The 121,658-nt window shown below is 30.2% G+C and overlaps 12 protein-coding genes and 1 long non-coding RNA gene across 20 annotated transcripts; 5 read left to right on the plus strand and 8 right to left on the minus strand.

Moving 5' to 3' along the window:
* Nucleotides 1–6,294: 6,294 nt before the first annotated feature.
* LOC124826218 (AT-hook motif nuclear-localized protein 15-like) lies at nucleotides 6,295–9,185 on the minus strand. The gene is made up of 2 exons (XM_047298994.2): nucleotides 7,296–9,185; nucleotides 6,295–7,041 (listed from the first exon to the last, which is right to left on the minus strand). The coding sequence occupies exon 1, from the start codon at nucleotides 8,204–8,206 to the stop codon at nucleotides 7,343–7,345; it is 864 nt and encodes a 287-aa protein (XP_047154950.1). The 5' UTR covers nucleotides 8,207–9,185; the 3' UTR covers nucleotides 6,295–7,041; nucleotides 7,296–7,342.
* Nucleotides 9,186–15,460: 6,275 nt separating this feature from the next.
* LOC124826217 (tropinone reductase homolog At5g06060-like) lies at nucleotides 15,461–20,537 on the minus strand. Its single transcript, XM_047298992.2, has 5 exons — nucleotides 20,391–20,537; nucleotides 19,990–20,197; nucleotides 18,823–19,039; nucleotides 18,616–18,722; nucleotides 15,461–15,945 (listed from the first exon to the last, which is right to left on the minus strand). The coding sequence occupies exons 1-5, from the start codon at nucleotides 20,477–20,479 to the stop codon at nucleotides 15,751–15,753; spliced, it is 816 nt and encodes a 271-aa protein (XP_047154948.1). The 5' UTR covers nucleotides 20,480–20,537; the 3' UTR covers nucleotides 15,461–15,750.
* Nucleotides 20,538–21,906: 1,369 nt separating this feature from the next.
* Nucleotides 21,907–24,461, minus strand: LOC124826216 (tropinone reductase homolog At5g06060-like). The gene is made up of 5 exons (XM_047298991.2): nucleotides 24,279–24,461; nucleotides 23,912–24,119; nucleotides 23,004–23,220; nucleotides 22,795–22,901; nucleotides 21,907–22,475 (listed from the first exon to the last, which is right to left on the minus strand). Exons 1-5 carry the CDS (start codon nucleotides 24,365–24,367, stop codon nucleotides 22,281–22,283), a joined length of 816 nt encoding a protein of 271 aa, XP_047154947.1. The 5' UTR covers nucleotides 24,368–24,461; the 3' UTR covers nucleotides 21,907–22,280.
* Nucleotides 24,462–28,442: 3,981 nt separating this feature from the next.
* LOC124826207 (uncharacterized) lies at nucleotides 28,443–29,530 on the minus strand. The gene is made up of 2 exons (XM_047298978.2): nucleotides 29,130–29,530; nucleotides 28,443–29,040 (listed from the first exon to the last, which is right to left on the minus strand). The coding sequence occupies exons 1-2, from the start codon at nucleotides 29,443–29,445 to the stop codon at nucleotides 28,583–28,585; spliced, it is 774 nt and encodes a 257-aa protein (XP_047154934.1). The 5' UTR covers nucleotides 29,446–29,530; the 3' UTR covers nucleotides 28,443–28,582.
* An 18,880-nt stretch (nucleotides 29,531–48,410) lies between these two features.
* Nucleotides 48,411–55,338, plus strand: LOC124826215 (uncharacterized). Of its 4 annotated transcripts, none has more exons than XM_047298989.2 (7): nucleotides 48,411–48,643; nucleotides 48,812–48,942; nucleotides 52,107–52,941; nucleotides 53,127–53,666; nucleotides 53,846–54,750; nucleotides 54,850–54,922; nucleotides 55,054–55,338. In XM_047298989.2, exons 3-5 carry the CDS (start codon nucleotides 52,117–52,119, stop codon nucleotides 53,951–53,953), a joined length of 1,473 nt encoding a protein of 490 aa, XP_047154945.1. In that variant the 5' UTR covers nucleotides 48,411–48,643; nucleotides 48,812–48,942; nucleotides 52,107–52,116; the 3' UTR covers nucleotides 53,954–54,750; nucleotides 54,850–54,922; nucleotides 55,054–55,338. The 4 variants fall into 4 exon arrangements, with proteins under 4 accessions (XP_047154945.1, XP_087971249.1, XP_047154944.1 ...); XM_088115123.1 differs by having other exon boundaries at nucleotides 52,110–52,941; nucleotides 54,850–54,927; XM_047298988.2 differs by having other exon boundaries at nucleotides 52,110–52,941.
* Nucleotides 55,339–56,120: 782 nt separating this feature from the next.
* On the minus strand, nucleotides 56,121–62,653 carry LOC124826214 (ARF guanine-nucleotide exchange factor GNOM-like). The gene is made up of 3 exons (XM_047298987.2): nucleotides 62,488–62,653; nucleotides 60,745–61,516; nucleotides 56,121–60,529 (listed from the first exon to the last, which is right to left on the minus strand). The coding sequence occupies exons 2-3, from the start codon at nucleotides 61,483–61,485 to the stop codon at nucleotides 56,849–56,851; spliced, it is 4,422 nt and encodes a 1,473-aa protein (XP_047154943.1). The 5' UTR covers nucleotides 61,486–61,516; nucleotides 62,488–62,653; the 3' UTR covers nucleotides 56,121–56,848.
* Nucleotides 62,654–66,780: 4,127 nt separating this feature from the next.
* LOC148198169 (ARF guanine-nucleotide exchange factor GNOM-like) lies at nucleotides 66,781–73,485 on the minus strand. 3 transcript variants are annotated; one of them, XM_088116694.1, is made up of 5 exons: nucleotides 73,281–73,485; nucleotides 72,759–72,886; nucleotides 72,579–72,637; nucleotides 71,426–72,162; nucleotides 66,781–70,766 (listed from the first exon to the last, which is right to left on the minus strand). In XM_088116694.1, exons 4-5 carry the CDS (start codon nucleotides 72,149–72,151, stop codon nucleotides 67,095–67,097), a joined length of 4,398 nt encoding a protein of 1,465 aa, XP_087972820.1. In that variant the 5' UTR covers nucleotides 72,152–72,162; nucleotides 72,579–72,637; nucleotides 72,759–72,886; nucleotides 73,281–73,485; the 3' UTR covers nucleotides 66,781–67,094. The 3 variants fall into 3 exon arrangements, with proteins under 3 accessions (XP_087972820.1, XP_087972818.1, XP_087972819.1); XM_088116692.1 differs by having other exon boundaries at nucleotides 71,426–72,229; XM_088116693.1 differs by having other exon boundaries at nucleotides 71,426–72,313.
* Nucleotides 73,486–77,834: 4,349 nt separating this feature from the next.
* Nucleotides 77,835–81,637, plus strand: LOC148198170 (uncharacterized). 2 transcript variants are annotated; one of them, XM_088091814.1, is made up of 3 exons: nucleotides 77,835–78,066; nucleotides 78,847–78,949; nucleotides 80,390–81,637. In XM_088091814.1, the coding sequence occupies exon 3, from the start codon at nucleotides 80,460–80,462 to the stop codon at nucleotides 81,462–81,464; it is 1,005 nt and encodes a 334-aa protein (XP_087947940.1). In that variant the 5' UTR covers nucleotides 77,835–78,066; nucleotides 78,847–78,949; nucleotides 80,390–80,459; the 3' UTR covers nucleotides 81,465–81,637. The 2 variants fall into 2 exon arrangements, with proteins under 2 accessions (XP_087947940.1, XP_047154935.1); XM_047298979.2 differs by lacking the exon at nucleotides 78,847–78,949.
* Nucleotides 81,638–83,224: 1,587 nt separating this feature from the next.
* LOC124826212 (thylakoid lumenal 15 kDa protein 1, chloroplastic) lies at nucleotides 83,225–86,164 on the minus strand. 2 transcript variants are annotated; one of them, XM_047298984.2, is made up of 8 exons: nucleotides 86,004–86,164; nucleotides 85,792–85,926; nucleotides 85,590–85,685; nucleotides 85,064–85,136; nucleotides 84,897–84,958; nucleotides 84,281–84,356; nucleotides 83,580–83,640; nucleotides 83,225–83,500 (listed from the first exon to the last, which is right to left on the minus strand). In XM_047298984.2, exons 1-8 carry the CDS (start codon nucleotides 86,106–86,108, stop codon nucleotides 83,449–83,451), a joined length of 660 nt encoding a protein of 219 aa, XP_047154940.1. In that variant the 5' UTR covers nucleotides 86,109–86,164; the 3' UTR covers nucleotides 83,225–83,448. The 2 variants fall into 2 exon arrangements, with proteins under 2 accessions (XP_047154940.1, XP_047154939.1); XM_047298983.2 differs by having other exon boundaries at nucleotides 84,275–84,356.
* Nucleotides 86,165–90,869: 4,705 nt separating this feature from the next.
* LOC124826210 (tropinone reductase homolog At5g06060-like) lies at nucleotides 90,870–92,723 on the plus strand. The gene is made up of 5 exons (XM_047298982.2): nucleotides 90,870–91,123; nucleotides 91,234–91,441; nucleotides 91,639–91,855; nucleotides 91,958–92,064; nucleotides 92,332–92,723. The coding sequence occupies exons 1-5, from the start codon at nucleotides 91,029–91,031 to the stop codon at nucleotides 92,524–92,526; spliced, it is 822 nt and encodes a 273-aa protein (XP_047154938.1). The 5' UTR covers nucleotides 90,870–91,028; the 3' UTR covers nucleotides 92,527–92,723.
* Nucleotides 92,724–95,277: 2,554 nt separating this feature from the next.
* LOC148198171 (uncharacterized) lies at nucleotides 95,278–97,344 on the plus strand. Its single transcript, XR_015786968.1, has 2 exons — nucleotides 95,278–95,415; nucleotides 97,167–97,344. It is a non-coding gene; the product is annotated as an uncharacterized LOC148198171 (long non-coding RNA).
* A 571-nt stretch (nucleotides 97,345–97,915) lies between these two features.
* LOC124826209 (tropinone reductase homolog At5g06060-like) lies at nucleotides 97,916–100,010 on the plus strand. The gene is made up of 5 exons (XM_047298981.2): nucleotides 97,916–98,046; nucleotides 98,143–98,350; nucleotides 99,114–99,330; nucleotides 99,415–99,521; nucleotides 99,670–100,010. Exons 1-5 carry the CDS (start codon nucleotides 97,952–97,954, stop codon nucleotides 99,862–99,864), a joined length of 822 nt encoding a protein of 273 aa, XP_047154937.1. The 5' UTR covers nucleotides 97,916–97,951; the 3' UTR covers nucleotides 99,865–100,010.
* A 4,924-nt stretch (nucleotides 100,011–104,934) lies between these two features.
* On the minus strand, nucleotides 104,935–105,792 carry LOC124831879 (large ribosomal subunit protein eL37x). Its single transcript, XM_088091544.1, has 4 exons — nucleotides 105,697–105,792; nucleotides 105,469–105,604; nucleotides 105,297–105,398; nucleotides 104,935–105,216 (listed from the first exon to the last, which is right to left on the minus strand). The coding sequence occupies exons 1-4, from the start codon at nucleotides 105,697–105,699 to the stop codon at nucleotides 105,170–105,172; spliced, it is 288 nt and encodes a 95-aa protein (XP_087947670.1). The 5' UTR covers nucleotides 105,700–105,792; the 3' UTR covers nucleotides 104,935–105,169.
* Between the last annotated feature and the right edge of the window lie 15,866 nt (nucleotides 105,793–121,658).

Below are 121,658 nucleotides of genomic sequence, written 5' to 3' on the forward strand. Positions count from 1 at the left end.
GCAAAAATCAGTTCTTAAATTAATTATTTAGGCTTACAAGTATATTGATTATATCACATCTAGCTGTTTCAAAATTCAATAATTATCTTAAGTGAATTTTACCTGGCAAATTGTCTTTTTGACTATTTTTTATTTTTTATAAATAAAAAATACGTACTAATATATTGATTTTTATTGGAAAATAAAAATTATTCTTTTCTGGATAAAAAATCCATATTGATTCAAAATGTATTAATAAGTATATAAGTCTATAATAAATTATTTTATTGTGCTTCCAGTACCTAAATGTTTATTTTAAAACTTGTTTACATATATCTATGAATAAATATTTAAAGCATATTTAATCATATAATTTTTTAAAATTTTATTAATAATTAATATTTTTAATTAGATAAATTAAAATAATTATTATATTTATATGTTCAATTATTTGTTTTAATTATTATAATTAACTAAAACTTAACTTTTAAATGTTAATGATTTAAATTATAATAATATAATATATTTATAATTTTACAAAAATATAATATAAAAATTTAATTTTTTTAATTTAATTTTTTAATTTAAAAATAAATAATATAAAATAAAATAGATTAACAGGTTAGAACGGACTTATTGGTCTGTGCTAATTTAACAAATTTAACAAACAAAACGAACTAAACCAAAAAGAAATTGAAAATTCCAATTTTACAAATTAGTGAATTATAACCTATTTTGATAGTCCTATTTTTATCATCTAATCCATTTTTTACTTCTAGTTGTATAAAACTTTAACATACTTTTATATGTTATTTTTCACAATTTCTATATAAACTCAGGATAAAAATAAAATAGAGGTTATACCTAAAAGTTTAGCAAAACTTGTATATATGAGGATTAAACTAATAAACATGGAAAGGAGATCTACTTATAAAAAAAATCGACTCTCAACTAAATACAAATTAAAAAAATTATAAAATATATAACATATATTAATATTTGAGTGAAAGAGATATTTATATAAAATATAAATTCATTTACATTTATAGATTTTTATAGAAAGACTAATAATTAAGAGAGAGTTAAGATAGGTAGAGATATAGTTTATTAAGGAGTAGTTGATTCAGTCAATTATAAACAATTTTAATAGATGTGAAACATACTAGTGACATTTACACTATTGAATGAAGAAAGAAAGATGTTTAAGTTTTTCTTTTTCTGTATATTTTTCTTTTTAACAAACATATAGTTATAAATCTTTTGTATAAATACAACTATACATTTATTAAAAGTTAACTTTTTATTTATTTATAAAGAATATAATAAATATAGTAGATGAGATACTCTAATTGAAGACCTTAAATATTTGTTTATCAATTTTAACTTTGAAAAACTTATAGTTGCCAAACCTGTAAGAACACTTGATAATAACATATTGTTTAGAGGAAATTTTGAACTTTTGAAGACTTACAAGCACAAAAATCGAATTATATCTATCTACCCTAATGCTCAAACTCACCATTGTTGGTTGAAGCCCCAAGCCCCACACTGGTTTTTCTTCTTTCTTGTTTTTTTATATTGTTCTAACTTTTAATCCTTATAATCTAATAGTGTGAAGAGGATGATGAGAGTTATTATTCAATTTATGTCCAGAAAATCTAAATTTCAGCAAGAAAATCCATGTGTAGTGATTAGCAATGAAATTTAACAGTATTGTTGTAAAACAAGAAAAAATATTAAAGGAAAATGAAACTTTTGATTGGGTTTGATAGAAAAAGATAAATCTTCCAACTTAACCTAAATCAAAGATAATAGGAACTAAATACTAGTTTTTCCTAAAGTAGCAATTTAAAACAATCCATTATTTTAATAAAATGCTGGATACGGCTACAAATTTTAAAAGTGAAAAATAATCATTTTAAAAAAATTGTAAAGCAAAGATGATCCAGATTTGATTTTTCGCACAACATTTTTTTTTATAAATTTTCTAGTTTAATTAAAAAAATTTATAGTATTGTTTTCTTTATCAATGTTTTGTGCCTACTTCATTCGTCTTTGACCTTTTCTTCTTAAAGAAAATTGTATTGTTTGATGTGAATTTTCCATAAAGACTGGTAGCTGTTTTGATGAAATGGAAATTTAATAGTTGACCAATAAATAGCAACTTTATGATGGCTATTGGATACCATAAAAAGAGAAGAAAATAGTGCCTCAATAGTGTGTTTTTGTGCATTTATCTTAATTTTATTTAAGTTACTTAAAAATTGAAATAATTATGTAATACATAAATTACTTGTTAATTCCTCTCTCCAAAGCCATATATTTCATCATCACATAATCTTTTGATTGGTTATAAAAACAGGTATTTTACTTTTATATTATATATATTCCATAACACGGACATTTTCAGGTTATGTTTACTTCAACTGAATTAATTACTATGTGTGCAGATGGATTTGCGAATTATGCATCTATTCACATTAGTGTATTTGAGAGTATTTTTTTGAAGAAGGATTTACGATATTCACCCCGTTTCCATCCTCTTATAAGGATGAGATTTAAAATATTATTTTACTGAAATGTCCCTTATTTTTTTCAAACATGTGTGAGCTTTGTTGACAAAATTGTGAATCACAGACAAGACTTTGTTGTGTTCTTATAATAATAATTAATAATACAATCATACCTAGGAAGAAAGAAATATATTGTATTACTTTTATTAATTTCTTTAACTCTATTATTTCAAATAACTCTCGTAAATTTTATTCATATGTAAAAATTTCTATCTTTTAATACGAGTGTAACACACAACACATGTGTGTAAAATAAATATAATTTACATTATTTTAAATATACAAATATTTGTCTTCATAAATAACATATTATATGATTAAACCTTTTTAAGTATAAGTTATCATAATTTTTCCAGTCATAATATTTAATATTTAGATACTAAAATGTATTCAAACAATGTTCGAACTAAAATACTAATATATCAATAAATGATTAAGATATATTTTTTTCTATTTATAGAAATATGATCCAATTAATTCAAATGATCCAATTAATTTAAATTAACATTATTTAGAATTCAATTAAGAATTTTAAATTCAATTGAGGATTTTAAAATGACAGGATCCAATTGAAAAAAATCACATAAATAACTTAGAGATGTTAAAAAATATACAATTAGTTTAAACATAATTAACTTAGAGATGTTTAACATTATACAATTTAACTTGGAGATGTTCAACAATATACAATTAATTTAAACATGATTGTGAAGACCTATTAGTGGTACTAGAATCAATAATTAACTTTAATTACTAGCTCTGGAATGAGTAGTTATATGATGAAGACTTTTATGTGAAGATTTTTTTTATCAAAAGTCATTCTAACAAAGATTTCGTATGAGCATGTCCCATTATTGTAATAAAAACAATATAAAAAATTCATCATACTTATGGTTAGAAATACACTTATACTCAAAAGATAAAAGATAATGTACTAATAGTAAAAAAAAATTATTAGGAATTTCAGACTAAATTTAAGTCTTAGAGGAAAAAAAAATTAAACAACTTATAAGAATACATATATCTCAATGTAGTGGTATATGTTAATAAATTCTTCCCTCGACCATTTTGAGTAAAGTATACATGGATATTATGTATGATTATGGGTATATAGATACGATAAAAATTGAGAATAAAATCAAACAGGGTATTTCTTTTTATAGTAAAATAGAAGAATATTTATCTCATTGCTGAAATACTAATTTCACATGTTACACATTTTTTGTTTTTCATTTTCATTATCAGATGATACCTTCAATTTATCAATCATTTATGTCTTCTCTTCATTTACATATCACTCTATAATTTGAACATGATATCACTCGGATCTAGAATTTGAATATCATCACCTTGAGTGTGAAATAAACCATGCATGTTGAAAGAAAATAAAATAAAATAAAATAAACCATACCTACTGAAAAATTTATCTCACATTGTATGTATTCAATCCAATTGTTCCCTTTTTCTTTCTCCTTAATTTTCACTTAACTTTTCCCAATATCTTCCTATTTCACCAAATAGCTTGCTACATTCTATAATTTCTTTTTTCCTGTGACCATTAGACCAATCAGTTTTTAATTTATTTCTGTTTCTTCCTTTTTCTTTCGTCACAAACCAAATCATTCACATTTCAGCAGGGACAATTATGTTATCAGTAATTTACTCTAACTATGCAAAGAAAACAAACCCTACTATAGAAACATTTGAGACTATCATAGTTAAACTCTGGTAAGAAAAAACTCAATTCCTTTATTATTCATTAATTGATATATAAAAAGGAATATATATTCAGAGGCATTATCTAAAGTTTTCTGCCATGCACGCCAGGTGTTTGATTAGGCAAGAGGGCAAGCTCCCATTATTCGGTCAGAGTAGAGGCATTATCTTATCTCCAGTTTTCTATCATACACTACATGCACGCCAGGTGTTTGATTTTAGGGTTGCCACCATCCTTCACTATGGACTGGTGTCAACCCTCCACCGACCCTTGCTCAGTGCAAGATGCAAGTATTGAACCAAGACATACATCAACTTCCTTTTATTTTTTGGGTTACAATTACAAGAAATGCCAAAGTAAACTTTGTGTAAAATGATGATTAACAGCTTAAGTATATTATAATGAAATAATTATCAGACAATTCCTGAGATATATTATAATGAAATAGTTATCAGCGTAAGTATATATGTTATAATGAAATAGTTATCAGACAATTCCTGAGATAATTCAGAAGCAGTTAGGCACAGCAGAGACAGAAAAAAGCAATTAGTCAGTATAACCGTAACTACTACCTATCTAACATAAATACGCATTAACTCATGTGTATTAATTGTTCCCACAGGTTTATGTGTGTTACTTATCCACCAACCTAACATTCATTGTACGTTGCTTGCATCTGGAAATCAAGTAAAGTAGATAAAGGGTAGATGGAATCTTCAGTAAACAACAATTTCCTTCTCCCAATAGAAAAAGTTTTTTCCATGACGAAAATTACTGATAGAAAGTTGATTTCTATATAATGGTTTTCCCAATCAATAATTCTCCGACACATCAATTTCTTAAAAGTTGAACCGATTGAAATCCAACAAATGAGTGTCCTAAATAAGGTTTAACCACATACATACGTACTTATTTTGTGAGGGGGAAGGGGTTGTCTTTAGCAGCTAGCATTTTTTTAGCCAAGGGAGGATGTATTTGATAATATGGTTTGCCTATTGTAGTGGAAAACCAGGCTGTCATCTGAACTATTGCTCTACTGGCCTAGGGTTTTATTTGATCATATTAGACAAACTTAACCCCAATAATATTGTTAATTTACATGCTTGAATTTTCAATTTCAAGAAATGTGTGTATCCTTCTCTGTTTCCCTTATCATTTTCATACCCTACAAGCCTACAACAAACATCAAGGAGACTAGGACACATGCTGCAAAGATACTTTAATTGGCCAAGTATTATTCATATTTCATGCTCCTCAAGGAATGGTCATAGGCATACTTACTTCATTCATCACTATATCACTCCCTAAATCACATTAGTTTCAACAAAACCACAGTAAAAGTGATGGATTAACACTAATTTAGAAGCAAAGGATGTGCCATGTGAACAGCATCACAGAAAGATTACAAAGGTTCCTTTGTTTCTACTACTTTACAACAGTACCAAAAAGAAAAAAAATACTATACATCTTATTCGTTTGGTTTGCATAAGTTGGTATAGTATTTATCTGATAAAAGTTAAAATCGATCGTTACAAATTGCACTTGGTGTATCAGACAAAAATATCAATAATACACTAATGGCATGTATCAATTTTGTATACTACGGAATTAATAAAAATATCCTCTAGAATGAGGAGCAGTTAATGGTTTGAGGTTTTTTTCTTTCTTTTTTTATGTATAAAGTAACCATATTTTCTCCCTCTCTCTCTATCTTGTATCATTTATTAGATCTCGTATTCCTCTCTTATTTGCAAAATTTGGTTTATAAGTAACATTTCTCTAATATTTATATTCACAGTTTAATTTTTGTGAAACAAAGACCCAGCAGTGGAAGCAAACCCAATGGCTAACAGTATATTTTTTCAATTAATGTATGACATTTATACAATGTTAACAATGCGCAAGGATTTCAACCACACAGATGAAAAGAAGTTACAGTTTTCCCACATTCAACATTCCAAAACATATGAAAATGAGAATATATAAAGTGTCAAATTGATGAACGAATTGAGGAAGAAAGCAAGCAAAAATAAGATATCAAAAAGGAATACCTAAGGATTGGTACAAGATATTGAACAGCCTCGGTCCAATGAAATACCGAACAATTAAAAATACAGTGGACACAATGATGCGACCCATCCCATACTTCATGTCCATCGATAACTATTATCTAAAAAATTTATGAAATGATGCTGGCTAGATGAGTTTCTAAGCACGAGTGACACAAACCGAAAGGCGAAGACCATAAATAATATTATCCATTATGGGGTCCAACTTTAATGGGTGCAGGTTGTTTCTGAGAAAATACTAAAAGGCAAAGCCCGTAAAACCTAGAAAACAAAAACAAGGGGAAATACACCCAGACAACCTTTTTTTTGACACCACCTCTACATGAGGCATAATAATGTTGACTGAGTTTAAGCAGTATGGTCTATTCTAAAGTCCAAACAAACAGCATGAGAGTGATTTGATTCATTCAGGGAAAAGGAGATGAACCCGACCATATCACTGTCATCCCTTCCCTTCTCTTTAAAGAAAAGTTTGTTCCATCTCCATATGAAATGTAGCAAGTGTAAAATCATTCAATGCGGCATAGACTCCAATTAATGTCATTTCCACACTACAATTATCCATCAACTTCATCTACTCAATGAAGTACTAAATGTTACTTGGAAGAGTCAAACAACACGTTTGCTTACCACAAATTCCCGCACACAGCTAGCTAGCTCCACTCTTATTCCGGACCATTTCATACTCCATCCTTATTATTACCTACACATAATCATAATCAAACTCTTCCACCAAAAATAACAGATCCATTAGACACAAGAGAAACAAACAAATAAAGCAAACCAGTGCTACTGCAAAGTTTCTTAAAAGAGAATAACAATAATAATAATAATAATAATAATAATAAAACATCTCCTTGACTCGAGTCTCTTTTAGAAGCAAAAATTACCAAACGAACCAAAAAAACAGCCTAGTCTTATGCTTACAAAGAAAAACCGTCAGAAAAATTAACATACTTAATTCACATGTCAGTAAGATTAAGCAAATCCATCATCGCTGAGGCTCAGAAGGAAGGTGGAGGACGAGGTGGAGCAGCTCCCCAAAACACATCATGAGGCATGTTCTGACCATTGTGTAGCAAATTAGGAGGCAAATTATACATGGCCATTGAAACTTGTTCACCTAAACCCTGAGATTGTTGTTGTTGTTGCGGCTGCGATTGCTGTTGCACTTGCATTTCTTCTTCACCTTGTTCATCCTCCAGCGGCAGCCTCTCATAAGTAGCATTGGCGAATGTGGCGGCGATCACCATCACCGGTCCGGAGGCCACCAAAGAACCAGCAACGGTGCCGCCAACGACCTGCCCCTGCCCTCCGGCCAAATAGACGGAGAGTCCGGTGGCGCCAGGAGGCGAAGGAGAGGGCAAAAAAGCGCCGGAGAGGGAGAGAATCTCGAACCTTCCGTGGAGGGTGATGACTCCTGCGGGCGCGGCGGGTTGGCGGAGAGTGACGTTGGTGACAATGCCGCTGCCGCTGAGGACCGACACGCCGCGGTGGCGGCGGTTGGCGAAGGCGGCGATGCTCTCTGCTACATCACTACCGCTGGCGATTTCCAGCACGTGGCTTCGGAGCGCGTTGGGGCTTTCTTTGGTTATGACAATCGGCGGCTTGGGCTTGTTCTTGGAGCCGGGAGGCCTGCCACGTGGCCTCCGACCACCGCTTCCGGGCTCCGAACCTTCATGGCTTACAAGGTTCTGATTCTGGTCGTCTCCGTTGTCCCTGCTGACCTCTTCCTCCGTGGTGTTGGTGTTGGCGTTTGTGTTGCTGTTGCTGCTATTGGTCGGAGTAGTATTGGCGTTGTTATTGTTCTCCATCAACTCTTGCTCTCTAATCATTCCCACATTCCCAGCCCACCACCGATTCGCCATGTTCGACTCAAACCTTTTATTTTATGTCCAAAACAGACAGAGGGATAAAAAAAAATAGACAGCTCAGATCTCTGTCTCAATTAAGCACGAAAGACATGCTTTTTGCATGTAAACCCTAACCACACATGTAAACAGGAGTAGTCACATCCACCCAATTGAGAGTGTGTCGCAAAAATTAACTAAGGTGAAGAAGCAAAAGGAAAACTGAAGGGAAAAAGGGTGTATAGAAGTACAGGAAAAGATAAGAGAAGAAAGGAGTAGTTGAGGTTGAAGTTGAAGGAGGTGTTTTTTCTTGACAAAAACGCAGTGTTTTCGGGGGGTTGTTGTTGCAGCAGAAAGGATATAATACGGTAATATGGTAATATGCTTTTGTAATTGTACCTCAATCTATGCCACTAAAAGGGTCAGATTAGTACGGGCAGAAGATAGAAACAGTGGGAAGTACCTTGAGAGTGAGCGGGGTCCTCTATCGTTCTTTTATATATATATATATTTTATGAGAGAAGGAAGATGATGCTAGCAACAGCAACAGCAATAATGGTAGTGTTATGTTATGATATGATATGCATTAGGAAGAAGTAATATTGGAGAAGGGTAAGCGGTTTTGAGGAGGGAGTGGTTTTGGGGTGTCTCCCTGGTAAGCGGTTCTTGTGTTGTATTCAAAGTTTTCAACTTCCGAAGCAAGCAGAACTCCATCCACTTGTTGATGTTGTGTCACCTACTCACTCAGCTTTGTTCAAAACAATATTAGAGAGAGAAAGAAGAGAAGCAAGCAAGTTGCGCGAGATATGCAAGCAAACAAGATGAATTTACTCTGCTACCCTCGTCCTTGGTGGCTTGGTTGATCATGTTAGTGATTGAGGAAGTGGTACTTGCTAGCATGGTGGCTGGAGTGACGCGTGGGGGTGGGCCTTCCACACCAAAATCAAATGCTTTGTTTCTGTTCTTCATCTTCTTACTGCTCCTGTGCTCACTTCTGAACTTCATTCACTCTTCTACTTCTCCCAATAATCCCACCTCTTTCGCATTTATATCACAACCTTTTCCTTTTTTTTCCCCATTTTTACTCTATCAACAATCTATTACTCCATCACATACCATACATTCACTGTTAACAATAACATGCATTGTCAACCTGTCATGGACAACACCATGTTTTTCTTTTGGAATCATTACAGATTTAAAACCCTCCCACTTTCTAACATCAAAACATTAGTTAACTGCTGTATTTAGAGTAATACATAAATATTAACTGTTATTTCAGAAAATTAATATTTACTACCTTCAGTAATCACAAGTGTTAAAAAGTGTAAACTTTTTTGGTTATTACTTTTACATCTAGATTTTGGTTAGAGTCTTTGTATATTTATTTGGAAGAAGAGATATAAGTCAATTCAAGGTCAGATTTTATGACTATGCAGGTTCAGAAAATGGAAATAAGTGAGACAGTGGCAAGATAGAAATCAACGTAATCATGAAATAAAAAAAGTATTTGGTGATTAAAGTGTGTTTTGTGGAGGAGATTTTAGTGTAATTGGAGAAAAATAATTACTTTGTGAAGTCCTTGAATAAATAAAGATGAAAGAAGAAAAGGAATAAAAAAAGTTATAAGAGGGCGGCAGGAGCAGGAGTGGGGCACATCAATGTCTGCAAATGGCGACAAAAATAACGAATGCCAATGTCTCTGAAACATCACCGCCAACATTATTTCTTTTCTACTGTCCCTCTCACAGGAAAATTTACTTCAGAATCAGTAATCATTTTTTTATTATTATATTTTCAAGACAGTAATTATTTTATGTCTACCTTTCATTTTTATCAATTCAGTCATGAATGTTACTTTTTTTTTAACTATTGCAGGCTGATATAGTAATAACCAAAATGACATTGTGTGTACAGTGTATGAGTTGTTGAGATAGTCTTGGTTTTGTTTGTTTTTGAGCTTTGATTGAATGAAATTTTGGTGTGTGTTGTAAATGAGCATGGGAATTGGGATCACTGCCACCAATACGTAAGTAATGATGCTACTTTTGCAATGAATCTCCTGTAAGCCACCAAAAAAGTGAGAATGAAACCAGAAAAACATCTCGAACAAAACACATCTTACAACAAAGTAGATGCTTCTAAAAAAGGGAGACAAAATAACTTGAGGGACTAAATAAAATGTCATAGCATGTACAAATAAAATTCATATAGTTAATTTATTTTAAGAGGGTGACAGATGCAGGTTGTGTATATATGTAACAAAAATATGGCACAATGGGTGGTTAGTGTCTTTATCTAGGCCAATGCCATCCATGATACAATTCTGGTGTGTTCATCAATGGTCATTTTCATATCGATCATCACTTCATCAGAAATTCAGAACCAAATAGCAGACATGTAAGTTTGTTCCACCACTGCTATCTTATCTCCATTCAGACGTCAACTTCTAATTTTTGTTTTCCTATCAATTTTAAGTAATGTAAATAATATATATAAATTGTATCTATTTTATATTATTCTTTTTGTTATCATTATTATATGTATTATAGGGGTGAAGAAGTGTTTATAACTAATCTCTTTTCTCAATATTTTTTATAAAATTATTTCAATTCACTATATACTAAATACACTGTGTCAGAGCCATGACCTCACATGCTGTATGAGACAAAAAAGAATAAAAAAAACAACTAAAAGCTATTTGATAAATGGGTATATTTGATTGTGCGTTGTGTTTTTTTAGTCTTTAAATAAATAAAGTGAAAGAAACAATAGATCAAGGTGGTTTGAACTAATAACCAACAACAATCAAATTAAATTAAAAAATAACAATCTATATTTCATACTTTATCTTGTAAGATAAATGAACTAATTGAGTAACCTTAATTTTTTCTAGCTATGTATTAAAACAATATATATTGGGTAAGATGACGAGTAATAAGTTAAATTTTTAATCTTATTTTAATTTAAAATACAAATACAGCGAAATAAATAAGTTGTTTTAAATTATTGTTTTTCACTGGTTTAAAAAGTGACCTCATCCATGACTAAAGTTGAGATATGATAAAATTCTGAAAACCTAGATATGGAAGAGATAAGTCTTCTGGCTAAAATTCAAATGGTATCAAAATATGGAACGGTAGGGATAAGTGGTCTCAAGATTGATTTGATAGCACCTTTGAAAGCAACACATGTAACATCCTTATCCATTTTCATAACATAAATGAACAAAACTGAGAAGTCAAGCTTTTTAATATAACAATAGCACGTCGCTAATAGCAGTTGAAGTAAAGGTTGGCTAGCTGGGTTTATGTGAGAACACTACAGATTTGATAAGGAAGACTTCTGGATTTTTCTTTTTCTTTTTCTTACCGAAGGAAAAGCTTACCAGTTTGGTTTGAAATTTGAACACTAAAATTAGAAGAAGAAATTAGTCAAACAAGTTGTGTGCAGCATAAGAGATAGCGTGAACGTAAACCTCGTCTGGTTGGTCATCCAAAATCCAATTGGCGATAAACTCCAAACAGCTCAAGGATTTCCCTTATCATACAGTAATTGGTTACATTCTTTTGATATTTCGATCTTGGAACACTTTCTTCTGACAGAAAAAATATTGAAATGACATAAAGTTTAAAATTATAAATAAAATTATATGATGTCAGAATGTTTGTTGGAATATAAAATATAAATTTAAATACAATTATATATAATGTGAAGTCTTTTAAAACATACTAAACAAAATGTTTAAAGAAATTTTATTTTCTTAAACTATGAATGAAATTAATTTACTTATATAAAGAGGAGTCTTTTTACGAATATTTTTTAAAACAAATCTCTAATTAAAAAATATATTTAATTATTATAATTGGTTTATTTCATTAACCTAAATACTTAAGAATATCATCTCCAAATTTCATAAGGTCGTTATCATCTAATATAAAATTTTAATGTAATAAAATGAAATGAAAATAAAAGTATACAAGACAATTAAAAACCTACAAATTATAATAAAAGATCTCATAAAATAATAATAATAAAGAATAGTTCAAATAGAAATTAATTGCACATCTTTGAACATATATAAAACTTGTCTATTTTAATAAATTTTAATTGTATCAATATACCAAATTTTCCATAAACCGCAGTTGTTTTAATTTGTGAAGAAATATAACGGTTTTTAAAAAATACAATAAATATATTTTACTCTTTTAAAAAATAGTGAATAAAATCATATATATGTTATGTATATCTTCAGTGTACTAGTATATATACGCACAGTTTTGAAAAATTTAAAATAATAAATAATTTTTTATATAATTATTATTAAAATAAAAACAATTATTTTATAAAAGAGAATCATTTGTTTTTTCTAGATTTTTCGTACTTTACAGACAAAAATTTAATTTCCATAATTACTTATAAGAACTATTCTTTATTATTTATTTTGATAAAACAAAGCAATTATTATAATTTTAAGATAAGAAAGTATAAATTTAATTCTTAATTTTGTTTTCATAATTGTAAAAATAGTTAAATTGTTATTAATAATTAACGATGATAATAGGTTAGGTCGGATACGGATAGTGTCTATTCACTATTCGATTTGTAAAAGAGAAATTTATTCATTGTTACTTGTCTACTTATCCACGTAGATATCCGTTTAAAAAACATTAGCTGATATTTTAAAATTCGTAGGTATCATAGATATCCGTGAATATTTAAAAAATATATTTTATAAATTTTTAAAATAAATTTTAAATAAAATTACAAAAAAATATATAAAATATAATATAAATTAAATTAAAATTTAATTTTAATTAAATTTAACCAGATAAAATATAAATTAATTTTAATTTTAATTAAATTTGACTTAATAAATGCAAATTATATTTTTATTTTTATTTTTTTGGTAAGGAAAACTAATTACACTATTTTTAACTAATAAATAACCTATAATTGCTGATGGTATATTTATATGATAGCTGGTTTGTGTAATTGAGTTGTCTGATGAAATATGATATATGGAGTTGAGTTAGGGTTTTGATATGTCTTTAGATTTGTATGTTAAAGTTGTGTATGTTGTATGATTGATATTACAATTGAGTTGTATATAATCTGATGGTTGATAGCATAGGTGAATGTTGTTGGACTTATTTGTAGGGCTTGAATGACTGATTTGTATATAATCTTGTTGGGCAACTTCTGTAACACTTTAAGTTTGTAATTTCCAGTGATGATACTATCTAGTAGTTGGATCAATGTGCTTTTAGGCACTACTCGCTGAGCGAGTAGATATTCTTGTTAAGCAATATTAATAAAGTCTAACTCTATTTTTCATGTTCTCTTTTGACATATGTTTTTAATGTGAGATTTTGTGAATGTTAGTATGATGTTTATCTAAGATGGTTGGAACAAATCCAAGAAGGATTGGTTGTGGTTTTGTTAATGTATGCATTGACATATTGGAGGTAAGAAAGGAGGTGTCATGAACTTTAATAATTATTCAAACTAAATATATTATAATGTGTTATGTAGTGAAAGTTGCAGGAGATCCTAACCACTAGATTGTTGGTCATAAACGCGAAGGGAACTAACCTTATAAGTGGTAGAGTGATTACACATTTGTTTATGACTCTACAGATTATATATACCATTACAAGTGCACACCTATGTTGAAGCACTATGTCAAAGGCATGTATATGGATAATTGAGTCTAATGTCAACTATTTGTGTGAATATTTGACTTGTTGTATGTTATATGTGTTTAGTTTATAAATTGGTATTTTATGATTAAGTTAGGCCAACTATTTTGCACATTAGTTTGTTCTTTATTTTTTTTGTTTTTCTGTTTGTGTTATTTCTTTTTTTTTTTTACCGTGATCACCTTTATTCCTGTAAGTATATGAGAGAATAAGTTGATCTATTTCGAAAAATATATGTGTTGTCATCGTCTCTTTTTTATATTTTTTATTTCTTTTCTATAATTTTAAGAATGACTCTTATATTTTTTGTTATATTATAGTTTTTTTAAAACTATATAAAAAAGCTATATATGTATAATTATATCTTAAAATAACTATAATAACATTTATTTATATTGTAGATTTTTTTAATTTATGTATTAAATATCTTATTTTTTAATTTTGTGCTATTAAAACGGATGTTACCTTAAATATTTAAATATTTAATAAAATTGATTATTAACTAAATATATTTTTTGTAAATACATAGATAACAATTTAAGTAGATAGTTGATTTGGGATAATAAATATTAAATTTTTTAATATTCATAGAAAAATCATAATTAGGGATACAAATTTTAATTTTATTTATTGTTTATTAATAATTAATTAAAGTAGTTAAAGACATTTTTAGTCTTAAATAAAATCCTGTGTTTATTATTTTAAAAAGTTAATTTTGATATATCATTACCTTAAAAGAAAAAAACTTTTACTCTTTTTGTTTCTTTAAACTTAAAATTTTTAAATTCTTCAAAATTAATTTGAATTAATAAACATGTATACTTATTTGTATTAATTATTAATAAAATTAAAAAGGATTAAAATTATACTAAAAATATAACTATTTATTGTACTAAAAGTAAAACAATCCATATTTATTATACAAAATCAACTGTTTAGTCAAAATTGTATAAATATAAAAGAAGTTACATACTAAGCTTTTGAGTCTGTTAAAGTACAAAACAAAATTATATATTTTTAATATTAAATGAAAAGTGAAATGCCTGGTTGTGCAACAATGGTGACTTTTAATCATTATACTTTTAATCATTATATATAATTAAGTATTCACATAAATGCGTGAACCTAACATTTTTCATTATAATTAATAATGTTTATAATTTTAACAATTACAATTGAAAAAATAAAAAATATATTTTGTTTTGAATCAGTATTTTATTGAGTATATGTTTTTTTTTCTCTTTTGACTTAATATCCATAGACCAAATGTTATGCATGACATTAAGAGAAATTAACTTGTATTTCTTACACAAGCAAGCCAATCCAACCTTTGAACAAATCAAAACTGGACAGGCTTATTGACGTTATTACCTCTAATTTTAACATATTAAGATATCAGATCAACCCATACTAACAAATTAACATATAAACCCATGATCCATGATTTACTTTGCCACCCCAATATTAATAACTCACCCCATATCAGTAATCAATAAGCATGCCCTGTTATAGAGGTTAAATGTATTTTGGTATAAGATTAATCATCATTAGTGATTGGTTCCATTTGAGATAAGAGTCAAACTTGTTGGAAGATCTGCATTTGATTCAGTCGGTGACAGATGAAGCACAATAATGTTGGAATACAGTGTTAAGGCACTTGGCAGTAGTTAGATAGTAATAGATAGATATCTTGAATGATGTGTAAGGAGCTCCTACTGCACCCATGATGTTACAATCATGGCACCGAATATGACCATCTAAATTTTTAAAACTACTAAAATAATTCAATCACCGATCAAAGTGGCCACCGCTTCGTTCACATAATCCAACAATAAAAATGTTTATTTTGGTTCAAGTAATTTAAGTAATTCTCATGGTGGGTTGAAATCCATTCACTGTAAATCCTCCATCAACACAAATAACTTGTCCAGTGATGTAAGAAGCTGCTGGCAAGCAAAGAAAAGTTACCAAGGATGACACTTCATGTGCTTCTGCAATTCGCTTTATTGGCGTACGAGATATTACTTCGTTAACAAATTCCTTGTTTGCAAGCAACTGCCAGATAAATGATAACCATTAGCATGCTAAAATACATTACATGGACAGATACAGTAAAAAAAATATAGATTAATTTTATTGTGTAGCAAATATACATAAAATATTGTATTTGTAATAAAAAAATATCACTAAACCCAACATACATATAAAAAATAATAACAAAGTGATTAAAAATAAAATATAAAGATAAGATATTTATATACAATATCTAATAAATCTAATACTTCTCAAGTTATAAATTAAATACCAAAATTGTTACAAATATAATTAATTCTCATTAAGAGTTAGTGAAAATATATACTAACTAATTACTTAAGTTAACTAACTCAGTTTTGATGTCTCCCCAAATACAATCTTCTTTCGAATAAAATGATAGTCAATCTCAATGTGTATGAAAGAGAGGACTAGAACTAATATGATGAACAATTAGAACTAATATGATGAACAATTAGAACTAATATGATGAACAATTAGAACTAATATGATGAACAATTAGAACTAATATGATGAACAATTAGAACTAATATGATGAACAACCTGATTGTCACAAATAAGTGTTATTTGAGTGACATCTCCAAATTGTAATTTTCTAAGTAATTCCTTATGCCAAACAAGCTCAAAGGGGATGAGACCATAACTCTATATTATGCTTTTGCACTAGATCTTACAACAACACTTTGTTTTTTGCTTTTCCAAGAAATCAAGTTATCACCAATGGAAACACAATATCTGGATGTAGATCTTTTATCAAAAGATCATGCCCAATCAGCGTCCGAATAACAAACAACTCTTATATGATTATTGGAACCATGTAACAACCTTTTCAAGAAGATCTTTTAATATATCCTTTAACATACGTTAATATATGGATGACTACATTCCAATAATAATTAAGAAATTGGTTTACCAAGTGCAAAGGAAATGTCAAAAGGAAATGTCAAGACGAGTAATTATAAGATAATTCAATTTTTCAACTAGTCTTGTATACTAATCAGGATCTTACATAGACTCTCCCTAATTTGGTAACAATATAATATTAGGATCCATGGGTGTGTCAACAGATTTTGAATTCATCAACCCAGTTTTCTCCAAAATATCCAATGTATACTTCCTTCAAGATATAACAATACTATAGTTGGATTGTGCCACTCAATACCCAAGAAATATCTGAGTTTGCCAAGATCTTTGGTCTGAATATGGTTGCAAAGATGTTATTTCATATGGGACATGTCATGGTTGTCATTGCGTGTGAGAACAATGTCATCAACATATAATATCAAGTAGACACATCCAACACTCAAGTGACAATAAAAGACTTAATGATCTATCTTACACCAAGTCATACCAAATTGTGGAACAACATTGCTAAATTTTCCAAACCAAGTCTTAGGAGATGGACTGTTTTAGGCCATATAAGGATTTGCGACATACCCACCAAGAATGAGTCAGCAGTGGTGTGGCAAAAGAGATCAGAAGAGACAACAATCGAAGAAGTCATAGATAAATAGGAGATAGAGAGAGAAACCCTAAAAATATAAGGTTCTCCAATCAAGGCAATAAGGTCATATCTAGAGAGAGGAGGCTGCAGCATGTCTAGCAACAGTGATCGGAGCCGAAGATGACGAAGCACACATAGCTAGAAAAGATGACATTTGTGAACTTCGACCGACGCGTAGGAGCACATCCGGACTCCAATGGCAGCGTTCTCGACAACATTGGGGTCGCCTGGCCAAGAGCAGAATCATGTGGTTGCTAGTCAAAATTGAAGCTCCAACATGTGATGGTGGCGGGTGACGGCGGCAACGACCCTAACCATGGCGACAGTTGCAAAGGCAGGGCGATGAAAATTTTTCAAAAAATACTTAAACTCTAGATACCATATTGAATATAGTGAAAAACTATGTATGAGATTAATTTCCCTTGTGTAGAAAAATACACATAGAATACTGTATTTATAATAAAGAAAATATGAACTAAATCTAAAATACAAATAAAGAATAATAACAAAGTAACTGAAGATAAATATAAGATATCTAAAAATAACATATATCTAACCACCAACATTTAAAAAGCAAAGACAAAGCAATGTACTGTTAGCACAAATACTCATGTGCTCTCTTAGAATTTTGGATTTGGTACAAAATTAACCTTAAGGTTTGGAAGACTAGATAGACACCTTGCATAGAAAGCTTATAAGGATATTTTAATAGATTCTGATATCATCTTATACATAATTGGATTTAATTCAACCCAAAAACTAGCTTAAGGGATGAAAATTCTTATCCCTCTCACTTTTATCGTATCTCTCCAATATGCACACTTATGTCATGATGATTGCATTGGACCTCTCTAAAGTTCTTAACATTAACCCACTTCAATGAGGTATCTCAATATGCAGGCAAATTAGATTTCCTCATACGATAATATAAAGGATTAGAGGGTGTAAAGCCTGATAGACACACTCTTTTTATCTTAATACTCTTATGTTGCTGAATACATAAGTTAAAACTTGAAAGGAGCATGAATGTAAAACTTCAAGCACAGACTATATATATATATATATATATATATATATATATATATATATATATATATATTGACAGGACCAACAAAAACAAATTATTAGTCCTCATGGAACAGAAAATAGACAGGGTGAATGAGCATTACAGCTTCCGCAAGTGGCGTTTTGGTATACCAGGGTGCAACACTGTTGCTCCTTATATTGTCCTTGGCCCATTCACATGCAAGATACTTGGTAAGCTGATCCATTGCAGCTGAAGAAAACAGCACCATGAATCTATTTCGTCAATATATTTCAAAATAGTTTGCAATCAATGTTTGAACGGGAGATGACATAATTATATATCAACACACCTTTAGTTGATGCATAAATGGCTCCAGAACCTACACTTCTCTGACCTGCAACGGAGGAAATGAACACGATACTTCCATTTCCAGATGCTTTAAGAAGAGGATGTGCAAGTTGGCTCAGATGGTATGCAGAGTCCAAGTTAGTTGCCATTAATTTTGAATATTCTTCGGTTGTATACTCTATTGTTGGCTTCCTCACGTTTGTTCCAACATTATTCACCTAAGCTCACAAGATGATCATAGAAACAAAAGTTATCATGTGCTGAAATCTTGCCCATAAGAGAAACAAGTCTAGCTATTTGAACATTTTTAATTTTAACACTTTTAAGCTGCAATAATCCCAAAGGGCAAAGTTATAACTATGTTTTCACTTATTAACTATATTGTGCAGATAAAATGCTGCCTACAGGATGGATTTGAAGCAACAATAACAAAGCCTTGTTTAAGCAAAATACATCACGAAATTGCAACTATCTGTTTATTTGTTTTATAAGCCAGTAACCAATTGTAAATTGAGTGCATGTAAGACAAGAAAAGGAGGGAAAACAAACACTAGCACATTGACTGTTTTATGAGAATGTTATTACAATACATGATACAATATTCGGCAATACACATCATAATGAAACTCCTGTTTGAATTGAAATACATCAGATCAATCTCTAACAAATTCAGTAACTAGTATCCCAAAATAAAATAGAGTCATCAATACAGCTGAACACCCTGTTTATCCTGCTACTATCCTGAACAGAGGCAGAGCTGTCGAGTTGCATCGGGCTACATGACAGGGTAGGTAGAGGAGCTCCAAAATGTTTTGAAATTTAACACTAAACAAATTAGTAAGTGGTACATCAATTCACTTTTGACAGTATAGTTTCCTTAATTTTAAAGGTACTATCTTGAGCTGTGTCATTATAATCACAAACTCTAAGATTGCATTTAGCCAATCAGAATAGTTAGATGAAGACTCATATTTTATCTTGATAAATCCAATTTTAAAATATGTACTTAAAATGTGAACCATTTGATCTTCATCCAACAGATCCTATTCATGAATGCATGAATGTTGGAGATCGATTTCATGAACTATAAATTAGAGACGACAAAACAAATACAAAACAAACTATTCCAATTTCCGAATATACAAAGAAAGAAAGAAGAAAGACTCACAAGTATGTTGAGCGTGCCGTTGAAGGCAGAGGCCACTTGTTTAATGAGATTCTCTCTTTGGGCTGGAGAAGATGCATCACAAACCGAACCAGAAACCGAAAATCCCTTCTCTTTCCATTCCTTTAAACATGCATTCAGCTCCTCTTCCTTCCGGGAACAAGTGTACACATTGGCACCAAACTCTGCCAGTTCCTCCACTACAGCATGCCTGAATCAACAGTTAAACCACATCACACCCATAAAAAAATAGAATGCAAAAATCGCAACTTCAATTCGTTATAACAAACCCCAGAATCAAGAAATCCAAATCAATTCATGCAACTAATGAAATACACACACACACACACAGACAGAGAGAACGTGTAGAAAAAAATGAGGAGCAAATGAAAATAATTAGGAACCCGATTCCACGTGTGCCTCCAGTAACGAGAGCAGTGGTTCCCTTAAGTGACCATCTTGAAGCTCTGCCACTACCCTCTGGGTTCGCCATTGTTGTTTGCGTATCTTGTGAGTTCTGACCAAGATAAAGGAAAGTGATTTATGTTGTGCCGAATCGACCACCTCAGATATTTGGTGGTGCTGATGTCCATATGGGCCCATTTCTGGGGGCTTGTTTGTGTGTTGTTGTCACTGCTGATTAGGCCCAGGTTTCTTTTTTTAGTTTTAGAAAAGGACTAGGTATCACTTTGTACGATTTTTTTTTATCCATTTGGTGTAATTACTTTTTTCAATTAAGAAAATGGATATATTTTTTAAAAAAATTATGAATATGGGGACTTGTACCAATCTTTCCATTTTACCAATAAGAAATCGTATGACTCTTGTACGATTTCACTAAACTAGAAAAAGTTGTCAATTAACGACTTCAGCATATAAAGAAGTTGTGTTTCCCTTTGATGATTTTAATGTTTTTTAATTGTTCTTAAGTTTCTATTATCTCATACGACTTTAGTTGTTGTGAAGTCTATACCGTCATATAAGACTTCCATTCTTTTGAAATTGTTACTATCTTATACAACTTCTTTACTTTTCTTTTTGAAGTTTTTAAAATCTCTACTGACTCATATGACTTCTTTGTTTCTGAAGTATCCATTAATCGATATAACTTTCTTGTTTTTTCTTCTCTTTTACACCAATTTTCTAAACATAATTTATTAAAACAATTAAGCATAAAAAAATTATTTGAAATGTATTATTAAAAATTTAAAAAGAGAAGTAACAAATATATTACTAGGGAAAAAATCAAATATATTTTAAATGGTGATATTAATTTTAAAGTTCTACAATAAGTTTAGAAGCGATGAAATTTGACTACTTTCTAAATGGACAAGTTCCTTTATTATGACCTTCCTTCACTTATATAATAGGAACATTTCTTTAACTTATTTGGAATTAGGTAGTTCATTTGTTACTTGTAAATTTTAGATACAAACGACAAATTCCCCCACATTTCCGTTGCCAATTCCTAGTAATAATAAATTCACGCATGCTAACACAGTCTAAGTCATGATAAATTTAGATTTTTCACTTAAGTTATTTTTGTGGTGTTTTATGTTTTCCTTTAAAATTCACTTATGCATGTTTATTTTGATGTTTTAAAATTTACTAAAAATCTTTTCAATATACCAAAAGTAATATATTTTGAAGAAGGAAACAAAAAAAAATAAACTAAGTATAGCTTCCAACCCAAATAGATATACTTTAAACCCAAAAAATATTTACATATCATAAATAATTTCAGTAATTTAATATTATAGTTATCATTTATAGTAAAGTATTATTTTTTATTATTATTTATCCTGTTATTATTATCATCTATTTGAGTAAATATTATTTCAATGATATTAGTTGATATCACAACATAAATCAATTATCTATGTTAATTCTATAAATATAACTATTATTCTTTCAAAAATATTATCTCTATATTCATAAATCTTAAAACTTTTTTACTGACTTAACTTAAGCGTAACAGGAATACACTTTCGAGACTTCAAAGCCACTTCGGTCACGTGACATGTCCAAAGAACCACACTCAGGACCCTAGCAAGAACACTAGGTAATGGCACTTGACACTAATTAGATACTAACAGATAGTTTATAGATACGTTGAACGAGACGTAAGGAGAGTGCACCCCTAATCTTATAGGTATTGAATATATCTACCTAAATTTATCTTTAAAATACTAACATAACTCATTCGCCATTCAAAACATATTGATCATGGGAGGTCCAAAACTCAAGCGACCACTTTGTTCACATAATCTAACCATAAAAAATCCATTTTTCTTTCAAGTAATTCTCACGCTGGGTTGAAATCCATACACGCTAAATCCTCCATCAACACAAATAACTTGTCCAGTCATGTAAGAAGCTGCTGGCAAACAAAGGAAAGTCACCAAGGATGACACTTCATGTGCTTCTGCAATTCGCTTTATTGGCGTTCGAGATATTATCTCGTTAACAATTTCCTTATTTGTAAGCAACTGTCAGATATATGATAACAATTAGCATCGATGTTATTTGAATATTAATTATTATACTGATGATCATGCTAACATGCATAATATGTATAGGGATAATTCATCACCACTTAAAAACTAAGGCCACAGCAATTTGTTTTGTTAGCACGAAACATCCTTTTAATGTGGAATCTCAACCATCTACACTTATGCCATGATGATTGCATTGGGCCCATAGACAATTTCTAAAATAACCCAAAAAATTGTCTGGTTGGATTGTATGTATCACAACATATAGTTTTCAAAGTGATGTTTTTGAACGAAATAAAACATAGAGCACTACCTGTGTATGAACTGATGTGTTGGTATACCAGGGTGAAACACTGTTGCTCCTTATGTTGTCTTTCGCCCATTCACACGCAAGATATCTAGAAAGCTGATCAATAGCAGCTGAAGAAAACAGCGCGTTGAATCTATTTCGTCAATATATTTTAAAATAGTTTGTAATCTATGTCAAAGCCCGAGATGACATAATTACACTCTTCAACCCACCTTTATTTGCTGCATAAATGGCTCCAGAAGCTACGCTTGTCTGACCTGCAACAGAGGAAATGAACACAATACTTCCATTTCCAGATGCTTTAAGAAGAGGATATGCAAGTTGGCTGAGATGGTATGCAGAGTCCAAGTTAATTGCCATCAATTTTGAATAATCTTCAGTAGTATACTCTATTGTTGGTTTCCTCACAGTTGTTCCCACATTGTTTACCTAAGCTCACAAGATGTTCATAGAGACAAAACTTATTAATTATGTTTTCAATTATTAACGGTATTGTTCAGATACTAATGCTACCTACTGCATGGTTCAAACAACAATAAGAAAGTCTTAATTAGGCAAAATATATCAAGAAATTGCGACAATCTATTTATTTACAAGTCACTTGCAAATTGAGAGTGCATATACCACAGGAAAAGGATGAAGAACAAACACTTATAAACTGGGTGTTTTACCAGGATGTTACTAAAATTCATGATAGCATCATACGACAATACACACCATAAATTAGTAAGTGGTACATTCACTCACTTAACATCCATCTTGACATTATAATTTTCTTGATTTTAAATATATCATATTATTATTACATACTCTAAGATTACATATATAGTACTATAGCAAGGGATTTCCTGTATTCCACATTTGGTTAACCAGAATCGCTGGATGATGGAACAACTCAAATTTCGTCTTGCCAAATCCAATTTTAAGATATTTCTCTGAAATGTGAACCATTTGATCTTGAATGCATGAATGTTGGAGATCGATTTCATGTCAGTGATGACTTTTTATAAAGCTGAACACAAATATTATCCTGCCCACTATTCTAAACTACTTCAAACACAAATACAAGACAAAATATTCCAATTTCCAAATATATAAATAAGAAAGAAGAAAGGCTCACAAGTATGTTGAGCTTGCCGTTGAAGGCAGAGTCCACTTGTTTAATGAGGTTCTCTCTTTGGGCTGGAGAAGTCACATCACAAACCGACCCAGAAACCAAAAACCCTTTCTCTTTCCATTCCTTCAAGCGTGCATTCAGCTCCTCTTCATTCCTGGAACAAGTGTACACCGTGGCACCAAACTCCGCCAGTTCCTCCACCACAGCATGCCTGAATCAACAGTGAACCCAGATCAAACCCAGAAAAAAAAAAACAATAACTTTTAAGTCTTTTTAACAAACCCCGGATTCAAGAAACCCAATTCACTTCATGCATGATGCAACAAACAGAATAAAAACATAAACGAGAGTGAGAAGGGAAAAAAAGAACCCGATTCCACGTGTGCCTCCAGTAACGAGGGCAGTGGATCCCTTAAGGGACCATCTTGAACCTCTGCTACTACCCTCTGGGTTCGCCATTGTTGTTTGCTTCAGTTTTTACCTTTTTTGTGAGTCGTGATCATGAAGATGGAGACCGTGTATATTTACCATCTTATGTAAAATTTACAAAGAAAAATGTCATCTTTATCTGAAAACGTGTATGTTTTTTTATTGGGCATATAGATTTGGTAGTGAGGGTGTTGCTCCCTCCACCACCACACCTTTCTTCCTCCACCTCTCCTTTACTATTTTGCCCTTAAATAAAATTTTATTTTTAGGGTTAATTTTTTTAATTTTACCCATTCACAACCTATTCCACTAATAACCTATTTTAGTTCCTCCTACATGAGTAAAATATTTTTCTTTTATTTTAACATTATTTTTCTTCATCTCTTTCTTTTGTCGCGGTGAGATATTGTAAAGGTTGGTGGTAGTGGAAAGAATTATCAAGTAGTCTCCCTCTCGTGGTGCAGTGTCGCTCTCGTGATGCAGTGTCAACCTTCAAATAAAACCCTAAAATAAAAAACGTAACTTTTAAACGGTGACATCCTTCAACGGATGTCAACATCCGTTTAAGGAAAGAACGGATGTCAACATCCGTTTAAGGAAAAAAACGGATGTCAACATCCGTTTAAGGAAAAAACGGACGTCGACATCCGTTTTTTCCTTAAACGGATGTTGACATCCGTTCTTTCCTTAAACGGATGTGGACATCCGTTCTTTCCATAAACGGATGTTGACATCAGTTCTTTCCTTAAACGGACTCCGAGTTACGTTTTTAATTTTAGGATTTATTTTATTAGTTTATTCTTTATTTTGGAAATATTTTAATAATTTAATTTAAATGTTTTGATTTATTATTTTTTAATATATTTTTAATGTATTTTAATAATGTAAGGAAAATGAAGAAGAAAGAATCGTATGAGGAGAAGTGAAACGGAGAAGACAAATGGAGTTGTAAAGTAAAACAGAAGACAAATTGTTAAACGAAATTGAGAGATGGAAAGATTGAGTGCAGGGAGTAAAGTATGAGAACTAGGTTTGGAATAAATTAAAATAATAAAAATAAAAAATTTTAATTTGAGGATATAATTGGAATTAAAAAAAATTGGGGAGGTGGAGGGAGAAAAGTGTGGTGGTGGAGGGAGCAACACCCTGGTAGTGATGATGTCTTTTTTGATGGGCCCAATACATACCCATTTGGGCCCAATAACAAAAAGTTTGAGTTTGAGTTTGAGTCACAAAGTATAGATGAACTAATCCTAAGAGATTTGACTTATTTATGTGAACTAGAAATAATAATTTTGTTAACAAACTTCTTGATATATATTTTTCCAATAAAGAAGCAAACAACTAATTTCAAAGCTAATGAACTTTCAGGGAAATCATGTGGCAGAATCACATGAGTAGGTTTAGGTAGCTAGAAAATTACAAAAGCTATTGTAGTCACGGAGGAGATGGATTGAAATTTAGAATTGGCATCACGTGCATGCAGATTGTAGAAGCCCCTATTCTTCCTTCCCTTTTGTCAAATTGAAAGAAGTATTTTATATTTGAAAGGTTTGAATTTGTAGATGGAAGAGTAAAGCGACATTGTAGGATGGAGAGAATGAGCTTGTGAAGTGTCATTTGTCAAATCGTCTTTCACAACCGATGAATAGATTAATTATACGACGAAATGTCTGTGTAGTTGTTTTCACTGCCAGAACCTACAAACAATCCTAATGCATAGTCACACACGTGCTAGGAACCTACAATTACAATTCCAATTCCAATCTCTATAGACACTCTTAAACTTCAGCAGTATATAGCAAATAGCTATATACTATCACTACACTTTGCATACATCGAAGCACCCTTAATAAAGTAAGCAAACTTGCTAAAGTGGGGAACATGTATCAATCTGAATTCCCACAATAAATACACCAAATAAAAACAGAAACACACACATCATCATCCCCATGTGACCTCTCTCTGCTGCATGCATATACATCTTTACTCTTTAATTCAAACATAAGATTCAGCCAGATATCAGGCCTTGCCAAAACCAAAATGCTGCATTAATTAACCATAATTTCTATTCCAAGTAAACACCAATTTTATTCACGTACTTGCAAACTGAGTCAGTAACACCACTTCCTCTATCAGCTCCTCTGAGCAAGTTTTTAGGAGAAGAAAGAAAGCTTAAACCGAGGAAAAGACTTTTATCCAAACGCCTTTAGTTGCTACAGTCTCAAAATTCGTTTCACGGCACCGCTCAAGGAAAGAAAAATCAGAACAAAATTGAGATATTAACAAAACGTACGTTGTTTATTTCATTTTCTTACATGTTTTTGAGATGCGTGCACATTATAAAAAACAACAAGGATAAAACAAAGATAGTTATATGCAGTGTTGACATACATAATCTCAGTGTTTTTTTTTATGTTCAAATAAGAAAACTCCAATGCTTAAATATTCCGGTCAGATACCAAACCAACCTTTGGAAGAAATGCAATATAAATTTATCCATGTAATTAACTTTACTTGTTGGAAGAAATGCAATATAAAAGCAATATAAATCTTTATTGTTCTAAACTTGTAAATGAAGAGTTAAACTTTTTGCATAAGATAAGTGGTCCTATATTTAGCATGTACATGTGCAATTATATTAAAGTTGTGCTTGATTAAGTTGTTATGGAAAACTTGCTTTTCTTCGTTAATCTGTTGTGCGAATGTTCAACCTTATGAATCAAAATATGTGTGTATATATGTTAGTCCATAATGGGAAAGCAAACATGGTGAAAAGGGTATATTGCTGGAATTCCCCCTTGATCGTAGACAGAAATGCATTGGTTCTGTGTGTATGTGTTGCTCTTGGCAGACTGCAAAGAACATGAAGTCAAATAAAAGCGATATTTCATAAAATTTCCTTAGAAAGAAAGGTTGAAAAGAAGAGACTGTGACGTCCCCGTGTATTCTGGAGGAACGGTCGGTGTCACAATAAGGTGGCTAACACTGTTTTTAAGTTACTACAGGGAGCAGAAGAGTCTCGGGCTTCGAAATATTTGAAAGATAAGAAGTGGACATTTTTAGGGATAACAATAACTAACATATACACACACATATATATATAAAATACACATCACACCAAGAGTAAAAACAATGACATGCTAATAAGGCCAATGATGTGATGTCCTTTCCCTCTCTACCAAACTAAATTAATATTTGGCTGTGCTGTTTGTGTTAATATTCAATTTCCGTGTGGTTGGTTGGTTTTTTGGAAGTGTTTGTAGGAAAAAGCATGTGGAAAGCAACTGAACCATTTGGAATTTATGGGAATGATGAGGTGAAGTGGTAAGTGGGTGAGCGATCACTTGTAATGATCCGTGTAAAAAGGTTATTCATAATTTTGTGCAGGTTTATATGCATGTGACTACTGTTAGTTCCTGGAATATATGTAGCTGAAGTGACTTCTAATTGTCAGTTACTGTCAGTTCTTCCCCCACTTTAATTATTACCTTACAGTTCATTTTTCATCTCTTTGATTCCTCTCACCACAAATAAATGTGAGTATACTGTATCTATAAAACAAACTTCTAAGAAATTACTGTTCTTCTTGAAGAAGAAAAAAAGAAACAACTTTGTCTCGTTCATTTCTTTGTCTGTTTCTGCATTGCCCCTCTTTGTGAAACCCTAGCACATAAGATTTTCACTTTCCACTAACTTGTTTTATTAGCTTAAATCTAACTATCACATTTGAGATGGTCAAATTTACATATTGTTGAAGGTGCTATAGTGTTGTATTTTTCAACATCTGTCTTTCAAATGATGAACTGCATGCAGTGACCAAACTAATAATTCAAGAAAAATCTTATTCTTATTTAAGATTATTCTCATTCATTACTTTTTACAATAGTTACTCAATTTTATTCTATTCATCACATGGAAGTTTTATCTTACACTTCTTTTATGTTTCTCCTTGTTATACTACGAAAATGTGAAAACAAACCATTACGCGTAAATTTTAAGAGAAAGGTGGAAACATCAACATGTTCAAGAGAAGAAAAAAAAAAGATAGTAACATGCAACTAGATATAACATTAGTATTCAAATTAACATCTCATGAACATAAACCTAAGAATTCTACTCAAGGTGGCTTTAGGTTAGGCGAGGAAGGTTCTGGCCTATTTTCTATGAACCTCTAATAGGAAAGGGGAAAAATAAAGGTAAACACTGACATTCCATTACAACTTCTTCTGTTTGTCTTATATACTAAATAACTTTCTGTGGCTTCCCCAGCCTGAGTTCAAGATCTAAGTCTTCCATTCCAGGCTTGAGTCCAAGTACAAATTCTGCAGAATGAAAAGTTAGGTGTCTATCACTTGAACATGGCTTGTGGAAGACAGGCAAAGGAGGCATAGAAGTCTTTGATCTTTTATAACTGATAGCTTCGTCCCCATATGATTCAATTGGTAACTTTTGGCCAAACACTGAACTTTGTCCCACAGACAAACTTGTTTCAACATAATCATTGCAACCCGAACCTTTTAAAAACTGTTCCCTTCCATTCACTGCAGACCCTTTTGGTTCTGAATCAGAAGACCCCATGTGGTGATGTCCCCAGCTAAACGAAGGAGAGTAAGGAGACATGGTAGGTTGATGATAACAATTTTCTTGAGTGGATATAGTTGAGGGCCTAGAAGATGAGGCTTTGCTTGCTGCAGCCGAACCTGAAAGGGTTAGAGTAATTATATAAGGCAACAATATCTAGACGAGAGAAGCTCCATCTCTTGAGAAAATTGAGCACTTGGTGACTTACAATCATTTTTGTGAAGATGTTGAAGGGATTCATTAGGGTGACCAAGGCTTTGTTTGAGCCTAGCCCTGTCCCTCCTGTGAACATTCATGTGTCCCCCTAGAGCCTGAGCAGACCTAAACTCTCTTTTACAGAAATTACAAGAGTATGATCTTGGAGGCCATATGCACCCACCAAGTATCCTAGCAGCATCTTCTGCAAAAGCTCTTTCCTCCCATGATGAGTTGGTGTTGGTGATGCGGGCTCCAAACGGTTGTTGAATATGTGAGTTCAAGATTTGTTTTCTCTTGAACCACAACAAGTACTGAGAATCCTCCATGTTTATGAGTGGCAAGGAGAATTAAACCTGTTGGGAGATGATAAGAATGAAAGTGAGAAACAGATGAGGTGGAAGAAGCTTTATATAAAGAGAAAATTAAAGGCTGGCTAGGGAGGGAGTTGAATATGAATAGTTTAGGGTTGCATGTCCTGGTTATTATTATATTTGAAAGCAACCTAAGAATCTATGGGGGAAGAGAAAAAGGTTATCTGAAAAGGCCTTGTTATAAGCCCTGTGTCTTGCCTTTAGTACTGAAGCTTTTCTGTTGTTTTTTTGCTTGGTTTACTTGCAACACAGTCTCGGGAGGGTCCCATTTATGCAACTGTCTAGCATCTTGATTCACACGGATGATGGAGATAACGGTTATGAGAGTAAGAAAATACATTTAAACTGTTTCTCTGAAGCTTCCACCAAACCCATATGCATGGTACGTAATACTGTTACACTGTCCAGTGTTCTCATAATAACTTCTACTATGTAGCACGCACACAAAGTACCACTCATTTAAACTCGTGTCTAGTATTTCTGTTCCACTATAGTAACTACTTTATTCATTACTCCATGTCCCTCACCACTATAAAGAGCACAAATTGCATGTGAGGAACAAACAGATTAAACAAAACAAACAAAATCTCTATAAAACAATACTTCGTACATCTTGTAATGTTGTAGCCATTTTTAATTACAATATATATATATATATATATATATATATATATATATATATATATGGGTTGTATTTCACCAAAGGTTTTACACCAAAAGCAAACAATAAATTATGTTCGTAACACTTTAAATGTTATATACCAATATCAATTAAACGACGTGCATGGAAACTCAACAAACGAATTGCCAACAGAAAAGGGCAACTAATTACTTTTGAGTTATTGCTAAAGCTCAGAAAAATACAGTGTATATATGACAATTTCTTTGAATATTAATGTTGAAGGCATGAACAAATGATATATTAAGTTTGAGAAGGAGCTATATAAGAGCCACCGCTTTGTTTGGATTATCTACACACCTTTTCCTCTTGCATCTGTCTTTCAGAAACACACAAAGAATCTTTTAGGCTTTTTCTCCCAGATCACGTTAAGCTAACAAGTCAAATTAAGAAGTCAAATTAATGATGTATGATTGAGTTTTTTCTCCCTGTCTCTCACTCACACAGTCACACACGATTGAGACAAACACACGAACTAGTCAATTCAGGGCAGATTAAATCGGTAGCCCAAAGTTGATTCGATTTCACTCAATTCTTCTAAAGCAGTATAAGAAACAATAAATAAAGATTAAAAAAAGGAAGCTAATAAGAAAAATTTTTTGTTTATCTTTCAAATGTTGAAACATCTGGATTTTTATATTTGGTAGTGAATTGGCTTCTTCCAATTATAATGTATATTCATTTGGCTATGTTTTCAAACGAATTATCCGTGTCATCATGCACAGCAAATTGGTATTAACTAATTTTTAGGTTCTTTGTCATTTTTATTTCTTTAATGTTTAGTGGACTTTGTTGAGGAAGAATATAGTTACCAAGGGCCTATTTATTAAGAACGATTTCAATTATTGGTTAGACTAATCAGTATAATTTAATTATGCACTCCGAGCCCCACAAGCTAGTGATTGAAATTAACATTATTAGTACCTAATCCTTGTTCTCAAGCAAGAACTAATGACTTGCACAAGTGACCAAGTGAAGAAGGATGTGCCTAGCTACCATTTTTGCTGACATAAGGCAATGGAGCTGCTACCTATGTTTTCATGCTAGTGTTCCTGCACACGTGGATCTGGAATTAAGATACGACAGCTAAATATAAATATATAATATTATTTGATATTGAATTTCAACAGCAATACACTGTCGTAATTTATAATGTAATTGCTTTTCCAAAACTTATGATCAATCACGATCAACATATCTGCTATTGCAATAAAGAAAATGGATGAAAAGCCTTCATCCGTACCAAATCCAGCATGTAAATCAATAACTCACTGAAACTATATTTCTGAGTACATGCTTCTAAGTAATAAACAAGTTTTAAGAACTTTGTGATAATACGGTGTTGTCCAATTGTGTTGGTCTAGAACATTAATTTTCGGTTTCATGAAGGTGATTTCGTATATATAGGTTTGGTCAAACGAAAAGATGTATGTTGCATTCAGTAATCGAAAAATATGACAGTGAAAAGAGATTATATATATGAACTGGAAAGTTATCTAATAAAACTTCTAAAGATGGTTGCAGACTATTGATACACTGTAGTAATGCAGACTCAAGTTATTTAGTGAAGAAAAGAGACAAGAAGAAGCATGAAACAACTAGTGTTATTGATCGGTAAAATATTATACAAAAGTTGGAAAGTTCATTTATATACACAGCAAAACACAACATAAAAAGAAAACCAACAAACAGATTCTGATATTGTTGTTTATTATCAATTATTGAAAACTAATTATTGCTAAGATCCCCACAGAATATGGGAATAGGTGCCTGGAATTCCCAACTTGGATTTAAATGGACGAAAATTAGTATGTTTTAAAGCTTTTGTGTAAATGTTAGAGACTGTGCGGAAAATGTTAGAGAAAATCATTGACCCCAACCCAATTTGAATCGTTAAAATTACCGTTAGAGAAAAGTATATACCTGGAAATTACGTTAATTCTAGCTTAACGGTATTCTTGTGCGTGAAAATACTTCAAGATTTTTCTAATGAAATAACATGATTGTGAATATTTTAAAAATCTTACTAGTTTCAGTAGCCTTTAGAAATTGTCATAAGTATATATCCTTGTGTTTGGATTTGTTTTCTTATTATTATAAATCATCAGCCTTTTAATTGTTCAAAATTACCTGTTTTCTTAATCACATTGATGGCCAAAAATACTTCAAACGTATCATGTTGTTTTATACATTTTTTTGGACCCTTACGGTTTAAAATGGCATCCATAAATTGAGCTTAAGATTATCATCGTGCATTGTCAATATTCATAAATCTATTGTACTTTGGTTTTTAACTCTTTCTTCATAAATTCTTCACTATTTTTTTTTTATCAATGACATTATCTTTTGAAACTTTATTTGTGTTTAAATATATTATGAGTCATTGAAGGAGCTAGTTTAAATGTTGCCTCTAATTTATCTATCTTTCTTAATTTTGAGTCATTGAAGGAGCTAGTTTAAATATATTACTTAATTCTTAGTTTGATTTAATTTATAATATGAATTGATTGACTTTAAGTGTACATATTTTTAGAACATAAAATTAAAGTGAAAGAAAATTAAATTCATAGAAACGTCCACTTTGATAATTGGGAAGTAAAAGTTGAAAATAAAAATAAAAGAAATGAATAATATTGGATGTAAATTGGATCCAATATTATATTTTTTTAATTCTTTTGGTATCGTAAATTAGTTTTAAATTTGAGTCTACACACTATTAGTTTGTATATTTATTAAAAGAGAATTAGCGATAAAAAAATATTTTTAAGTTTATATTAAAATCAATCTTAAAATAACTTATAAGTTTAGAAAGTTAATGTGTTTATGAAAATATAAATATAGACTTTATAAAAATATAAAGAATAAAACATGTGGTAAAAATAGAGTAAATTATCTAAAATTATAAAGGATATATGAATAAATATATGAAGTTGACTTATTAAAAATATAAATTAATGTAAGGGATAAACTGATGTAATATAAAATATTAGACTCGTCTAATTAATATATTAACAAAATCTTATTTAATTAATATATTTTTTGGTATTGTAAATTAGTTCTAGTAAAGTGATAGTCTTGATTCTTATTATAAACAACTTTGAACTGACTTTTAACTGTGCAGTGTTTGAGTGATTTGTTATGGTAATTTTAATTAACTGTTAGATTATTCCTTGGTTTTTTAAAAGTACGTTTACCTTTGTCTTAATTCATTTTTTTTTTCATATCTCTTATTTATATTTGGTTTAGCCATATTTTATGCTTACAAATTTAGTTTGTTTTCATAATTCTCTAAGTTTTATTTTGCTTGTTTTGTCATTCTTGACTTTTAAAAATATTTACATGGAGTTGTTTTTCATTTGAGACCTTGTACCATGAATTGTGCTCCCAAAAGATTAATAATCACTTTCAACTAGAGATTGAGTAAAAATCGAGTGATCTACCTATTTTACTATACAAAGACTAGTAGTTGGCATTAAAAATTGCATTGTTTTCTAACTTATTTGTTATGGTTTTGCTAGTCATATTTTCATCAAGTTTTTTTTTCTAGAAAAATGCCAAGAAGTTTCTCCTCTCCTATTTTCCAATAAAATAACTTTTGCCACACAAATTAAAGAGTTAACAAGAGAAAGTCATAAGAGACGAGGTTGAAGAAGGAAAGAGAAATTCTGATGAAGAGAGAAAATTGATGGATGAAGAAAGGAGGTAAATGGAATTAGCCAAGAGAAAGACTTCAACACTTTTTTTTTTTTATTGATGTCAAGATTAAGATAAGGATGAGCTAATGATGAAAAAAAGGCATAGGAGACAAGGTGGTCATAAGTATTTTTATCAATAAGGACAAATATATTAAAAAAACAATTGAATTATTTCAATATGTATACGACTGATATACACAAAGAAGAAAATAATAATTGTCACTTTTATATGAACATTTTTCCTATTTAACCTTACTAATACATGTAGTTATATTTATGTAAATTGTTAGGCATAACATTGATAAATCAACCATTAAAAAAATCACTTATTATCCTCACAAAATTAGATAGCCCACTGAAATAAACCTAATTAGTAGATTATACAATTTAATATTTGATCAGAATCTTCATTAAATCTGATAAAGTAGAGAGAAAAGAAGTAGAAACATGATTCCTACAGAAAGAGAAAATAAATAATGAGATGGAAATATGGAAAAGATGAATAATGGTTTCGTGTAAGTAGTGTCTGCATAATAGTTGTTAATTAATTAAGTACAGGAAATTATTTTAGCATGCCTACCTAATTGCAGGGTCTGCAGAGTGAGAGAGTACTGTCATAGATCAATTTAATAAGTGCTTTCCAGAAAATCAAAAGGTGAGTGATGTATGCATGTGTTCAACATTTATTGAACGTGACATGACACTTGCTAATCAACCATGTACCTTTGCTAATTATTTTTTATTAAAAAATTAATGCGTTGAGAGAGAGAAGTAATTCCACACAGGAAAGTAGATAATGTCATGTTCCAATCCAATTGACGTGAGAAATTCAAATCATATTTTATGTGCAAAAGACAAATGTGTAAAAGCATATTAGCCTTCAAAACGAGTATGTCATAACTGTTGCCGTCGGGAAGTTTCACATGAGTCCACGAGTGATAAGGTGAATTACATTTATAAATTTTATTTGTTAAATTTAAAATTCACTTTTAATATTATATTAGAATTATTGTTAGAAAGGTCTAATTTTACATTCGAAATATATATATACCTAGTTTAGGTTTAAAGTTAACTTTAACAATTAATATAAAACACATAAACATTTTATATTTATTTAATATTATTTTTTTCATTTTATTTTTTAATATATAAAATTTACTTTTAATTATTTATTTGATGTTTTCTTTTTTATTTTTTATAATTATTTTATTTTTATAATACGTGTCACATACATTGAAATATATATCATCCTCTTTACTTGACTTTTTGTCAAGTGGTCACAAATATCACTCACGAATTCAACCACATCTACTACTGCTTATCATAGTATAATACAATGTTTAAGCATTTTCTAAACATAAGATTCATGTATATTTAAATTATACTATGAAAGCACAAAAAATAAAATAGTGTTGTCTGATTTAATTTTTTTTCTTTCAAATTTTAGTCTTTTGTATTTGTTCATAAGTTTTAAAATATAAGTTCACTCCTTGCATACAACTTTGGGCTAGTTAAATGTGACGTAAAAGAAAAAATAATCTTAAAGAGTGACCAATTAATAGTGCCATTCACATATTAAAAACCAAATAAAAATGAAATGAGTAAAATTTTGTAATCTAGAAGTTTAAAATAACTTATGGCAACTACTTCGATAAGCATTTTTAATATTTAAGGTAATCTAAAGATATTATAAATAAACCCTTCTCAACATAGTCTTGGATAAAATAGTTAGCAAAAACTGTACCTAATATACAAACGCGGCCCAATTGAAAAACTAGGAACAAATGTTTGGGAATGGCTAATTACACTCCCAACAATCCCTTTTGGCTGTCTGCTAAAGTGTATAACAAAAATGGATGCCAGTTATTTTGGTAATGAATAATCCTGAATCATAAATTCTGGTGTGGAAGACAAGAAAAAACACCTTAGATGAAGAAAATAACAAACAAGAAAAAAAAACCAGTAACATTATTTCTATCTACTCGGTCCAAACAGGTCTAATAACGATTTGAATGTTTCACTCTACACCTCCAACCTTTTTTATCTTACATTTCTGATTTTCCAAACTACCTTCTAATTAATTAATTAGAAGAAGTAATTATTATTAATTAAAATTGAATGAAGTATTGAAATTCTACTCCTCATCTACGAACATCCACCCCCATTTGATCAAAAAATAAAATTTAAAAAATTTAAAAATGTATACATCAATATGAAAATTCAACCTGAGGAATTTCGGATCTCTTAACATCTGATTGTGTACAACTGATGTATGTTCTGGGAAAAGATGCTTTTCGCAAGGAAAATGTTATTTGGACAACAAAAGTTTGACACAATTTTGACAACGGCGACGTGGCAGCTGTGCATTGGCTCAGTGAATTGAAAACAAACCAGAAAAAACCCAAAATACCCCTCACCCCGGTTCACTGAGCCAATGCACAGCTGCCACGTCGCCGTTGTCAAAATTGTGTCAAATTTTTGTTGTCCAAATAACATTTTCCTTTTCGCAATTCGGGATATGATGTTTTAAACTCCAAAGCCGATCCTTACTTGTAAAATATTTTTTTTATATATTATTTACTGTTTTGTTATATTGTATTATTTAATGCTTACATGTTTTTTAAATTTCTGTTTGGCATATTAAATTTCTGTTTTATTATATTAGTTTAAAATTTTTAAAATCTTTTATTATATTATTTTCAAATTTCTGTTTTGCATACGTAAAAGTTTGTTTTTTAAATCTTTTATTATATTATTTTAAAATTTAAAAGTTTGTTTATTTTGAATCTAAAAGTTTGTTTATTTTGAATCTAAAAGTTTATTAGATTAATTTAAAATAGTTAATTATGTTATTTTTTTAATGTTTAAATAGATTATCTGTATGAATATTTTAAATTTATTAAAAATATAAATTTATTTAAAATTTATATAAAAAAATTATAAAAATTATTATGTAGTTTTAAGTATTATTATCTTCTTGGTATTTTTATTTTTAAGTTTATTAGATTATTTTTTGATTTTATAATTTAATTATATATGTTTAATTTATGCTAATAATTTTTAATTTTGTTATAATATAAATTGTATAACTTCTTTTAATTTATTTAAAGAAATATGTGTGCTCACACTTGTACACGAAAAAGTTGTTTTCAAAAGGAATCTTTGAGCATTTCTTTTTTCATTTTTTTAAATATTAAATAATTTTAAATAAGTGTGATTTGAGAATTATTTAAAAATTTAAAATTACATGAAGAGGTTGGAGGTGGAGGATGAAATCCTAACGTTTTTAGCGAGGGAGTACTAGTCTATCTAAATTCTGTTACTATGATAATTTATTATATCTTTCTCTTATATTATTATTACTATTATTTTTATTATTTTATTGTTTTATTATGTACTAGTTTTACATATGTGCTCCCACGCTTTATTAAAAGAGTTTATGGAGAATGAGAAAAATAATAATAAATATTTTTAAGTTTATAATTAAGTTTTAAATAAAATTAACTTTAAAAATAATTTATAAGTTTAAGAAGTCAATATATGTATTAAAATATGAATAATAGACTTTGTAAAAATATAAAGGATAAAACATGTGCAAAAATAAAGTAGACTCTCTACAAGTGTAAAGGATATGCATAACTATATAGAGTTGACTCGTTAAAAATACAAATTAGTATATGAATAGATTAATGTAATGTGTGTTGCTAGACTTGTTTAATCAATGCATTGGCAAACTCATTCAACATGTATTGTTAGACTCATCTAATCAATATATGGACACACGTTTATTGTGTATTGTTAGACTCATCTAATTACTATATAGACAAACTTGTCTAATCATATAATGGATGTCATCTAATGTGTATTAATAGATTTATCTAATATGTGTATAAGCATACTTGTCTAACGTATATTATTAAACTGGTATAATTAATGCATGGAAAAACTTGTCTAATGTGCGTTGCAAAACTCACCTCATAAGTGTATGAACATACTCATACAATGTGTCTTGCAAGACCTGTGTAATTTTTTTGTTATACTCATTTGATAAATGTATAAACAAAGTCGTCTAGTGGTATTGCAAGATTCATCTAATCAGTGAATGAACAAACTTTTCTAATGAGTATTAATAAACTCATATAATTTGTGTGCATAAAGACTTGTTTAATATATATATATATATATATATATATATATATATATATATATATATATATATATATTGTTAAAGTCATCTAATTTTTTTGCTTTGTTCATCTAATTAATGTATTTACAAACTTATCTGATATTTTTTGTTATATTCGTTTAATCAACATATAAAATGAATTGTCTAATATTTTTTTATACTCGTCTAATTATTTTATGAAGAGTCTCGTGTAATTTTTTTGCTATATTATTATAACCAATATATGGAAAGACAAGTCTGATGTGTGTTGCTGGACTTGTCTAATCAATACATCAATAAACTTGCCTAATATGTATTGTTATACTTGTTTAATCAGTGTATGAACATACTCGTATAATGTGTATTGTTAAACTCGTATAATGAATGTATATTCAGACTCATGTAATGTGTATTGTAAGACTCGTCTAATTAATGAGTGAACAAACTCGTATAATGTTTATTAATAAATTTGTCTAATTTATGTATCGACAAACTTATCTAATGTATACTACAGGATTTTTCTAATCAGTATATAAACATACTCGTCTAGCAACATATCTAGTGTTTGTTATTAGAGTCGCTTAATTAGTATATCGACATAATTGTCTAACCAATGTATGTGTTGACTCATTTACTTGTATTGCAATTAATGAATGGACAAACTCCTCTAATGTGTATTAATAGACTCATATAATTTGTATATTCACAAACAAACTTGTGCAATGTATAAAATCAAAGTTGTCTTATCAGTGTATGAAAAAACTCGTTTAGTGCTTGTTAGACTTATTTAACTAGCATATGAACTAATCGTGTAATGCGTATTTCTAGACCTTGTTTAATCAATGTGTGGAATGATTTATGTAATTTCTTTGGCTATACTTGTCTAATAGTTGTATGGAGAGAATCATCTAATGTATATTTTTTAACTTGTTTAACCAATGGATTGACAAAATGTATATTTTTTAACTTGTCTAGTCAATGCATTGATAAACTCGTTTAATATTTCTTTTACTCTTCTAATCACTGTATGTATAGACTCGTCTGATGAATGTGTGGAATGTCACATCTAATGTTTTTTGTTATACTGGTCTAATTAATGCATGGACATACTCCTTTATTGTATATATTGTTATATTCATATAATGTTTTTTACAATATATATCCACTATATGTTACTAGACTCGTAGGATCAATGTACGTTTAATATATATTTTTAGACTCAAATAATAACAATATAAATACATTAGAGCTATATATTTTAAAATAGAATAAAAAATATATACTTTAAATATAAGTTATTCTTTAATAATTTTTAAATGACTAATTAATTAGAAGTTATAAAAGAATAAAATTAGGTTTAATAGCCTTTTTTGTCTCATTTGCTTATTTTTCTCAATTAGGTCATTCTTTTAAAAGTGTGTCAAATTGAACTTTACTTTTGTGTCAACGTCGTCTCTTCCGTTAAATACTCACAAACAGCGTTAACTTTTTATTCTCTCTCCTTTAGTTTTTTTAACATTGCAGCTTTTGTCAGTTTTTGTAGCATAAAATGATTAGTTCTCATTTAAAAATAGGTTTAATCCTTTTCGACATCCCTATTTATGTACGAATGTCTCAATTGGGTCCTCGTTTTTTAAAGTGTATCAAAATGGTCCTTAATTTTGAAAATTGATATCAATTGAGTCCTTTCCGTTAAGTTGGCTGGACGGCGTTAAAAAAATTGATGAGTGGATGCTGAGATGACGAACGAACGCTCGTCCACCAGCGAACGAACGCTCGTCCATCAGCGAACGAACGCTCGTCGACCACCGAACGAACGGTCGTCCAGCAGTAAGAGGTCGACGAGCGTTCGTTCTCTGGTGGATGAGCGTTCGTTCGCTGGTGGACGAGCGTTCGTTCGTCATCTCAGCATCCACTCATCAATTTTTTTAACGCGGTCCAGCCAACTTAACGGAAAGGACTCAATTGATATCAATTTTCAAAATTAAGGACCATTTTGATACACTTTAGAAAACGAGGACCCAATTGAGACATTCGTACATAAATAGGGATGTCGAAAAGGATTAAACCTTAAAAATATTATAAAAACAACATCACTCTTAATTCATATATTATATAAAACTATATTATATAATATATAAACTCGTAATCTCCACCTTCTTTTATTTATATATATATATATATATATATATATATATATATATATATATATATATATATATATATATTAACTTAATACATTATCCTATGCAACTAAACAGATCTTAGATCTCTACTTTTATTCACAGCACAAATATACTTCTAACCCTTTTTTTTAATAAAATAATTCCCAATCCAAAAGACCCAAAAATTCCGGCTTTTGCACAAAACTAGGCAAATATGCCATCTTTATTACCAAAATAGGCAAATTTTGACCCAAAGTGAAGTCGTGGGGGGCCAAAACGACTTCAATTGAAGAAGTCGTGCCCCCCTGCACGACTTCACCCTGTTCATTTGACCAGGGTTGAAGTCGTGCACCCCAAAAACGACTTTAGGGTATGTAATCGATTACCACACATGTTGTAATCGATTACCATACCGTTTTTAATAAAAAAAATAAAAAAAAATTGAAATCGTAGGGGGGGTTCACGACTTCAATAAGAGAAGTCGTGCACCCCACCCCCAACACAACTTTACTTTCTTATTATTTTTAACTTTAATTAATTAAAATCATTTACAATTTCTAAAAAATATTTTTAAATGTATTTAAAATAATTAAAATTATATCTAATTAATAATAAAAAATTTCAATATTATTAAATAAATAAATTTCATACTTTTAATTATTTTTGTAATTAAATTAAACTTTTTATAAAAGAATTTCAATTAAATAATTTATAACTATAATTATCTAATTAAAAATTCAAAAAAAATTATATTTTATTATAATTTATTGTTTTTAATTTTTATTATTATAGTATATTTTTTTACAAAATTATAATTAATTAATAATAATTTCTTTCCTTATAAACTATTTAAATTAATAAAATTATTAAATATAAACTAATTAAATTAATAAAAAGATTAAATAACTAAAATCTAAAATCGTGGAGGGGGTTAACGACTTCTTGAATTGAAGTCGTGCTCCCCCACACACTTTCACTTTATTACTTTTTTTCATTTAAAATGATTTATAATTTTTAAATTATATATTTATTTAAAAATTATATAATTTTTAAATCATCTTTAATTATTTTAAATACATTTAAAAATATTAATAATTAAAGTTTTTTAATATTATTAAATAAATAAATTTTATACTTTTAATCATTTTTGTAATTAAATTAAATTTTTTATAAAAGAATTTTAATTAAATAATTTATAACTATAATTATTATAATTATCTAATTAAAAATTCAAAAAATTTTATATTTCATTATAATTTATTTTTTTAATTTTAATTATTATAGTATATTTTTTTACAAATTATAATTAATTAATAATAACTTTTTTCATTATAAATTATTTATGCATTTTAATTTATGTAATTATAATAATAATAGTTATAAATTATTTAATTAAAATAATTTTAAAAAATGTGATTAATTTTTTAACAAAAATAAGTTTATTTATTTAATAATATTTAGAAACTTTAAATATTAATTATATATAATTTTTAATATTTTAAATACGTTTAAATATATAATTTAAAAATTATAAATCATTTTAAATAAAAAAAAGTAATAAAGTGAAAGTGTGTGGGGGGAGCACGACTTCAATACAAGAAGTCGTTAACCCCTCCACGATTTTAGATTTTAGTTATTTAATCTTTTTATTAATTTAATTAGTTTATATTTAATAATTTTATTAATTTAAATAGTTTATAATGAAAGAAATTATTATTAATTAATTATAATTTTGTAAAAAAATATACTATAATAAAAAAAATTAAAAACAATAAATTATAATAAAATATAATTTTTTTTGAATTTTTAATTAGATAATTATAGTTATAAATTATTTAATTGAAATTCTTTTATAAAAATTTAATTTAATTACAAAAATAATTAAAAGTATGAAATTTATTTATTTAATAATATTGAAATTTTATTATTATTAATTAGATATAATTTTAATTATTTTAAATACATTTAAAAATATTTTTTAGAAATTGTAAATGATTTTAATTAATTAAAGTTAAAAATAATAAGAAAGTAAAGTTGTGTTGGGGGTGCACGACTTCTCTTATTGAAGTCGTGAACCCCCTACGATTTCAATTTTTTTTTATTTTTTTTATTAAAAACGGTATGGTAATCGATTACAATACGTGGTAATCGATTACCATACCCTAAAGTCGTTTTTGGGATGCACGACTTCAACCCTGGTCAAATGAACAGGGTGAAGTTGTGCAGGGGGGCCACGACTTCTTCAATTGAAGTCGTTTGGGTCCCCCACGACTTTCCTATTTTCGTAATTTTGGTTGAATTTGCCCATTTCGGTAATATTAAAGGCAAATATGCCTATTTTGGTGCAAAAGCCCAAAAATTCCTCCCCTGCCAAGACAGCCATGGACCCATGGCAGGACCACCTTCACCCTTCTTCACCTTCTCTTTCCACGCGAGACAGCCATGGAGCAGCACCAACCTTCGAGCATCCTCCACTGGACAGAAGTCATCGTATTACGTGTTCGATGTCGGTGGCATCATCAACACCACCGACACCACCTTCTTCTTCACCTTCCAAAAACGTGTAAGGCTTCTTTCTCCTCTTCCCCATTTTCTCTACTTGGATTGACAGAAGTCGCGACTTTATTTTCGATCATGGCCATGACCAGGATGGCACAACATCAGCGTTGGATTAAGAGCTTTTCCGTTGTCTATTTTGGGGCCTATCTGACTCTAGACCAGTTGCATTGTTTCAAAATCTCAAGGAGAATGGTTGAAGATAGGATTGAAAATGAAGGCCAACATGGAGGTCTATGTTGTGGTGGAAGAAGACGCAAAATGAGTTCTTTGTTTTGCATTATGAGGTGTGAGATTAAAGAAGAAGAGTAAGAAGAAAAAGACTGTGTTGAGCGTGTGTAGTTAAAGGAGTAGATGAAACGTTTGTGTTATTGCTGCAGTGAAGAAATGAATAATGTTTTTCACGTTTTAAGCGATGACAGATTGGTCTGCTATGCTTTGCAAAACAGAAAGGTCTATTGCATTGTAGAAAAGAAGAGAGAAAAAAAAAGAAAGTTAACGTCGTTTGTGCGTATTTAATGAGGGATGACGTTGACGCAAAATTTACTAAGTGAAGACCAATTTGACACACTTTTAAAAGAAAAGACTTAATTGAGAAAAATAAGCAAATCTAAGAACAAAAAAGGCTATTAAATCATAAAATTAATAGTGAAAAATAGTATAAACAAATTAGTTTAAAAATAAAATAAAAAGATAAAAAAGTTACATAAATACTATGCATATATAGTAGGAAAATAAATATAAATAAACAAAATTAGAAAATAAAAAAATGGAAAAACAATAAAATAATTTGATGTGGCAGCAAAATAAATATAAATAAAAAGAAAATTTAAAATGTCAATAAACTAAAAAATCAACTTTTGAGACACTTATCAATAAAATAAACATGGCTAATAAAATAATTTTTCTAATATATTCTTTTCGTATATTATAATAGATAATAGAAAAAAAAATAACTTTTATGCACATGTAACAAAATAAATATAAATTAAAAATATCAATTGTCTAAAAAATTAATTTAACACTTTTCAACATGGATAATAGAATAATTTTCTTAGTATATTATTTTCTTATATTATAATAGATATAATAGATAGATATAAAATATTAACAGATTTGATGAACCTATTAATCCTTTTATATATATATATACAGTATTCTATAACATGAAAGATAACTTTACTAAATACTTCATAACTCATATTGACTTAAATATAAAAAAAAATTATAGGTAAATATTTCCTAATTTCGTTAGAAACTCGATCCTTTATTAAATAGCAACTTGTCTTTCGTAGCATCAAGGTTCAAAATCATCACAATCTTAAAGCATATTCTAAACTTAGATGCCTTAGAGAAAAAAACTGAAAAACGATGACATAGATACATTTAGAAACTAAGAAAAACGATATCAGTAGTTAATATTATATGTTGAACTCTTAGTGTATAGTCCTTTCGTAAAAAACAAAAGCTATTAATTTCCTACTTTTTTTAGAGCTGTAAACTTTCAACATAAACTAAGTCCTGGAAATTGGGTACTTTTGAAAGAAAAATAAAATATAGAGAGGGAACAATGAAGGAGGTGTGTTCAGCAATTACCCAAATGACTTTAGTCAAAATCATGATAAAGTCCAATTCTTGGTGCAAGTGTTTAGAGGTCCGTAATAAGTGTGTTGCTTCCACCATTTGAAGATGCAATTTTATACAAATAAATGTAAGACTTTTAACTATCACCTACTCACATCATTCAATAAACCATCGCTTTAATATAGCAATGGTTGTTCAACCCTACCTTCACCAATCTTAGGCCAACACAAAAGCAAAATCCAACGTCTTGGTCCTTGATTTTGACATGCAAGAACTTACAACCAATGAACTACCCACAACAACTCAAGGATACGGCCCTATCAAATGCTGAAACACGAAATTCTTTAAACAACACTATGTCATTCAAATTTGATTCTTCATTCCATGAAAAAGGGTAAATCTCTTAAGTAAATATTAAAATCTTACGAAATTTATGGATGACACTTGATTCATAAAAAAAAAAACACCCCTCGTAAAAATTTAAAGCCAAATCATAATTGAAATCACATAAAATAAAACATGCCCCTTAATTGTGTTAAAAGGTAAGCATGATAGCAATATATCTCGAAAGCAACAGTGATGTTTATTATTTGATTGAAGATGTGATAGATAATAGATATCAAGAGTAAAAGTAAAAATTCACCGATTAATAACCATAATCAAATTATTAAATGAGTAAAATTATATTAAACGAAAAAGTAAACGTGTACTGAAGAGTATACTAAAATAATATATTAAAAATAATTTTAAAGATATTGAGGTTATTATATAAAAATTAAAACTGAGCATGGAATGTGAATAGTGTGGTAATGCATGGATGACATGAACATCAACCGCATCCATGTATGTTGGTTACGCTGTATGTATCCGTGTGATGTTTTGTCGATAGTGTACATGGAACTTCATTGCCTCTGCAACCAACACACACCATAGCTCAGCATTGTCGGAAGGGTCGAGAAAAGACAATTTTTAAAAAATATATATACACAAAAATATGACATGAAATAGAAAAAAAAAAGTTGTGAGAGAAATAAATATGAAAAATATGTAAAATTTAGTAAGTTGGTTCTCATTAAATTAGTCTCTGTCAATATGCTTGTTTTCACTTTAAAAGTACAGATTGTTAAAAACATCATGGTCATAGTATTATACTATATGCTTGAGAAAATACGTATTATTTAAGAGTAAAAGTACTTATAAATTATGGAATTGATCCGAAATCTTAAAGAGTGTAGGGTTTTATAACGGAATGGATATGAAAAGAAAGTTAGAATTAAATAATGAATGGTTAAAAGCAAAAAGGAAAGAGGTTAATAAATAAATATAATAAGATGATAAGATGAGAAAGGTAAAGAAAGTAGGAATGAGAAAAGGTGAAAGGTGTTGCTTAGCAGACATATGATAAAGAGGGTTGGTTTGTTGTCATCTTCTCCTCCCTCAATCTTTCTTATACTTTTCCAATATCACATATCCCTCTCATTAATTCTGCAATTTGATTTTAGACAATATTTTTGTTTTCTTCTACAAAAGAATTCAAAAAAATACATATTAAGTGTTGGAGTTTTTTAAAACCACTTCAAAGTCCCCCCTGAATTTTATCTCTTAATTATAAAGACTTTTTTTTTATTTATTTATATATGCACTTGTTTCATGTGATTGTTCTAACGTTTTTCAATTATTATTATTATATTTATCTAATTCAAAATATATTCAAATACGAGGTTTGTATAAAATATTAATATCTTAAAATCAGAAAAAAAAATCATATTTATGATAATATAAATAAAATATAAGGAATAATAAACTAAATCAGTTATTATATATGTTAAATATGTTATTATATTTTGAGTTTATCTTATTCATCATTATATTAAAAAAAATCTATAAATACATATTATCACATAAAGTATATTAACTTAATAATTATTTTTCACTCCTATATTCACAAAATATTTTTTACTGGTTTGAGTGTCCAAGCTATTGTACTCCTTGTTACAGATGAAGCTAGTTCACCTCAAATGACTCATTTTCGGTAAGAACATTTATTATTCTTTACTCTTTGAACATTAAGTTTTCTTTTATCATAACAATTTTGAAGTAACATGGTGTAAAATATTTATAGTATGAGTTAAAAATATAATTATCATAGTTTTTACCATATTAATCATAGTTAATTTTCATATTTGTACCTAATTAACCCACATTTATGATAATATTATATTTTTAACTATCTAAAATAGGCTAAAAAAACCAAAGATCCAAGTATGAAATTCACGTAATATAATATATCTTATTCTTAGGTTAAAAAAGGCTGTAAACATATGTCACCACATTTTATTAAAAATACTCACCCAAAATCTTTTGCTAATTTGAGAATCCAAAAATATTTGTTTATAGACTTCTTCTCGTATTGATTTGAAATTATGCGATATCGTATCATTTGTCATCATTTAAATATTTTTAAATCTATAAAATAAAAAACTATAATAACAAAAGTGTATCATATGACCAGACGATCATCACAGTCCATAAACTCCACATGACCAGACGGCCAACAAAGAAGACAAAGTTGTCGGTCGGGCCGGCCGGCCTCCTAAGCCCAAATGATTAATGTTAAGGAGATTAAAGTAAATCACGTTTAAGGGTATTGGACGGAGATTGAGCCGAGATTAAAATATTGCTAATCATAAGCCCATGCCCGAAAACTATAAATATAAGTCAAAGGTAAATAGAGGCAATTACTATGCATTTATTACTGTCATTGTCATATTAGATTACCGGACAGTTCAATTACTGACTTTGGCATCGGAACATCTTTAACAGGTACACCCCGACCGGGCGAACAAACAAGAGACCCACGAACCAAGACCGAATGGCGAGGAAGGACAAATTGTGAAGGTACTTAGTAACTCAGTCCTATAACCGAAACAAAAAGTCTTAATTTTTCTAAAAAAACATTGCTTTTTTACATCTTCAAATTTTACCTGATTTTTTATATCAAAAGCCTTTTTTCTTTTTTAAATTCCAATTGATTATACCATAAGAGATTGATATGATGTCAACAAAAAATATATAAGTTAGCTTTCTTTTATCTTATAAGAGTAATCATGTTAAATAAAAAAACAGAAGAAAATAACACAATATTATGAAAAGGAAAGATACACATGTTTTATGGTATAATAATAACACTGCAAAAATAATTTTTAGAAACTAAATATATTTAAAATTAAATAATCTTAACATTTTCTATTATATATCTATAACATAAAAATAATCATACCTTGACAATGAATTAATATTCCCATTTTAGCCGAGATTATGCTGAAAATTATATATTTAATAAATTAATTGTAAATTATTTTCTCAAAGAATACAGTGGTGAAAAAAATAGTGGACATAAAAGTACATTTTATATAATTATTTATTTTTTCTTCTTTTTCATTCATTCATCCAAACAAATGGAGAAAACATAATTTAATCGTTAATCCAAGTATAAGTATTTTAATTAAAAAAATATGTACATTTTTGTTATCTTGATAAGTTATTACTTTTGAGGTGTAAGTGATCCAATGGAAGATGAAGAGAAGTATTAACTAACAACTGAGTTTTGTAAGTCTGACACTCACTCAACCTTTTCTCGGATCTCACACAGCATTGTCAGAAAAGTGTCATGTTTTGATGAAAGTCACGCGTCATTTCAAAATTAACCTGACTCTTTATTGTATATTTCTTTATCAATTTAGAATTTAATTAAAAGTATTATGTTTTCTTATGATTAGACATCAATGTAACTTTGGCGCAAACATAATTATGTTTTATTGAAATTGACATTTTGATTACCGCAACCTATACCCAAACAAGCTTTTTATCTATGTGATGAAGAATATATGCCATCTATTGTTAGTGGTGGCAATACCACTTTTAGCTTTTAAAATAAAGAAGCATTTGTTTGAAAAAGTAATAATAAAAGAAAAAGACACTTAGAAGAACAACCTTTTGGAAGCAAATTTATATGAATGTGTATCAGTGTGAGTGCATGATGATGATGTAAGAGAGCATATTACATGACACATTACCATGATGTTCCATAACCGACCCCTCAAGGTCCCAACACAAAATTGAGTCATTCTTCTCACTCTTCTTCTGTGTAAATGTACAATGTTCTCCTTTATATGCAATGTGAACAGCAAATCATGATCTCAGACAAGGTCTGAGGATTCTGCACCATTAAAAAACCTACACAATCATAAAAGAAGGAGAAGGAGAATTCTGTTGAATGATGGGAATCTATCCTTCTTCTGCTGATGGTGTACGATCAAAATCTTCAATTCTTTTAGTTTTTCTTCTGAATCTTCATCATAGTTATTTCTTTCTATGATCATGGGTCTTCGACATCAACATCCTTTCATGCGAAGTTTTAACCCTTATGTTTTTATTTTTAGGATATTTTTTTTCTTATAATTTTGTTTCATTGCAGGGAGTTGTTCAGGAATAAGAAACAGAACAGGTTGCAGTTATAGAAAATCATAACTTATGCAAAGGGGAATAGCAGAATCTGATAAGGAAATAAAAGGAAAAAAAGTATTACAGTTTGATCTTTAAACTGAGGTATGAAATGTTTGAACTTTTTTCTGTTCTGTTCTCCGTAATGGTTGGAATTTTATTTATACCTCTCTCATGTTCTATTTTTAAAGATAACTACAATATATGCTCATTACATTATCACTCAAGCTTCTTTCCAAGAGTAAAAAAAGTGTTCCAATTTGATCCATAGTGAGATATGGTATGATCTAAATTTATCATTTGAAGAAATGCATTTTATGTGAATTATGACTATGCAAAAAGAGTACTGTTACACCAGTTTCATTACTATAAAATTAAAGTACTTGTATCTTAGGAATACATTTTAACAACTTTTTCAGTTTGTTAATCCCAAAAAATATATGGAAAATGATATTACTTGTTCTGTCTTTTCTCCAGAAATTATTTTACAGTGCAATACAGGGCAATACAGTTCAATTTATTTACAGAAAAAATGCATAAAATAAAATAAGATAGCAAAGTAATTAATATTAAATTTTCAGTGACCTTCAATCTAGAGGGTTTTTGGACAGAAAAGATTATAAAAACAGAAATATTACAAAAGCTGTAACTGACAGTGAGGTTGTAGTATGTAGAATAAGGTTATCACTGTAATATGTTCCATATTTCTGGTTTTCCCCTCTCTTAACATAGACTTGAGATCAACATTCCAGCCTCTCATTAACATATCATGTATGGAGAAAATTAGAGAAAGGTACTCATGTGCTGTAGGAAGAGTGTGCATAGAATCTGAGTAGCAAGCTTAAGTTGTTACAGTTAGAGATAAGGTTCTCTTCATGATATATCCATCTGCAATTTACTTTTGTTCTGCTGCATGTCCCACACCAGTTTTACTTGTAGTGCAGTATTGGACAATCTTTACTGAGGATTCCCAAGTCCCCAATAGTTTTTGGAGAAGCAACTTTGTCCCAAATAGATTTTTCAATTTGGACATGTACTCATTGGGGATCCATGCTGCCTGCATATAATAAGTAGGAATGACAATTTAAAACAGAACGAGTTGGAGCTAGCCTTCCAGTTCTGTTTGAGAATTCATTTTTCCATGAATCAAGTCTAGATTGCAATTTTTCAATAATAAAATGAACTGAGAATTAGTAACCTTCCTTTTAAAGATAGGAAATCTGAGAAACTTAACTAGAGAACTAGCAGTCTCTATGGATGATATAGTCTCCCATCTATTTTTTGTTCTTCAAAGGATATACATAGTTTATCTAGCTCTAGACCCAGTAACACTGATCTTTAAATTGGATTCTTTGCTAAATATATCAGAAGTAGCAGCAATGAGTTTAGTTTGTTTGATAGTTGTTTTTGAGAAAAGAAAAACATCATCCTCAAATGATAAATTTGGATAGGGATCCAAAGCTTCTTTTCTAAGGAATCATTGTGGTCAGAGAAAACTTTTGCATCAAAGAACAAAAAGATAAGGAGAAAGGGGGTTCCCTTGTTTAAGACCCCTAGAAGTTTTAAAATTCTCTAATCTGTTGCCATTCTAAATAATGCACAAAGAAGAGAGGAAATCACACAGTTAGTTGATATTAAAACTATGGAAGCCAAAACTTGTAAGACATCAAAATAAAGCAAAGCCACTTTATCAAACGCCTTCTCAAGGTCAGTTTTATAGACCACTTTTTTTCCTTTGTTTTGTACTTGCTGTGAGTATTCTCTTGCAAAATAATAGTAGTATCCGACATACCAGTATTAATTGCCCAACAACAGAATTTATACGAAGTGAATAAAATAATATATAACCCTTATTTAATGTCTAAAAATCTGTATATGAAGCATATCAGTTATTAACAAAGAATATCACAGACCGAAAAAGACCAACGAAAGCAACAAATTAAAATTCAGTTTCATGAGTCATCCAATCAACACTCTTTCTGGACTTTGAAACTGCATACTACAAGCCTCTGCCTCAAGAATTTCAATCTAACTTAGGAAGCACCTTTGTTATGATATCTGAGTTTTGTTCTTCTGTTTTGCAGTAGATTAATTTCACTTCTCTTTCTCTTTGTGTCTCCCTATGAAAATAAAACTTTATCTTGAAATGTTTGGCTTTGCCATGAAAGCTGGGTTACTAGCAATTGAAATTGAAGTCTGATTGCCTACAAATATAGTTGTGCTATCCTGTTGTTCCATATGCAAATCTGCCTCGAGCTTTGCAATCCAAAGAGCTTGATTAACTGCAGCAGTTGCGACCACATATCCTATTTCTGTTGTAGATTGAGCTATGAACTATTGCTTCTTTGAATGCCATGAAAAGATTCCAGAACCAAAGCTAAAATGATATCATCAACACATCCAGCCCAATCACAATCAGAGTAGCCAAGAAGACTAAAATTTTCAACATATTTCAAAATCAATTGTACCCTTAACATATATAAGAACTCTCTTTGCTGCCCGGAAATGAATTTTACTAGCACAACTCATGTATTTTGATAACAAGTTTACTACATGAAAGATGCCATGTCTTGTTGCAATTGAGTACATTAGGCAGCTTATAAGACTCCTATATAGTTTTTCGTGTACTTTTTCAGCTCCATCTTCCTTGTAAAGATTCTCCTTCTGATTCATTGGAGTTGCAGCTAGTTTGCTCTCTTCCATGTTAAACTTCTTGAGAACTTATTTGCATTTTTTCTTTATAAAGAAATATTTCATTCTGATTTTGATATATACCAATAAAGAATGTCGTTCTTCTAAGGTTGGTCCTTTCGAAAACTTCTCTCGTTTCTTTCTTGAAATTTTCAATCTGCTTACTACTACTCCTTAAAAGTAAGAGATCATCAACAAGTAGGGATATGACAAGTATTTCACCATCAATATTCTTAACATACAAAGACCATAGTTTGGCTTTCTCTGGATAAATGGTTTTGATCTTTAAATCTTTTAGCACATAAAAATAATTATTGGTTTAAACAAATTCGTCAGGTTTAAGGACTCTCCTTGCTTAATAAGAAACTTGGCGCATCCACTTGTTGGATTATTATTATTTTTCTGGGGAAATGAGGATTTCATAGATAAAAAGTAAGCATACACCCTTTCATGACTTAAAGTATCCTTAGTAGAAATGTTATGGAATTGTTTCATACAGTGACTTTGATCAATTGCAAATTCTATGATTTGTTATGATTCATATTTAAATTCTTGCTAATGAGTTATTTCAAATGTAGCAGGGAGAAGATGTGTCAGACTCGCTTGGAACTTTGTCATGAGTCTTCTCTTAAAGCATCCAGAGCATCTTTTATCCCTGAAAGACTTGGTGATATTGTTATACTCTTAATAAGGTTTGGCATAGTCGTGTGCCTTGTTGCCTCCATATCACTCGCTCTCCACTCAGCATTTGCTAAACCAGACCGATGGTTCCCCTTACCGGAGCATATACATACTGTACAGAATACTTCTGTCATTGACAGCGCACCAACAAACATCTCACATATTCTGTTTGGCATCGGTGGGTCATCTAACACTTGGCATGACCGCAGCAACTACAGCAAACTATGGTGGAATCCAAACACCACAAGAGGTTTTGTTTGGCTAGACAAGAAGCCTAAGATTCTGCGTGATGACATGCTAGTGCCATATCAAATCTCAAAGGGCTGGAAGCGGTTCCAGTATGTGCATTCAGCATCTGCAGTTCGGATTTCCCGGATAGTTCATGAGAGCTTTAAACTTGGTTTGCCAAATGTTAGGTGGTTTGTAATGGGAGATGATGATACTGTGTTCTTTACTGAGAACTTAGTTACTGTGTTGAGAAAATATGATCACAACCAGATGTATTATATTGGTGGGAGTTCTGAGAGTGTTGAGCAAGATTTGATGCATTCTTATGACATGGCATTTGGTGGTGGTGGATTTGCAATCAGTTATGCATTAGCTGCTCAACTAGCCAAAATAATGGATGGTTGTCTAAGCAGATACTACTACTTTTACGGTTCTGATCAAAGGGTTTGGGCCTGTGTGAATGAAATTGGGGTGCCTCTTACCAGAGAAGGTGGATTCCACCAGGTATATTCTTTTTCCACTTGTTACATTTGTGTACTTTTTGGTACAACCTATGCACTGATACACATATTTGTATGAAGAAAGAATCATGTTCATGTTTCAGATGTTGTTAGTTCAGCTTAAATGCAAATCTTTGGACTTATCCATGCATAATAAATTTTGTTTATTATGGTCTTTTTCTCTTACAGCTTGACATAAGAGGGGATCCATATGGTCTTCTAGCTGCACACCCTTTGGTACCACTTGTATCACTCCATCACCTTGACCAATTGAACTCCTTGTTTCCCAACCAAACTCAATTTCACTCAATGGAAAAGCTCATCAGTGCATACCACGTTGACCCTGCCCGGACAGTGCAGCAAAGTTTTTGCTATGACCATAAGCATAGATGGTCAATATCCATCTCATGGGGTTACACCATACAAATATATCCATTTTTGTTGATGGCATCAGACTTGCAGATGCCATTGCAGACATTTAGGACTTGGCGAAGTTGGAAAGACGGTCCCTTCACATTCAATACGAGACCAATGAGCTCTGACCCGTGTCAGAAGCCAGCTGTGTTTTTCCTGGATGAGGTTACAGAAGTGGGAAAAAGTGGAAGTGTCACTATCTACAAGAGACACGAAGGCAGTGAAGGGAACTGCACGAGAGAAGGCATTAGTAACGTGGAATTGGAAAGCATTACAGTTTCTGCCTTGAAGCTGGACCCAGAATATTGGAAAAGTGTACCTCTCTAACTCTGTTCGCTCAACACACAATTGAAACAAAGACATCTTTACATTTAGAACATCTTAGCTTGTCATGATTATCATATGCTTGAAGTGAATAGAATTGAATTCCATATATATTTGGAGTTCTAAAGTTGCTGTTAAATTAATCATTTGATTTGGCTGTACTTAACCAGGTACTGCGCAGGCATTGCTGCCAACCATTGGCGGGTGGAAGCATAAACAATGGTAGTATGCATATCAGGATTAGGAAGTGCAGACCTCAAGAAACCATTACTATTTAGGAATCAGATATTATATTTGCTCGGCATAGTGAGAGTAGATTACTACAGTACAGTGAGTCTTATAGGTGTTACCTCTAACATTTCCACCGTTGTACATATATAGTTGTCAAAATATTCATATAGTCTCAACTTTAAATAATAAATCTCTCGGAAAATTTTCTACTTGTTTGTATGGTCTCAAATATCTAGATATGTATTGTTTTCTCTTTGCTTTTTCATATTCTGGCTTCCGTTTTCAATCATGCAAGCACATGTTTCTTATGGACTACAGGAAGACGTTCCTTCATTATGCCTCTTCATTTGATGTGAATGTCTTTCACATTAGAAACCGCCACCGCCTCACCAGTGTTGGGTCTATCGAGAAGGAGGTTCCTTCATCCTTTGTCAGGAAAACTTTCGGTATAGGGATCATTATACCACTGTTGGGTCTATCGAGAAGCATATTCCCTGTGGGTTACACAAACACCAATAACATATGAGTCAACTGTACAAGGGATCGACACCACTTTTTATCCAAAACCTTAAGGCAATGGGTTAATGTCTTTTACCTTTGTATAATATTCTACTTCCTCATTTTAATCCAATGTGAGACTTGGACTCAGAGTTGAATTTCCAACAACCAGCAGTGGTAAAGATGATTCCTCTGTGTATTTTGATGTTGCTCAAGTTTCGATTTTACTTTGGTGAGCCTTTATAAGCAGAGAACTGAACTGCAGACAAAGCAAATGTTTGAATAATGTGCAGAGAATGAAAACTATGGCTCCTAGTCGTCCTGGATAAAACTAGACCTATCTCAGGTGTGCACTATTAAGAACTTAATATTGTGTAATGATGGAATGGTTATCAGTAACAGATGCTCTTTTTTCTCTAACTACATCTTGGATTTCATGGGACAGGTTCAGGATAAGTAAGCCCCGGTGAATGTCGTTTTCCTTGTTCGAAGAACGGTTTTAAGAGGGAGAAGATTTGGTAAGGTGTTGTTTATTCTCTTCTTTTATGACATGCATAGATTTGGTGACGTAACCTGAATAAGTCGTGTTTTGTGGCCAAATAATTTTTTTTCTTAATTGTTGTATTTCCTTCTCCGTTCGACTGTGCAGGCTGATTGTTTACCTTCCTACGCTGGATATTCAAATACTTGTTTTGCTTTGCAGTTTTTTCTACAACTGTCTCACGGATGACCGTTAGAAACTGCCAAAATATCAACTTTGGGATGCACTTCGAAACTAACAGTTTCTTTAACTTCCGAAAACTGTAAATTTGACAGCTAGAAATTACAATATTTTTTGTACTGTGTACTACATCATGGATTGATCCTTGTGATCACAGTTGTGAAAAAAAGAACTAATTTTTTAGATAAAAAAAAATTATGTAGTATTGTAGGAGGTCGCGTGTTTTGCACTTGGAGGATCTAGTTTTTTTGTCATTAGTGAATTATTTGGTTTGATTTATATTTAGTATTTATTTAACTGAGAAAAAGTCTAAGTTTTAAATAAGGTTGGCGTATATAAGTTAAAGTTATATTTTGCAAGCTTATTCATTAATAGTTTGAGTAATCAGAGCAGCTATGCATGCCCAAAGAGTGGTAGTTTATTTATTGATTTACTTGAATATTCTAATTTTGTTACTATTTTATATCTACCACTTATGCAACTTACTAACTCTATTTTTTAAGATCTATAATTTAAACTAATATAACCTTAAAAAATTCATCATCTTTATATCGAAAATTCCATCTTACCCTCATAAGTTATATTTATAGCTGCTACCTTTTTTTTGTTAAATATTAAACTGATGATATGAAGAAAAATAATTCCATGGATAATTAAGTCATAACCAAATTAAATGAAGTATAAACATTACACTGTAAATAAATCAACCTTAAATGAATTAAACTCGATGACTTTTCACAGCCAGAAACTTCCAATATTTGATTGGCCTAGAATCATTCAGACTTCTAGGCAGTTTTAAGAGGAAGAACCCGTAAGCAGCACCATGAAAAACTTCCGGACATGGGGATCTCAACCGAATGCTTACAGTAGATGCTACGAGTCGGAAATTCGTTTTTTTCACACGGCACATGTAACATTTGAACTGTGCGTAAAAATTTAAAAATGAAAATGAAGTGGTCAATTAGCACCATTCCAAATTATTTCGAACAGTTAACTTCTGAAATCACTCAAGCATATATAATATATATCTGTAACTCTGTTAGGAATAACACTGTCTTTGGTCCATTGTTTAACATCCAATTACATGGGAACTAGGAAGGAAAGATGCTAGTCTGTGTGCAAGCCTAAAGTCAAGGACCGATATTTTGGCTCAGGGAAGAAGGTGAATACCAAGATGTAAATACTAAATACAAAGGCGCAAAACATTAATATATCTGATTCCACGCATAAACGATTCAAGGTTTATCACACAGACAATCAGCCTGCAAAATCAGAACTATCTGATGTCATATCCATTATATGCATGCTGCAGTAAGAGCGAGTGGAGGTTTTGCATAAAAGTAAGGAAATTAGGCTTTACTATCCCCGTCGCAGCTCCATGGGTAGAAAGGGAAGCCATACAGTACCCCGCTGAAGGGTAGAAATCTATCTCAAGCTACAATATATTTCATCTAAATTACTGGAACAAGAAGCTTCCATGGGGAACGAGAAAGGGCAAATGGCAACTGACAGAGGTGACAGATTTCACTAGATCAACATGCACGTCCTTGCCTGAGAACTATACTTCCCCTCGTGTAATACTTCTGCATCTATCAGTTGCAAAACAAAATTAGGATGCGTGTGTGATCCACAAATTCTGCACAATCAGTATCTTGAGGTCAGGGAACGTGTGTATAATTATAAACAGCAAGACCGATTCAGGTAGCAGCAACATAGCAACTAATTAACCAACAACGCCAGCATCTTCCCGGCTTGCTGTTTCACTTGAAGGAACAGAACCCTTATCATCAGTGACCAAACCCCCTATTGGTTCACCCTGTTTGTGCGGCAAATGCTCAGAATCCTGCTCAGGGAATACCTCAAGCTGCAGTGACGGTGAAATGTTATTCACGTGTAGCCATGTTAGTTCCCACAGACTATCACCGCCCAAGGCACTCCTCTGCACTAGTATACCCCTCATCTTCATAACAAGCAAGGAGTTTTTAAGCAGCTCAGGTACCGTCTCTTGAAGCTTCTCACTTCTTTTCCCCCTAACCTTCACCTTCATATATTTTTCCATTCTGCTCAGTACACCCAACCATAGCTTACAGAAGGTTGTTAATTGTGATAATTCTGGGAGTAATTGAAGAAAAACTTTGAACAAGAGCTTCATTGCTAAGATAAGGGTGCCTTCCATATTGCGATAATCCTTTTGAGAGTGTCCCTGTGCAATCTCAAGCAGGTCATCAAGTACAGTGAAGATCACAAGATCAAAACATTGTAACCACATGCTATATGGTAGATAAATGTCATCAGCCCCAGTCAAGCACTTCTGCAGAGATAATAAAGCATGATTTCTAACCTCCTCTCTCTGGTCTAAACACACCTTCCTAAGACCTTGTACTAGTCTCAACCACATCTCTCCAATATCCTGAGATAACTTAGACACTTGTTCCTCCTCCATTGATTCCTTAGCCTCACTGGTCCACCGTGCCAAGCAATTGACAGACCCTGCCATGAGATCTAGTGCCCGCACAGAACGCTCTGCTTGTCCAACACGAGACTCGGCAAACTGCCTGGCAGTATCTACACAGAGAACATAATTAGCAGGAAGCAAGTGGGCACCGTCAGACATTATGAACAATAGTGCATCAAACCCAGCTTCAGATGCTTCTATGTGTCTAGCTGTGATGGAAAGTAGTGATGTAATTGTACGCCATCCTAGCTGAGATCTTATGTGAGAAGCATTTGCCTTTACAAGGCGACTGACTTCTTGAGTAATCTGCTCACAGTATGCATCGGCAACCCGGGCATCAAGCTTCAAGACAAGTTGCAATGACCTTAGAAGTTCATCAGCAATGTTCTCCTTGTAGGGAAGCAACCGCTGGCAAATTCGTAATAGTCCAAAAACAGCCTTCTCTACCAGGGCACAGGGCATTAGAGTTGACTGAACAATGTTGGATATGTGTTCATACACACCATGCCAAAGAATCCCAATTCTATCCCTGTTATTCAAAGTAATTGCAATCAGCAACTCCAGGCAGAAAACTGCTGTATCTTCATCCTCAGGTGTGCTGCTCCCTTTTTGAGGTCTCCCTGCAGCCCAAACGAGTGCTCTTGCTAGCTGCAATAAAGATTCAGCTTGCAGAAACTTACTCTCAGTGAATATGCTGTCAATATGACATTTCTGTATGGTTTGTAGGGTGCGTTGATGAGCAGCAAGTTGTTGTTCAGTAGGTTGTGATCTTGGTTCCTCAGTATCAAGAGATAAGAGTTGACTAAACCTACCCATCAATCCTGAGGATCTCCTTGGAGTGCCAATAGATTGCATATGAGCTGAGGATAAAGAATTCATAATAGGTTTACCATGAACAGTTTCAGCAGAAAGCTCTGATTCATCAGCTGCATCACTGGCAACACGTGCAGGAAGAAGACCAAGCTTGTGCAGTCTTAAGATGCAATCAAGAATATTTCTCCAACCTGTGCGGATGTAATCACCATATCTGTTTGCTATAGTGAAAACTGTCACAGTTGCCATTCTAGCTTTCATGTCATCTCCAAAGGCTAGGACTGGTTCCTCAACTGATGACGGGTTTAAAAGTGTAGTGAACTTACAAAGAGACACTACCAAATCATCAAGAACATCTTCAAGATGATGGCAAGCTGAAATTTTAGCAATAGCCAAAAATCCATCCATACATGTTTGGTATACCTCCTCCTGTTCAGCATGATCAAATACCACAGAGATGGCAGCAATTGTTGGGCCTGACATTATGGCAAACATATCATGATCAAGGTAGGCCTTAGAATCAGATACAATAAATGGAGCAGTTTTTTTGGACTTATGCATTAGGTCAATCCATCGACTTGGTGTCATTTCAGGAAAACCAACACCTTGTTCAGGGGTTGTGCGAATCTCATTCTTACAAATTGAATGGTAAATCTCTGACAGCATTTCTCGAGGCAGATCGTTGCCACCATTTATAAGCCTATTATTCCGAATAAAATCCTCTTCTGTCATCTTCTTTTTAACTTGAACATTGTGTTGATCTGTATTAAGCATTATCATTGAGTATGACAAAACAAGAGCAGCATCCTTGTTAGCAAGGATATGTGGTGATTGTTCATAATATCTCTCAGAGAAAGCTTCAAGCACCCTATGTATTTTTTGTGATTCTCCCGGCAATCTGAATGTCTCCAAGAATAGACGCAGAGCAGTGTCTAAGTTCATGTCTTGGAAATCAAACGTTCCAGCAAATTCATGAAGCACCTGAACACAGAATTCATCATGATTTCCAAGGAAATCACCAACAAGATTCTTATCCAACCCAGCAGTGTATCTGAAAAAGCAGGCAACACTTTGAGGATCAAGTTTGTCAGGCAAAAGATGTGTTCCTTGGAGAAACTCCAGACCTTTCTTAGGATCACGATTAAAGTGGTCAGCACCAATCATCAATCTTCTCTTTATGTACTTTCTGCGGCGGACAAAAGGCACCCAGTGATTTGGATCGTTATAATTCTCACATTTAACCATCCAGAATGGAGTATACTCTTCAAGATTCACTGGAGAATATTCAGAGCTTACAGATCCATTGGCTATCCTTTCAGCCATTCCCTGTATAACAGCAATAAGACCATCCAAAGCAAGAATATGCATGGCAGACAATGGACAATTCACAGGAAATGCACTTTTAGACAACAAATTAGCAAGGTCTTCAAAGACATTACTGCAAGTTATGTCACAGTCAAAGTTAGCATACATATCTACCATAAATGTCTTTTGCCTGCAAAAGTCAACAAGAGCCTCCATGGCTACCTCTTGCTGCTGGTATGAAGCTCCATATCTGCTTTGTGCAAGTCTTAAAATGACACAAGAAAAAAATGCTTCTAGCTGTAATTTGAGCTCTGTACGAAGATGATGATACAGATTGAGAACAATGCTACAAACCATTGAAAGTATAAGGGGGCTCATTGACAAACCAAATTGCATCAGATTATGGAACAATTCATCCTGAATTAAGCTCAGCAACCTTGGGTGACGACAAATAGAAGGTCCTCCAAGTTCTATTGCTGAATTAATAAGAGTTAAGGCAAAGAGAGGCACATCTTCATCAAATGCTAGTGTGTTTGATCTAGGACCCATACCCGTATGCTCAACAACATTCAGCAAAGAACACAAAAAGTGAAATATTTCCACCATGCAAGGAACACCATACGGTTCAGTCATCAGATGCATGTCATATGGTACACCATCCTTGCAACTAATAGTTATTGCTGTGTTTTCATCCATCACAGTTGCTTTCACAACACTTGAAACATTGGGAGCAGAGTTTGTAGATGATGATTGATTATCATATTCAGAACTAATACTTCCATTCTCCAATTGTCTACTTCCAAATGCATATTCATTATCTAGGCCTCCAGTCTGCAAGAATAATAGCCAAATACAAAAATTCAAATAGATGTTATGAATATTAAATTCTTGATCACCAAACTGTTAACTGTAGGAAAATAAATACTAAGAAAAGCATCACCCTCTGCCCCACCCAATTCCCTTGTATCGTTTTTTTCCCCAGAAGCTAAAACAATAATCATGGGGAAAAATATAGCCTTTGAAAGTAGGTAGCAGGATTCTCATACCTCCTGTTTCAAGTTAGTGCTCCCATTAACCAGTGCATGATCAGTATTGCCAACATCTTGAAGGTGAGAGAAAATACACCTTACAAGTTCATGCATTGTATATCGTGCTATCTGCTGCAACAACTCGCCTTTACTTCCTGCTTGATGAACAATCCGGAAACAAGTATTCACTATGGTGCAAACATGTTGGTTACTCAGCATTATAGATGCTTTACTTTTCATACAAGCTAGGAGAACTTGTAGTATCTTCATTAAAACAACTTCTTCTGAAGAAGGATCAGTGACCTCAAATCTGCAGCTAGTGACAGCATCAACCACCAAATGCATGGCATCCTCAACATTGACAGTATTTTGATCGATCACATCAAGAGTCAAGATCTTGTAAACAGATGACAAAGCAACACCAGTAATTGGGGCACCAGTTTCATCAGACCTAATTACATCTAAAAATGGCTGTAAATACAAGGCTGGGTTGATAGCTTGCCACTGATGGTGATGCCATGAAAAGATTTGTCTTCTCACTGTCTTGAAAGACTGAATGAGAGAGTGCTCCAGCTGATCATCACCTGACATGTAACGGCCTCCCCATCTGACATTTCTCCTCATCACGGCCAAAACAGCACCAATTTCTGAATTGATCATGCATGCCAAAGTTGTTTTGTTAGGGTAGGCAGCATCACATTCCTCAGGTTCCTCCTCCTCTATTGCATTGATACCAGCTTGCAGCTTCAGACGTCCCATTTTTAAACTCTTTGTAGAGCACGGCAGGGATCTGATAGATTTTAAAGGAGGGTTTTCTAATAAGTACCAAAAACTCAATACCACAAACCAAATAACTAAAAGGAGTCGTGTGATAGCACTTTGAGTAGTATGGTAACCAAGAAGAATCGTCAAGTAATTACTGAATAAGGGCCTGCTTAAATAAATCTTTTCATAAACACTCATGAAAGAAAAAAAAGAAGAAATTAAAATGAAGAAGTTTCTTCCGAAAGCTAAACTTGGCTTATGCACGAGTAATATGTCAAAACAATATTATATTATATTAACTTCAACAGAAGTTTATTTGAATTATGCATAAGTTAATTTTAGCTCACAAGAAAAAACTCATGTAATTTTTATTTTTTTTTCTTTTATAAATGTTAATGGAGAATTTTATCCAAACAAGGCCTGAGTCTTCTGAAATACAATGAGACAACAAAAATAACAAGTCCAGATTTCCAAAAAACAAATAATCAAGAATTGTTCTAATCAAGACTAAAAAGTCCAGATTTATTTACCAAATAATTTTGTCCTTACAATCTTCCCACTTCCTAAACAAATAATTAAATGTTTCTCCACGCTTTCTACTTTTTCCACAGAGAATTAGGAGAAATAGTAAGCTATTTACATTATTCTTACAGGCAGCACAGAGTAATGCCCTAACTTAAAAGAAGCACGAAATACAAGCACAAGAAACACAAACTGAAAACGCTTCAGATTCAATTCAGCACCACAGCATGTAAATGTCTAACACACAAGGTAACCCTACCCTATGTAATGTAAGTATAAAAAATAGTATACACACACAAATCCTAATTCCCAAGTATGCTCACGTGCAAGAGTTCAACTACTCAAAATGCACGTACAGAAGAAGAAGATCTGGGCGATCCAGCATTTTCATTCAAGCAATTTGAGATGAAATTCGGCGCATTTGAAAAAATGGCAAAATTGTAACATCCAGAGAAAGCATAAAATCTCACTCACTCGTTACTCTCTGTGAATCGAAAAGTTGCGAGTTGTTGCTTTATTCGGCGATTCAGCGGAAAAGTTGACGGATGTCCGGACTGCTACTGATCCTCATCGGAATCTTCGGTCTTCTATTCTTTACTGCGTCTCTGTGTAAACTAATTTGAAAAAGAAAAGAAAGGAAAAGGAAATGACTCTCCAAAACTAAGGAAATTTTATTTATTTAATTAGCTTGCTGTAATAATAAGTGAATACTAAATATTATTTTATAATCATTTTAAAATCCACTAACTTTCTCATGATTAATTTATATCAATTTTACTTGAAATTGATAAATGCTGTTTATAAATGTTATGCTGTAAGAAAATCTATCTGATTTTAGTTTAAATTTATGGAAAATCATAGAAATTATCTTCCGCAAAGTGTTGATAGTCGAAATGTACACAGAAAATTGACACATTTTTCTTTCAAAAAAATATTTATTAATATTACTTTTCGTTATGTATGGAAAGTGAATAATTAACATCACGAAAAGTAAAAGTTGTAGGACAAATTTTATTTATGTCATGTGACAGTGAGTCGAACATAAAAATAAATAGTGATAATTCGTTCACAAAATATGTTAATTTGTAATTTAATTTTAATTTTAGAGTCAACATGTTAAATGGAAAATTGATATCTTGTGAGAATGTTTTGATATAACTTTTTATTTTAAATTTCATAAATGGTATCAAGGTTTTTATATTTCTCTTCATTGTTGTATGAAACTTTCCATCAAAGTATTACGTACAGTTTCAAATTTATAAGAACAAGTTTTTCAATTCATTTCACATCATTATGTCATTATAATATATTTTTTAATTAAAGCTTTCATTCTTTTCAATTATATTTTATATTAAGGTTGATCTTTTTATTTATTAATTATTGTTGTGTATCATAAAATTGTGTTTAGTTCAACTTTAAATTTAAATTTGTAAACTTTAAATTATCACAATTTATGGTAAGATTAGATGAAGATGATCCAAGAATGAAAGTTGTTGAAAATTGACAGTTAAATTATAATACAATTTTGCTAGAAAGAAAAATGTTTTAAATTATAATACAATTTGTTAAAATGAAATATAAATTTAAAAAGATGAATAAAGTAATACTGAAATATTCAATCCTTTCATTCATATTTTGTGATATAATGTAAAAATTTTATTTTGTATTTATGTTAAATTACGAATTTAGTCATCTTAATATTCATGTAATATAAATTTACGAATATTTGAGATAGTAAGAGTGATTTTCTCGATGAGGTTTTCAAATCCAATTAATTAATTTCTCGGTAAATTGATTTTCTACCATTTGTTTGGTTTAATTTATTTTCTCATTGTATGTAGGCTTGTTCGGTTTGCATGTGATCTTAGAGTCTTCAATATGAGTCTTTCTTGACTAATGATCATAATGATATGGTTTTATCGTGTTTGTAATTTTTCTATGTGTAGCTACAACATATGTGAGGTTGAGTTGTTTAGTGTTTTAAAAGTGTCACATAAGGTGAAGGAAGTTAATTTTAATTATTATCTGAGTAATTGTTTGATTATTAACTATGCAATTTAAAACTGTGATTGGATGACCAAATTGAAATGTTTAGTGGTTGTTGCATCTAAAAATGAGATGAAAGTTTTTTTATTTAACTGTTTATTTTGTGTCTTGGATTTTGTTTTTTATATGATAAACATTGTTGACTTTAGAATCTGTTTTGGTGAGTCTAATTTGATATTTAGGATTGAAATGAGAGCGAAAATGGTGAGACTAATGATATTGGCTGAGATAAATGATTTCAACATGTTTTATGCAACTATGAGTTGTGAGAAGCATGAAAAGTCTTGATTTTTGTTATGGTTAGGAATTTTTTGTGAGATCTTTGAATTAAACTAATTTGACAGTCCTTGAGCTAAGAATTTGAATTTTAAAGTACTATGAGTTTTATTAAGTAGTGATTAACTCAATAAGTGTCAAATTAATTAATTAAAGCTTAAAGAGGGAGTTTAGAGTACCTTATCGAGCGCAGTTGTAGCATTGTCAGGCACCACTTAAACAATGGCCACTGACTTGGGACATTGGACACCACTTTTGTACTATTGCTCTTAAATTAGTGGGTTCTAGGGAGTTGTAGCTTCAGGCGCCACTTACCCAATGAGAGACATCACCCTATTTTTCTAGTATGAGTTATCTTAGGAAAAAATTGAGATTTCCGCTTCATTAATCGTCAGATCGAGTTGAAAATTTGAAAATATGTCCTAGACATATAATTTTTCCCTCTGATCATTAGGAACTTTGATTTGAGGTGTGTAGTTATAGTAATTAATCGTTCATGATTGCTCTATATTCTTTGTTTCTCAACTTTGAAGTGCATTATTACTTTGATGTGGTTGAATGTTAGGTACCTATTTGTGGTTTTATATTATGGAAAGGAAAATGACACTTGAACAACCATTTTTGACAACATTTAGACACACGCACACGTGTCTAAATTTGAGTGGTCCATTTTCATTTAATTTTTCCAACTGGACCACTCAAATTTAGACACGTGTGCGCGTGTCTAAATGTTGTCAAAAATGGTTGTTCAAGTATCATTTTCCTTATGGAAAATATGTTAAGAAAGTATTATTCTATGGAAATGTGATGGTTTTAAGGGAATAAAGTAATCCATGGAATGGAATGAGAAAAAAATTTAATTGTATGATTGTTTGGGATTTTGGCTTCCAAGGAACAATTACAAATCCTTGTTAGTTTAAAGTTATGCATTAACCAAGGATACATGTTAGACAAAAATCATCATATACTCTATTAGACTTACAAACTCACACAAAGTGTCATAGTTTAGATGGTGAGAGTTGAAGGAGGTTTTTATGAGGGGATTAAAGTTGAGACTCATCATCTAACAATATCACAAACAATTTACTCTGTCCAAAGAAATTTGATTGGTTTGGTTAGATCAAGGGGAGTCATGGCTTTTGTTATAATCCACTTTTATAACATGTGTAAGGTTTTTTGTGTCCTAGTCAATGCATAAATATGGATATTGAATCTAAATTAGTATAGCATGTATATGGCTTATTTGGTCTAAAAAAATGCATGTTTTATGTTTCAAGTAATAAGGACGACTTTATTTTGTAAATTTAGAATATGTGTATGTTACAAAGTAAATTAACTTGCCATTTTTTGTTTTGGTGGTGTGTTTGCTTGCTTTCTCCTTTTATAATAATTGTCATATTGATATGAATAAAAAGAGTGCAGGTGAGGGCGAGGATAGATCCTAGGATGAATGATTCCAAGATAAGTCTTTAATGTCTTGTTTAACATATGTTGAATATTTTGCATAATGTAGTTTTATCTTTATGTTTTGGTCCAAGTAAACAAATTATCTTCTTTTGCAAACTTTGATACCATGGACTCTAACTACACTTTATACATTTGTTTATTTATGTCTTAGGTTTCTTTGGAGAAGTTTGTCTAATACTTTAAAGTGTAGGAACTCCATTAATAAAGAAGCTCAATTTTTAGAATTGTTACAATATACATTGTTCTGTCAATATATATATATATATATATATATATATATATATATATATATATATATATATATATATATATATATACTGACAGAATATATAACTTTAACAACACAAATTTAATAAATCATCATTTAATTTAATAAAAAAACATGAATGTAAAATATTATTTCAATTATAATATACCAAATTTTAAGTGAACATTCAAAAGTTTGCAATCTTATATTTTTAGTTCACTTATATTTCTATATATATATATATATATATATATATATATATATATATATATATATATATATATATATATATATATATATTAATTGATAAAGGACTATTCACAAGAAACTAATGTACTTGATTTATTTAATGCAAACTTTAACCCATCAATTAAATTGATGAAATTCAATCTCCACAAACAATTATTAAATGGGGTAAAAACCCGTGTTTCTTGGTTCTACAAAAACAACACAATTTTCAAAGTGATATCAGTGGTTGAAATTGAGTGTGGCACGAAAAAGGGAATACATTGATCAACAGCAAATTAATTTTGCTTAAACCAAAAACGATTTGACCCTCTGTAGAAACAGAGCCAAAGTCTATATAACAACACTTGTTCCCAAGTACATTTAATAATCTTAACATGTGTGTGTATATTTATGATCATCTAAAAAATGTTGTTTACATCGCTAACATACAGGGTAAATACATGTCCCAGTCAATACAAAAAGAGATAATTTGGAGTTCTGTACAACCTAGAAAGAAATACTGATGCTTTATAATTTCAGTGTATCTATGCAGTATAACATATCTCCAACCAAAAGTCCCTGTGGCAATTATGAGAAAGAGAGAATACCAAATAACAGGCAACTTCACTTCATGCTTAGCATGACCAACCTGATCCAACCACATTAATAATGTCATCTACTGCATAATTAGCTATAACGCCCGCACAACCTCAAGATACAAAAATGAAAACTGATCAAGGTTAGACTAAGATTGTGGGGGGTGTTCATTGGGACACAGAAAAACCAATTCAAGTTGCTTAGACACTGTCAGCTAGAACTAACTGATCTCAACTCCATCGTTGCCCTCTTTTTCATTTGAAGGATCGGACATGTTTGCATCAGATCCCAAACTTTCAACTGCTTTAACCTGTCTGTGCTGTAGCTGCTCCGGATCTTGCTCAGGAAACACCTCAGATTGCAATGAGGGAGCAATATTCTTCATATGTAGCCATGTCAGTTCCCACAAACTATTTTCTCCCGAACCATTATTAATCTGCACTAGTATGTCTCCAGATTTCATAACAAGCAAAGTGTACTTCAGAAGCTCAGGCACAAGCTCTTGAAGCTCCTCACTTCTTCTTCCTTCAATTTTCATCTTCACACATTTTTCCATACAGCTTAGAACACCCTCCCATAGTTTGCAGAAGGACGCCAATTGTGATAGTTCTAGGAGTAACTGGAGGAAAACTTCAAACACAAGCTTTAAGGCAATAACAAGTGTTCCTTCTATGTTTGGGTAGACCTTTTGAGAATGCGACTGCGCAATTTCAAGCAGGTCTTCGAGCACAGTAAAGATAACTTGATCAAAACATGTCAACCACAAATCACGTGGGAGGTGAGTCCCAACAGTTCCTTTCAAGCACTTCTGTAAACATAACAATGCATGGTTTCTAACCTCCTCTCTCTGGTCCAAAGATACTTTGCTCAGTCCCTGCACTAGCGTAAACCACATCTCCCCAATATCCTGCAACATCTTTTCCACTTCCTGTTGTTTCGCAGTTTTTTTAGCATTACTCGACCATTTTTCTAAGGAATTGACAGAACTTGCCATAAGATCTAGTGCAATTATAGACCGATCTACCTGTCCCACACGAGACTCGGCAAACTGTCTCGCAGCATCTACACAGAGAATGTAATTAGCAGGGTGCAAGTGAGCACCATCAGACATAATGAACAGCAGCGCATCAAATCCAGCCTCAGATGATTCCAGGTGTCTAGAAGTGATTGAGAGCAGAGCTGTAATAGTCCGCCATCCAGACTGAGATCTAATACGAGAAGCATTTGCCTTCACAAGGCAACCGACTTCCCGTGTAATCTGCTCATAGTATGCATCTGCAACTAGTGCGTCAAGCTTCAAAACAAGTTGCAGGGACCTCAAAAGTTCATCGGTAATGTTCTCTTTGTAGGGAAGTAAGCGGTGGCAAATTCTAAGAAGTCCAAAAATAGCCTTTTCAACCAGGGCACAGGGTATCACAGTTGACTGAATAATATTGGATATGTGTTCATAAACACCCTTCCAAAGAAGTACAACTCTGTCCCTGTTATTCAGAGTAATTGCCACCAATAACTCCAGGCAGAAAACTGAAGACTCTTCATCCTCACGTATTCTGTTTCCTTTCAGATGTTGAGCTCCAGCATTGATGAGTGCTCTTTCAAGATTCAATAGAGATTCAGCTTGCAGAAATTTACTCTCAGTGAATATGCTATCAATGTGACACTTCTGAATTGCTTGTGTAGCTAGCTGATGAGCAGCCAGCTGTTCTTTTGTCGGTATTGATTGTATCTCTTCAGAACCAAGTGATAAGAGTTGACTAAACCTACTAATTAATCCTGAGGATCTCTTTGGAGCAATATATTGAAGATTAGATGACACTATAGAATATGAGTTAGATTTTCCATGTCCAATTTCCGTAGTTACCTGAGACTCGTCAGCTGCATCACTGGCCAAGCGAGGAGGAAGGAGGCCTAACTTGTAAAATATTAAAATACAATCAAGAATACTCCTCCACCCTGTGCGGATGTAATCACCATACCTATTTGCAATAGTGAAAACTGTCTCAGTTGCAATTCTTACTTTTGTGTCATCTCCCAAGGCCAGGACAGAATCCTCAACTGACAATGGATCCAAAATGGTAATGAACTTACAGATGCACACAACCAGATCATCAAGTACGTTTTCAAGACGATAGTGGGCTGATATCTTAGCAGCAACTAAGAATCCATCCATACATCTTTGATATACCTCTTTATTTTCCGCATTATCAAAAGCCACAGAAATGGCAACAATTGTTGGGCCTGACAACAACACAAACATATCATAATCTAAGTATGCTCGGGAATCCGAGACAATGTATGGAGAAGTTTTATTTGCCTCGTGCATCAGAGAAATCCACCGACTTGGGGTCATTTCAGGAAATCCAAAGCCTGGTTCAAGAGTGGTACGAATTTCACTCTTACAAATTGAATGGTAAATCTCTGACAGAAATTCTCGAGGCAGATCATTGCCACCATTTATATGCCTATTATTTCGGATAAAATCCTCTTCTGTCATCTTCTTTTTGACCTGCACATTATGATGATCAGTATTAAGCAATATAATTGAGTATGATAACACGAGAGCAGCATCCTTGTTAGCTAGGATATCTGGTGATTGTTCATAATATCTCTCAGAGAAAGCTTCAAGCACCCTGTGTATCTTCTGTGATTCTCCAGGAAGCCTAAAAGTCTCCAAAAATACACGTAGGGCTGTGTCTAAGGTCATATCATGGAAATCAAATGTCTTAGCAAATTCATGAAGAACCTGAATGTAGAATTCATCATGATCTCCAAGGAAATCACCAATGGAATTCTTATCCAACCCAGCTGTGTATCTTAAAAAGCAAGCAACACTTTGGGAATCAGGTTTGTTAGGCAAAAGATGTGCTCCTTGGAGAAACTCAAGACCTTTCTTAATATCCCGATTGAAGTGATCAGCTCCAATCATTAATTTTCTCTTAATGTACTTTCTTTGGCAGACAAAAGGAACCCAATCATTTGGGTCATCAAAACTGTCACACTTTTCCATCCAGAATGGTGTATACTCCTCAAAATTCACAGGAGATTGTTTTGAACTTAAAGATTCACTACCTATTCTTTCGGAAATTCCCTGCATTACAGCAATAAGACCATCTAAGGAAAGAATGTGCATGGAAGATAATGGATTGTTCACAGGAAATGCACTTTTGGACAACAAATCAACAATATCTTCAAAGATATCACTGCAACTTATGTCACAGTCAAAGTTGGCGTACATCTCCACCATGAATGTTTTTTGCCTGCAAAAATCAACGAGTGCTTCCATCACAACCTCTTGTTGCTGATATGAGGCACCATATTTGCTTTGTGCAAGCCTCAAAATTATGCAAGAAAAAAATGCTTCTAGCTGTAACTTGAGTTCTTGGCGAAGATGGTGATACAAATTGAGAACAATGCTACACACCATCGAAAGTACAAGAGGGCTCATTGATAAACCAAATTGCATAAGATTGAAGAATAATTCATCCTGGATTAAACACAGCAGTCTTGGGTGATGGCAGAAGGATGGCCCTCCCAACTCTATGGCCGAATTAATCAAAGTTAACGAAAAAAGAGGCACATCTTCATCAAATGTCATTGTGTTTGATCTAGGATTCACTCCCATATGCTCAGTGACATTCAGCAAACAACACAAGAAGTGAAATGTTTCCACTATACAAGGAACCCCATGAGTCATGAGCAGTAATTCGTGTGGATCAGTTTCATTTCCACTGCTAGCAATAGCTGTGTTTTCATCCACTGCGTTTGCTGCCACAACAGGTGCAGCGCCGGAAGCAGTAATTGTAGATAATGGTTGAGCATCACGTGCAGAATTAAGCCTCTCATTTTCCAATTTTCTGCTTGCCAGAGCATGGTCATTATTTAGTCCATTGGTCTGCAAAAACACTATATGTATATCATTACTTAATTTCAAGTTTATGCATGTCCTATGTCTAAAAATTCAGGTTGTTTATGGCAGCAGGACAATTGAATTGAGAATATATAGATTTGACTATATAATATTGGCATTCGAAAGTTTAACAATATACTAGACAACTATCTACCCCTAACTAGAAATAAAATATATGCATCAAGCAAAGATACTTTGCTTCTTCCTTGACCCCCACCCCACCCCACCCCACCCCACCCCGCTGCGCCCCCACCCCGCTGCGCCCCCACCAGATTTTACTTTATTAACATACGTTATTGCAAGCATTTTTCCTTCTTTCCCGATAAGTTTCGGACAATCTACCTAAAAGATTTCATAGTCATTTGCTTGGCCTTCTTTAATCCCTATTAATGGAAATTAAAAATTTTACATAAATACTATGCAATAACATAAGAATAAGTTAAGGATATTTTCTTTTTTAACAATTTCATATTTGTAGCTGGGAAAAACTTATAATAGCAAAGCACATTTTTTTGAGAAAATAAGAAATTTTATCCTGCCCAGAATAGAATTTTCCTTTCAATTTTTTTTATAACTGGCAAAATAATCGCATCAAGAAGTGTGAAATGCAACCAAAAAGGTCAAAGGAAACACAAATCTTATACCACTTGCTTTAAGGTAGCGCTCCCATTTATGAATCCACACTTTGTGTTGTCAATGTTCTGAAGGTGAGAAAATATAGACCTAACCAGTTCATGCATTGTGTACCGTGCTATTCGTTGGAACAGCTCACCTTTGGTTCCTGCTTGATGAACTATTCGGAAACAAGTGTTCACTATGGTGCAAACGTGTTGGTTACTCAGCATTACAGATGCTTTACCTTTAACACAAGCTAGAAGAACTTGCAAAATCTTCATTAATACCACTTCTTCTGATCCAGGGTCAGTCACTTCAAATCTGCAACTAGTGACGGAATCAACCACCAGGTGCATGGTATCCCCAACCTTGACAGTGTGCTTATCAATCACATCTAGAGTTAAGATTTTGTAAACAGATGACAAAGCAACACCAGTAATAGGCGCACTAGTTTCATCTGATCGTATCACATCCAGAAAAGGCTGGAGATACAAGGCAGGGTTGATGGCACGCCATTGATTCTTCCATGAGAAAATTTGTCTCCTCAACGTCTTTAATGACTGAACAAGGTAGTGCTCTGATTGATCATCATCTGAAATGTAATGAATTCCCCATCTAACATTTCTTCGCATAACTGCCAACACAGCACTAATCTCTGCATTTATCATGCATGCTATAGCAGTTTTGTTTGGATATCCAGCCTCACATAGCTCATATTGATCCTCTACCGCATTAAAATCAGTTTGCATTTGCATCTTTTGGTGTCCTATTTTTACAAAAGCATCAGGTTCTCATCTATTAAAAGATTGCTGAGAATGAGAAGAACAAAGGCCCTAACAAAGACAATGGAGAAAGAGACAATCAATAGAGTGAGAAGGACTCCCACGTGTTACTGACTCCAATCAAGCATCAATATTCTGTAACACAAATAAACCAAATCCAAAACAGATGCAAATTAAATGCATATGAAACTCAACACAAGTACCCAGTAAAACTCTGGAGAGATTTGTCAAGGAAGAAAGGAAGAGCAATGCACGGTGAAAATATTATACCATACAAACAATAAACACACATACAAAAAGATTTAGGAAGAGACCTTACTTCAGAGTAATGGGGACGTATAAAATATTTTCAAAGTTATACATATACAATAAAGAACTTGTTCCAAAGAAAATGACTCACTGAATTCAAAGCAAACTAAACAACGTTTTCAAGCCTTTCAGCAGCACAAAATGTTTGGCCTGCAACACAGATCAGTAGCAGATTAACATTATATTTCAATTGAAAAATTATAATCAACAGTAACCTTCTCCATCACCAAAAAAAATCCAGCAATTTGGTTACTGTGTTTTTCATGCTTACAAATAAATAAGTAAATAAGTTGCACAGCCACACTCCTCGTTGAATCAGGTAGATTAGACATTGAGGAACGTATATTTGGTTCCTCTCACTCAAAATCGAATATTTCATTCGTGAGGTGGTTTCTCTCTCTGAAAAAACACAGTGCATAGAAATATCATATTAGTGGCGCAAAAGATACACATTCAAATAAAGAAAGATAATTGCAAGAAAACAGTGAAGTAGTTGAGGATGGAGATCAATCCAAATGGAACCGCAATCCAACTTTAAACCCATAATACGAAGTTGATAAAACATTAGATCTACCATGAAATCTGACCCTTCTCATTGAACTCGTTCCATAGACATTTTGATTGGCATGGTAACAATGATCAAATCAATGACACAACCCCATTTTGAATTAAACGAAATTCTACAGACCGGTCCTCCTTAAATCTACCTTAAAGTTTAAATTCATACAATGGCACCCCAAAGAAATGCTGAGAATTAAAATGGAAGAAAAAGAAGAAAAAAATGAAAACTTACAGGGTAGCGTGTAAAGGGCATGAATCAAAGCTAATGGGGTTCCATTGTTTGTAGCGTATAATTGGAAATCAAGGATTGTGTTTTGTGTCACACTTCCTTTCTAGGAGACCCCCTCGTTGCTGTTGTCGTTGTCGGAGCCTTGGCTATTTCTTTCTCCTAAAAGAATAAAAACTCTGTTTGAATTTTGTGTGTATTCTTTTACTAACCACAAATTACTGCAACAATCTTTCTATTTTGACATTCCTTTCTGACTACCATGTTTCATTGCATGCTTCATACGTCATCACAGGGTGAGACTCAGCAATTAAATCTGAATATAAATTATAAATTACAGTGAGATTATTAAATAAATAATTAGATTCATAAACCTCCGTGTTTTATTTTAATCTAATGCGAAAAAACGTCACTGTTACTGATATTTCTTTTAAAACAATTTTTAACTTAGTGGAATTATAACAACCATGTTTGGAAATAATTTCGTAACACGATTTATCATTCTCAATGGCCCAAAAGTATGAAAATAATAAATATCTGTTTCCACGAGTACGTGAGAAATGATGTGTTAGTTCTATAATTGATTTCAAACACTTTAAATCTATTTTGAAAAAGTATCACAATAGGGATAAAGTGTGTATATACTTTCATTAATAATAATAATAATAATATATATTATAATTTTTTAAACAATGAAATAATATTATATATATATATATATATATATATATATATATATATATATATATATATATGTTCTACTTGATTGTTTCAAAATTAAAAAATATTTTTAAAAATTATAATAACTTTTTTTTCTTCAAACAGACGGCAAGAGAATTTATTCCTTCTTAAATTAGCACATCATATATTTGTGTATATAATTTGGATAAAGTTTTATATTCTGTTAATAAGTGTCGAAGTATTTGTTTCATCCTATTCCATTATAATCTTTATAATATAGTGATATGTCTCATCAATGAAAAGAATTACAATGTAAAATAATTCAAACATTTAAAAATCGTCTCTATCAAATAAAGTCATAATAAGACATCTTATTAATTAAAGCCTAAACTCAAACCTTAAGCAAGTATTTTAAGTTTTTTTTACCTCTTTGTTAATTCCATAAAATATGATTTTTTTTCTTTCGAAAATTAACTTTAACAAAAGTCTCTATAACTTAAATTCATTGTAAAATATACTTCGTTAACCAAATTATGTTGTATATATACATTCTATGTTAATATTTTTTACCATATATAATATTTCATTATCATATACCAACTTATAACTTAATCATGTTTAACTGAATTTATAACTTTTTTATATAAGAGTTTACAACATAGTCAACTTTCCTTATCTTAAATTATTATAAAGTTAATACTTAAAAAGCTATTCAAATAACTTTTCTATTTACTTAAATATTATAATTCTAGTTATCAATCACTCAATATTAAATCAAATAAGAAAGTTAGAAATATACAATGAAATATTCATGTTCGGACAAAACTAAAGTGAATTAGTTTATTTGATAGTTTGGATCAAAAGATTCTACATCAAGTTGTTAATTTTAGAGATTAACTAAATACTAAAAAGTAACCTAGAACTTACAATTACATATAATCAATTTAAAGTTAGAAAACACATCATTTGACACATAAAGGATGACCATTTCTTTTGACACAAAAAGATGAACAACTTTCTCAAGAACAACAACACTAAATCACAAAGCACACTTAGTAAAAATTCTCACTCTACCCACACTATATTTTTCAAAATCTTTTTTCACAAACACAAGGAGTTTCTTTAAACCTTTCTGACTGAAAAGTTCTTTTAGAATTTAGGTTTAGATAAACTATATATAAACCCATAACCCTTAATCTGAAAAGTTTAAAGAACTAAAGAGTCTATAACTATTATTAATAATCGATTATTACAAGTGACAATCGATTATTCCATAAACTAATTCAAAATTTATTTTCTCTGTGTGATAATCGATGATTAAAAGTAGTAATCGATTTCCATATAGTTTTTATGAAAAATAAAACATTTTTAAGTACTTGAGTTTTTGTTTATTGATTATTGATCTACTAATTTAAATAAAGTACACAAATTACAAGATTTCAACAATTAAACTGTCTAGTCTCCAATATATGTCATGAATCAAAACGTTATCTAAATCTTCAATATTTTCCATAAATAGTAATCACTATCAAAATTTAAAGGAAGATGTTTATTTTCTATTGTTTTCTAATAAAAAAACACAATTCAACAAGTATTAAAATATCATATGCATGTTCATTAAATAAAGAGGTGAAAAGTTAAGAATACAGAGGAAAAATCTTAACAAAAAGAACAAATTTTTGAAGTTTATGTTTACTTATAATTACCAAGATGTATTGTATGAAAAAAAAAGTGGCAAGAAATAATTAAAATAATAAACTTGTCTAATACAATGTTATAAAAATCAGTTTAATAAAATAAAGTTTAATTTGCTTAAATATTATAATTTAGAACAAAAAATCTAATAACAAATTATATGATGTATCCAAATTTTTATATGGATAAAACCATTAGATTTTAATACTACAATAAATTAATAAGTTTAAATATAACTCAATTTTAAAATTTATTAAAATTAAATTTGTTATCATATATATTTTAATTTAATTTAATATTTAGTTGATGCAAAATCTATCATAAAATAATACATAATTTAAGAATGAAAAGAGATTAATTTCTTTACTTAGAGAACCTTTCACATTATTATTTATTTAAAATCTAATAATTTTTTCTATAACGTGAGAATCTAGTACACATAAACTAAAGCATTATTAATATTCATATACTGTCAATAGTTATCTTGTAAAAGAATATACAATTACTAGTGCAATTCCATATATACTTTAAATATAATTAAACAAATTAAAATATAAATATAAATTACATCCAATTACCGTTTTTAAATCAATTCACACAACCATATTGTTAAATAGCAATTTCTTACGTCTAATTATTTTCATTTAGAGCAGTTTGATTGGTATGCATACTCTCAATTTTAAAATTCATGGAAGCAGTATGATCAAAGACGAACAATTTAAATTTTTATACATATTAGAAAAATATTATTAAGTTAATTTCTTGAGTTAAAAAATCACATTCAAATCAATACATATTTTTTAATATTTTTAATCATGATTTGTGTTAAAATTATTAACATCCATTTTAAAGAGACAAATTGAATGAATTATTTATTTATTTAAAAAAAACACACATATATACAATTCATAATTTTTCTTCTTCTTCAATTTCATAAATATTTAATCCATTTAAAATATTAATATTTTGTACAACATGATAAATAATTTCCACGTAAATATTTTGTTGCCTAACAGTTGAGTTAATAATAACTAATAGTTGAATACAACTGGTACAAGTCCACGTGCAACTTGTCGAGTGACCAATTTGACCACATATCATTTATAATTTTCAATTTCGACTTTATATAATTTGTGACTAAAGTTTTAAAATTAAGATTTTTGTGTTTACTTATTAAAAGATAATGTGCATCATGCATGTATATGGAAGTTTTAAACAAGATTTCAATTATACTTTTGTTCATAAATTTTTATTTTTACTAAAATTTAATATGCATCATGTATGTATATGGAAGTTCCCACAATGTGCAATATGCATGCACAGTTTACATAGTTGTTTTAGGGAAGGATGAATTTTTTTGTTTTTTTCCATATTTAACAAATAAAGTTATTAAAATGATAAAGGGTTAAGTATAATGAATTTAATTTCACAATTTCCCTGAAAAGTTGTTGGCTATGATTATTTGGGGAATGGAAATTTGGAACAGTCTAAATTGTGGATCTCATGCTTTCAAAAAATCAACAACAGGACAAACCAACTTCAGAAATTGCATAGTTCATTGGATAATTCTCATACCCATTTTTTCCCTCCTTATGGCGGTTATGTGAAAAAACAAACTACTAATATATTACTTAATGTTAGTTTTAACATGTACTCAAATATATTACTTCTATTCAGATGTTTGTTTTAAATAATATCGTGTAAATTGCATTAATTATGTTTGAAATTTTGTGAGATTATACTATCTTTCTTATGCTTACACTAATCTCTTAGATATGTGTGTAATGTTTTTTTTTTTAATTTAAGTGGTTAGATATTTTTAAAAATTAAGAAGAGTATAAATTAAAAAAATTAAACAATATTTATGTAGTTTTTCAAATTTTCAGAAGTGATTAATGTAATTTATTATAAGACAGTTTATAAAGAAGATAATTGATGAGATTTAAAAGCTTTTGAAATATACAGTTTCCTTGATGCTTAATGTGTAGTAGTATTATGTGAGATTTAATATTTCTAAAATATTAAATGTTTATTATAAGAAGGATTTATAATTAGTAATTAAAAATATGTAGGAAGATTCATAGTTTTTTAAAAAAAAAGAAAAGGTGGAAGAAAAAGGAATATGGAAATGGGGGAAGTGTAGGTCCTACAAAGTAAATAATAAAAGTTATATAATGGAAGGAAACACTGGGTTTCCAACGTGGAAGTGCAGAAGAAGCAGAGAGAAAGAGAGGAAGAAGAGAGGAAGAGAAAGGGGAAACACAAAGGAAAAGAGGAAGATCGATCAAGATCTCCCTTGTGTTGTTCACAGTTGAAGAAATTGAAGAGGAGAACGAGAGAAACTCAAGGGTATCACAAGTTTCGGGTTTCAGCACATCTAAACTTTTTTCCGTGGAGGTTGAAGAAGATCGAAGTGGTGAGGGATTTAGAGATTAAACTTCAATTTATTGCTATTTCTCTTGATTTCTGGAGTTGGATTCGTTGAATTGCTTCTGTGTGTTTGGTTTGGGTAAACTAGGGTTTTGAAAGGGAATCTTGTTTCTTGCGGAGTTTTCTGTGATAAATAAGCTGTTGGGTCGACTTGTGTAGCTTTGCAAATAGAGGGGCTGAGAGGATTGAGAAATTTGAAGACTTGGGAAAGTTGGAGAATTTACTCAAAAAGTGTTTGGCAGAAGTTCAGCCTTCGAGTCATGCGATAAATTGGGGTTTAAGCGTGGATTTTGCAACCATGTTTTTATTTTTCTTTAAATTTCATGAATGAGATCTATGATGCTTGGTTTGAAAGCTTTTTAATGAAGTATCTAACCAGAAAATTTCATAAGCATACTACAAAATTCAAAATAAATTTGAGAACATGATTATCTGCAGTAAGTTTTAAGGATTCAACCTAAAAGAGAATAACTAAAGCTATATAGAGGATTTCAAAAGCTTTTAATTAAGTATCTAACCGGAAAATTTCATTAGCTATACATCAAAATTCAAAATAAATTTGAGAACATGATTATTTGCTGTAGGTTTTGATGAGTCATCCTACTTTAAAAGAGAATAACTTAAGCTATACAAGTGATTTTGAAGTGGAAACAACTTTAGTTGGGAGCTTACATTTAGTTCTTTGATCCTGAAAATTTTCAAAATGTCTTGATAACTATAGAATTCCCTGTAACTGTAACTTCGTGTAATTACTTTTTCTGTTCAGTATTTTGATCAGTCTACTCTAAAGGATCATTACTTTGGTGAAGGAACTCAAATCTGTGTGATCCTGAGCTTGTTGGAAAGCTTAGAAAATCTAGCTTCGTGTGGTAAAATCTCAAATACGATGTATTTCAATTCAGTTCCATGATAGGAGCGGAGTAGTTTAGTAAGGCTTTTATTTTTTTCTATATTTTAGAATTTACATGTTATAGGACGTCTTGATTCTTATATTTTAAAATTTGCATGCGGTAGTCTATGATATACAATTATCAGTTGTTTTATTCAATTTGTATTGAAAATAGTGCACTGGCAAAGTTTTTGCGCCGTAGTAACAAAGTGAACAGATATGGTATGAGGTTGTTAGATGTGATACATTGAATACATCACTTGTTATTGCCTAGGATTTGTTTGATTGCAATTTTTCACGGGTCTATGTTAGAACACCTGCTTTTGCTGAAATAGGGACAATGCCTTACTTACCATGGTGAGAAAATAAATACTCTATGCGCTCATAGTATACATATGTAAGCCACTGGGTGAACGGATCCTTTAGAAAAACATTGGGTGAATGGATCCCTGACATCATTCTGAAATACAGGGTTAACGGACCCTAGATTATGATAAGCATGTTATGCTTGATAGGTTGAGCTTGACAGGACACATAATTTGGTCAGTTGAGCTTGCCAATTGAGGCATGACCCTATATCTATTACTTGGTCTGTGGTTAATCTCTCTTATTATGGTGTATATAATTATACATGCATGTATGGTGGTATTATTGATGGTTTGAATTTGGCTAAATTATAACGAGAAATGAGAACATAGCTTGAATTTTTCATAATATTGAGTTTTTATGAGAAATAGAAAAATGTATAATTCTTTGAATGATTATATATATTAGGGTACTTTGGGCTGACCTCGCTGTGTCTTAGTAGACCCCCTTTTCTATTAAAGGATGTGAAGAATGTTTTATCATTCCAATTTTATTTATAAAAAGATTATAATAGTTTTCTTAACTCTTTTGTTTTAAATTGCTATAAATTTGATATGATTGATTTTGTCTTCAACACTTAATATCATGAAGTAGGTTATTATCAAATTTGGGAAAGTCTCGTGTAAAATGGGTGGAAATAAGGTTTAGATTTACTCTAATCTATTCTAGTCATGGACACTGGATTTGGGTCATGATAATAATGGAGAAATAAGAAGGGATTCATCAGCATTGAAGCAACAGCTTACACTGGTGCATTTAATTTTAAAGTCTTGTGTGCATAACTTATATATTTTTCGTAAACCAAGTCCTCTCATGGATTTGTCTTAACGATAACCATTCTACTTTCAACATTTACATGGAGTTTTGGAATGAAATTTGTTTGTGGAATAACTATGAACATGGATTCCAGCTATATTGATTTTTAGGTTCTATTGCTTTACTCATGGATGACTTTTTTTTTTCACTGATGTCTGATGTATTTGACATGAGTTTTTCCTGTATGTGTATTGATGTTGAACTCAGTTTTGTTCATGTTGATGCTACCTGTATGTAGGTTTCAAGTTACTTCAGTTATTCCTCTGGGTGGTGGAGTCTGTGTTTAAAAAAAGTATTGACAATTCAAGATGCCAAAGGAGAGAAGGGATAGGTCCTTGTCGCATGAAAGTAGCAGAGCATCACCTTACCCGAGCAGCTCTAGTTGTGTTGGGAGATCTGCTCTTAGAGAGTCAGAGGAAAACGTTAAAGAATGGGAAGATGCTAGGTGTCCAGTGTGCATGGAACACCCTCACAATGCTGTTCTCCTTATATGTTCATCCCATGAGAAAGGATGCCGTCCTTACATGTGTAACACTAGCTATCGCCACTCAAACTGTCTTGATCAGTTCCGCAAGTCATTTGCTGAGACCGCATCAACCATTGCTCAAGTAGAAAGTCAAATTTCTAACACTGTCGATAGTATAATTGATGTGCCAGAAGACAGAAATGAGGAGGGGACTGTCCAAAGTGGAATTAATGTACCGGAAGACATAAGTGAGGTGACTGTCCAAAGTAGAATTGATGTGCCTGAAGACAGAAGTGAGGGTTTGGTTACAATGCAAGCCTTATCCTGTGACAATGAGGCAAAGTCAAAGTTAGTATGCCCTCTATGTAGAGGGCAAATAAAAGAGTGGAAAGTAGTGGAGGCGGCTCGGCATTTTATGAATGAAAAATCAAGGAGTTGTTCTTGTGAGACTTGCAACTTCACTGGCACATACCCAGATCTTAGAAAGCATGCAAGACTTGAACATCCTCTAGAGCGCCCATCTGCAGTAGACCCAGAACGTCAGCGTAACTGGAGGAGGTTAGAGCGCCAGAGGGATCTTGGCGACCTCCTTAGCACACTTCAAACTTCATTTGGGGTTGATGATCCCATAGATGATGGTGGTCTGCTAGCTGTGTTTTTCCTCATTCTTCAACCTGCATCTGTGTCCAGGGGCACCACACTCCAGATGCGAATAAGAAGACCCGCGACACTATGGGGGGAAAATTATGATGGACAGTCTGGATCTGATGATGCAAACGAATCTTCAGATGGAGGCTCTGATAATAGACCTCATCGTGGTCGAGGACAGCGGACTCCTCCGCCGTGACTTGCAAATCATTGATGATACTGGCTTGCTCTTCTCTCACCCTTTTCTGCCTTTCCAGAATGGTCATGAATACACGTCGGATATTGATTGTTTATCAGTATATTTAATATTTCTGCCATACTTCCCAGGGATTCTGAATGATTGAGCTTGAAATAAAATTTACCGTTGTGCCAGTGCCTCCTTTCTTTATTAGCTCATCTTGCTTCTTTCTTCTTGCTTCTTGCTGCATGCAAGGCTAAAAAAGAAGAGAAACATAGTGTGAGGTGTGAAGTGGACCCTGGCTATTAAGTCTGAGCAGGAACAAGTTTGTTTAGTTCAATGGCTGGCTTTCTAGAGTGTCAGAAGATAATTTCAGTGAGTATTTTTTTTTTCTAAATTACGAAAGATTTACGATGATTTTTTTTTTGGCATAAATTAAAAGAACAATTGATATTAAGAGTCGAATTTTTGTACTTGTGGTACTGTATTCTAGCTTCATTCAATATGAAACCAATGTAATAGTCGAAATGATTTTTTTTTTATATATAAAATAGATTAAGTTTATACATTTCATATACTAAAAGGTTAATTGATATTTTATCGGATTTTACTCTGATCGATAATATATTAGTTACAATATACGTAAACGACTCATTTATGTAAAATTTGATATTCATAAATTACAAAGATAATATCTAATGCTTAAATAATTGAATTAATTCATATTTTTATGAAATGTTCCCAAGTGCTCAATAAGTAGATTTCGTATTTTCTTACAAGAAAAAAAAATATCAGTGATGTAAACGTAAAGCTTAAAACATGTTGAAATATTTTTTTTAATGTTGATGTTTAACAGCCTGGGGGGGGTCTCTATTGGAACAGAAAACTCAATTACTAGGATAAGAATCAAATGGTAACATAGTGTGGCAAACAAAAAACAAGGTGGAACGGCTGGATTCAAAGGTGGTAGAAACAATAATAGTCAAATCATCTTTTTACTCATTGAGTAATTTCTCGCAATACTCGAAGTCTATGACTTGTTAAGACTCCTGTATGGCATGGACATACATGGGTGAATATTGTATGTCATTTCTTTTTCCATGCAATGGAATGTGTGTATTCCTCTTTTGGTGATCTCCCTTTGTCTCATAATTTAGGGTGGTGAAAAATGGGTGTGGACATTTCACAACACCTTTAAATACGTTTTCTGAGTGAAGCTTTTCTGTCAGAAAGGAAGAAGGAGAAACTAGTATAACATTTGGTTGCTGAATAATAATAGTGCTTCATGCCAAAACATAGAACTTACAAATGAACATGTACAACAACTTACCAGTTTGTGATTGATAATGTATGAATTGGAGACCTATTTTAGTGAGGCAACACAATCCTATCCAACATCATTTTTCACAATATTTTTGAAGTGTCAAACTCCTTTATATCTAGTTTTACTTCTATATTTTGCAATCATATTCACGTATATCTTTTCAATCCATTTCATTGTCTTACGGGTAAATTTGAACAAAACCTTTTTTTATATATTTTAGGAGAGAAAATATTTTTTTTTCATATATTAAAATTTGTATATGCACATGTTAAAAAAGTCAGAAAAATTATATGAAATAAATTATCGTACACATAAATAAAACTAATTTTAGCTTACCCAAAAACTAACTTTTTTCGATTAAGAAATTTATTCAAAATTGACCCTAAGTCTTGCTCAAGGCCACTCCATGTATTCCTCAGTGTATTATTATACTATAGATGAAAGGAGTTGAGCTATGTGAAACAAATAGGTATGGTTAAGAGCCTTACATCACAATCTTATTGTCAATTGTATGGTGAATGGAAATTTGGAATAATCTAGATTTTGTTGCTTTGTATTACAAGATTCCAACAACATGCCAAGCTGACAACTTCACAGACCGCACAGAGGATAATGGAGATACAAATATTTAGTGCATATATTTTGAAGGTCTTGGAGTGAGTCTTCTTCAGCAATGGAATACTAATTGCAGAACAATGTATCACGCGTAGCATTTCCAGTTGTTGGGTTCACTCTGTTACCAGAAACAACTTCGTTACAGATGAAGCATCTTCAGACAATAAAACAATCTTAATTTATGTATATAATCTTACCCATCAGCAACTTTGCAGAGGTATTCACGTTGATCTTCTCTTAGTGGTACATCCGTGAAGTCTGATTCCAACCAAAACAATAAGCAAACCATCAAATGATGATGTAAATTTTTACTCTTGTGGTGTCATCGTGTCTTAACAAAGTTTATTTACGCTCTTAACATTATATTTACAGGTTCAGTTATTACATCAGCTCAAACATATCATAAGTTTCCATGATTACTTCTCATACAGAAACCAAACTTATGCAGGTGCACTGTACTAATTTCTACACAAACGACTAATCTATATTCTAATATCTGAACTGCATGTTGAGTATTAAAAAATTTCCGGCAGATTTACTAGTGGTGGACATATTTCATAAAAAGATACAAACTAAAACAGGGTGAGATCATGACAAATGGAAGCACAGTGCCATTGTCAAGGAGAATATAACTTGTCTTTGTAAAGTTCATAGACATATTCATGGATTTTGCAGACAAACTTGCTTCCCATTGTTTTTCCTCCATTATATGTTTCTTCTTTCTCTCTAACTGGGCAGGTTTGGAACTATAGATTAGTAAACTAATCACCAGCCAATATCAATGCAGGAATTTTAATGAATTGAAAGCTATCATCAGAAGTACACTCTTTTACATCCATATTTCCCTTGAAGCGCAATAGTAGCACATTCTAGTTTAAGTGGTATTACATACCAGCACCTGTAATAATTGATCCCTTAAAAGAAGTATTTCCTGTTGCAAGTGCACCTTCCAAGTTAGCATTGCTTAAGTTTGCCTGCAGAAAGTGGTCATTCATGCAGAACACAACCAAAAAGAAATTCGTCAATTAAAGTGGACTGGGTAACATTTTCATCTCAGACTATAAGAAAATTTGAAGTTGTTAATCGTTTCCCATCTGATTCTATCCATATGCAATTTATCATTCTGTCTGATTGCAGATGGCTAACAATTATGTTAATGATGCATCATGATATTTTAAGTTAACTTGATTGCACCTTCTATGTTATAATTGGAAGTGTTCACGTTCTTTACTAGTGATTTCTTTTAGAACATGTTCGTGTGCATTCACTAATATCCCTCATATTTCCATTTGGTCATTTAGTATCCCGTTTTCTCTGTATCTATTTGAAACATTTGTAATTTCTCTTCAAATAGTATAACAAAAGGACGGGATGAGGAAACAGTTAATCAGATGTTGAGAAATTTGAGGATTAATCATCTACACTCCACTCACACTATTTCCCTATGTTTGATCACTCCCATTACGTAAAATTTTGGGTTGATGTGAGCACAATACACACAAAACAACAATTACCTTTGTCACATTAGCCAGGGAAAAATCAGCGTTTCGAAGATCAGCATCCGAAAGATCAGCACCTGACAAAGACAGCAGATGGGGGAGAGAATATAAATGTGAACGGTAAACAGGATTCGAAATGTTTACATTACATTCATTATTATAACATGAAGTGTTGGACAAACCTGTTAAATCAGCATCAAAGAAGCTAGCACCTATTAACTTTGCACCTTTAAAATTGGCTTGTCTCAGTATGGACTGTACCAGGCAACGTTAGTTAACTTATTAAATTTTGATCAAAAGCACACATTTGAATGACTCCATCATCAAATTTCAAATCAGTTTAGTTTTAAACAGAGTTAATGAGAAAATAAATTTTGCACTTGCAGTGTAAAAAGTTTTTATACTACGATTCAATTAGACATTATCATAGGTAAGTTTATGAACTTCATACAGAAACTACTTAAATTCAAGATTATCCAGATCATTAATTAGTTAAGAATGTAAAAATCTTTGCAGTACAGAAATTAATCTTGAATTTAATTAGAATGTCATACAATTATGGATTGTTATGTTCGACAAGATTGTTTTATTTATAATAATTACCTTAAAAGTTAATTTGATTTAAAAAAAACTATGTTGACAGATAAAATGCATTAAAAGTAAACTCCTTTGAAAATTAAAAACAAAGGGGAAAATAAAAAGTTACACCGTTTTGAAGTCTTGTTTGATCAGAGTCTTGCCACTGAAGTCCTTCCCAGTGAGATCTTGTCCCCGTGTCACTTCTTGCCCGTATGGACCTCCACCCTGAATTCTCCATACCCATCATTCATGAACTCAAAAAGCCTTTAACTTGAATAACTGGGGTTGAAATTCTTATCGATAAACTATAAAATGTTGAGTTATTGATTACCTTGAATGCAAGTGCGGGATCAACAAAGATGAAAGAGGCAGAGAGGAGAGCCACGAGGGTGGCACCAGACACGGACTCACCCAATGGAAATGCGAGTTTCTGAGATGGTTGGCGAGTTTGCTTTGCGTTGAATCCCTGTGAAATGAAGCTAAGAGAATCACGGTGTTGAAGATGAATAAGAGAGAAATAGGTAATAGGTAGAGTATACGAACCAGAAGAGGAAGATGAAAAAGAGTGGTGGGTTTGAAATTGGAGTTTGAGAGAGAAAGATGTGGCTTAGAAGTGGAACACAAGGAGACGTTCAGAACAAGAGCCATTTCTTACAGTCACACCCACGCAGATGCAACTGTGATATGTACCATCTGGCATGTGGATAATGTAATATCTCAAGCCTTTTTCTTTCTCATTTCAAAGCAAATTCTTCTATGATTTTTAATCTTAAAATTTGTATCATCATGATTAGAAACATTACTGGAAAATATATGCTTCCCACAAATAATTTAACTTCAAAAAATTACTTTATAAGCATGACTAGAAAAGATAATTTTTCATTTGGAAATGATTTATATTTATTTGATTTAAAAAGTGATAAATTTATATAGAATGATAAAATAAAAAACGGTTAATTTGAAAAAAAAACACTAATGCTTTACTAGTTTAAATTTATTTATATTTTAATACTAAAAAAATTATTATAAACAAAAAATAATTTATTATTATATTGATTAAATTAGACATAATTTTATAAAGGTTTAATGTCTTCGTAGGTCCCTATTTTGGTCATGAATTTCAAATAGGTCCTCTTCATTTTCGGCGTATCAATTGAGTCCTTTTTTTTGTAAAATTGAATCAATTACAGGCCTGCCGTTAATTTGGACAAACGGCCGTTACAGTAATCAGACGTGGCATGGTTGAGTGCAGTGACGTGGCATTTAAAACGAATTTTGTATTAAATAATTGTTATGCACAGATGTATATTCAGTTTTGGGTAAGGGCAAAGTAGGAAATTTGAAAAAATTAAAGGGCAACTGAGATTGGGGAAAGAACTTCCAACTCTTGAGCCCCAACGTCCGTGAACTCACCTCATCTTCATCCATAAACTATTACCTCATCACCTTCATCTTCATCCCATCTTCATCCTTACCTCCCAGCCAAACCTCTATCTCGTCTTCCTCACAGGAACTCACGGCCAAACACCTATCCTCCATATTCACACACAGCCAACATCCAACGCTCACCTAAAAAAACCATCAAAACAGGGACCCTCGTACTCGCACTAGCCATCACAATTTCCTCCATTTACTCAACAAAACCACAACCATCACATACAACCACGTACTCCATTCGTAAGCCCAGTGGTAGCCATGGGTGGCGACTAGGGTCCAACGGAGGCGCTGGCAGAACCTCTGGTGGTGGCTGTCTCGAGGTGGAAGCCTTGGCCGGCACGGGGGCCGAGCTCATCCAGGAGGCAATTCATGAAGGAGGAAGGAGGAGACTCGTAAGGAGACCCGTGAAGGGCGACGGCGCCTCCAACATTAGCGTTTGTCGCCGTTGATGTTTCTGGTCCAGCCTTGGGACGCGGCGGTGTGGCATCGGAGGCAATGGTAGCTACGAATAGAGAGGGAGAGTCTGGAGTCGTGACCGGTGATAGCTCCGGCGGCGAGCCTCGGCCTTGGTGACGCCATGGATCGCGGTTAGTGGTGGCCGATTTCAAAGAGAGACGAGAGAGGGAAGGCAGTGATTCCGGTGGCGCCTGAGGTCGCCGTTGACGTCGAGATCGGTAGAGGGTGGAGGCACGAGTGGCTGGTTCGAAGAAGCGTTGGTCTACGGTGACCGGTTGGGAGAAGGTTGAGGCGTAGTCGTGGGTGGCAGAGGTGAATGTCTCTATTTCAGAAAAAAAAAACCCTCAAATTCTTTCCCCAATCTCAGTTGCCCTTTAATTTTTTCAAATTTCCGACTTTGCCCTTACCCAAAACTGAATTATTTAATACAAAAATCGTTTTAAATGCCACGTCTGATTACTGTAACGGCCGTTTGTCCAAATTAACGGCAAGCCTGTAATTGATTCAATTTTACAAAAAAAAGGACTCAATTGATACGCCGAAAATGAAGAGGACCTATTTGAAATTCATGACCAAAATAGGGACCTACGGAGACATTAAACCTTTTATAAACTAAAAATTATTATTATTTAAATTACTTTCTATTATTAGTAAAAAGTTATAAATTAATTTAAGAATTTGAATTATTATTAATTTGAAATCAGTCTCCAATTTAAAAACTATAATTAACTTACATAACTATATATAATGTAACAAAGTGTAAACTCCAATTCATTTAAGGTCCATATGGAACTTCATAAAACAACATGGGCATAATTCATAAAACAACAATTAAATATGCATACAAATAATAAGAGGCAAACTCTTTCTCGAATTTGTTTGAATATATATGGATCGGAAAATTTTGCATCGATTGTACAGGTATACGTACGATAATATTTAACTTATTATGTAATTTAAAAGATTTTTTTTTCTCTTCATTCTATTTAATTTAAAATTTTATTCTTTTTAAACAACTTTTTCATTTTAAAATTTTTTTAATTTGTTTAATATTTACAAAATTAATTAAAATATTTTATGATACTTTTTGTAAAAGCCTATAAAATCATGTTTTATACGTGATAAAAGTGTTTTGAATAACGATTGAGTTATTTTAATATTAAAAGTTTAAAAATATAAATAAAATTTATATTAGTGAGTTTTATTATTTAAAAACATATTATTTCTCTAAAAAAAATTCTAAGAGTTTTATATCCTCCCTCTAAGTTTTCTAACTATATTTTTGTTTGTTTAAAAATTAGAGTTCGTCTAAGAGATCCTTGAGACGAGATCTTCAAGTTTATCTGATCCATTTATGTGAAGAGTAAGTTGATTTATGCTACTTTCCTTAATTTATGCATTTTTTCATGTATATTAATTGTTTTAATCGCTCATGCCATCTGAGTCTTCTATAAGACTCTTTGTTGATTAGTGGTCTTGATGGTATGTCATGATCATGTTTAGAAGTAAATAGGATTCTTGGAGCTGTTGGAGATGTTTTAAGGTCTTTAGAGTCGTTTGGTCATCTAACTACTAAGGAATGCTATTTACTTTGATTTTAGCTAATAGGCAAGTTTTGATTAATGCTTGTATGCTTGTATGTCAGTTAGATTGTGTAACTGAGTTGTTTGGTGATATATGATCTGTTAAGTTGAATTATAGGAAGCTTTAATTGCAATTAAAAATAATGTGATTGAAACTCTACTATGATTGAATGATTGAACTTGTATTTGAAGTGAATTATAATGTTGAAATGTATATGATTTGAGAAATAATTGGTTGAGCATCCGTGCTTGGTGTTAGAGTGGTTTTGCAAACTTGTAATGACATAAATATGCAAAATTTTGTTATACATGATTACGCTGACTTGTTGAACGAGCATATACTCGTTGGGCGAAGTCAAAATCAGAGAGCTACTGACTTAATGGTTGCGAAGCGAAAAAAGTTTTATTAAGCGAAACCAAAATCAAAGGGTTCATAGACTTGATGGTTGCTGGGCGAGAATATACTTGATGGACAAAAATATACTCGCTGACGACTTTTGAGAGATTTTAAATTTGTAAGTTCCAATGGTTTTCTTGCAAAGCAAGCATATTTGGTTGCTGATTGAGTGTGCTGTCATGCACTATTAGTTAAGCGAGCAAATATGGTGGCTGAGCGATAATGCTTCAGCTGAGTGAGCAGATCTGGTGGTTGAGTGAAAATATCATATAATTTTAACTAAATTTTTATATACCTCTTATAATGTGTTTAATGTGTGTGATTATGTGAATGTGAAAATAATGGTTGGTTTATAATATGATATGTGAATGGTGGGAACCAATCCAATGAGGAATTTATGGTGATGTTGTTAGTGTGTGCTTTGACATGTGAGGATTCTAAAGTAGGCATCTCGATATACTACTAATCATTCAACTCATATAAAGATAATGACAAGAGGTCTTTATCCTGAACTTTTGGTCTTAGTTGTCAAAGCATGTGTCCAAGTAAGTCAACTCCTTATATGTTTGTATGATTGATAGAATGTTATAAATGTGTTGAACTAATATGTGATATTTTAAATTGTTTATGAAATTTTCTTTTACTAACTTACCATCACTTGTTGGTGTGAGTAGAGTATGAGTTGTGTTTTTATGTTGTTATAGGACCAATGATGCTAACCAGTGATATGTTAGGTTTAGCTAGATATTGTACAGTAATTTCTATCTTTTGAGAGATTTATTAATTTTTTGAGACCTTGTACATTTTTAATCTAGATAAATGTGTCAATATTTTGTATGCTTCTTATCTATCTCTTGCATAATATATGATGTTTTGTTTAGTAATTTATACTATTAAATGAGATATTACATATTAATATATTAAATTATCCTATGATATTTTTGTTGTGTCAAGATATTATCTGCCAATTTGAAATATAAAAGCTAAACTCATTATTAACTGTATAATCTAATTCACAAATCAAGGTATAATAATATAAAATTATCGCCTTATATATTAAATTATTTTTAAAAGTATAATTGAGAAATAACTAGAAAGAAGACTATAGATACCAACAAAATAATAGTAACATAAACACAAATTAAATAAAGAAATAATTTATTGTGAACCTAGAAGCTATATTCAATATAAAGTCAACAATTAAGAATGATCTAAAGCAATAATGTAATCTCACTCTAATCAAATATGGGTAATTATAAAATATTTATTCTTTATGTTTTGTGAAAATTAAATGCCTGTGGAGATAAATAATATAATTAACCAAAAGTTACAAAGAAAATTTAAAAACATAAACAGAAGAAAATTCCAAAAAATTAAACTACCGTGCAAGTCAATAAAATCCAACACTAAACAGTTATAATATTAAGATTACAGTATTCTAGGTGGGTGTCTTTTCCACATAGGTGGCTCTCACTAATTGTGTTAGAAGCAGCCATGGTCCTGTTCTCTATCTGTATTGCTGTGCATCAAGTCAAAACAAGTTTCTACTTAAAAATCACTTTCAAAAGGTGCATTTATTGTCTAGGTTATGTTCTTATTGAATGTTTAACTATATAATATAGATCACTGGTGAACATTAAGAAAATTTCAATTATCAATCTCCAAACGCGTTTCTAGAGTAGAAAACAGAAAAAAATGGCAGAACCAGAAATCAGCAGAAGTAAGAGAGGAGGAAGATGGTCTCTCAGAGGAACGACCGCTCTTGTCACCGGCGGCACTCGCGGCATCGGGTTGGTTTTCATCTTTCTTTCTAGATCATCTCAACATACTTTCTCTTTTATGATTGGTCATTTCACTTTGTTTCGGTCTGATGATTCATTTCTTTCAAACTGTTTTTTAGACACGCCATAGTGAGTGACTTGGCCGCGTTTGGCGCGGCTGTGCATACTTGTTCAAGGACCCAAATTGATCTAGACAAGTGCTTAGAAGAGTGGCAGAGTGAAGGCTTTCAGGTTACTGGATCGGTGTGTGACGTGTCCTCGCCTCCTCAGAGAGAGAATCTTATTCAGGAAGTAGCATCCACCTTCAATGGCAAGCTTAACATCTATGTCAGTTTGTTCTACTCATAATGTTCATGCATTTGATTATATTGTATTTACAAGTCTTGTTCAAGTAGAAAAGATAATGTATTAATGCACAGCCTCATGGTAGTTACAACAATGAAGAAGGAATTATACTGTTTATAGTTAGATATGTTTTATTCATTAATCATAAGTATGCATGATCGAGTTTTGTTTTATTTTAGGTAAACAACGTTGGAACAAACTTTAGAAAGCCAACAATTGAGTACAGTGCTGAAGAATACTCACAGCTGATGACAATTAATTTAGACTCCTCATTCCATCTGTGCCAACTTGCATATCCTCTTCTGAAAGAATCTGGAAATGGAAGCATTGTGTTCATTTCATCTGTTGCTGGTGTGGTCAGTTTGGGTACTGGAGCTGTCTATGCAGCATGTAAAGGTGAGTGTCATCATCAGGTTTTTTCTTTCATGAACATGTGATCGTTAAAATTTTATCACAAACAAATCAATATATTTACAATTTTGTTCTACTGAATTTCAGCTGCAATCAATCAGCTTACAAAAAATCTGGCATGTGAATGGGCAAAAGACAACATAAGAAGCAACTGTGTTGTACCATGGGCTACTAGGACTCCGCTTGTTGAACATGTAATTTCTCTTGGCTGTTTTCCTTTATATAATAAGTCTAATATTAATATTGTAGAGTTGAATTTAGAAATAAGTTAACTTCTTATATGGTACAATAAGATAAAATTGATTTTAATGAGATTTGTTGTTGCTAGGTCGCTTTTATAGATTTGAGTCAGACATCAGTCTATTTCTTAACCTAAATAAATAGAATACAAAATAGTGTTTATCTGTGTTAGATGATGTGGTGAATTTGTTCTAACTTTTTTTATTTCTTTGATTTGGTAGTTGTTGAAAGATGAAAAGTTTGTGGATGAAATAATGTCCCGTACACCAATGAAGCGTATAGCAGAAGCAGAAGAAGTGTCATCGTTGGTGAGTTTCCTTTGCTTGCCAGCAGCTTCTTACATCACTGGACAGGTTATCTGTGTTGATGGAGGATTAACAGTGAATGGATTTCAACCCACCATGAGAATTACCTGAAATCACTATTTCGAATAAATGATTCTCATTACAATAAGTGGACTATAAATTATGTGCAATTTGCTTTTCTCTCCTTTCTAGTTGCATAAGAAAATAAAATGGTCTTCTGATAAATGGGATTTTCTTTAAATAACTTTAATGTCTTCTGATTTTGTATTAATTAGTTATTTAGTTTTCTAATTTTTTAGTTTCATTTATTTTGGTCTTTTTAATATTTTTTAGATTTAATTTATTCTATTAATTTTTAAAAAAAAACTGTTCTATTTAAATGGATATCAATGCCCGTAACATATCAATTCATAAGATTTTTAATTTTTTCAAACTATTTATTTATTTTTTAATTTTTTAATTTTAGAAAAATATAAACTATAACATACCAAGTTATAGTCGTCTCATGTTTCTTTGACAATATCACAATTGTTATTAGCAAGTATGATTTATGTTTTTTAATAAATTAAAAAATCCACGAATTGATGCATGATATCTATATATGTTAATAACATAAGGATCAAATTGAACTTTTTAAAAAATTGAAAGAAAAAATTATATAAAAAAAAATAAGGAAACCAAAACTATCGAAATCAAATTACACTAAGCCTAGAATAAATAATATATACCAAAATAGTTAAATACTATTATCTAATCATAAATTATGAGTATGAAAAGCTTTTTTGTTTTTATATAATAATTATTTTTAAAATTATAATAAAATTATTTAAACATGTAAAAAAAACTTTTATATATATTACCCCGGACATGTATATTAAAATATTTAAAATAATATTAATTTTTATATATTAACTAATTAGAAATCATTCTAACACATTTCTTAATAATTATTATAAAAATTAACCATATAATTTATGGTTAAATGATCATGTAAAAATAGTTACGTTGCTAATTTAATACAATTATATTCTTAATAAACAGGATCCCAAACTCTCCTAGAAAAAAAATATAAAAAATACGTATAAAAGAATAGACATTTCCATTTTTGTGGGTTTTTAATTAAGTGCCTAATAAGGTACATTTTGAAGTCAATAACGTATTCATTGAAAAAATTATCCATGGTGTTTGAAAGAGTATACAAAAATATTATCTTTGTTAAAACTTCAAATAGCAAGAGTTCCTTTAAACAGAGAATTTGACATTTGATATATTAGAAAGAGTTGCTTCAAAGAAGGGTTGAAAATATAATTTATCTATCCAATTTGGCTATGCATATATTTATATAATCTTTTTATATAAAATATAAAAAATAGACGAATTATCCATTTAATTTTGTAAGTAAATAATTATTTATCAAAATCTAATCAATTGACGCGTTAATACGTAATAAATCAAAATTAAGTTTTTTTTCATAATTGATTTTATTTAATTCTTATATTATTAAATATTTTGAAAAATATATATTTAAGTTTGTTTGACAATTTTTCTATTGAAAATATTTTAAAAAGTTATTTCTATCTTTTTAAAATATTGTTTTTATGAATGGATTAAATATCTGTCCATAAACAACTGTTAATACAAGAATTAAATTCAATTTTATTAAATAAATAAGTTCTTTAATGAATAAAATTATATTAATATTTTTTAATGTAATAATTTATAATCTTATTTAAGGTAAGTATGTGATTTAATATTTAGTATTAAAATAAAGTCAAGTTAAGAACTAGAGAGTTAGGATAAATATGATTATAAAGTAAATAAATTCGTGCGAAAAATATAATTAGTATGAAAATTAAAGCCACCTGTGACAATTACTCAGAGAGTTTGAAGATATATAATTATTATTACATAAATTCAGGTTGAGGAAATCATAGATAATCAATTGGGATTATTAAATCTTTAGATAGAAAAGTTTTACATTAATTATTTGTTATAACTTTTCTATGATAATGCAACAAATAGTAATGACATAAGTGAGTGGTGTGATTTAGCCTAAAAATATTCTTTTAAAAGATGTTTGTGTGGTACAAATAAATACATAAAAGAATAATTAAAAATTAAATAATAGTATATAATAAAAACAGTCTTTCTTTTTCACTCAAACAAATAGTCTCTCATATTTGTATATCTTTTCTTTTTTTAAAACTCACTTTTTTCCTGTCTTATTTCTTTACTCATACAAGAGCGTTTTAATTAAAAAAAAAAGAACTTTTAATATAGAGAGAGACATAATTTAACAGACCATAAGATAAGACGTTTAATAATAATAATAATAATAATAATAATAATAATAATAATAATAATAATAATATAAGTAAATATAATCCTTCCACGTGCATTTACTTAATTAACGGCAGCGTGGTTTGTAAGACCCATGAAAAAAAAAAAAAAAAAAATATTTATAGTAGTAAATTTTAGTATTTTATTAGTAATAATAATTTTAATGGATAGAAAAATGTAAATTTTGGATATAAAATTATAGTAATTTTAGAAGGAGAGGTTCAAATTTTTGGTAACTTATTTAGTAAATTTTTTTTTAAATTGAATAGTAAAAAGTAAATAGTAAATAGTAAAAAGTAAATAGTAAATAGTAAAAAGTAAATAGTAAAAATAAATTTTCAGCATTAAGATTCCTTAGCATGGAAGAAAGTAGTAGGTAGAAATTAGGATCAGATTTGGTGAGAAAATGATTGAAATATTATTTTTAAATAATATTAAAATAATAAATAATATTAAAATATTAATGAATAGTAAATTTTTTTACCTATAAATAGCCATAGGAGGGAAGGTTATTTTGCACCAAGAAAAGAGGAATCAAGTGAGAGCTTGAGAAATAGAGAAGAAAGAGTTAGGGAGAAATTTTTAGTTGCAAGAAGAGTAGAGGTTCTGAAGGGTTTCAGGGAAACAAATTCGGAGCAGGAGATTAAGTCTGGAATAGAGGTAAGGGGAGCTAATCTTTTTCTTGTATATGATTTTTTATCCATGTTATGATAATGAATATGAGTTATGAGTATGTTAAAATTTTGGTAATGGTAGTTATCTATTCACTTACATAAATTTAGTTTTCATGATTATAATTTTCTTATTTTCGAGTTAGTATGGTAAAACTTTTCTTTTAATTATTTTGACCGTTGGAATTAGCTAAAATTTTAATATATGAATCCTAAAACCTATTTCTTCACTTTGACCGTTGGGATTTGTAATTAGAAGTCTGTACTTAGAGAAATAAATCCTGCATGTTTGAGTAAATTAATTACCCCTGTAGATCTGTTACTGAGTCATCTCGGTAAAATATATATTACGATTTATTTGACCGTTAGATCAACTTGAAAATTTTATATATGATTCCTAAGATATATTAATACACTTTGACCGATCGGATTATAAATTAAAAGTCTATGTTTGGAGAAAATAATTTTTAAGTTTTGAAAAATCTGATGAACACTATATTTCTGTTCTTAAGTTATTATGGTAAAAATTTCATATATATTTTATTTACCGTTAGATTGAGCCCAAAATTTAGTATGTAATTCATAAGACATATTAAGTCATTTTGACCGTTCAGATTTGTAATTAAATGTCTGTGCTTAGGGAAATTAGTTTCGCATTTTGAGTATAATTGAAAACCACTTAAAATTCTGCACTTGAGTTACCTCGGTAAAACCTCAATATCTATCTAGTTAACCGTTGGATCAACCTGAAATTTTAATATGTAGTTTATAACAAATAGTGAATTATTGTGACCATTCAGATTTGAAATCGGAGTTACAGATTTAGAGATATTAATTTCGTATCTTCTCAGGGATCTTAATATTGCTTAATTTCTATTTTTTTGATATCTATATTAAATTTCGGTGTTAATATTATATGCTGTTGTTTTAAATCTGTAAATAAGAAATTTGTTAAAAACTAGTTGAGGAACGCTTTGGCTAAGGAAAGATTTGGTACTTAAGTTGTCCATTGTGACGCACCTCTCTTTCCTGGAAGTCTACTCGACAAGTTTTTAACTTAAATCCTATTGAACAGATTATGTACTGTTAATTTATTTTGATATATTCAGTTTGTATGATTTCTAAAATGATTGAATTTTATTGCATTTGAATTATGCATCTGAACATGGTTGTGAACTATAATGATGTATGTGAGTATGAATTGGACATCTCAGGGAGAGATGACTATGTAATGTTGTGGTTGTTGAGTATAACTGTAGTGAACCTAGGATCGGTCTGTCTATCCCTACACTCAAAGCATTGTTCATGCTCACATAGAGAAGAACAGTGTCAGTGGTGAGAGTAGAGGGAGGTCCTCGTCTATAGCCTTTGATGGCAGAGATAGGCAGGTTGGGGATTTACCTTGCTAGTGTTGGAGAAAGACCAACAGACTATGCGAGTGCAAAGACGACTGTTGGTTCGACAGTTATACAAATCCGGATGAGTCATATGTGTGGATTTACCTTGCATAGTGTTGGAAAGTGCCAGCAGAACTATGCGAGTGTAAAGATGTGTGAGTCGTGGTTCAATGAGCATGCTATAATTGTTCTTTTATATAAATCTATGTATGACACCATGAGTTAACTGTGATATTGATATAACATGTTTTTTTTTATATATCTAGCTCACCCCTACTTGTTTGTGTTGTGTGCTGTTTGGGTATGTTTCTCTGGCGATGATCATCCACTTGGATGAGAGCAGACGTTGTTGAGGAAATCCCTTTGGAGTAAGAGCTGGAGGATACTAAGGTTGCAGAGTAGTCTTCTTAGGAGTTTCCCATCTGAACACATGTAGTGTTCGAATCTATAAACTGTTGAAGTTTAAATTTCAGTTCCTTTTATTTCTTGATGACTGTAATTTCACATTTAATTACACGTCATGATCCGACTGTTCTCTTTATTGGAATGTTGACGTCTTTATTATGTAATAATTGTTATTATATAATAGGGATGTTACATGGTTCACATGATCTAAGAACAAAAACAGAACTCCACTCATATTCTATTAAAACATTAAATTAAAAATATTAAGTGTGGTTTTAGTTTCTATATAATAAATGAAGAAATATCACAAAATGCCATCATATATTTTTATAAGAATCATATATAATTAAATGATGTACCAATTCTTTTTTTCTTAAAATATTTTAGTTAAATATATGAAAATAATATATAAGTAATGAGATACGAATCTCTCAAAATTACTTTAACTTTAAAAAACATAATTTCTTTTGAAAGAATGGTACATGTTAGTAATAAATTTATCGTCTCTAATTATTTAATTAACTTTTTTGAAGTTGATGCAAAAGCAATGTAGGTGGGGTGCATTGCATGTGAAACAGCCATGCATGCACTTATTATATATATATATATATATATATATATATATATATATATATATATATATATATGTAAGCTTGGGATGGACTGCATCATCCTGAAAAACATAATCATAGTTTATTGTTTTGTGAGTGAAAAACAGTGGAAATGGCGGAGTTGGAAGAAAGCAGCAGTAAGAGAGGAGGAAGATGGTGTCTGAAGGGAATGACGGCTCTGGTCAGTGGTGGCACTCGTGGGATCGGGTTGGTTTTCATCTGAACGCACCTTCTCTTCTAAAACCACTCTTCATTCTGCTTTGCTTTTCTTCTAATATTTCTTCGTCGGAAACTGTGTTACAGGCACGCCATTGTGAGTGACTTGGCCGCGTTTGGCGCCGCTGTGCACACTTGTTCCAGGACCCAAACAGAGCTCAACAAGTGCTTAGAAGAATGGCAGAGTGAAGGCTTTCAGGTTACTGGATCGGTGTGTGACGTGTCCTCGCCACACGACAGAGAGAAGCTTCTTCAGAAAGTTGCATCCATCTTCAATGGAAAGCTTAACATCTATGTAAGGTAAATCTCTGCATAATTCCATTAGATCTAGATCCACTTTATTTTTTATTTCTTCTTCTTCTGTGTAAAACTGTTTCTGCATAATCTTTTTTTAGTCATATATTTGCAATACTTTCAAATCAATCTGGTAACACCAACTATTCCTAATCTTCCTTTTTTATAGCAACGAGTTTTACTAGGGTCATTGATGAATATTTGATTCTTTTTGTACAGCTGAATATTTGAATGTATGGATTCATTAATTGAATATTGTGCATTAATTTATTTTTTATTTTATTAGTTTCCTTAATTAATATTTGAATTAATGCATTTATTAATTGGTCATTATGCATTATTTATTATACTTATAGAACCCATTTTTTAAATATCAAATTTTAAAAAATAAAACTAAAAGGTCTTTAAATTTTTTAATGTATAATTATCGCTAACATCATATATTCCTTTTGATTATTCATATGACAAAACACATAATTAATTTTATCAGGTATAAAAGTTAGTAGTTGAATTTAACAAATTATCGTGTAAAATTTAAACTATTCTAAAAATATTCATAGAATTAAATTGCTTAAATAGTGACAAGGACATACGGTTTCAAAAATAGTTTTTTTACCCACGAATGATTTTATATCTAAAAAGCACGCTTGTTTGTAGGTAGAAATGAAGAATTATAAGATGTGTGAAAATGCTCCTAATTTGAGATGACAAGCCAGAGTTTCATTTCATGAATGATAAATATGCATGAATTTGTGGTTGTATAGGTAAACAACGTTGGAACAAACTTCAGAAAACCAACGATTGAGTACAGTGCTGAAGAATATTCAGAGCTGATGACAGTTAATTTAGACTCCTCATTTAATCTGTGTCAACTTGCGTACCCTCTTCTCAAAGCATCTGGAAAGGGATGCATTGTGTTCCTTTCTTCTGTTGCTGGTGTCACCAGCATGGGTACTGGATCTGTTTATGCAGCAAGCAAAGGTCAGTAATTACTACCAAACTTACTGCATCTTTTCTCTCATGAAAGAAAGACAGTAACAATTTTTTTGTTCATTGAATTTTCAGCCGCAATTAATCAGCTTACAAAAAATTTGGCTTTTGAATGGGCAAAAGACAACATAAGAAGCAACTGTGTTGTACCATGGACCACCAGAACCCCACTTGTCCAACATGTAATTTCCTTCTTCCCAATTTTTATTTCTCATAGCTGTTTTTAACCAGAAGCTTAACAAAGAATTTATCGAATGTTGTAGTTAGAATTTGTTGGAATTATGAAAGTGTGTGTTGTGTTGAATAATATGTTCAACATTTTTGTTGCAGCTGCTCCAAAATCAAGCTTTTGTGGATGATGTGATGTCACGTACCCCTCTTAAGCGCATCGCAGAACCGGAAGAAGTGTCATCTTTGGTGACTTTCCTCTGCTTGCCTGCTGCATCGTATATCACTGGACAAGTTATTTGTGTTGATGGAGGAGTCACTGTTAATGGATTTCAACCCAGCATTAGAATTACTTGAACTTCTTTCACTTCTTTCTGTCAAACAAATCATTCTCATTTGCTTCTCTTTTTTTAGTTTGCCCTTAGCCAGTAAAATGAAAATTTTACTTCAAAAAGGCTTCGCTATTCAGAACTCAATAACTTATTTCATTTCGTTTTTCTCAACTTTGTTTTTGTACTTGTTTTTTTGTTATATATTTCCATTTTACTATTAATTATATAATTAGATATTACAATTTGATTATTGAGTCCAATCATTTCTTACTATATTTATATTTCGACCAAAAGTTAGTTATAAATTAGTGGTATATTTTAAAACAATTAGTTAATTTTTACTTTTTATTTAGATCTTACTAAAGTGTTAAATTCTATCTTTTCAAGTTGAAAATAATAAAAAAATTAATTCAAATAATATAAAATAAAATTTATATTATTAAGAAGTACTATGTTTTATATTACAAATATAATTATTTAAAACCTTATGTGAATTTATAATATATATATATATATATATATATATATATATATATATATAATATGTTAGTTTTTTTATTAAATAAATATCAATTTAAGATTTACATATTAAAATATAAAAAGTGTGAGGCCTTGGAAAATTAACCGTAATCCATCTGTCTAATCCAATTAAATGCACTGCTGAGTCACCTGACTGCTCTCATTAATGCACCGTGCCACACATTCAGTCTCATTAAAACGCACTCACATTCTCTACTGCACGCCTGCCATTTGTCACATTAGAACATTCTGAATTTACAGTGGAAAACAGGTGTCCGCATGAGAGTGCACGTCCGTTTGACGTTGGGAAGAAAAATGATTTTTCTGAAAAACCTTTCTTCTCACTCTCTGCATTCACCTTCTTCCTCACGAAACTCAAACCCCATTTTCTCCATCTTCTCTCTAGAACCTCCCAACTTCTCTCTACTGTAATTCTCAAGTTTCTTCTCCTATCACGTTTCAGAACCGTAGAAACGTTCCTGGAGACGTGAACGTCATTCTGGACCGAACAGAATTGGGATCGGAACTGATAAGTTATAGTCGCTAACCGTTCGTCCATTTGGTTTCATGCGAACACTGGTTTGGTTGCATGCATTGGGTTATAGGTCTGAGTTGTTTCTGATTTCTGGTGTTTTAGATTTAAGTGAAATTTGTTGAGCGAAACCTGAGGGTAGAACACTGTTAGAGGACGAACTAAACCTTGCTTTTTGGGAGTACACTGCTATCCAGGTAAGGGAAGCTTATATGTTTAATTTATACTTGAATGTGGTATGATCTGATTTGGATGTATGCATGTTGATGATTGAAATGCATGTATGCAGTATGAATGCGAATGTATGATGTATGATGATTGAGATGTATGATCATGAACATGGATGCTTATGTTGTATGAAGTAAATCTGTATGATGATGTTGAATATGAAGTAATTGGAATGAATGTTATAAAGTTAATAAATTGAAAATCATATGAATTATAAAGTATAAGTTTAAATGTTGGAGATCTGAAATCTGTTATGGTTGAAAAATCTGAAACGTAAATCACCTTATATGATAAATTACGCTCGTCACCGTACGGTCTTATACCGTTCGGTTTCCCCTGAAAATAACTTAGAATGGAATTCTTTCATTTGGGAAGAACTCCACTTGAGAGCGAGCGTCCCCAATTAAAGGTCTGAGCGTTCGGTTCAGCTCAGCTGTATATAAATACTTTACACTTTAAAATATGTAACGTTCGGTCTTATACCGAACATTCGTTCTAAACAATGCTCGGTCTTAAACTAAGCGTTCGTCCTAAATAGCGCTCGGTGTTAAACCAAGCGTTCGTCCTAAAGAGCGCTCGGTCTTGTACTAAGCGTTCGTCATGATTGATTCTTGGTCATCTACCTAAGGGTTCGTTTTAAGGAAGTGTTCGGTCTTAGATTGAACGCTCGTCCTATCGTTGATTCCTTAACGAACGTAAATACCGTTCGTCCAAATACTTAATAAATGTATATTGTCGCGTTCGGTCATTGACTGGCAGTCGACCTCTTTTGAAACAAAAGGTTCCTAATGTAGTTAAGTATTCTGCTTGATGTATCTTCGTACAATAGGAGTCAACCTGTCCTCTTGGTACTTAAAATATTCTGAAAATAGTCGTATTATTCTGAAGTCTTTCTGATTGTTAACGAGTTCTTCTAAATCTGGATTCTAACGTTCGTCCTCTTCCTTCAGAAAGTTGAACGTTCGTCCTTTTAAGAGAGTGGAATATAGAATGAAAATGTTATGAATATGAAATATTAAGAGGTGTGAACACTATATTAAATGATTATACGATTATGGAATTTGAACGAGCGTTCCATGGAGGAACGTCTCTTATATATATATTTTAATATTAAATTTGGTAAAGTATGATTGTGGATAAGCTAGGCCAGGCTTGGTCCATCCTGATATTCCGTGACACTCATCTTCACGTAGAGGGGAGTAGTTCATGTGTGGGAATGACAGGAGGTCCTTAGTCCATAAGTTAACATGGGCGACGTAAGAACGGACTAACCTCGAGTGGCAGCTGATTAGGTATATCCCGGCTACTACATCACTCGGGTGCGAGGACGCTTGTACCTACACGGTTTCATACAGTCCGGACGGTCGTCTTATATATATATATATATATATATATATATATATATATATATATATATATATATATATATATATATATATATATTTATACAATGTTACATGATGTTATATGTTAAACTATGTGATTGTGTGGAATGATATGTTCACTGTATGTGTTGATGTATATCTTAAATTATATAAGCTTACCCTTTCGTTTTTCCTTGTGTTGTCTACTGTCTATGTACGTTCGTCCTGTCTTGCAATGATCATCCGTGTGGATGTGAGCAGAAGGCGAGGCCACTCTGGAAGATGTTATTGAAGAAGAAAATCTGGTCGAGGTGGAAGTAAAAGTCGAGCCTTAGAACGCTCGTTATGATAGGATTGTAAATGTTAGATTTCATTTTTGAAGTTCGGTTAAATATTTTGTAAAACCGTTCGTTCTAGACTTTCCTTGTTTCCGTTTCGTGAATGGTATTTTCTGTATATAAGTCGTTCGGCTTTGGAACCTCGTTTTATTAATATAAAGACTGCATTGATTTACTGTTAATTGTGATTGATTCTGATTTATAGTAATTACTGTATTTTGGGATGTTACAAAAAGTATTTAACAAGTTATTTATCATAAAGTATTTGACATAAAAATATAATTAAAAAAAATGGTATAAAAAAATTAATACTTTAAATATAAGTTATTTTCATCTAATTTTTTGTTATACTTTTGTTTGTTTGTTATGAAACTTATTTAATCAGTGTAAATAATATATAATAATATATAATATATAATATGTAATAATATAATATATATAATATAGTATATTTTAAAAAAACTACTTTTTAGCTTTTATTTTTTATTTTATAACATTTAAATTTTTGTTTTTTTTATTCCTAAATTTTTGAAATCAACTACTAAATACAATTTTTTTTACAAATATAATTATTTAAAATTTTATACGAAGTTTTATTTATATTTGGTTCATGCTATTTTTTTATTAAATAATCTTAGTTTAATTTAAATGAAAAGTATTTATATAATAATTTAATAAAATAATTATAATTTTATATATAATTAACATTTTGGAGATTTAAATGAAAATTTTAAATTTGAATAAATAATAGTTTTATTTAAGAAATAAAATAATAATTATTAGATATTAAATTATAGAGATGAAATATATTGATATTTTTACGGTAAATTAATTTAAAAATAAATTAAATAAATAAGAGAATAAAAAGTTCGTTAGAGAAACAAATAATTAAAAGTTATAAAACAATAAAATAAAATATAAAAAATAGTATGAGCAAATTAGTTTAAAAGAAAAGTAAATTAAATTATATGTATAAATAACAAGAAAATAAATATATAAATAAATTAAAAATAAACTAAAATAAATAAGTAAAATAATTTTTATGTAGTAACCAAATAAATATAAATAGATAAATTAAAAATATAGAATGATTAAAAGGTAGACTTTTAAAACACTTGTAAAAAAATAAATATAAAAATATAGATAATAAAATAAATTCTCTATTTTTTTTATATTATAATAGATTAGGAATGGTAAAACAGATCAATCGATCCATTTTGGTGAAAAGTCCATTTGTCAAAAACATAGCTTAAAAATCTTAGACACTCCATGAACTGTGTAAGCCCATTTATTTTCATAAATTTGCGGACTGGTATCATTAATAATATGAATATATAATCATTACTTCTATATATTAAATTGAATTACTTTTACTATAGTTAACAATTAAAGCTTAATACATAATTATCTAAATTTTAATATTTTGACTTTTGTTTGTTACATGTCAAATTGTTTTAATATCTAAATTATCTTTCTATTTGTTTAAAAAAACATCTTTCAAAATTTTACCACAACAAATCTTCTATATAAACTTGTATCTTCTCAATTTCATACAAAACTAATTAAATTAAGGCCATTGCATAACCAAAAAAGTAGCATAAGTTCAATTTTGAACTAAATAAATATTTATAATAAATAAAATTTTATAGAACTATTATTTATTTATTAAGTAGATACATACATACATACATACATACATACATACATACATACATACATATATATATATATATATATATATATATATACACATTAATTTATTATTTTTAAAACATTCGTTGACATATTCATTCATATGTAAAATTACTCCTAATATTACACTAGTTCGTATCTTCAATAATTAGAGTGGTACATACATTTTGTTTTCTTACTTCATATGTATTAACAAATACGAGATACGAAATAAAGTGATTAAATATAATAAAAATCATTATGACGATGAAAATAAATACTTTGATAAGTAATACAACTAAATATAATGAAAAATACTTAAAACATCTATCAAAATGGTAGAGACTATTTTATGTAGTGATCACAGGAAAATTCAAACTAGATATAATTCAGGTAGTTAAGCTAACTAATGTCTAAGTTGTTTTACCCTTACCAAACCAATATTAGCAACAAATTACAAAATTTAAATTAAATACATGAAATTTCTTAATAGGGTTAAAGTGTAATCTATATTGATCAAATGAACACTGGGCTATCAAATCCATCAAATGCCGAAATAAAAATCCATTACATATTAAATAAAATTGAGACGACAGAAAGAAAAAGTTATTTAAAAATAGCACAAAACCCTAAACTATTATAATTCACTAACCCAGAAAAATTGTTTCCTTTCAAAGCTCAGGTAGTGGAAGCCGCCCCCCTCTTCCTTGGTGTTGCCTCGGTACCTGATTCAAAACGACAACATTAAAGAAAAACCCTAAACCAAACCCTAAATTTGAACGCTCAAATAAATAATCGCCCATACCCTCTCTAAAGCCGCTCTTGAATCTGCGAGGCACGTGACGCAGGTACCTCATCCTTCCAGTTCCGGTAGTCTTTCTCCTGATGGCCTTAACGCTCCAGTTATCTGAAACCATCAAAGACTCAAAACCGAATCTTACACAATCACTTACAATTTAATAATAAAAAAAACATACATTTTCTGGTGCGCGCAGCGGGGAAGGCGCACGCAGAACACCGACTCTTTTGAAGGTGGAAGCTGCGACGGCCGCACCTCACACAGAGCGTGTGGGTCTTGTTCCTCCTCTTGCCGAAACTCCCTGTTCCCTTCCCCTGCATCCATGCGAAACCCAAACATCATCAGACTCATCACACAGTCAAATTTACCTTAGATCTATGAGAGGAAGTGAAAGAAGTTGTATTACCATCGAAGCAGCAAATCAGAAATCCCAATTGGAGGTCTCTTTATGACTGCCAAAGGAGAAAGGATTTATTATAAAAGACCACTGATGACATTTTGGGCCCAGGCCCAATATATAACTTAAAAAAAATGTTTCACCCTCCACTTCCAACACTTCACCCTCGCCTCTAACTTTTTCAAAAAAAAAAATTCTTAATTTTAATAAATATTTTTTTAACTTTTTATCTTTTTTATTAAAGTAATCCTACACCCCTTTAACTCTTCACTCTTTTGATAAAAAATTTTAAAACTTTATTTCTTATTTATAATTTCATAAATATATAATTTAATTTAAAAGTCTAATATTATTTAACATATTTTCATATTTTAATAATTATTAAAATATAATTTATATTATTATAATAGTTATATTAAAAAATTCAAAATTAAAATAATTAAAATAAAAGTAATAATAATAAAAATAAAAAACAAAAATAATAATAAAAATAATATAAAATCTGATTTAATATATATAAATATATTAAATTATATTAAAATATTAAATTAATGAAATAAGATTTCGAAATGTTTAGTTAATTACTATTACTTTAATTTTAATTTAAACAAATTTTTAAAACTTTCTTTTCGGAATTGAAAATCCGATAATATCCTATGATTATTTTTTCAAAATTTTATTCTTTATTTAAAATTTAATAATAATTTAATATTTTAATATAATTTAATATTTTTATATATATTAAATCATATTTTATATTATTATTTTTGTTTTTCATTTTTATTTTTATTACTTTTATTTTAATTATTTTTATTTTAATTTTTTAATATAATTATTATAATAATACAAATTATATTTTAATAATTATTAAAATATGAAAAATACTAAATTATATTATATTTTTAAATTAAATTAAATAGTTATTAAATTATAAATAAAAAATAAAGTTTTAAAAATTTGTTAGAGGGATGTAGTGCTAGAGAAGTGTATGGTTACTTTAATAAAAAAAAGAAAAAGTTAAAAAAATATTTACTAAGGTTAAAAAAGAAATTTTAAAAAAAATTAAAAGTGTAAGATGAAGTGTTGGAGGAGCAGGTTAAAACACCCAAAATGAAATTTCTAAAAATGTTAGAGGTGCTTGATGAAGTGTTAGAATATTAAAATTGTAATTTTTAGAGGTGCATATGAGATATTGGAGGTGTAGAGTTAAACATTTAAAAAGAAAATATTGAAATTAATGTACTTTGATGAATCCAAAATATATTTTGGGTCTCTCTTAATTTTAGGTGAGTGTTTCATTCTACACCTCCAACATCTGATTCTGCACCTTCACAAATTCTATTTTTAACTTTCTAACATCCTGCATCTCTAATTTTTTAAAAATTTCACTCTTAACTTTCTTCTCTTTCTTATTAAAGACATTTTAATAAATATCTTTTTATTTTCTTCTCTTTCTTATTAAAGACACTCTATATCACATTAATAATAATTCTAATTTAATTTAAAATTTAAATATTATTTAATATAATTTTATATTTTAATAATTATTAAAATATGATTTATATTATAATAATAGCTATATTAAAAAAATAAAAATAAAATAAATAAAATAAATAAAATAAAAATAAAAATATAATAATAATAATATAAAATTTGACTTAATATATTCAAATATATTAAATTATATTAAAATATTAAAATAAATTAAACAATTATTAAATTGTATATAAAAACAAAATTTTTCAAAACTTGTTATCGAAAATCAGTTTTGTTTTCTATTTAAAATTTAATAAATATTTAATTTAATTAAAAATTATAGCATTATTTATTATATTTTAATAACTATTAAAATATGATTTATATTTTTATAATAGTTTTATTAAAAAGTAAAAGTAATAATAACTAAAATAAGAGTAAAAATAATGAAAATAAAAAAAAACATTAAAAATCACATTTAATATATTTAAATATATTAAATTATATTAAAATATTAAACTAAATTAAATAATTATTAAAATGTAAATAAAAATCAAAATTTTAGACAAATTTATTTATCGAGTATCCATATCTGAAGATAAATTTATCGGATTTCTATATCCGATTAACACATGTTTCTAAATTTTGTTTTTTATTTAAATTTTAATAATTATTTAATTTAATTTAATATTTTAATATAATTTAAAATATTTAAATATATTAAATGTTATTTTTAATATTATTTTTATTTTATGTTTACTCTTATCTTTATTTTTTAATAAAGCTATTATAAAAATATAAATCATATTTTAATAATTATTAAATAATAAAAATATAAAATAATATTATAATTGTCAATTAAATTAAATATTGATTAAATTTTAAATAAAAAACAAAACTGATTTTTGACATCTGATAAAAAAATTTAAAAGTTTTTGTTTTTATTTAAAATTTAATAATTATTTAACTTATTTTAATATTTTAATATAATTTAATATATTTGAATATATTAAATAAAATTTTATACTATTTTTATTTTTATTATTTTTATTTTTATTTTTATTTTTATTTTTTAAATATTACTATTATTATAATATAAATCATATTTTAGTAATTATTAAAATATAAAATTATATTAAATAATACTTAAATTTTAAATTAAATTATATTATTATTAAGGTGGTGTAGAATGTCTTATTAAAGAGAATGAAATAAAATGATATTTATTAAAGTATCTTTAACTGGAAAGAGATGAAAATAAAAAAAAATGTTTATTAAAATTAAAAATGATCTTTTAAAAATAGTTGGAGTTGCAGGATGTCATAAGGTTAAAAATGAAATTTTTGTAGGTGCGAAATGTTAGAGGTATAGGATGAAACACTCGTTTTAGATTATCGATTTTATTTTGGACCAAAGGCCCGATTATATAACCTAAGACTGATGTTATTCTACTTAAACCAATATTAGTAATTAATAATTAATAATACAATAAAATCAAAGTCAATCCGATCAAAAACTAACATAAGCATATTTTATCTTTTTCATATCTTTTTATATAACATCGAATACTTTTAAAGAAATATAGCGTACAGGTAATCTAATAAAATTAATTAGAAAGTTATATATATATATATATAAAATTTTGAAATCCGTAATTTAGGAAAGTATTTATTTCATGAATTTGAGATAAAAATAAATATTCAATTATATGAATAGGAAGAATTATTGTTAACCAAAACAACTAGAACAATGAAATTAGCTCATTCTTTTAAACTTCATTCACCATAATAAAAGTGCTTAAGATTTGTTTAGTATGTGTTATTTTCTATTTCTTTACATTTATTATTGAAGCTAATGACATATATTATCCTTATTTTAACTCTAATTTTAAAGTAAGAAAGTGTTGATCGTTAGTTTTATAACTACATTTTAATATTTCATTATATGCATAGTATATTACGAGTATACAAATATTAATAATTATTTATTTTGATTTACAAAATATCACTTCAAGAGTTGACATCAGCTTAAGACATGCATTGTATAAATTAAAGCCACAAGCTATATTTTAAAAAAATAAAATTTATCAATTATATGAAAATTTTACAATATAAATTTAATGTAAAGACCCACAAAATAGTGTTTTAGAAATGGTATGGATTAAAAATAGTGAGACCCAATTATTTTAATATTAAAAGATTTCAATATAAATTGATTTATTATAATCGAATTTTCATTATTTGTAAAATACACAATTTATTTAGAAACCACTTTTCTAGAATTTTCCGACTTCTCTCTAGGAGTTCTTCTTCTCTGATTGAATAACTGAGATCCTAGGAGTGATCTTAGCGGTGAGTCATTCAATTCAGACCGATCAATTCTTTGTTTGAATAAGTTAAGTTTTGACTCATTTTCTCTGGCCCTTTTTTTCTTCTATTGCATGTGGGGCCTGCTTAATTCCATGTAATGTCTGAGTCTTCTGTAAGACTATCTATTGATTAATGGTACTAATGGTATACTTTGATCATGTTTCTATTGTTTGTAGGTACATATAGAGCTCCTTGAGTTGTGTGAGCGGTATAGGGTTTTCTAGAATGGTTGGTCTTCTAAAAGGTAAGGGAAACTAATTGTCATTTGTTTTATGCTATCGATCCTTTGATAAATTTTGTTGTATACTTGAATTGATTAGAAGTTTATAAACTGATATGTGAAGTTGTTTATGTGATTTAGTTAAAAGTGTGTTATTTGTGATTGGATATACATTGTGAATGCTTGTGCAATGTAAATTGTTTGGATCTGTTGATTATGATTTTTGGGTTCTAGTGAATGAAAAACTTATGTGGTATTGGTTGTAGTAAAATGAAGGGTGTTGAGCTTGTTTTTGGTCAAAATAGGGGTTTTAATAGGTACGTTTTAAAAATATTGGTCTCAGTGGAAAAATGATGATTTAGGTTTTGTTATATGGTTAATTGGAACTTGTTTGAGTTGTGGATTAATAGTTTTGTGAACTAGAATAGAGTGATAGATAGTTGGTTATGTTTTGAAGGGTTTAAGTGCATTTTTAAGGGTTTGGAGTAGTGAATTTTATAAATAGTAGTTTTAAGTTATGGTGGAGGGTTTAGGGTCTGTGGTTGAGTCATTTCGAACGTGTTTAGACTCTTAAGTTGCTTAAATATAAGCTAAAGCTTGTATAATTGAATTATGGTCTCTTAAGTGATGTTTTGGTCATTTTTGAGTTAGAATCTTGTTGTAAAATAGTTTAAATATGAGTTTAGGTTGGTTCTTATACAATGATTAGATCTATTGTGGCTTAGAATCTCATCTAAAAGTGGTAGAAATTGGTAAAAATGCATAGCATAGGTCATGAGGGGTGCAAGTTATGCAGATTTTGGTGCTGCAAAATTATGCAGAGTGGCTAGGCGAGCAAGGGGGCCTCACTAGGCGAGCAAGGGGGCCTCGCTATGCGAGTATTTGAGGGTCCTAGAAGTGAGTTTCAGTAGTTAGGCGAGCCAGCTCGCTGGGCTGGAGAAGCCCTCTGCCTCTATCCTCACTGGGCGAGTGGTTTAGCTCGCTAGGCGAGCCTGTGCTCGTTGGGAATCCTGTTTCTCACGTTGAGCGACATGTTCTTTTAATGAGTTTTGAGTTTTTTCTTTTTGTGATTTTTTTTAATAATGATTACCTTGGTGATTTAGTGTGTGTTTGGTATAAAATATGAAATGTTTGGAAGGTTTATGAATTGATTTATAATACGAAAAAGGAAATAAGGTTTTGTCTATGATTATGTATGATATATGATGATGATGAGAATGTTGTTGATCATGTGCATAATAGATGGACGTAATTCCATGACTCTCGTAAAGAGATTCCATGGCGGTGCCATGTAGTGTAGGTGTTGATGAAGGAACTCAGTCTTGAGAGTTATTTTGATGCTCCAATAATAGTTCATTTTAGGTGGAGAAGGAAATTATGTGGTGAGGAGTAGTAGGAGGTCCAGGCTTGAGGGACCTTTCTCCATTTGGCAAAATGACGCTTTAATAGACTAATATTGTGTGTAGTAGGGTAAAATTCATTGACAATGACTTTCTAGAGCAATAGAGGCAACCATAAGTGCATGATCCATCATAGCTCGACATTCATACCTTATCCGGATGGTTGGTTAGTATAAAATTGTATGCTTAAGATTGCTTGATTCATTCATGTTGTGCAATATTTACGCTTTAATTATATTTATGCTTTTTCATATTTTAATTTATCATTGTTTTTGTGTTGCTTGTTTGTACGTTTTGTTTTTTTTATAATGATCACTTTAATTGTGTGAGTTTAGGAGATGACAAGGATGAATAAGCGCTAGCAAACAGTGGAGTTAATATAGAAAATATGATTTTTATCATTCTTTTATGTAAAGTCAATTGTTAAATATATAAAGAAATGTAGTGTTTTCAAATCTAGAGTTTGCCGGCACACTGGAGGAGGAAGGATTGCTTCATTTTTTATTATTGAATACATTTTTTTTCTAAAATAAAAATATTTCTAACAGGGCTACAGTTGGAAATACAAAAATAAAGGGAGGTGCAGGCTCAAGTAAGTGAGGTGTAGAGAGAAGCATTGAAAAAAAAAATAGAGAAGGTTGAGGACGCTTTTAAAACTTAATATATGAAGTCAACATATTTAAACAACATGTTTAAAGGTTGGGACCTTAGGTTGGGGACCGTGGAGAGAGACAGAACAAAGTTTGAGAACACTTTTAATTAGTATTAAAGACAACAAAATATAAAAAGATTCAGTTATATTTTTATATTTTGTATAATTTATTTGAAATTTCTTTGGTTTTTACTTATTATAATTTATAGTAAATTATCATTTGTGATCATGTGTTTTTTTTTTCAATTTATTGATCATGTTCTTTTTATACTTTTATGCTAACCTCTCATTTTCTTTTCAATTACCTTTTTAATTTATCTTTATACTCTTATAAGAAACGTGATATCAGTTTAAGATTTTTTTTTTTCTGAAAGGCTAATTGGGCCTAGACCTTAGGTTCACTGTACAAAATGAATAAAGGAACGACTATTTCCTGCACGTTCTTCATGTTTTATTTATAGAGTGTTTCATTCTACACCTCCAAGATCTCATCCTGCATTTCTAAAAATTTCATTTTTAACCTTCTGACATCTCATCATGCACTTCCAACTTTTTCAAAACTTTATTTTTAACTTTAATAAATATTTTTTATTTTCTTTTTTTTATTAAAAACAATCTTCACTATCTTAATAATAATTTATTTAATTTAATTTAAAATTTAAATATTATTTAAAATAATTTTGTATTTTAATAATTATTAAAATATAATTTATATTATAATAATAGTTATATTAAAAATATAAAAATAAAATAATAATAATAATAATAATAAATAATAATAATAAATTTGATTTAATATATTCAAATATATTAAATTATGATAAAATATTAAAATAAATTAAATGATTATTAAATTTTAAATAAAAATAAAAATTTTAAAAAACTTATTTATATATTAAAATCTATAAAATATGTTAATACTTTTACTTTTTATTTAAAATTTAATAAATATTAAACTTAAATAGAAATTATAATATTACTTATTATATTTTTATATTTTAATAATTAATAAAATATAATTTATATGTTTAAAATAGTTTTATTAAGAAAATTGAAAAATAATAACTAAAATAAGAATAAAAATGAAAATAAAAATAATACTTAAAATTATATTTCATATATTTAAATATATTAAATTATATTAAAATATTAAATTAAATTTAATAATTATTAAAATTTAAAAAAAAATAAAATTTTGAAAAGTTTGTTAATCAATCGGATATCCATATCCGATAAATGGTTTTTAAAATTTTATTTTATATATAAATTTTAATAATTATTTAATTTAATTTAATATTTTAATATATTTTAATATATTTAAATGTTTTATTTAATATAATTTTATTTGTTATTTAATAAATAATTGTTTTAAAATTTTGTTTATTATTTAAATTTTAATGATTATTTAATTTAATTTAATATTTTAATATAATTTAATATATTTTAATATATTAAATATTTTATTTAATATAATTTTTTTGTTATTATTTTTATTTTAATTATTTTATTTTTATATTTTTAATATAACTATCATTATAATATAAATTATATTTTAATAATTATTAAAATATAAAATTATATTAAATAATATTAGAATTTTAAATTTAATTATTATTAAGGTGGTGTAGAGTTTTTTAACAAGAAAAAGAAAAGAAAATAAAAATATATTTATTAAAATTAAAAATAAAATTTTTTATAAAGTGAAATGTGTAAGATAATGATGAAATGTCAGAAGGTTAAAATTAGAATTTTTGGAGGTGCAGGATGAAATCTTTCAGGTGTAGGATGAAACACTCTCATTTATATAAGTTTTTTCTGCACTTTTGGATTCTAAGTTGCGGAATTTAAAATATAAACTTTGTAGTGCAAAATTAGAATTTAAAATATATTTTATATTTTGTATTTTAAAAGATATAATATAGAATAAATAAATATATTTTGAAATGTATAATTCAAAATATATCAAAATATATTAATTATGTAGTTTAAAATATATCTATATTTTAAATTATATTACTTAAAACTAAATTATTTAAAATATATATTTCAAAATGCTAAAATTTACAAAAATATAGGTTAGAATTATTGAGGTGCAAAAACAAAGCAATAATATTTTTTAAGTTACAAAACAAATAATCTCATTGCGGTTAAAGATGTAAAATTTATAAGCAAAAGTATTATTAAAATAATATTGTTATGGATATGGAGTGGAGGATCTCTATCATACATTTTTCACATTATCCTTCAAATCAACTCAACACGCTTAATTAAAATCTTATTTTCCAAACTCTAAACCGTTCGGATATACCTATCAAAAGCAGCTCAATTAACAATTTTATAATAAAAAATATTTTTAAATTTAACAAAGTGAATTAGTCTTATAATTAAACCAAATTAAATTAAACTTATTTGATTTTTGTGTTTAATTAAGATAATTTTTTATAAAATAAATATAATTAATCTTAGTATTTAACACTACATTAAAGAGTGAATACTCTGTATGACAAGAAAAAAAGAAAAGAGTTGGATCTATGTTGTACAGAAGAACAGAGGAAATAAAGAAGAAAATACAAATTCTTTTTGACACATCACTAAACATTTAACTTTATTCTTGAAAAATTAAAATTGATTAGTGCAAATTATATTAAATAAGACAAAATTAAAACTCTTTTAAAAAGAAAGGAAATTAAGATTTAACAGTAAATTTATGAACTAAATAAATAATTAAACCTTAAATAAAAATGAAAATTTCAGTTTTTATTAAACAATATAAAATTTTAAATTAAATCAAAATCAGTTAGATCAAATGAAAAACAAAAAGTTAAAATTTTTCTATCCAGAGATTGTCTTTTCTCTTGGCTATCATGGAAAGAGAGATTTTTTTTCTGTCAGTGTGAGACAAATGAATGGAGGTGGGTAAAGAGGAAAATTTCGAAAACTATTCCCTCTCCCCACTCTACCTCGAAATGCAAACCCATCTCTGACAACTTTTTATGTTTATTGGACCTCCAAATTTCAGAGGATATAACATTACTCATCAAAACTAGATCACTCAGCATTCCCTTCTGTACTTTTTGACACGACATCATGGATCCTAGGAAACAACATCTGTTGTCTTGACCCGTACAAAACCTCAACCTAGAAACCTGGTTTTACGAAGTAGTGTAAGCTGGTTTCACAGGAGCGCCAACAGTATGCATAATGCAATTCTACTCACACACACGCGTCATTGTAAGTTTAAAATTGCAGCAAGAAGGTGCCATTTGCTTAAGGTATGGTGAGGCAGCTGAACCATCGAAGGCATGTCTTACTCGTGTCATGTACATCTCTTTCCTCTGTTGATGCTCTATGCATATCAGCATGGCATGCTTATTCGTGTCATGTGCATATATTTCTTTTGCTGATGCTGATCCAGAGTTTCTCGCATGGCTTCCTCGTGTCATACCAAGCTAATTAGCCATGACACGTAATAATAATAGTTTTGTCATTTTCATAGCTGTTCTTATTATGAATATGAGGACAACTGCATGGTGCATGAAGAAATTAGACACATCATATATTTTTGTCTTTTTCTTATTATTATATGTCTTCACTCTATTTATTTTGAGCATCTCAACAAAACACTGTATTGCAAGTTGCAGCAGCAATAAATATCTGTCATTTCATTACCTTTGCAGGTGGAGTCTGGACTCAAGTTTCATGGATGGAATGATATAAGTATATAACTTTATTTTCCTATATTTTTTAATGATATTCACGTTCTACTTTATCTTTAGATAAAAAGGTAACTTCTTTTTTGCATGTAATAAGACTAGCATGACCGAACATTCTATGATTTTGAAATAGATATTGTGTACTAAAAATTCTTAAACTCATAATTTTTAGAGAGGTATATGTACTCATGTGTACAAGTGTGAACTTAATCTATACTTGTTTTCTTATGGATTTCTTATCTATCAAATTATTTTTCTATTTTCTTTTGATGAAACTTTATTCACATGATGGTAATAATGCACTATAGAGTGACCTTTAGTCATTTACAAAAGATGAAAAGTTTAATGAGTTTAAATGCGTCTTTTTGTTAATAAAACAAGTATGCAAATTTATTTTATCAGTAAATAAGAAAAAAAAGGATTAGTTTAGTAAAATAAAAGTTTATATAAATTGAAAAAAGAACATAATTGTATGTTTTCTTATTTCAATTATATCATCTTTTATTTTTATTATGTTAAATATTATGTTAATGTAAAATTAATAAAATGATTATATATATATATATATTAATAATAATAATAATATAAATAATAATAAGTTTTCATGAATTGTATTGTTGTAGTTCACTCCTCTGAATAATAATAATTTCCAGATATTAACATGTTATTTTATTTTATTTTTGTTTTATGTTAAATGTGGTGATTACATGGTGTTTTTTTTTAAGAATTTTGTATCAATCATTTAGTTTATAAAGCAGTTCGAAAAATAATTTATAATTAAACAAAAGTTAATTTTAAAAGAATGATTTATTTTTTAGTACTTGTAAAGCTCCCTCATAAGCACATAACTATGTGTAAATATTGTTATATTGCAAAAGAAAAAAGAAATATAATTAAAAGTGGTACTTGTAATATTTTAAATAACAAATTTATGTAATAATTTAATTAATTATTTATAAATAAATCATGTTTTTTAGGTTAATCAAAATTTGCTTAATTTTAAATTATAAACTACATTACAACAATTAGCCAAATATTATATGTTTATAGTACTTTACTTTTCAAATAGTAATTCTTATCAAAATATCGAAAGGTACTGAGTTAGAATCCTATTTTAACTCAAGATTTTTGTGATTCTGAACGATTCAGTTATAAGAGAACTGAGAACAAAGTATTTCCCTTGCCTTCTTTTTTTCCATCATACTCTATACTCTTAAAAATACTGATTTTTAAAAGTAAAGGAGTATTCTTCTTCGATCCTTACTATCTAACCTGAGAGAGCATAACTAATGCGCTCTGCTTTCCAAATAGTAACTCTTATCAAAATATCAAAAGATGCTGAGTTTGAATCTTATTTTAACTCAGGATTCTTGTGATTCTGAATGATCCAGTTACAAGAGAACTGGGAACAGAGTGTTTCCCTTGCCTTCTTTTTTTTCATCATACTCTTTACTCTTAAAAATACTGGTTTTTAAGAATAAACGAGTACTCTTCTCCGATTCTTACTATCTAACCTGAGAGAGTATAACTAATGCGCTCTGCTTTTTGAACAGGGTTTTATGGTTGGTTCGCGACCCTTGGATGTTGAAGACATTCTTGGGGTGATCTCGTAGTTCTTACAGGGTGGAGACGATGGATCGGTACATGGATTCTTTTTCATTTGCCATATTTTGCTCAAAAGGTCGAGGGGAAACACTGCATCAAGTTGTTCACAAGGGCCAACTTGATCCTTTTCCTATGATCCCAAAAGAGGAAACCCTAAAAGAATCACCGATTCCAACCATCGTCCATGTATCATCCATACTAGATCTGACTAACTTCTCTTCCTACCTTCTCTAGGTTCTTGACAGTCTGTCTTTGTCTTAGTAGAGTCTTTCAATGGCATGCTTCAGTCCTCTTTCTGGTTACTTAAAAAAGTTAGAATATTCTTTTCCATTATGAATAACAATGGTATGACCAATTATTATAGGTATATTATTTTTATGTTTAGCTGATTTATTTTTCTAAAAAAATGATTTGTTACAAAATGATTTTTTTTATGAACACATCACAATTAATTACTAAATTTGTTATTCATTGTCTTAGATGGATTAAATCCATCTCTTGTTTTAGGGAATAAAAGTTTTCCAAGCAAGTGAATCTTCAGGATGCCTTCATTTTCCACTATCAGTACAATCCTTCTCATGTCAAGTTCTTAATATGGAGTAAACAAATAATGACTGATAATTTTGATATTTTTACAATCAAGGTATGGTTCTTCCTTCCCTGAACAAAATTGACCTCCTTCCTTGTTTTCTTGAAGATCCAACATCATAGATGTGGAACAAAATTGACCTCCTTCCTTGTTTTCTTGAAGATCCAACATCTTGTGGTTACTGTGAACGAGTCTATCATATAACTCGATTTCATCTTAAGGTAAGTTCAAGTTTCTGCCATTTATGTAAACAAATATGTTTTTCTTATACATGCATTTTTTCCTTGATAACATGTAATTTCTTTGTTTCCTAAATAAAATCCCATCTAACTGATTCTAAAATTATGCCTTGATCATTGATCATGCTTTTGTTGTGTAGGTATAACAATCTTAAGTGGTGAAGTCGTGTAGAGGAAAAACAGTGATATTATTCTATAAGGTAAGGGAAGCTAAATTTCTTTAAATTTTAAAGTCATATTATTGAACTTAAATACTATGGTATGAATATGTAGTTGCATAATGAGTAAAATTAAGAAATTATTGTGAAACATATTTTGGTTTGAAATGTGAAGTTTATTAAGGCTTTTAATGTTGTGAATTTGTAGAATTTTCAATTAAAACATATGTATGATTGGAAGTATGTTGGATTGATGAATTGTTTAGAAACATGACTGGAGTGTTGATGCTAAGGTTTGTAAGAACAGAGAAGGGAGAATCATATTTAGTATCATAGTAATGAATGTAGCATTTTGTGTTGCTTATTAGAGTGTTGTATGCATGTAAATATAAATAAATTGTATAATTAAAAATTTATACAATTAAATTTTGTACGAAATTATTTTTACAGTTATATTTATAACCTGTGAAGAAAAAGGAAATAAGTATTTTAAAAATTCATAAAAAACTATAAATTATGTTATAATGTCTTATTTTCAAGGAGAAATGTTAATCTAGCATGAGATAAAGAGTATTGAGAAGAAATTGTGATATAGGACTATCCTGACTCTAGAGTCAGTGATACATTCAATTCAATATATTAGTGTTCTAGAAGCAAATTATTTTTGTGTATACCTGAGTAGAGAATGATTAGGAAAATAAGATTGTAACATATTTCAATTCTCACAAAACCGGCTTGTAAAGTAAAGTTTGCATCCACTTACATGTAAGACTTTCAACCCACCCCATCACACTAAGTTATATACATCTCGTGAGACTAAATATTAAGGGGTGATCTGATAGTGGATGAAACAATATACCCAACAAACTGTATCATTTCTCGTATCACTATTTAGAAAGACTTTTGATACAGTAACAATTATACTCACTGAACCGATCACCAAAACTAATCATAGACTCTGATACCATGTTAAATATAATAAAAATTAAATATACAAATAATTTGCTTTATTTTGAATATATACGTCACATTGAAATTTATCTAACAATGCAAAAATATCTTTATATCAACAAATGAATTATCAAATCTAGCCTTAATATACTGATAGTTTTAGACAAATTTCATCTACACTGGTTGGATAAACTCCAAACAATTAATATTAATAAGACAAATCTTAATTAAATTTAATAATAGCACCAAACCCTTACCAACAATCACACTAGGATTATCACAAACAATATTTAATAAGTCACCTTCATAATATTTTCAGGTACGCACACCTTCTTACTTTGCTATGACTTCACCGATTTGCATTAATGCAAAATTTAAAAACAATGAATTAATAATTTGTTAGTAATAAAAGATATATTTATAATAAAGAGAAGAAATATGAGAGAAACTGGGAGAGAAAAAATATTAGGTTTTACTAAAGGAAAAGAAGAGTATGGGAAGATGATTTTGGCTGATATTATCAAGATGGCAATGAAAGTGAATGACCCCAAGGGCAAGCAAGGAGGATAGCAATTTCGAGAAGATGATTCAACCATGATAGGGTTTGAAGAAAAAAACACCATGAGAGTTTGGAGACAATGGATTAACCTTATAGATGTGTTGTTAATCTTGGTAACACATTAGAAATGTGTTATTACTCTTGATAACTAAAAGTGAGGGAGCAGGTATGATTACTTTAAATTTATTTTTAAATAAATTAAAATACTACTTTGAAATGTTAATTTTTAAATTGATATTAACTATTTCAACGTTATAATAAAATTAATTTATTAATGAATTTATTGTTATTATTTTTAAATATTCTATAAACTTACAATTGAAAAAAAAAAGTGAAAACTTAATTATTTGCATGAACATTTATTTAAAAACGTTACAGTATTATTATTATTATTATTATTATTATTATTATTATTATTATTATTATTATTATTATTTATTAGTTATTGTAACATTTTTTAAAAGAAGTATCACTATAGGTATACACACACATTTTTAATAAATGTAACCAAAAGAAAGTTACTAAATATATGAAGTATTATTCTACCCTGTGCAGTTAAACCTTAAGATGATCAATACCTCATCAATACAATAATAAATAACTTAAGATAGACAAGTCAAATAAGAAAAATGTATATAAAAAAAAGTTTTTAAGCAGTTGTGTAAATCTGAACTGAAGTGTGCTTTGATCCCTACCCTTGGTTTTAAGAAATTTTTAAAGTTTTATTGATATAATGAAATTTTATAAGATTAATTCATTATAATTTAAAAAGTTAATTTAAATATTTATATTTTGACCTATCTCGTTAGCAGAAAAATGTTAAATATTAAATATAAGATGTATAATTGAGTTGAAGGAAGAGTAAGAAGTGTGTTTGAGAATTTGAAGTGAGAGAAATAAGAGAATTAGAGAGATGAGAGTAGTATTCGAAGAGGTTGAAAGACCACGCGTCCCACATTGAATAAATAGAAGCTGAGATATTCCGTAAGCGTCAATAGACTTTGACATGCGGTCCCACACGTGTCCAGATACCCTTTCTTACGTACATCGTTTTCACTGGACAACTGGAATCGCTAGCTACTCCCCCACTCAACAACTTCCATATTTGTAGAGGACATTTAGGTGTTTTACTTCTAATTCCCAAAATTAAGATGAATAAACATAAAAACATTAAGATTATAGAACAAATAGAAAATAGAAAATATCATGATGTGAGAATTGAGGAGTACTATCTAAATACACTAATAATATCAACCATTATTGAACAATATATATATATATATATATATATATATATAAATTTGTTTTATTTTCACTTATATTTCTCTTCTAATTATTACATGCAAGCTGTTTTTTAATCAAAATAGAATTAATTATGTAAAATTTCTTTTAACAAACTTATTAAAAAAATTATTTTATAATGACTTGAAATCATTTACTGTTGAAGCAAGTAGAATGCATAGAGGAAGTTGTATTTTAATCAAAATGGAATTACTTACATAAAAGTTATTTTAAAAAATAATTTAGTTTATAATTATACCATTATACGGTTCAATTTTAAAATGATGTTCAGAGTTGTACAATGTATATTCCATTCCAGTTTGGATAAAGTATGGAATAATCCTTAATAATATGAATATAATAATCTACAAGTATTTTAAATTAATAATACATTAAAAATAAGAAAATAAACTCATAAATAACTTAGGTAAAATATCTTATAGAAATATAAAGTATGTAAAAATTCTTTACTAAGATGTATACAATTATTTTAATCATGAATCACTTAAAAAAATTAATAAAATTAAAATTATTGTATAAAAACCATTATACTCATTATACTAAATTGATTATATATCTATTTTTATAAAATAAAAAAGAAAGACTTAGTATTATTTAGATTCAACTGATGGAAAAAAAAATTCAAATCTAAATTTTTTATGCTAATAAAAAAAATGGGTGAAATGTATTTATTTTATCATTTATTACAACAAAATGTAAATATTAATGAAAATTAATAATGTATTTACATAATAAAAT

The sequence above is a fragment of the Vigna umbellata genome, chromosome 5, assembly GCF_029865625.1.
Source record: "Vigna umbellata cultivar VRB3 chromosome 5, Vumbellata_1.0, whole genome shotgun sequence".
Classification (NCBI taxonomy): domain Eukaryota; kingdom Viridiplantae; phylum Streptophyta; class Magnoliopsida; order Fabales; family Fabaceae; genus Vigna; species Vigna umbellata.

Bases quoted from the DNA above. Each gene is read 5' to 3' on its own strand.
- LOC124826218 (XM_047298994.2), bottom strand. From the start codon at position 8,206: ATGGCGAATCGGTGGTGGGCTGGGAATGTGGGAATGATTAGAGAGCAA.
- LOC124826217 (XM_047298992.2), bottom strand. From the start codon at position 20,479: ATGGCGAACCCAGAGGGTAGTGGCAGAGCTTCAAGATGGTCACTTAAG. The intron at 20,198-20,390 runs GTTCCTAATTAT...CTGTTGATTCAG, and splicing joins GGAGGCACACGTGGAATCGG to GCATGCTGTAGTGGAGGAAC. The intron at 15,946-18,615 runs GTAATGCTCATT...TTTATCTGGCAG, and splicing joins AAACGCCACTTGCGGAAGCT to TTGCTTGCAAACAAGGAATT.
- LOC124826216 (XM_047298991.2), bottom strand. From the start codon at position 24,367: ATGGCGAACCCAGAGGGTAGTAGCAGAGGTTCAAGATGGTCCCTTAAG. The intron at 23,221-23,911 runs GTGAGCCTTTCT...TTGTGAGCTTAG, and splicing joins ACGGCAAGCTCAACATACTT to GTAAACAATGTGGGAACAAC. The intron at 22,476-22,794 runs GTAGTGCTCTAT...TATATCTGACAG, and splicing joins ACACATCAGTTCATACACAG to TTGCTTACAAATAAGGAAAT.
- LOC124826207 (XM_047298978.2), bottom strand. From the start codon at position 29,445: ATGGAGGATTCTCAGTACTTGTTGTGGTTCAAGAGAAAACAAATCTTG. The intron at 29,041-29,129 runs GTAAGTCACCAA...TAACCCTTTCAG, and splicing joins ACATCTTCACAAAAATGATT to GTTCGGCTGCAGCAAGCAAA.
- LOC124826215 (XM_047298989.2), top strand. From the start codon at position 52,117: ATGTGTCAGACTCGCTTGGAACTTTGTCATGAGTCTTCTCTTAAAGCA. The intron at 52,942-53,126 runs GTATATTCTTTT...TTTCTCTTACAG, and splicing joins GAGAAGGTGGATTCCACCAG to CTTGACATAAGAGGGGATCC. The intron at 53,667-53,845 runs GTACCTCTCTAA...GTACTTAACCAG, and splicing joins ACCCAGAATATTGGAAAAGT to GTACTGCGCAGGCATTGCTG.
- LOC124826214 (XM_047298987.2), bottom strand. From the start codon at position 61,485: ATGGGACGTCTGAAGCTGCAAGCTGGTATCAATGCAATAGAGGAGGAG. The intron at 60,530-60,744 runs GTATGAGAATCC...TTATTCTTGCAG, and splicing joins GCACTAACTTGAAACAGGAG to ACTGGAGGCCTAGATAATGA.
- LOC148198169 (XM_088116694.1), bottom strand. From the start codon at position 72,151: ATGCAAATGCAAACTGATTTTAATGCGGTAGAGGATCAATATGAGCTA. The intron at 70,767-71,425 runs GTATAAGATTTG...GTGTTTTTGCAG, and splicing joins GCGCTACCTTAAAGCAAGTG to ACCAATGGACTAAATAATGA.
- LOC148198170 (XM_088091814.1), top strand. From the start codon at position 80,460: ATGCCAAAGGAGAGAAGGGATAGGTCCTTGTCGCATGAAAGTAGCAGA.
- LOC124826212 (XM_047298983.2), bottom strand. From the start codon at position 86,108: ATGGCTCTTGTTCTGAACGTCTCCTTGTGTTCCACTTCTAAGCCACAT. The intron at 85,927-86,003 runs GTTCGTATACTC...TTCATTTCACAG, and splicing joins TTTTTCATCTTCCTCTTCTG to GGATTCAACGCAAAGCAAAC. The intron at 84,959-85,063 runs GTTTGTCCAACA...TGTCTTTGTCAG, and splicing joins CTTTGATGCTGATTTAACAG to GTGCTGATCTTTCGGATGCT.
- LOC124826210 (XM_047298982.2), top strand. From the start codon at position 91,029: ATGGCAGAACCAGAAATCAGCAGAAGTAAGAGAGGAGGAAGATGGTCT. The intron at 91,124-91,233 runs GTTGGTTTTCAT...ACTGTTTTTTAG, and splicing joins GGCGGCACTCGCGGCATCGG to ACACGCCATAGTGAGTGACT. The intron at 92,065-92,331 runs GTAATTTCTCTT...TTGATTTGGTAG, and splicing joins GGACTCCGCTTGTTGAACAT to TTGTTGAAAGATGAAAAGTT.
- LOC124826209 (XM_047298981.2), top strand. From the start codon at position 97,952: ATGGCGGAGTTGGAAGAAAGCAGCAGTAAGAGAGGAGGAAGATGGTGT. The intron at 98,047-98,142 runs GTTGGTTTTCAT...ACTGTGTTACAG, and splicing joins GGTGGCACTCGTGGGATCGG to GCACGCCATTGTGAGTGACT. The intron at 99,331-99,414 runs GTCAGTAATTAC...TTGAATTTTCAG, and splicing joins TGTTTATGCAGCAAGCAAAG to CCGCAATTAATCAGCTTACA.
- LOC124831879 (XM_088091544.1), bottom strand. The intron at 105,399-105,468 runs GTATGTTTTTTT...TGATGGTTTCAG, and splicing joins CGCTGCGCGCACCAGAAAAT to ATAACTGGAGCGTTAAGGCC. The intron at 105,217-105,296 runs GTATGGGCGATT...GTTTTGAATCAG, and splicing joins CAAGAGCGGCTTTAGAGAGG to GTACCGAGGCAACACCAAGG.